Source organism: Labrus mixtus, chromosome 5 (genome assembly GCF_963584025.1).
Source record: "Labrus mixtus chromosome 5, fLabMix1.1, whole genome shotgun sequence".
Classification (NCBI taxonomy): Eukaryota; Metazoa; Chordata; class Actinopteri; order Labriformes; family Labridae; genus Labrus; species Labrus mixtus.
Window position 1 is genome coordinate 19144832 of NC_083616.1, and position 144179 is coordinate 19289010.

The window sequence follows — 144179 nt, forward strand, 5'->3', positions numbered from 1 at the left end:
TACACAAGTGGAGTCTCATGGGCCCAAGCAAAGCCAAAACAACAAACACAAGGGTTACTGAGGAGCCTGTAAATTGCCTTTGTGAATGTTTTCATAACCACTTTTAATTAGGATAATTAGCTTTTATTGCTTTGCTCCCCAAGCCGATTCCAATACCTGTCTTCCCCAAGGTATAGCCTCGGCATTTAAGGGCAATTGTTTTTTTTGAATGATGAAGCAGGAACAAATGTGAATGCAACAAACAAATGGGTCATAAGGTGCCATGGATATGGTTCTGTAAATGATTAAAAAATAATAGAAAAAAAAAACAGAACAAAGGAATACATACATTTTTATCCTTTGTGGAATTAGATGCATTTAATAACATAACAAAAAAGACAGATTGTGCTCTCTTAAAACTACAATGGCTCTCTGAAAGTTGCTACAGGGAAACACAGAGCCTACAGTCAGACATTCTGACAACAGAGAACGAGAATTGAGGAAAGGAAGAAATCATCTTTTTTTACCTTTTCAAGTAAATTAGCAGTAGATGCATTTCTGCATTGCAGTTACACTTTAAATCCATACAAGAGCCTAGTTATTAGCATCATAGTTTTTCATTTGATATGTTTGTTTTTATTGTTTGATCATGTAGCAGTTGGAGGGACTGAACCATACACCTACAGTAAACTGTCATCAATCACACTTTATGGTTTTCAGTCTGACATCGGGGAGTTACCAGAATGCGCAAAGGGAGAGTAATTTCTGAAAAACAAAGAGAGAGAGAGAGAGAGAGAGAGGTAGGAAGGGGTGGGTGTGTTAGTGTTATTACACTCATACAGAGTGTGTGTATGTGCACAGACGTATGTATAAGAGTGACGGGGGTGAGACAGAAGAGAGAGATAGAGAGAGATAGAGAGAGGGAGAGAAGGTGGATGACTAAAAATCCGATCCACACAGACAGCTTCTTTCACAGTAAAACACTGAAGATGGAACAGCTGGATTGCAGTGCGCCCCCGTGCCCGTGACCAGTTGAGAGCGCGAGAGCAGATAATGCCTTCGAGGACCTGGACTCCCGCTCACCTGTCATAGGTTCACGCTATTTCGAGTGTCGAAAGTATAACACGTCGTGTTTCAGTGGATTTTACGAAGGTGGATAGATGTCGAGAGGGGAGTGCGTCAAGTGAGCGCACATATCCAACAAGTGGATGCTTAAATGTACTCGCAGCGGACAGAAACTGGGACTAAGGACGACAATCAATCAGTGGATTGATTACCGACAAATGTGTATCGATTGATCTGTTTACAAAAGAGATAAACAAGCTGGACTGATTAGCTCTGATGTGGAGCTTGTCTTGGTTGATTGTGATACATGTTTGTGCGCATAGTCTCGGTCAGAGGTAGTTTTCTGTACAATCGAGTGACTTTTTGTATTAATCAAGATTTTTCCCCCCCCCAAGCACACATAGAAACTGCAATGAGGTAACACCTGCGACATTTTCATCGACAAAGAAAGATAGATTTCGGGTGGACACGCTGCGGATCACCGTCTCCCACCTCACCCCTCTCCCCCCCCCACATCCATGGACTTGCTCCTCCGTTCCCTCGGTGACCGTGGGGGGAACTCGGGCTCCTCTCTGTAGACGTTTCTGTATGACGAGGGCGCAGGTGGCACCCAAAGGTCGCAGCCATGCCGATGCATCCAGTCACCTCCACTTTGATGTACCGGGGGATCTGCACGATCCCGGACATCCTCTCCTACAGCGCTCCAGTGAACCTGCCGGAGGACGAAGTTGAAGGTGAGATGTTACCTGTTCGTGTCTACCCGAGAGTGCCCGGGCAATATAAGAGGGTGTTTATTTCATCATAAGCTCACGGAGGCAGTGTGTGTAACTTGGAGCTCATTCAAACAGACGCGCGACTAGCACCTTGGACAGCGCTCAGGGATCCAGCACACTGATACAGATTTCCTTTATTTTCAGCACACACGAGGACTCTTTTAGGGATTCATTTCTAATGTTTCTTTCTTGAATATTGAAACAGCATGTGGGGAAAATAATCACTCACTATCCTTTTAGTTCAACTCAAAGATATGCCATCTTCCAATTTTCCCTCACTGATTTAAGATATATATATATATATATATATATATATATATATTTTAAGATAGATCACTCATGCATAGCTCACAGTGTGGAGCTGGTAAGGTTGCAAACAAAAAGGCATCCCTGCACCCTTTTGGTCACAAGTTATTGCTTGTTCATGGCAAAAATTATACATTGGCTATAAGACGAGGCAGGAAGTCGCTGGTTTAAAATTTGGTTCAGGAAAGCTTGACTTCAGATGACCATTATACTAGACATAGACTTTGTGGCAGTCGAACAATTGTGTTTTTTTTTTCCATCTGTTCTGGAACTGTGAAATCTTGAAATCCTAACGAGTCGGATAAATATCCAGGTGAATTCTCTCTCGATGAAAGATTTTGTTATACACAATCCAAACTTAGTGGCACCTAACAGCACGATCCGTGACATGCCCTCCAACGAGTATCCTGACATCATGACAGCTATTCTGAGCAATTTGCCTTTTCAGCATCCTGAGAATATTCATGCCTGGAGCACTTGTGATGTAGACCTGCATCATCTGCACATTATCACCCAGCACCTCCCCCCTCCAGGACATTGTTCAGGTCCCAAAGCGTGTGTGATGACAGGGAGTTGTTGTGCTGTTCTCTTGTTTTTTTTTTTTTTTTCAATGCAGTGACGCTGTAAGGTGGCTGACGTGCCCTACTGATTGATTTTTTTTCAGTGCACCTCTCATCCTTGGTGTTTTGAAAACACAAACAATTTTGGAGAAATAAGAAATCAGAGAGCACACATGTCCATTCATTTCTGAAACGAAATATGCTTTGTGGACGACGATCAGACAAGTTGGAACATGTTAGAAATCTAGTCAGTGATTGGTGGTGCAGAATTTGTGAAATGGACTGCCTAGCACTCCGCTTTGTCTCTCGAACACACACAAAAGTGTGCATCTCTGTGTAGAGTCAGACTTGTACACACATAATGAGGTTACAGAGAAATGCTATTCATGCCTTTTTCAACGTTAAATAAGGGTCGAGTGGAAGAGGGCCAAGTATGAACAGGTTTTGACTCCTGAAAGGTAATAAATGACGAGCTTCTGTAGCTTTGACGTAGCACCTGTTTCTGAGCACAGACAGCGCCAGAAACATCAGGAAAAGACAAAAACTGGTGCACATAAAAGATCAGGCTGTTTTAAGGTGCCATTGTAGCCTGTGTAATTTTCTCTCTTCTCTTTTTTCATGCTTTGATACGTGGCCTATGATATAAGAGAAACACCAAAATGTCAGTTGAAAAAAGTGATCTTTGCTTGATTGTATGCCCTTTTAGGAGCATTGCATCATTCAGTGCCTTATTTTCAAATGTAATTTTCAGTAGAGAGACTTTGCATCACAAACATGTGCACAGAGAAATAAGTCAGTCATTATTCTTGTCTCCAGAATAGCTTTTAGTTGTTGAGATTGCGGATTCTCAGTTTCCCTTTCACCCTCCCACTTTAATTCACAAGTTTACCAGTTTTGGGTGTGAGAAAAAGACAACACTTTAGCTTTCATTTGTTAAATATACTTGATAATGTACTTGTACTTTAGGGGCTGCAGCCACTCTGTTTTCAAAGACGAAGTGAGCCATTTGGCCTTCACAGGGGGACTTATAGTGGCAGTTTGACTGAAGAAGCAATGGGATGGTTTGTGGGGAGAACAGCAGAGTCGGAGGTAAAGCACAGTTAACAGCAGTGACAGAGCCTCCTTCAGCCGCTGTAGAGCATTAGTGATCCACTGTGAGCGATGTCTTACAGGGTGTGAAGGAGGCAGGCTTTAAAGGCTCTGTCACTGAGGAGATTGAGTGTTGATGTTGTTGTTGTTGTTGTTGTTGTTGGTAGTGGAGCTGAGGGTCACAACTTCTCCTGCCAGATAGCACAGAAAGCAGATAAGTGTGACATCGCCGATTTGGTTGTTCTGATAATTGAAAAGACATAAACACTCACCATGTGTTGAGATTTGAATACATCATTTTCAGTTTTCTAGCTTTTGGAGACAGCCTTTTTCTTGATTCTGTTTTTTTTTTTGAGCTGCTCAAATAAAGAGGGATGACACAGACACAAGATCACATTTTCCTCCCAACCAATGCTTTGTTGCATAAAACATTCAACTGTTAATTGGATATTACTTTAGGAGCGAAAGTTTACACTTTTTAATTAAACTGTGGATTGTCAATAAGAAATCAACATAGCTTGTAGTAACAAAATTAAAAAAAACAATGAAGTGCTACAATATAAAGCTGCACTTTGTCTTCAGCAGTGGACTCCTCTGTGATAAAATAAGTCAGATAGAAGACAGATATTAAAGTAGATTTAGTTACCACAGTTAAAATCTTCCCTAAGTATCAAGTCTTAAATCTTCTTCAACACAACAGGATGTTCACTGAGGTCCCAATGACAGCAAAATAGAAGCGTATGGATTGGACATTGTACCTTATTGACTGTTCGATGAAGGTAGAGTGATGCATAGGTATCCAAATATATGGTCACTTCAGGCTCCAAAATCCAAGAATGCCAAACTCTAGGGCCGTATTCACAAAAAATCTTAGAATCCTCTCAGAGAGCTCCTCAATTAGCTTGAAAAGTCTTAGCAAGGAGTGTTAGCTTGGATTTGATTTAGGAACATTCTGAGAGCAAATCTGAATAAGGAAGAGACAGAAACCTTTTTTCTTAATGAGGAGTTGTGGCTGACCCTGTTGCTAGGTATGACACATTTATTCAGAAGCTGTGTTTGGTTAATCTAAAAAGGGGAAAACAAAAAGGGCTCTCTTCGATTGGGCCCAATCATAGAATCTAGTCAGACATTGTCTAATTATTGCTGCATTCAGGCGTTCCTCGGACGGTCCATTTTCTGAATTTTTAAACAACAAACAGCCTGGATGCTACGGATAAGATGTGTGAACAATTTATATTTGAGCAAAAAGTTGATGTGCAATACGTGAATTAATCAAAAGTATTTTAACACTGATAACACATATTTTGCCTCCCATGTTGATGATGAATAAGAAGTCAACTTAGCAAGTCTGACACCTAATTCTTTCCCAAGTTTACGAGTTGTTGTTCCGACTTAAGCAGGCGTTCATGTGAATTTTCCAACTCAGAAACTGTTTTTCCGAAGTGCCCGACACAACATGAATGCAACAATAACGACTGTTCAGCCCATCTCGGATTCAAAAAGAATATTCATTCAGTGTTTGGAGAACATTTCTTAATTTCCCCTCATCTTGAGAAACTCTTAAGCCTTTTATAAGTCCTCCTCCCTACTCCTAACAGTTCTTCACCTTAGGAGCTCTCTAAGATGCTTTGTGAATAACTTTCATCTTTACAGTACAAGGATCATGTCCTAACTTTAAGGGGACATTATTAGAAAATGACATGATTCTAAGAATCTTCTTAGAATTTTGTCACAGAGAGCAGCTGAATACGGCTCCATGGCTCCTAAACAGTATTTCACACTCCAGTGGGCAATGTCTCTGCAGCTAAGTCCAATTCTTGTATAAAACCTACGCTGAAAAAAGACAACATATGTTCTTGTTACGGCTAGTGTTGTAAGCATCTTTAATGCAGATCTGCTAAAATTTCAAATAAAGCCGTCAGGATTATGCCTAGTGGCATTTTGAACCAGAGATAATGAATTATATATTCAGTTCATGCAGTCCATGAAATGAAAATTACATACTGTAAATCCTAAAAAAAATCACCCCATGAAATATTCTTTACAATTTTCTGTATACTTTGTTTTTTAAAGGACACAACTATAGTTGGTCTGTGTGATCCCAGGTAGTAAGGCAAATATTAGCAAACACAAAAATGACAGACATTGTTCCATTTGACAAGATGCTATGCATTGAAAAACGAACGTACGTCCTGTTTCAGTTTACCAGTGATGACTTATACAGTATGTCTCTTCAGCACTCACATCTCTTGAGGGGCAGATGAGAATATGGTCAGATGTGTGAGATGTCACATACATCAGCTCGGTCAGAAGGGAGACAGGGCTTTGTCACCAAACCAAATTGCACATTAGTGCATATGTGTGTGAGTGCATATAGGTTCTGGAGGCTCGAGCCCTATTGGCATGCATTGCCAAGGACTTGATTTTCAATTACTGGCTCGGAAACCTTTGGGATCTGACCAATGGCGCAATACTTTGAGGCCGAGAGAAGGCTGTCAAAGCTATAATTGGAACAAAATGGTATTTTTCTGATGCTAGATAAGCCTGTGTGTGTCACTTTGTGTGTGAGTCACTTTGTGCGTGTGTGTGTGTGTGTGTGTGTGTGTGTGTGTGTGTGTGTGTGTGTGTGTGGTAGAAGGCGGGAGATGGTTACAAGTGCCTTAATGTACAATGATGCGAGCATAAATTGAACTGGGCTTCATATTCTCCATTTCCCGCCTACACATGAGAGACGGAAAAACAATTGGTCATATTACAGGAGCTTGGTAGAGTGTAGACCTCCTCCACCACTAATAGACACACACTCACACACATAAACACACACACCAAGCTCAGTGTCAATATCACTGCAGGTGGAATTAAGTGGGAAGCCCATTTCCTTGCTGCCTAACAACAGCCCTATTGGAGCCAGCTCTAGAATAGTCCCAGGGCTGAGCTTAAAGCATTTGTAACGGTTCCCAGAGTGAGGCTCATGTAAACAGATGCTGCTAGTTTCGTGTAGACACAAGCTCAAGATGACGGGAGCAGCATGTTTGCGTCTTTAAGACACAACTCTAATCGATGCAGTTTATTTATTGTTTCAGTGCCAATCTACTTTGGCATTTTCTTTCATTGTTTCTCAACTTTGTAATTTCCAGACTCCAAAATAACAAACTTTAAATTCAATAAAATAGAATAAACTCAAACAGCATCATACTCCTCTGTCTTTATTTTTACCCTGTCTATTGTCCCTGGAAATAAACTTTTAAGCTTGCTTCGGGGACTTTGAATCTTCCATTTATTTCATAAACTAGGCCTGAATTCTGTTTGATTCTCAAGAGAGTTGTCCCAAAAACCTGAAAAACACATCTATGCTATTGGGACCAAGTGTAAAAACTGAATCTTTTTCATAAAGTTAAGTTGACCAATTCAACATTCTAGATCAAGCTGCTACGCTGAACATGAGCTTTTTAAAATTTTGTTTTTATTTTTAATACAGGTTATCTAAATAACACTTGGGGTCTCATTTTCAGGAGTGGATAATTCACCTGGCATTTCACAACTCAATTTTGTATCTAGGGTAAATTTTGTGTCAGGGAAAATCAAAGGCCACAAATGTTCATTATTTCAAAATAAAAGCTAAATATTCCATTTACACTAATTTAAGTTTGTTTGGATTCGTCATTACCACATGCTACCGTAGACAATAATAAGCCTGCAGAAATAATTGTATTAATACAGCACAAATAACAATAAAGGGAGAAGCAGACAGGCCAATTTACATAAATTACAGGGGAGATACTATACATTTGATACAAAACAGGAACCCTTTATTCTGCATGTGGAAAAAGAATATCAAATATTTCTCATAAAAATGTCAATTCAACACTACATTTATGGATTATTTTCTTCAAGATTTGTATGATCCTTTGTTTTCCTTATTCAGTTACACTGTTTATGGTTAATCATGAAAGCCTATCTAATAACTGTCAAAGACACATTAAAGTGTAACGAGAGACATACCTGTCAGAGAGCCCCAGCAGGCCAAAATCTCTCAAGGAGCATTTTAAACTTCCTAAGTAACAGTTTTTGCTAATAGAAGTCAGCGCAGACTACAAAGTTATCTGTCCATTTGTTCATGCTGGTGGCAGAGTGAGGGGGCTTTCCTCGTCTCTAGATCAAACACAGATTGTGCTGTCACTCCCCCCGAGAGACAAGAGGCCAAGATGTTACACATAGTAAGTGATCAAAAGCTAACGGGTAAAAGTCGGCAAAGATTCGAGCTGGATTTGACTGCGGCTCAGTGTGAGTTTTTCCAAAATTACTCTGTGGGGCAATCGTGGGAATGTCTTTCTTGTCTTATTACTGAATAAAAGATTAGCTTGTCGTATGCATATTCCCAGTTGAAGGTGGGATTTCTAGTCTGCAATGGTAAAGCACCGAGGAGGGGGGGGGGGGAGGTTAATGAAGTTGTTCTGCCCCGGATCTGATAGTGAAAGTAGTAAAAGAGGCTCAACAGGACAGAGTCAGTGGCAATGTTAACTGTCAGAGCCAGCAGGGTGGAAGTGTGTGTGAAGTGCAGTGTGTGTGTGTGTGTGTGTGTGTGTGTGTGTGTGTGTGTGTGTGTGTGATTGTGTTTGAGTATGTGAAGCTCCCGCTGTTAGTTTACGAGTCTTGCCTCTCATGCTTCTGCACTCAGAAAGAAGTAATGACGGCAGAACTTCACAATGGTGCTGTTGCGGAATCCCAGTGTGTAAAAGGCTAGTGTATTTGGGATCTTTGCTATTTCATAGTTAATTAAACAGCACAGCATCCAGAAGGTTTGCAGTGAAGACATCTTTGGTTGATGTCTGTTGATTAAAAGAAGACGACGACTACTGAACTTAAATAAAACAGTAGTTAGTTTAATTTTTAAATTGAGGCTTGTGACATTGTGGTTCAGTCTGTTGGGGTCAGTCAGTTCGTTCCTTATTGACATGTCTCACTAAAATATTGATTCGGTATGATGGAACTTAGAAGAGACTTCAATGTTTCCACGATCCCTTACTTCTAGCACCACCACCAGTTCACAATGTTTTACGACCAAGTAAAGGTAATGACACACCCAATAGCTGTACAGCTGTGAGAGGAAAACGTGAGCATTGCCATTTCCAACATATTAGCATTCTGACAGCATTTTGACACAAAGGTTAGCCTTACAGAGCAGCTAGCTGATGTCCCGTGTTTGAGCATCTGCATTGAAAGCTTGTAGAACACATAAACAGGTCTTAAAGGAATAGCTCTTGTCATTTAAACCAGGTGCCTATGAAATGATTTATTAGGTCGGGTTTAGCATTGCTCCTTAAAACACCATTATCAATCTCCCTTTGTGACAAAATCAATGAATTAAAAAATTGTAATCAGTCCACCAAATGGGAAGTTAATTACCTTTACACCTTATTACCTTACTGGTTACATCTTCTATCACTTTGCAGACCTCCTAAAGAAATGATTGAGATTCTAATACATTGCTTACAGGTACGGATTGATGTGTGTCAGAGAAGAAAAATCTTAATGGGGGAAAAGATGGTGGCTGAGTGTGAAACGCCAATGATACTCACACAGGTATTTCGATGCTGAACTCTTAAAGTCAATGCTTTGGACTTGATGATGGAACTTATTGGGTGGGCTTTTTTCCTCCCATGTCTCCTTGAGTTGAAAAATATAAATGCAAGAATAATTCGTAGGGTATACAGTCTCCCACGTTGCATTTTTATTTTTCATGAGGTCATTTGCTTTCAGTTGTAAAAAATGAACACATACTTTTGCAGTTTCTTTTTCAACATTTTAGTCATTCCCCAGCTGAGATTTTGGGACTCTGCAAACAACTTTGACTGAGAACTGCAGAAAAAAAAACAACAACTTCAGACACCACTGTGTTCCTAATAGCAAGAACTGCCTGTGAGGCGATCTTGATGTTTCTGCTGCAGCTACAGTAGGAGTTAAGCAGAAACATTGACTCATTCGTTTTGCCCTGAGGTGGAGGGTTGACTTCCACTCCTTTGGAAATACTTACATGAATACAAATGAGGATATTTAAAGACACCGGCATCTGCTTGGCAAGACAGAAATTATGCACAAAACGTATTGCTGGTGCAGAATCAGTGGGCGTTGTGGGGGCGTACTTCCAAAGGGTCAACTCAGACCATTTGAAAGCAGATGCTTCTAACTAGAATTAGACAAACTGACCAATCATGATGCCAGCAGATCTGCAGGCTCATTTTCAGGAGTTTGAAGTGTGCAAAGCTGTGTTTACAAAAAACCAAACACTTAATTTTCTCTTCTCTTCACCTCAGGTATTGACTGATATTAGCAAGGCTCTCTCCCAGCTGGAAGCCAGAATTAGTTCAATTATTGTTCTCTTTCAGAAAATAACATTACTTGTATTACCCTTAAATTGGATCCACTAAAGAGAGTGTTTGTTTCCCCTTGCAAATAGAAATCTTTTCATACCTTCCTGCAGAACATTGCAGAAAACTTTTCATCAAAGCATTTTCTTTTCTCAACAACATCGAAGCGGAAAAATTAACCAAGCTAATAAATGAAGTGTTTCTGCACTGCAAACAAAATAAGGTTTCCAATTACTTCCTTTCAAATCATTTTGACAATGTTACAAAACTGGCAAACATCAGTTTATAAGAGGGCTTTTGTTAACGACTAACAATGGAGACACACACACGACATGAACAGCACTGAAAGTTGTAATAGTTCAATTACTCACAAGTTAAATGCCTGTTAGACCAACGTCAAGAAAATCAGAGTTCATCTTCAGAAATTGACTCTGATGTAATAAAGTACAACGTATATTAATAATTATGTATAAGTTTGGATGGAATGTTGAAGACCTGTATTCAAGAGTAATTTTATTCTGAAAGGTTATTCCCAAAACATAATTTTAAATCACCCAATAAAATAGGCACAATCTTATATAAGAAAAGACACTTAAAGATTGACTTAAAAATTGACTGACTTCATCCATCTTTGAAAAGGACCTTGTGACAGAACAGATGTGGGGACACCCATGAAAGCATCCTGCTTGAATAGGACCAGGCAGAAGGCAATAAATCTCACTTTGTATGTCTTCCCGGCACCCAGCTCAATCCTCAACCATTCCCGCTCTGTCTGTATGATGGAAGGTCGTCTTACGCAATCTTCTAGAACGACACCTTTGCTGGCAGGAATAGATTTCAAAATAGCTCTCTCTGTTGTATCACCTGCTTGAATGAGACAGGAAGCACATGAAAAAGCTCTACTTGACATGGATGTTGAGAAAGATGTGCTAGGTCACTACGGCCCTCTCAGAAATAACTTATTTCACAGGTTGTACATAAGTACTCGTAAGTCCCACTGCATTTCCACAAAACTCCAAATATTTCTATTGATATTGCCTACATTTCTATGTTAAGTTTGTTATGTAGTTGATTTAATATGTACTTACATTGGTTATTTTTGAGAGCTATAAACATTTAATCATAACCATAATAATGATACATGTATTTTCTCTTCATTTGACAAACTGATAAATAATATCTTAATCTTTGTTGCAAGACATCTGGCCTTGCAATAATTGACTACCAGAAGCATATGTTTATATCTGCATTTGTTACCATATCCTTAATGTACTTCTTAATTAATCAGTATTACCATATTTTAATATTTAATAATTCACATAAAAATAATCAATGCAAATTGGGTATCAGAGTCAATGAAAGCTTTAATAATCAGAGAAGTTATTGACCTTCATGCTTGATATCACTAATACCACCTGATAATGTAATTTTTATTCAGGGGGCTGTATGCAACAACAGTAAGCTTAGTGTGTCCTGTTTTTTATTGCGTTCCAATTTTCTTAAAGCAAGGAAGATATTTTATATTATCAAGTGGTTTTGAGTGTGCAGAAACAAAAAAAGTTATTTAGTGTTCCACAAAGGTCTAATCTTAGACCACTGCTCTTCAATTTGTACATGCTTCTTCATGGAATTATCATAATAATATATCCTGTCCATTTTTAATTTTTGAGGGTGGTCTACTTGAATTGTACTCTTGCACATAAACTGGGGGGACGGAGCCCTCTCACTTCCACCAAGTGGTGGCAGGGCTGATGGTCTGTCAGGGAAGGATGTCATGTGAATGAAACATGTTTGGGCCTAATAGGAAAACATATCAAGCAGAAGAAAGCGCCTGTCACCTGAACACAATGCTGAGAACAACAAGCCAAAAGTGAGTTTGAATTCAAAACTTTTTAAAAATACTTTTCTTACGGATATATTTTGTTAGGATGAATTTGATATAATAACTCATATACCTTTAAACTTTTGGAAATCTAAATGTATTGCTTTGGTACTGATATCACTTCATTTTTATCTGTTGGTACAAAAAACACATTTTACGCTCAAAGTAAGTCTAGTCTATCTTTAGCTCCTCAGTTCATGTCTGTCTGACTCACTCACTGAAAACTGATACAGAATTGGGATGGTGTCTCAGATCTTCCTTCCCTGAATCTTTGAAATCTTTTAATGTTTTATTTGGCATTTTCTTTGCCACTTTTCAGCATTTTTATAGTTAGGCCATACCATTAGCAAATGTTCAATACACTATCCAATCCTTTGCTGTTGCAAGGGGTCAATTGTTGCATCAGTTGTGGCTTGGAGCCCCCCGAGACAATTGGGATTGGTTTGAAAATGAAAACAATCCTAAGCATATGTTCCATAAGTGGAGAAATATGATGAGATCAGCCAGACCCCTCCTTAGCACGGTCTGGCCACAAGGCTATCAGGGGGAGGTATTCTGGATGTGATGTACCCAGAATTAGATTCAGGTCTGATGAGGGTGCTTTTAATTACTTGAGTCCTGCTCCATGGTACAAGCTTTAGTCAAACTACTCCCTTGACACTGAAATAAACAGCCGAATCAACAAAGCTTCGTCAGCTCTTTGCATCTCAGCACAGGGTTTTTTGAAATTGAATGCCTGAAGGTCATCACCAAGGTTGCTGTATATGATAAGGTATTTGTCAGCACTTTCTTTAGAGTGCAGAAACATGGACACTGTTCAGAGGCATATTACAAACTTGAGGCCTACAACATCTGATGCCTTCAAAGGAACCTTACTTCCTGCCTTACTAGGAACGATCATATTCCCAAAATTCTAATTCTTTCAATAACAAACTTGCTAAAAAATACGCTACTATCCACATCACTGACTGCCTTCCCCACCAAACCCTATACTGGGATTGATGCAAAAAAGACTATGTTTCCCAAAATGATGTTGGTTTTATAACATTGGTTTAAAAATTGTATGCCAAGAGCATAAATCACCAGCTTGAAAAACTGCTGATGATGTTTTTGAACATAAAATATAATTGACTTTGAAATAACCAGGCGCATCACCTCCTGTACAACAATACTAAGCCATATTTACAGATAAAGCTTAAAAGAAAGAAACACTCTGACTGAGGTAGTTTGCCAAAACATTTCTTGTGCACACTGTGAAACAAAAAGTTGAAAGAAGCATTTCATACTGCGCTGTGCCTTTTTAGTGACAACATTGTGTACTTTTTGATTGTTAAAAAAAATGACGGTGAATGTTTTTTTAATGAGTATTCTTGATTTGAATAATTCTCATCCACCAATTGTATACTCATACTCGTGTATGCTTCTACAAGTGAAACATTTGACGTCAGAAATGTTCTTTCCTGTTGAATTGTTCAGTAAACTAGCATGAAGTCCTTGTATCGTTGGGTTTAGAGAGAAAACATAAGATAAGCAGAGAATATGCTTTGATTACGGTTGTTGAGCAAGTTCAAGTTAGGTCACTTCTATCCATTTTGATCGATTGCAATGTAGGAGTGAATCTGGCAGACTTTATTACCTGTGAAATTAAATGTGATGAGTTCTGCAAGGTGAAGTGCCCCCCCTCCCCACAGCCCCCCCCCACCCTCCCCAGCTAATATTACCTCTCTATAATGGGCAATATTGCAAAGTCTACCTCACACAAATAGAAAATTCATTGTTAGCTTCATCCATTCCTGAGCGACTACTGTTAACGTGGTGGAACTGATAAGAGATTGTTGAATAAGCTGCAATGCAAAGCAAAGGCTTTTGATTGTTCACTGTTAACCTTTGTTTGAGGTTCTTCTCATGGGTTTTCGCCTTGTGGATATTGGCTCCGACACAGCTTGATATCTGCTGTGATGATGAAAACTTGCAGCTTTGGAAACAAAAGAGCAGAGAGGGAAACATTTTTAGATGGATAAACGGTTCTTCTTCAGTGCTGGAAGAAATACAGACCAAAGCAACCGAGATGGACATGAATTTTACTGGCTTTCACTGACGTCAATCATACGAGGTCAAGTGGGGTTTAAGAAGTTGGCTGGTGAATATTTTCTTATTAAGGAGAAGGGACCCTGACCTTTCAAACTCCTTTTGTTCCCCTTCCAGTCTTGCTCTGTGGTCATGTCAATATGGCGAGTATTGGCAAGGTTAAAGCGTATCAAATTTCTTAATGGAGAGACAAGTTTACATCCAAACCCAGAAGGAGGATTTTTAGAGACACAGACGACTCATTTGTGCCATAAACCCCTCGAATACCCCAGGGTCTTATTTAAAGCACGCTATGGCAATAACAAATCTTCTGGGTGCCCAAGTCAGTCCATATCCAGCTAAAGACAGATTAAGGTTGCTATGGGTGTTTAAAAATAGTTGCTTTACACACACACAAACGCACACCAAACACTCTCACACAAGCACACACGCACAGACGCACAGCGCAGCAAAGCAGTGTTCCTCTCACACTGATAAGGTCTTACATAAAGAGCGGGTGTGCTCCAATTACCGCTCCAAAGAGGCCCTAACCAGTAGCAGGTCTGACTGAGGCCAAGAAGATCTCTGGCTCTGAACAAAACATGCACTGGATCACATTCACTGTCACCTATATTTCTGTTCTGCTCAAAGTGCACTGAGTGTAATTAGCAAAAGTTTTCACTGATACTAAATTTAGCTTGAAGAGGCGTAACAATTTGCCACAGGCAAGTCTAGAAATAAGAGTAAATATTCCTGAATGTGAAGTGTTTCTGTTCCTTAAGGACAGTTGTTCAGTTCACCCATTTTTTTTTTGCACTACTTTATTTTATGAAATACATAGAACTAATAAAATAGTGACATTTGCTAAACCTTGTAATAGTCCAATAGAAAGTACTACAAAGAAGTTGGATGTGGTTGTTCATGTTTTCCCCCTGGTTGTTCATGTTTTCACCATTGCGGATATTTCCTTTTTGTCCTCATGAACCAGCTTAATTTCCAAGTGTTTTGTGTCTTTCTCTAATGTTGTTCACAGTACACAGACTGTTCTGCGTCTGTTCTTGCAGTCAGGATCTAGTGCACTTAATTGATATACAACAGCGTACAGGGAGAGCAGTGCGGTGGCAGTGCTCTGCACCTTTTCTTTGTGGGAGTTCAGCTTCAGATGCTTGGCTCCCCTGACTCACGATCTTAACTTAGGCTTTTCATCCTCTGTCAGATCACACCACAGGGGACTGCATGGCATCACGTCTTTGAAGGCCAACAAGCACCTCTCTTCATCAAAGCAAATACCGCAAGATTTCAACAGAAAATATTTGTGCCTCCCTGGTGGAGCTCGAGTCCCCGAGACAGAGTGGAAGATGCAGAAACAGCAGCTAGTTTATCGAAAATAAATCATACATATAGTGATTAGGTGATAAAGCAAAATGTAATAGAAGCTGAAAGTAAGATTAGAGCCAGAGGCCATAACAAAATCTGTAGCAATGAAGAAATAAAGTTGTAATCTCTTCACTCTGAAAGAGGGAAAATATAACTTTAACAACTTTGAAAATGATGCAGTGCCTTGCAAGCCGTTGCTTTTTCCTCAGTTTTCATAATAAAACAATGTAATATTATGATGTTGTATTAATTGCAAATATTTCAGCAAGTTACGTACTGTAAATGAAATTATGATTTAGGGTTAAACACAAAAAAGATAAATGTTTGCCATGTAATTTGCTATGAATGGGGAAATGCCATATGGTAACCACTAAAGATACAAAGCATTTAAAATTGCACTTCTTAATTATTTGTGTAAAACATTTATATGCTAATGATATTGTTTGCTTGAATTGACAATACATAATAAAATGAACGCTTAACTATGCGCTTTGTCTGAGTAGATAAAGCACATAGTGGAACATTTTGCTTTAAAGTCAGATAACCTTCCAAATATAACATAAGAACAACATCACCAAACCAAATCATCAATAAATGGTAAATGAACACAAGCAGGTCCATCATTTCAAGTGCCATCACAACACAACTTTTACCTTTCTCATGTCATCTATAATTTAAAAGACAAAGACACTTGGCATTGTGTGTGAGAGCAAAGGCCAACTTTGACATATATTTGAACCTAACTTAATTAATATAGATAACTTTCTTAAATAAAATCAATATTTTAACCCCAAACATTATCTTTTTCTTACCCTAACCAACCCCCTGGCCATTTCACAACACCAACCACAACTTTATTATTGGCACCGGGTCAATAAAGGTCACCTGGCTGCGATTGTTAGGTCAGCTGATTTATTGTTTCCATGTTGATAAAAACATTTTCCTGTATGGCAAAAAAGAAAAAAAGAAATGCAACAGTGTTACATGACATGTAAAATGTCCTTCAGTAGTGAACTATTTTCAAGCCATTCTATTAGATCACATCTACAAATATGGACATTAATAAATATTCAATACTGTTGGATATTGAAATTTTGTAAATAAGTTCCTCATAAAACACTTTATATGGTGGTAGTTAGCAGTGTCATGTTGATGCTTGTTGTAGTGCCTACAAGGGCTGTAAAACACACTTACTCCCACCATAAAGCCTGTAGGATATAAATGTTAAAAATTAAACAAAAAAAATGGTCCGGCCAATTGACTAGAATAAAAAGCATTATCAATATCCCTTTAACGAAGTTTATCTATCGATTAAAAATGTTCAGTATTATATATTTAGTATAATTCTAGACTGGAACTTTTTTTTTTTTTTTTTAAACACATTCTTCTTGGACTTTGGGAACAAAAAAATCACCATTATCTTTACTATATCAGATGTTGGGCTTTGTTTTACAGGTGTGAAGTCAAACCACTGTAAGCCAACAGTGTGAGTGAGTCATTTCTCCTGCCATTGCTGCTGGCATAAAAAGCTTGTCCTCCACTGTTCTATTATTCTTTGTAGCTCTATAATTTGTTTGGGAACATGAAATTAGATTTCAGCTACTGGCACACTGCAGCTCTAATTGAGTGTTTCTTATATTTGGGTCCATTTATTCAAAGTGAAATTTTGTAAGCAGTGGTTAAATTTCGCCTACTACCTCCCTTTGATTGAGCAGAATAATTCAGGTCATCTGTGCAGGAACACACTGATATCAGAGCTATCAGAACATTTGGATTTTCCCCATTTTTTGGTTCACAGAGTGAAGTGGAAATAGGAGAATATAGTCATCTCTCCTGGGGACAATTCAAATAAACTCTGAAAAAGATAGTGCTCTATCTGGATGCAGTGTAGTCAAAAAGGGAAATTGATTCTTTTGCAATATGATTAGTCAGCCTTTTTTAGATAAATTGGAAAGGGGATAATATCGGTCTGTTGTACTTCAGAAATGTCTTCTTGTAAGGGTGTTTCTACTATTTTCAACCCGAGCAAAGTGATTCTGAAAACACAATTGTATTTCCCTTTACATATTCCCGGTCTTATGGCTGTATATCGCACAGGACTTGATAAACCATTTACTACATTCGGGTCCATGCAGCACAAAAGGTATTTGTATTCTGTAACTGTTTGTGACATGGTATAAACTCCTCCTGCAACAACATATTTCATTACACCAAACTTGATCTAAAACATACTACACAACATTAACTACTTTGTGTTGCTCTCCTTGGCATCCCATCAATAAATAAAGCTTTCTTGGGAGATAGAGTATTCCCCAAAACTGTTTTGGCACCTTATTTAATTGTGTGTTTCCTCCTGCGTGGCAGCATCATGTGTTTTTCAGCAAGTGTCTGCTGGAAGGACCCACTTTCCAAAGCAAACAGGTGGAGCAGGGACCTCAGGTGGAAACTGCGGCAGTGTTATTCTATAAACCATTAGATTTCACCTATGGATGGAGGGGGAAAAAACACACTGCTGGTGGCTCTCAATGATTCAAACTTTACCTCCTGTAAGACATTTTGCAGGAAAAACCAATGTGTCCATGTACCTCAGCTGGGTTTTTATATATTGCAAACCCAGATGGGCTTCCTTTGTAATACATGATTGCCAAGTATCCTTGTCCCTGTGGAGGGGTTTTACTCTGTGGACATGTACTTTATCACAACAAACTATTTTCAGAAGCCTAGCACATTACACACGTATAACTCATGATGTTTCCTGTCATGTTGTTCCACAACTGAATATTTGTTACTGTCTGTCACGCTGTGGATTTTTCGCCCAAGGCTCGGCCATTTGTTACTGTTTTGACACAAATCATCAGAGACGCAATTACACTTTTTCAATACTTGTGGCTTTGCAGTGGATGATCAAGTTTGCTTAGTACTGGCGTCACAAACTTTAAAACCACTGATTTGCTGCAGGTTAAATCATCCATATTCACATTTGAATTTGAACTTTTCCATCCCAAAGGTTGCTATTGTCATTCAGAGACAGATTACGCTTTTTTGCAACAGCATTCAGTTCTTGATGGGTTTTTTTTTCAATTTGTTTAATTAAAAACGTACTTTGCAATGAATTTACTAACTTCCTTTTACTCTGACATATCTAATATAGGGTTTCCCCCTAATAGAGAACCAAACTGGAGGCGATGAAAGAGTGTAAGTCAAACATGTTTTAGTTCAATCAGGAGAGACAAGTTAATGATTCAAAGATAAATATTTATTTTACATGATGATGTGATAGTAAATGATTGTCAGAGAATCTTCGGTGCTTGCACTCTTCAGGGAGACAGGGCGATTTAAGATTTCTGCCCTGAGCAGAGGTGGAGGTGTTAGCTGATGATGCCGTTTGGGCATGTTCGATGAAGAAGCTGATTGAACTGTGAAGACTGGGGTTGATGAGAAGATGGTTGATGATGTCATCTGAGGCTGATGGCATGAACGCTGATTTAACTGAAGACATCGTTTGAGGATGAAGGGATGAAGAGGCTGACCAAACTGGAAGGACTGGGGTTGACCAGACGACGGCTGATACTGTGATTGTGTGATCTGAGGCTGATGGAATGAAGAATGTGATGAAACTGAAAGAGAAAGCCGTGTTTAAAAAAGACAGCAGCAACATGATAGGCTAACAATGAGGGAGTGGAGCAGGGCTATTGGATAGATGGGTGATGTGAACAGCTGATGATTACAAAAAAAGGAGTGAGCATGCTTGGAGAAGCGATGTAACAAAGTATGAGAAAAGACAATAAAACAAGCATGCACAATATATAGTAGTCTTCCTGACTGAACTTTCGCTAGAGCTACATTTTGTCGGCTGCATAGGGGGGGAAATAACAATTAATATCCATTAAAAAGTATGTCAAAAGAAGCTAAGGTTTTAATTACAGCATTTATAATAAGGGCTACGTATAGAAGTCACTGCATAGACTCAATAAGGAAACCGTATTAGGTAACGTTGCTATCTCGGCTAACAAACACAAGAAAGTTGGCAAGCAAAGAGCCAGGATCACCCCAACTTCAGAGGACAAAAGCTTGCTAGGAATGAAAAAAAAACTAAAATAACATTCAGTGTCATTGCTGAACATTCCAATACATTCAAATGTATACATGTTAATGGTTTTTCTGTTAGCATAATTACTATAAGGTAACAAGTTAAGTGTTTGTTTGTTTCATATATGAATGGCTCTTTGTTCTGGTTTTCTAACTCCCTGTCATGTATCATTGTTGAAGAAAAACAATTTTAAACCACCTTCCCAAAGACAAATAAATTAAAAACATAAACATGTGATGAAAAGTATACTTTAAAAAGTTTCCATACTGGGCTGACCTAATCTTGAATGCTCAGTCAGACCTTTAAGCCTGATTATTTTTCTTGCATGACTAATCATTGACGCATTACATTTCCTGTATCCCGCTTGCTAGATAAGAGAGATTACAGATATTTCATTTCATTTTCTCAAGATTTACATCATCTCTGTCTTAAGATTCATCTTCCGCTCTCCTCTTTTGTGTGCTAATCAGGCGTATGACACAAAGATCTGACAAGTCTGAAATCATAGGTGACTCAATTGTGGATGTTATTGCATATTAATGAGGGGATTCGTTCTCCCATGAAGAGTAAACGTGCAGAAACCAAGGGGAAATATGCAGCGGGGCTGAACTGAGAAGTTAGTTAGTTAGTTAAGTTAAGTTAAAGATTTCTCCTTGGGATTGGCTCCATGTTGGAAGAAGGGGCAATCCTCTATTTCTTCAACTCTTTTTAAATTTGCTTCTTAGTGTAACTCATATGTGTCTAATACATTGACATTTGATTTGATTGGAACCAATCCTGATGAGCTTGTGTGAGAGTGTATGTTTCATGCAATAGGGTCATTGTGGCCCTGTAGTTCTTCTTTGGTTTATCTAGTAACAAACAATATCTTAAGCTTTCTTTTTTACTTCCTGTTGTATGCTAAATATCTAAGTCTACTTTTCTACTCAAATACTCACATCTGTTTCCTTTAAAACATATATCCCTTCTTTTGTGCAGCACTTGTGAGTTGGAATTTTGAAATCTGCTCCATAAATTCAGGTTCTTGTCTCTATAATTATTTATTGTAATATCTTCAACACCAACAATGTTATCATTGTGTTTTGTAACCGTTTGCATCTGTCAAAAACAGCCCAAGACAGCGTGCAAGTTGATGGTAGATTTAAACTCATTCAAACTAGGTTTCAGCTGTCTTTTTGAATTTGCTGTAATAGTTTCACACTGAAGGTATCCTTTTGTGGCTGTTGTGTTTACATTTTCTTTCTAAGAAAATATTGGTCAAATGGGAAATGCAACCCCCATTTGACACACTGCACTCGGAATGACAAAAACTGTTCTCTGTTATTTTGGCATTAAACCTCGTCAGATTTTGGCAGCTAAGGGGGTTAGACCTGATAGTTTGATTAATCCCCATGAAATCTAACTTACATGGAAGGCAGGGACAACTGTTCTTAAAGTGGGATGATTTGTCATGTTCTCTTTGTTCAAGGATTTTCTTTTAATATTTTGGCTATTTTTGTCATTTTACTGGTGGAATTTGTTCTCCTGAGCTGCCAACCCCCATATAACTATGACTCAAGCACTGATGCAGCATAACAAATTTGTCTTTGCTGGGTGGATCATGTCCCACTTTCATTTGTCCTAAGTCTTCAGATAAACGTGTGTGTGTGTTTGTGTGTTCTCTGCAGAGATCCGTGAGGCCTTCAAAGTGTTTGACCGCGATGGGAACGGGTTCATCTCAAAGCAGGAGCTGGGGATGGCCATGCGCTCCCTGGGCTACATGCCAAATGAGGTGGAGCTGGAGGTCATTATCCAGAGACTGGACATGGATGGTGAGACAAACACACAGCTTATATTTCAGATCACTGAAACCTACAAAGCACAGAAGTCATTTGCTGTCCATTTGCCCGCAAAACTAGACTGTAGCAGGAAGTAAAACCAGCAGCAATGAACACCAACTGTTCCTTTTTTTTCCCCCACAGGCGATGGCCAGGTGGACTTTGAGGAGTTTGTGACTCTTCTTGGCCCAAAGCTGACGGCAGCTGGGATGCCAGATAAGTTCCACGGCACTGACTTTGACTCCGTTTTTTGGAAGGTATACTCATTATTAAGTAACTCATTTTGTGCCTATTAGAGAAAATACAGACAGCTGTAGAAAACCTCCGACAGAAACAGTCTGAATTTGCCACTGAATGACTGTGATGGATAACCAGTTTTAATTGCTGCATTCTATGGGGCAGGACTTTAACCTTGGAGAGGTTGGAATTCTCTCAAGAAGTGTGTCCTTAATCAAGACTTTGAGTTGCTATCTGCACCTCTTTGAGTGTGGAGACTTATTAAACCATTAAAGTCAATTGTAATATGAAATAGATATGAATGTATTTACAGACAGCTCATTAGATAATCAGCTGCTCACTTTGACAGTCGGATGAAGTTAATGGGATGGAGCGTGTTTCTTTGTTGTACTTAGGTGATAAAAGCACCACAGAGGCTGTCAGAGAGTCAGGCTCTAAATTGAGTGTGAAGGAGATTTATGGGAATTCTCAGTGCAGACCGTAGCACGAAAGAAACATCACAAGCAGAGACACCTGCTGGGAAAGTCAAGAAACTCAGGGGAATGATGCAAAGGCTGCATGGCTTCACATAGCATTATATGTGAATGGTTGAATCAAACATGTGCAGCTGGATTGATTGCATAGAGCCTGCGGTCATGCAGGAGCTCGGCTCAGGCTGAGCAGAAATTAACATGCTATTAAAAAACAGGCGCACAATCACAATTTACCTTTTTTTTTAGGGATCCTCTGTTAGTTTTGGTCATATTCTTTCACAGATTCCTGATTGTGTTAACTAAAAATGTTATTTATGCTATGACCTTATACATCACAACAAGTGAACATATGAACAAACAAAAGACAATGATGTAAAAAATATGGATTAGTGTCTCATCATTCTGTGTTTGTGTGTATGTGTCTGCAGTGTGACATGCAGAAGTTAACGGTTGAAGAGCTGAAGAGGCTTCTGTACGACACCTTCTGTGATCACCTCTCCATGAAAGACATCGAGAACATCATCATGACTGAAGAGAACCACATAGAGAACCCAGATGAATGCCAGGTGGATATAGACAGTAAGGAACAATCTTCTACACCTTTAACGGATTCATGTTGTGCATGATGGTCTCTGCATATCGGGACCTTTTTCTAAGGGGTAGAACTTTAATAGATCATACCCAACACCTGATGATAATACTGTATGTGAATTCTATATACATTTTGATCACTATTCCAATAAAGTCAAGGTTGGTATTGCTGTTAAAATACCTGTATGGACAGTAACCACTGGGATGAGTAATGGATTTGTAAAAATTAAAAAAAACTTTCCAAAAAAGCACAACTAAAAATTTAAGATTAAGATTTAAGATTTACTTTTATTGATCTCAAGATGCAATTGATCTCATTGATTTCAAGACAGCCTTTGATATTTTCCAGAGGCAAGACATGACATAAAAAATATGCTGCTGATATCAAAGTTATGTTTGCAACATTTTGAAGATGGCCGAGGAAGCAATAGGGTCAGATGCTACGATAACATTTTTGCTCTCATAAATGCTTCATTTAATCGGAGATATTCACAGTGTGAACGAATGCAGTCACAGTCAGCAGTCACATATTAATATCATCAGCCTTGTCCACTCGGCAGTGGATTTTCCTGAATATTTTCTTCACACAGAGTTCACACAGTGGCTCAAATCATTTTACTCTTGAATTTGACTAGGGGGCCGGGAGGGAAACACTCTGTAAAAATGTTGACTGTTTGCGTCCACACATGAACCCTGCCACCTAAAAATCTTCAGGACTCAATGGATGTGTGAAAGGGGCTCTCGTAAACATTTACAACATCAAAATGTTAAACCTTTGCTGATGAGTCAGGTTGCACCACCACCTACCATCCCATAGGATTTCTTAAAATGGCATTGTAACTGTGGCTTGGATTCGGGATATATTTATTGAATAATTTAGATAACTCTAGAAGGCCGATATATTAAACAGGACGGGTCACATGGCAATCATTTTCAGAAGGGCCATAATACCAGAGATTATCAGCCTCTTTCAAACAAGTACACAAGTGGTAGAGGGAGGATGGATTTCCAGTAGTTAATCGTCAATGAATAAAGAATAAATAAATTAACAACTGATGAAACTGCCTTCAGGCATTACTTCGAAATTTAACATGAAATATCTATGAAAACATAAGCATATTAAAAATATAGTCTCATCACCGTACATACCAGAATCCAGCACTTATAGATGCAGTAGGAAATAAAAGATCAATTGCTTCCATCTCAGTGCACAGAGAAGCTTTGCAAGAAAATGTCATTGTTCCTTCTCCCCTGTTGCTTTTTCCTTACAAGAAAAAATTACTACACTCTTGCTAAATCTCCATCTGCCTGCACAGACTCTGCATGGAGTGGCGGAGTGGACTGTTTTCTAGAAGCTAATTTAAGAGCCATTCTCAAAAATGAAGGAAATCCCTGACTGACGCAGAGGCAGGTTTAGGTGGAATGTCCAACATTAAACAGCTGATTCCACCCCTTTAGAGCAAACTATTTTAAATTACCAAAGGTAGAAAATGAGGCCTTATTGGGTGGAAAAGTGCGTTAATGGTTCATTTTAATAAAACTGTTACTCAGGATGCTTTGCTTTATGTACAGTCCCTTATAGAGGTGAGGTGTTTTTTCTTGAAGAACAGCAATCACCTCAGACGGCAGGACATTTATACAAAAGCCAATTCTAATTCATCTATTTGTAGAGAAACAAGGGCACAAGAAAGTTGCTATCTGATCATTCTCTTCTGCTGCACCTCAAACTTTAAATGATTCTGCAGGTACACTACAACCTTTTGGTTTAGTGCGGCTGTTTTGAACAGCAGCCTTTAATATTCCAGTCAGGCGTGAACCTTTTTTGTTTGTTGTTCCAAAGCTCCAATCACCATTTCAATCTTGATGCAGTTATGCCGTTTACAGGTGTGAAAAAGAAATCTTCTTGCCAATGTTCATCCCTCATAATTGTGTTCATGTAATTGTGAGGTTTTGTGATGAGCTCTGTCATTCGGAAATTACTATCAGATATTGTTCAAGCATAAAATAACACCTGATTCAATGGACCTCCATTTGATTCTTTTCTTCTTATTTCCCCTCCCTCCATTTTCTTTTTTCAGGTTCCAGCCCGACGCAGCATGTCAAGCAAACATGTGTGCGCAAAAGCCTGATATGCGCCTTCGCCATTGCTTTCATCATCAGCGTCATGCTCATCGCAGCCAATCAGGTGCTGAGGAGTGGTATGAAATAGGAGCTTTGGCATTTCAAGCCTTGACCAACAACGTAATAAATTACTGGGCAATTAAAGCTTAAAAACAATCCATACAGACAATCACCCAGCTGTAAAAAAGAAAAAAGAAAAAAAAGAAGAAAAAAAGGCCAACGAAGACTGCAGAAAGCTTTCTGGACTTTCCAAGGACACTACATGTGCAGAAATGTCTCATGTTTCCAAAGACATACAGACAACTTACAGTCTTTCAAGGACAAAATGACCTCCCAGGCAAAGAAAGCAGTGTTCAACTGGAAGGTCTGACAAAACATATCACTCCTTGTTACACACCTGTTAGTATCCATTGGCTATGTGCATTTGAGCAGTGTTGCATTTAGTAAGGTGGCAGCTATAGAGAGAAGTGTAGTGACTGTCAAGTTATTGTATCCATGTGTTTCATACGGTTTATTAAACAAGTAGAAAGGAATATGTGAAATGTTGTGGGGGCATTGGAGAAAATGTATTCCTGAGGCTGGAAATTGATGTTATGTGCGAGGTCTCGAGTGCACAGCATTGTGGAGATATAGTTCGAGGTACATTGTTCAAAAACCACTTGGAAATAACAATAGCTTGGTAAGAGACAAATAGAAGTGTTTGCAGGGTGGTGCATGTGATTGTGTAGAGTAGTTTCACACATTCACGGGCTGCAGGACCTCGGTCTGAGACGGATGGAGCAGGGTGAGGCGGGTTAACAGCTCTCTGGGGGAAGGTGCAGAGCTCTGAATGGACGGGTAACTGGCTGGAAAGAGGATGGACAGGCAACAAACACTCAACTCTCTTCGTCTCCAGAGCGGGGCTCTGCAACCCTAAAAAGGATGATCATCATCTATGCATGAAGTGCATGGAGATTAACAGTTGTCTTGACACATTTGTAAAGATTGTATCTATGTGTTTACCATAATGGCTGTGTTACAACTACTAAATGACAACTGTGAGCAATTGTGTGGCCCAGGGAATCAGCAATCACAACAAAAGTAAAGCATACAACTGCATGAACAAGAAGGGCTGCTTTAAAACATGCTTGTGAAAAATACTTTCGGGATTGCTAAACTAGGCCGCTTTTTGCTTCACCGGGCACCTGATCATGTTCACTGCTGCAGCAGAGCAAAACAACTTCAAGAAACGTGCCACTCACTCAGCATTTAAAGAATATGCATTCAAACTTGTCGAGTTGGAAGTGCTGATGCTACAGTGCAGGATTTTTTATCTTTTGTTTCAAGTTATTTTTCGTCTGGATGCATTGCTATTGAGCAATAAATGTATTTAAAATAGACATCAAACAATGCTTTGAACAGACCAAAAATAAAATAAAAAAAGGTTAGCACCAATGGACCAACCAACTGTTGAGGTCAGAAAATGTTGTAAAGGACTTTTCAATTTTTTTGGCAATACAACAAAGAAATTGGCTCAAATATGAAAAAAGGAGACACCACTGTAATTCAGATACAAAGATCGAAGAGATGAATAAGAAAACTGGGTGTCAGAAGCTGCCCAGTGCATTGAAGATTTACTCGGGCCAAATGATGTAAACAACTGCAATAACATATCATTGTCTGTGAGAAGCACCAAATGGATATGATTAGATGTAGTCTAGGCTGTAGTGCATGCATCTGGGAAAAGTATGTCACTAATAATGTGTTATGTACATAGGAACCCACTTCAACCAAAGCTATGAAGCGATCTGTGACATGAGCTGGGTCAGATACATAGACTGTGTATGAGAAGTGGACCTTGCCACCTTGATGTCACCCTGTCGTTTTTCAACCTTTTGTTTGAAGTCTCACATTGGTCGTTTTGGCAGTCACCATCTTTTTTTTCCCCTTTTTGGTGCTGGAAGTGACCATATTTGGACAAACAGGTCGATACCTTTCTATCCTGGTTGACAGGTCACTATGGTAACAACATGCCAATCACAAGTAGTCAGACTTCAAAGCATGCTCTTCTATATCTTCAAATAAAATAAAATATACCAGACATCAGATCATTTATGCATTCAATTACTAACATGTGTTATTGAAGGAGCCTTGGAACTTGCAATTGAGACCATGAAATCAATGTAAATGTATATTTAGGTAATACTTTGATGGGGAAGTGTGGTATTTATTTCATCTGGTTGTGAAGTTAAACAGAAAAAAATAGTTTATATGGCCACCTCTTAAATACAGTCTATGGTTGGAAAATGATTAAATGCTTAGTAATCAATTCATAATTCAATTCATAAGAAATAAGACAAAAAAACTAAACTGGAAGAAGTGGACCTAGCCAACTTGATGACCAGTTGGTTTTTCGAAACTAAACTAAACTCCCTCCTCAAACAGGAAAAACATTTTACAACTCTTTTGTTTTATAATTAAATTTGAAGTTTTGACTGGGCCAAAACATGTTTGGTAAAAATGATAAAAAGCCTCCAAACCCTTAAAAACATGATATATTATATATATAGTGATCCAGTTAATTCACATCTTATCAATAGATTTTCTTTGGGTTACTATTGGCAGCTTCTTAAAACTTGGATCTTACACCAGAGCCACAGCTTCAGAAAGGCAACAGAATAAGACCCAGAGCCAAGCAGGGGAACGATTATCTGATGCACTGGGGCAATTTTGTCAGAAGTGTCAACTCTCTAGGTAACACACTTAGAAAAAAAGGATAAAAAAATACATCAACAAATACTATGGTTTCCATTTTGCACTTTAAGACGTGCTGCAGTGCACAACAACTCACCACCATGATTGTCTATCCATTCCCAGATTGAGTTTAGGTATTACGTTGCCATAGATGTATCTATTTTTGTGCTAAGAATACGAAAGAAAATAATATTTACGGATTGACGATGATGCTGTCTAATTAGTTTTCTACTATATCATTATACAGGGAACATTTTCATAGGGAATAAAAGATATATATGTTTGATTTGTTGCCTTATTCTTTGAGACTCTTGATATAGTTTTTACACATTATATAAAAAACTATCATGGGTTTTTCATATTATCATCAGACCAAAATGTACAAACCAATATTATTTTAATTTTACAGCTGTATGAAAATGTTTATAGTCTATTGAATGTTCTATTTCCATTGTACTGTACTTTGATACTTGCCTTTGGATCTTGCAAAATAGTTTATTGACCATGTGATATCTGTTCATTGTCACCACCTGATGTTCTTCTTCTATGTCTGTGGTATTGTATTTCACAAATAAAATCTCATGACGACTGTGTTGGGTATGTGAAATCATTTTCAAATCATCAACTCTTCAATCAGGCTGCTTGAGGTGTCTCTATGAATTGCTGTATTGATTGACAACCTGACATTTTAAGATTGAAATCTATAGAAAGTGATGGATTTGTCGAATCTCTGGATTGCCTTTTTCTATTCGTAGATGCCCTTTTGCCCCGCTTGGTGTTTTGGACCCCATCTGGCTCATTTTCTCAAAAACACTGGTATAAATAATCCAGGTCCAGGCACTCAGGATGGTTGAAAAATATAAAGGCCTTTAATTCAATGGGCTACAACATTAAAAAACACCAACGCGTATCGGCTTGTGCCTTCTTCAGGGTGCAGTGAAACACTGGCTGAATCTCGATGTCCTCCCTAACCCCTAACCCCTTATTGACTTAATTGACATCACCTGGAAAGTGATTGAGTGCATGAGGCTGCGAGGGCTCCAATGGTTAAATACAAATGGGACAGCACGTTGCAACTTCTCTGTAACCATGACTGCATGATGTCATGTAGCAAAAGCTCATTTTACGTTTTTTACTTGAGCAGCCATGGCGCTTATAAAAAGTTTTACTCAATATAGGCCTATATATACATTTCTTCATTGTGGGTTAAATAAAGGTTTATCTTATCTTATATAAATATAACGGGACTAATATGCTCTCTTTCTCTCTTGTTTTTGTTTAAAGACTCACAGTAGATTTCTGAATTAGCTGTAGATTCCAAATATACTTTTTTAGTAGACTGTAAAGAGAGCGTGGTTTCACCTTCCTGCTTTTTTACCGTGTCTACATTTTTTCCGTTTTATGGCGTTTGTTTACCTTTCAATTGTTGTGGGCTTCCCCGGGGAATCCTATGTTTCATGTCACAATGCTATAAAATTAGATTTGCGATGGTAACATGACTTCATTGACTAAGACACGACAACAACATTTGGGCTTTCCACCCTTGGGGTGTCATACTGCTCTGATTCACAGAAAAACATCAAAATCTCCATTTAAGGTACTTGATGTATTACCATCTATTTCTATCAATTACATTGCACAGTTTTCTATTATTTTCATTTTGATGTATTTTCCCCTCTTGCCTCAAATACCATTTCAATGTCACAGATGTCAATTCTGCATACTAAATCAAAAATGTGATTAATAATGTTTGAAACTATAACAGTCCTGTGGAATCACATACTGTAAAAGTAAAATGATGATGCTTCAGGTTATTGATGCCAGAAATAAAAATAGATAAAAAGAAGAAATCCAAGCAGCTGATAAATATGCTGTGTATGCTGAGTGTACAAGACAAGCTGAAATTTCTCAATTCAAGTTAAACAATTAGTAAGCAATAAAATAAAGCAACTAAGTAATTGCCTTTGCAGATATCTGCACTTCAGGGATTTACGAAGATGATGTTAAAAGACCGTTTTTTTTCTGCCTTGCCCCTTCAATTTTTCAGCATGTTATGCTCTACATGGTTCCACATGGTAGCACAAGCCCTTGCTAGAATGAATAACGGTTTTGTCATTCCCAGAGGGAAAGGACATTGGAAAAGTATTTCATTTTCTTGTGTCTCAACAAGGTGAACATTGGTAATCAAAAGAGAAAAACTGACATGATATTTATCTTTTTTGTGCGCAACATAAAACACCTTGGAGAAAAAAGGAAAAACACTCAGTGAACAGCCTCCAATGACCAGCAAACCATTAGAGGGACCTGATGATCAATGGAGGTCAGAAAAGGAAGTTCTTTATGAACACAGAAATCATGATAGAAGAAGAAGCACCAAAGTAAAAAGCTTTGTTTTTTCAGGAAAGAAGCCATATTTGTCTTTTAATTCTCTGAGGGATCAGTGACTCGTGGTTACTTTATGACTCAACAATAGGCAACAGGTTTTGGGAATCATTGGTGCCTTCATGCATCCAGGGACAATCTTTCTCCCTTTTAAAGCCAGAGGGCTTTTCATTTGATATCTCAATGCTTCTTTAAAAATAACAAGCCAAGGTTTGACCAAAGCTTTGTTACGACCACAGAAAACTGTCTCCAGGAACTAGGCACCAAGGAGGGGATTAATCCTTTTCCCCAGCATGAACTTTTAGAGGAACTGAGGTACTCAGTGCATTTTAACTGCAGTGAACAGGTTTCAGATAAAGTCCTAAGGACTAATTACCTCCCTGTAAGAGGAGTAGTACTTCATTAACTTTCTGGAACTCAAGGGGTGAGTCGTAGTGTTAAAGATTTCTAATTGGTTGAAAGATTAAAGTATTCAGAACAATCTTTGGCAAGTCAGCAGACCAATTTCCTTAATCTTCGTGTGTTAAAGAGCCCATATTATGCCCTTTTTGGGGTTTGTATATTTAATCTATGTATCTACTTTTGTACGTTCACAATAGATAAAGTTCGAAAAAAGTGTCTGTTTTCATGTACTGCTCCTCCTTGCTCCCTCTACGCTCTGAGTCCGTCAGCTACACTCTGTTGAGCCCCCACTGTTGGACCCCATGTGGGCCAAGTCTGCTCTGATTGGTCTGCCGATCCGCTCTGTCGTTATTGGTCAGTTGCTCAGCACGCTTCTCGGAAATTTCAACGAGCTGCAGGGCTCGTCACAACGAGCCAATGGACTTAGATCAGTGATCTCACACTGACAATGACGCGGCACTGACAAAATTTTTTCGAGGGGGGGCTAGAACCGAGCGTTACATGCAGCTAACAGGAGGACGTAGGAGAAGCCGCTTTTCCGCGGACTTTGAATTTTTGCACATAGATGTGCCTAAACATGCACAGGACACTTGGAAAACACACTAAAGAGCATATAAAACCAGAAAAAGCATAATATGGGACCTTTAAGACCTCATTGAAAATGCAACAACGAGCTGTAGGAACCTTTAGCATTTCATGGAAAGTAGATTCTGAGGCTGAAAAAATCTCAGGTACTTCTGGTGGAAACACAGATTTTGATCATTTCTCAAATTCTGGCATGGGCTCAATTGCTGCTAGAGAAAAGACATATTTTCAACACTCAGGATGATATCTAGGAGCCATATGAACCCTTAGAGGAAGTTTCTGAAAATGGGCAATTGAGCATGCTTTCCTCTCTACCGTGCCTAAATAAGCACTGGAGCTAAGGTGATATGGTGCAGCACCAGTGGTAATCAAATTAATGTATGAAAGGGAGGAAGAAAGAGAAAATAAGAGAGCAAGTAAATGTTTGTTCACGGCTTCTTCCACAGCATAAAAGAAAAAACTAATTTACACTGAATGCAAATATTCTCATGAGAAGAAAAACTATTTTCATGCAGGAAAACACTGACTGTTAAAAGCTAATTGCTTGATTGTTTGCTAGTTTGGTGCATAAACGTGTGTTTACACATGCACATGTTTGCAAAGCAGTGGTTCCAAATTAAGCTCCATCACAAATAAAAAGACATTACGTTCTTCTTTCAGCCAGTTATTTCGGTTGTCCACTCTCCTGGGCATCTGAGCAGATCATTATCAGTTCCCTATAAGGTGCGAAACACATTTGCACTAAGAATCGTCAAGGGGCCATCTAGTGTTTACCAATCAAATTAGACTGCCCAGGCTGCATACAGATTATGGTTGTGTGATCTAAACATGCAGAAGACTTTCAGAAATGACATTACTGGAATTTGTCTGATTGCATATTGCAGCATTAGATCATATTGTTTTCAGCTGGGACATTAGCAGTCACTGGCCAAACTTTGATTTCCCAGTGAGAGAGTGAGGGATTAAAAGATCGGGTTCTCACAGACATTTCTCATCTAGTACTGATGAGCCTGTCTAGCCTCTAAAGATGAAAACGATGGTTCTGAGATAAGTACAAGTATATTCTTTCAATCTAACATTTCACCAAGGCTTTTTCAAGTCATTATAATCCACAGTAAATGATAGCAAACAAAGGTGCAGAGTACAAACCCATGTCGGGAAGTTCAAAGTGATCAATTGTATTGATTTAAGTAACTGTGGGCCACAAATGAATAGGTGTCCATAGAAAAATAGATCCACTTTACTTTCTCTATACTCGAGTCAGCTGTAGACTTTGTGTGCCTGAAACTAAAAATGCAGTGTTAAAATTATAAACCTCTCTTCCAGATATTTATCATATTTTTGTACAAAAGTTTGTCACAAAGCAATTCTTGAATCAGCCAAAAGTTAGAAAGTTAAAAACATGAGGCAATTTCTTTCTTCAATCTCTTTTTTTTAGTCTGGGCACAAAAAGCAGCAATGATTTAACACTGCAAAGCACAGATTTTGCACTGTTTCACACTTGTTTTTCTTTTTAGTTCATTTTACAAATCCAGTGAAATGGGAAAGAGGGAGATTGTTTAGTCAATACTTCATATGGTCAGGATCAACTGTGAAGCTTAAGGCAGATATTTCATACCTCTGCACCAAACACTGTTGAAATATGATGATTGAACAAAACATTAGGGAACTTGCACGGTAGGGTGACTCTTAAACAACAACGATGGAAAGCAGGGTTTAAATGCAAACTGGCCTGGAGCCAGGCAAATTGACATAAAGATGCATCAGAATTATTTCAAAATGTAAAAAAAAACCACACTTACAGCTAAAGTTGGATGAATCATTCTTGATTGTTATTGGTGGACTGAAGAAATGGTTCAGTTGATAAAGTCGCAAAAACATAGTTGATGCTCAAATACATTTTACTTTCTGCCAGAGATGAAGCTTAGGAAAGATTCACATAACCCGTTGGAAGAAAGTTGAATTCAAGCTTTTCTGGTTGCCCAATTGAAGCTAACTTTATAAAGTCATTTAGTGAGGAGTTATCTCCTATCTTTTTGCTACATGGGTAGTATTCATTGATAAAATAACACCTGTCTCTTATAACAGTCAAACATATCAGTCAGTGTGAATCTTTCCTTTGAAAATGTTAACAAAGGCACCTCTGGTCTACTTGTTGTTAATCACCTCGTCTAACACTGATCTGGTTGCAGCAGAGACAGGCAGTAAAATAATTATGCAGAACTGACCAGTTAAAAGTCATGGCAGTAGCTTTCAAGTGTTTTTAAACACAATGTTGAAACAATGTTCAAAGTCGAAACCACTGGACCAAAAGTGACTACTTTAGTAAAGTTATGGTGAATTTAAGGTTCTTCAGACTCATTGTCCTATGTCCATTAACTTATCCAAACCTTAATTCTACGGCTATCTACAACCATATATATTCTTCAAAGAAATATGAGAACATCAGTTTTTAGGTGGATATTATACAAAGATATAGGTGCTATGCAGCACAACAAAGGGGCATCTAATGTTCTGCACTTAGAATTCGGCACATCATGTCTACGGCTACCATGCAATACATCTACTTTTGGAGGCTTAAGGAGTGCACAATTTGCTCGTTTGTTATTATGTACTGGATCAATTGCTTCCTGACCACAATATGATGTCACAAACAGCCTGTATATGCTTACACAGGACTGAAAAGACGTTTAATTGAGCCACATAAGTGTGAAATCTCATGCAAACGGAATTTTTAATTTGCTTTCACACAAGGAACCGCTCTGTCAGAGTTGCTGTGAAGCTTTGCAAGACATTTGATTTAAGGTGTCATGTAACTTCCTATTCAGACGGAAAGGCTGAGAGGTGCTCCTGAATTAATGAGACCTTGAAAAAAAGGCTTAATCATTCCATCTTTACAAAGCTCTTAATTAAAACCTTAAGGTCAAAGCTAGCTAGTCAATTCCTTGCACAGTTAGTAATACATCAAATATATGGAGCATTGGACTTAACATTAAGAGACATGACCCTCTGCCTGCCTGTGGCCATCAAACCAGTCAGGTCTCCCTGTAGGGATGGATTATATCCTACAAAAGCAGAGTCGGAGGCTCAGCGGCTCTGTGCTGCAGAGGAGACAGGCAGTGATGCTTCAGAAGGTGGTCACACAAGGTACTGATGGATTACATAGTGACTACAGATTCAAAGCATTGTCTATTATGTGTGCCTCTTCTTCAAATTCAGGGTTAGGGCCTATGTTTTTGCAAATATTTACTCTTATAGATCCTTGATATTTAACAGATTACACCTGCTTCTGAAACAATGGGATTACACCACTTCTTACACCAACAGCTGAACAGAGAGCAAGATTATTCTCTCGCTGGACTGTAGCAAAGAATAGAGCAGTAGTTTAACAGGTTGGTGGAACTTTTTGCTATATGGTCAGAACTGCATTTTTGATCAGACAACTTGTGACTTCAATGAGCAAAGGCAGGAAGAAATAGAATTGGTGCCATCATGTGATATCCCCGCATAGCTCCGAATATCCTCAGCACCTTTTTTCAGTTCTTCTGGGAGTATTACTGCATTTAGAATATATAATGCTGTTTTGCATGGCTCCAGAGGCAGCTGTGTAAAGTATGTTAAAATCAACCAGGTGATGTCAGTTACTTCAAAGTTGGTTTGAGCTGAAAAACTGTTAGATTTATATCAAACATATGCTGTTTGTTGCTGCCTTTAGGCTAGTGGCACAAGGGCTATGTAAGCTAGCTGCCAGCAACATACACAAATCTCCAAGAGATATGTTCACAGTCAAGACTCACGAGGCTGTCAAAGAAGAACTGTCCATCACAGTCAGTAAAACACTTGTTTGAACCAGATAACTCTGTGGTTCAACTAAAAACTAGAAATCACTTTAACCCTGATCCTAAACACCAACAAAAAAAAACATCAACAATAACCATCAACAACAACAACAATCAAACAGGAAGTCACACAAAATGTAGATTATAAAAAAGATGAAATTGAGATGACTTTCTGCCTTTGTGTTTACATTTCAGTGTCATTAAAATGTAGTTATATCCTTGCCATTTTTCATTTTGCCATATGCTAATGATGCAATTATTTTCTTCATAAGCCTGGCAGCAGTTCAGCACTTGATTTTCCTCCCTCTTCAAACTGAAGTATTATCACTGCGTTCTGTCCACATCTGGCAATCACACTGCAATGATCTGCAGACATAATGCTTAATGTCATTGATTTGTAATTACAATCAATGCTATATGTTTCCATCACAATCTAGCCTGTCAGAGTTCAGTGTGCCATGTTTCTGTCTGTCTCTGCGATTGTCTCCTGTGGCATTATCATTCCCGTCATGGCTGTGGACCGGAGCCAAGAGTTTGATTGGATCAGGAGTCGCCGAACTTCCAGTTTTAATTGAATTGAAGCTGCTCTCTCCCCGGGAGTCTCCCAGCAGCCTGTGGGTAGCAAATACTAAGCAGAGCATTAGGAATATGCATGAGATGGTTAGGGTGCATTAACTGGAGGCTTAAAAGTGGTTAAAAGACAGTGAATATCAATATATCTGGTTTTTTTTTCCTGGACAATTTTGTGGTCAGAATACATGGAGCTTGATTTCAGACTGAGAAACAAAATATAAAAAACCCATTACTTTAGAAACAATAGAGTCTAAATACACTTTTACAAAAAAAAAGTGAAGATAAATAAGTCTCATCTAATCTAAAATATGGAAGTTGTGCCATCCTCTGATAACACATTTTTATCAATTCATATTGATTGTCAAATCCTTTCCACTTTTTTTTTATTTTATCTTTTTGATGTTTTACGCTCCACATGAAAAATTGCCAGGCTGGAAAGTACTTATTACTTTTTTTTTTTCTCCCCCCCAAAGAAGCCTGGCATCAATCTCTGCCATGTTCCCCCCTCTGTTTGACAGCTTGGAGGCAGCTCGATCATCCAGCTAACTATCACAGCTAAACATGTTTTCCCATCAACGCCTGTGGAGAATTCTCAGAAGCTCAGTGGCCTCCAGTTCTGCTTTTGCTGTATCCAAATAAACACAAACACATCAGAGCATGCAGAAAAACAGAGGTCACATGAGGGTACTCATAGGGAGTTTTTGGAAATGAGACATAGTTTCTATTCAGAATGAATAATGTTTTTCTGTGTATTTGCACATAGCGCGTGGTTTCATACCAACGATCAATTAGCGTGGCTGTACTTATACTCCTGGAATCTTACACACTGAAAGGCTCTCATACTTTTGTGAGAACACATCTCAGACAGAATGAGTCCTTAACGTTTCAAACTGATGAAAGTCTATATGGTAGTGGATCTCGGCTACTCTTCTGTAGAATAGCCTAAAACAGCCTTAATAGTTACAGGCTCAGTCCAATCGTCAGAATTTATTTTCAGAACAAAGAAAAAAATCAAACAAAAGTCACCTATTACAAGAGATTTAATAGAAGGCTTCTACCTTCATTCAGAGTATGATAGTCATATAGGTTTGAGGTATGTAATTTTCCTAAAAGGTGACAATATAACAGCAGCACAAGTTCAGAAGGGTCTAAAATCTGCAGATCTTAACTTGGTTAGCCAAGGTTAATAGTTAGCGGCCAGCAATATAGCCGCGAGACGGTTCCTGCCGACAGGCGTGTCGCGGCTGGTCTTGTGTTGTGACGGCAGCAGCAGCCTAAACACAAGACTGGCCTTTCGGCAGCAGCCGTCTCGCTGCTATATTTAGATTTTTTTGCCATTATCAGCTTTCTCCATAGAGCCTGTTAGCATAGCTTCCTAGCAATATGGCGGACGTTAAGTTTCGATTCTGGGAGTGAGTTCCCACCCACTGATCTGTGATAGGTCTGTAGCTTCAGTGGTCAAAAATATGACGAACTAGCGTTGTAGTTTCACCCCGCTAACCGCAACAACTTCTAGTGACACAAAAATCTTAATTTTGCATCACTGGAAGCTCCTTTTCAGATTTAGTAATACAAAGATTTCCCATCTCAGGGGAAAATGAGGGCGGGATGCACAACCAATCAACAATCAGGTTTTCTGCTTGAACCAAGGTTACTGTTATAGATAAAGTGTCAGGATGAAGTGTCCTTGAGATAGATGCTTAACCCCTACCTGCTCACACAATGAGCTGGACTGTAATCCACTACAGCTCAAGTAGCCAACCTTTTGTATTGGTTAGACTACACTCACTGTGGGTCAGATTTATAGTGGTGTCTAACCTTGGATTATAACAAGTCTTCAAATAATATAAATGGTCTATAATGAAAATATCACATAAACTCAATCCATCTATTTCGGGCCTCTTGGTGACTCTGGATTAAAATCTAAAACTAAGGATAATTGAGAAACCTTCAGGTAGGCTTATTAAAATGTGATACAGAATTATTTTCATCAATTATGCTGCTAGTAACTGAATAATATCGTAATTTACTTTAGACAAATACCATGGATTAAATGGAGGTTCTGACATGGGTAAATGCATTATTGAAATTGTCCTTTTATAGATACTTCACACCGTTGTTAAAGCATTTAACAGATCTATTGTATTCACTGTGCTTGTCTATAATTTAGCTGTATAGTGTTGGTATTAACTGTTACTTGCTGAATTCACTAAGGCCACATGATTTGACAGGCATATTGATGGCGTTATGGAGTAGTTAAATATAATCTGTAATAGTGAAGGATTTACAACCTCCTAATATGAAATTGGTTAATGGAGGAAATATTTTTGCTGGCAAGTCTTGGATATATATTTTTTTCTGAGTAAGAAGCTGTAGCCAGACTGGAAAGATGTTTCTGTTTGCCAAAAAATAATTTGTTTAATAGGAGCTCTGCAAAGCCAATCTTCACATGTTTGTTTATTTCTTCACACGCAGCACTCAATTCTAAAACATATAGTCACTGTGGTTATATAGACAACATGATATCACATTATTTATCACGATGTCTGACACATTAGCTGTGTGTTTTCTTATAATATGTGTCAAAAGACAAACTGTCACTTTTCTTTCTTTTCTTCTTTTGTGTGCAGGGAAGATAAGTGAATTAGGAATAAGTATTTCATAATTTGTCCTTGTATTAATTGTGGCACCAGTCGATATTTGGTCTTCGACAGACAATATTGTAATATGTAGTTCTAGTTTGAAGATAAAGCACCTAACGTAAAATTAAATACACTTTTATCAATCTCTTAACAAAGTCAGAAAGTTCTCCATTAGGGAGAGTTTGCCTTTTAACAGAAAGGCAAAGTGGCATTGGTGTTGCCTTAGTTAGGTTGTATTTATCACTAAGTTTTTCACAAACATAAACTACACAAACAAACAACACAATGAGAGCACACTGGGCAATAGATGGGCTCTTTATAGTTAATCTTTGGTGATTGTAGTTTTTATACAGCAAACCAAATTACATCTGTGTTATCGGCCTATAGTGCAAAAGCAGTCAGATTCCTTCATCATCGCTCCTGTCTTTTCTAATATTCTTATTCACACCCGTCATCCCATCTGGGTTTCATGTTATGGAACAAAGCAAATGGACCTTGGAGCTTGATAGATTTGATTGCTCCAAACTGAACTCAACAGAGTATTTTTGTTTATGCATGTTTGAATGTGACAGGTGTTATATCCATACAAATCATATTGTAGATTCTAGTGATTAATCCTGGATATGACCTTATTACAGATACCAGCAAGGAAACCTTAGCTTTTGAAAATATGTGATTATCAAAATGTTCTCTACAGTTTGTCAAAACACAGCTACACAATTATGCAGAATGAATCTACAGTTGTATTGTTTCATTTCCCACAAAGAAGCAAACCTAGTCACAGCTTTTCAAAGGATTAGGGTTCCATCTCCCAGAGAACAAACCTACCTCTCATGTTGAGAGCAAATTCAGGTAAAATGCAAATGGCTCAATTCAAAACCCACTCAATTTAAAGCAAAATAAAAAAGGGAAACCTGTAAATTGAATATAACACCTCTATTTTTTTTAGTTCTGTTCGGTACAGCCTCCCTCTTCATCAAGCTGCACTGATTTAATACTGTCGCTCCTAATAAAGAATGCATATCTACTGTGTGGTGAATGGCCATTAAACCACCAGGAGAAGTGAATTGGCCAGTCATCCTCCCTCGCCCAGTTAATCAACCCCAAATTGAATATCGCCAGTCTCCAATTTCAGTGTTAGTTTCAATATTTCCTTCCTGCCATCGTGATGTCACATTTCTTTCGGATCCTGCTGGCTGGGAAGGTATAAGTGGCTTAGGAATGAGATTTGAATTTCATGGCCCCAATATCATTTAGATTCAGTAAATGGCCAATATGTTTTCTTTGGCCTTAAGAGCCACAGCTGGTCATTCTGATTTGAGTGGGGAAGCAGTTGGTTCAGAAACAGCATTCCAATAATGGAATCATACATGTATACCCATCAGCCATTGTATTTCCGTTTCTTTGTAGATGCCAGGCTGTATTCTATCAGCCATCTCTGTGAGGAAATGGAAGATTGAACAATGTCCCAAGATGATTTAATGGAGGGCTCACAGCTTGAAACTCCTTGTAGGCCTTCAAAAATGAGGTTCATAATCATATGTTCTGCGTTTATCTTTGGTTGCTAATGGAAACAGGTTATAGAGGAATAGCAGGGGCCTGCAGAGGTGGGTCAGCTGCTGATGTATTACTGGTTTTAAAGTGTTTCTCTGCTAGCTTGACTGTTTCAGACAGTTTAAGGTTACAGAAACCTTTTTCCAAATATTCTGGTTTGTTTGCAAATTGTAGCTTTTTAAGTCCATATGACGACTCTGCAGCTGATGATTCAATTCCAATTACATCTTTCATCCGCAGGATGACCAGTGTTTTCTCTTGCATGCTATTTTCATTTGAAAATGTTGACGATAGTCCCAACTTAACCACACCATTCCAACCTTGTTCTGTAACTTAGGGCTGAAGGTTGGTGTTAAATGGACTGCGGGACACCACAGTCTCCCGACCACTTAAAGAGCTTAACATTGCATGCTGACAGTACAAACAGTATGCACACCCATACAGTACTAGAGCATGCAAGGCCAATCATCATATCCATGATCACTCACGCATCTGAGGCTGATCTTTCAGGCACAGTTTGGGGTTCAGTACAAGAACACTCAACATGGGGATTCAAGGAGATGCAGATTGAATCACTTCTAGTCCCATCTATATGGACCAGCACAATACATATCTTGACACAATACATAGGCGCTGATGACCTAGTGGTTAAGTCGTGCCTCATGTACAGAGGCTATAGCCCTCCAAGCAGGGGGCCTGGGTTCAGGTCGGACCTGGGGTTCCTTTCCTGCATGTCATTCTCCACTCTTTCTACCTGATTTCCAACTCTATCCACTATCTTATCAAATAAAGGCATAAAAGGTTTTAAAAAAGTTCATCAGAAAGACACACAGGGAAATCTCAAGAATGTAACAGTAACAATACACAGCGGACCTAGAGAAACACGAGGATAATAAATGACAAAATAAAACAGAAACCACTAAAGACTTTATTGAAAAAAAAAAGCAAAGATACACTCAAGGGAAAAAGCCACATAAGGAAGAAAAATACCAAATTAAAGCACTGAAATTGAAATTAAATTCAAACAACAAAATAAAAAAATACAAAACTAAACAAGAACAAATCATGACGTCTAACCCTTTTAAAGTAGTTGTGGTGTGTGTAAGAGACTTGTATTATGTATTTTTGAGTTAAGCTGGATTTCTTGTTGTTTTACCACCTAATTATTAAGAGGGTGGGATTTTTTTAAAGATTCTTTACAGGGCTGGTCAGCTCTTCACCATGAGGGATTACAGAAATAAAGCAAGAGGATGTCTCTATGAGGTATTGGATAATGCTCTCTGTCGATGCTCAGCACAGCCTCGTCCCTCACCTTTTGTGTGATTACCTCCTAGGTGCGCGCAACCATTATTATGGTGCCGACAGACTCGCTGAAGCCTGGCTGACGTCACGCTACGCAGCTGTATTGTGGCAAAGACGTGAAGAAGAAAACTTGATCAGAAATGGCACAGAGCTCAAAGGATGCTCAAAAGCAGGAGGGAAAGAAATCTGTTTAGAGAGATAGAGAACATTATGTCCCCAGACTCTCCCAGGCTATTATTCTCCACCAAAGAAAGGCAATTTGATGAGGCAAAAGGTGTGAGGAGCTGCTTCAGATGTGACCACTGTGTCTCCAAGGGGGATTTCTATTCCCTTTCTCAACCCCCTAGCTGTTAATCTCCTTCCTCTCCAGAACTTAATAGAGTTCATACTTGTTAAAACTGGATGCAGGGGGAGAGCTGAATGGGTCAGAGCATCCTGGTGAACAGTACTCTATGGGGAGCATGAGTGTGAGAGTAATGCTGACATTATAGAGCATGTCAGACGAGTGTCACTCCAAGAAAGATATAAGCTTTACACCAGGAGTGTTATTCAACTTTTGATAGAATTTATATATCACCACACAGCAGTAAAAGAGAGGAGAAAATGATACATGCCTTTAGTAACATTTAAACCCAATCAATACATGACAATACAATTAATTGTTACTCGTTCTTAATGCTGTCAACTAATGAGAAGGCTTGGAGGATTCTGCAGCTTTTTTTTTTAAATTCATTTTCCCCTTCTGTTCACCGTGTCTTTGTTAATTTTCTCTTTGGCTTAGCTGAAGAGGAAAAAAACATGCTCAAAGTGACTTTTCCATGAGCACTTCACCGGTTTCAACAGCTGACATTTGAGCACAGCTTTAGCTCTGTTTTCACTTGTCGAAAAGACAGTCACGTCTTCTGTCACGTGCTGTAAGTCTGATATAGTAGAGTGTAATGTTATACAATAGATTCAGTTTTAAATCTGTTTCAAATTGAGAGTTAATGTGGCAGAAAAAAGAAGACATTCATCTTCAATTTAAAGTTCATTTTCCAAGGAGAACTGTGGTGATTAAAAATGCAAGCCAGAGCTGAGCTGAAATTCAGCCTCAATATATAAACTTAGGAGGAGCTAATGAATGTAGCGGTGTAGCTGGGCTGATAGGTGAACAAAGTCAGGTGATTACCTGAGGGGAATTCTACATTTCTACAATCTACATTTCATTTGGCTGACACTTTTATCCAAAGCGACGTACATCAGAGAGTAAGTAAAACATAAGCAAGGAACAAGAGAGGAGGAGACAACGTCAGTAAGTTCAAACAAACAGCTGTATGACTGATCGGACACACAGGTACTGATGACAGAGGAGAAGAGTCTAGTTTCAGACTTAGGGCCCTGTTGTGAAGGTTGGATCAGACATTCATTGGCCGAATGTGGGCGGGAGGGAGTGCAGACCTGGATGAGAGAAGAACCTAAAAAAAGACGGAGAAATTCCTGGCTATTTAGGGGGATGCATTTTTGTCAAGTACCGTACACAGCTGAGCTTATTGTACCAAAACATTTACATATTTATTCAAAATGATGTATTCATTGTTGTAATTATCTCCTTCAATATGCTACTTGATAAATACGGCTATTTTTCTCTCCCATTCTCTTTTAAATTATAAATGGTCTCTTTGAATCCCATTATGTGTTAACAAGGGAAGGGAACAAAGTTCGAAAGAACACATTTGAACGTGGTCATACATGTATTTTTGTCTTATGTGAGTGCATGTGCAGATATGAAGTGGCGAAAGTGTTACTATTGAATGAAAATATGTTTTGCTTCTGCATGATTGTATCAAGGCCTTAAACATTTAACCGCTATAAAAAGAAATATTGAAATACATGTGCTCATTTGAATATGGTATAATATGTTGCAACTGTACCTGCCTGACCAGGCCTTTACTGCACATAGACCTTAACGTGTGGAAGTGTTTACTGAAATGCCCATCTGCCATTGTTTACATTAGTTTATGTCATGCTATGCTGCTGTAGTAGCACCAAACCTGACTGTGCCATCATCAGCTCTGGATGCAGTTTTATGCACTGCAAGAGTTGCTGAGGCTTAGAGCCGAACATGATCCCTTAAATAAGGTTTTGTGTTTGCTGTTACTTTGCTTATCAAGTAAAGCTGAACTTGTTTAGCCCTTTCTTCATGTCTGAACACAAATGACGATACAAACAAAAAAGTCAATAAATTCTTCTGTGCAGCAGCATGTGGCTGTACATTTAGGAGGTCTTCTGAGCACCCACTTCATTATAAATAGGTAGGCATACTGTATCCTGCACTATGAAGGTTTTCACATATTCTTCTCTCGGCAAATAGAAGCCTCTGCAGCTTGTTGTTTCCTGAATGTAAAGTAGAGCGGAATAAGCATGTTGTATCACTGAAACTGTGTCTCTCACATAAACAGCTTGTTGACACTACTTACTGCACCACACTCACAATTTCTCACAAAGTCCTGACTGAGAGCTTCTTGTAAAACAAGTGAGTCATCCATACAGTAGATGCAACATTTTTGTTCCAACAGAAGTGGGAACCAAAAAAAGGAAATCCATTTCCATGATGATACAAGCTGGAGTTATAGATTATCTAATAATTCATCATATTCAAGTGTGTCCATGCCTGACGTTTATACTGCTGCCAGAGGATTTCCTGTGCAGGACATGTGCTGCATGATAATCTGTTCTCGTTGCACTTTGCAGCACTGTCAGATTCTGCTCGTCCCTCTTTTGGTGGCTGACTGCCACTGTGTGGTCATAAATATTTAACACAATTCTGCTGCAGCAGTCATCTTTAAACTCTAACTTTACAAGCATCAGTAATTTAATTCCTTCTTCAACTTATCAAACAGTATCAGTAATATTATACACTGTAGGAATGACTTAAAGATCAATTGGGAAAATGGAATCTGGGTCTCTCATTGTTTCCATCAAAAAAACCCAAGAACCTTTCCACCTGAACTCTAATCTTGTCTCGTGGGCAAAAAATTCAATCTGTCTCAACGAAAACAATTTTGTTGCACCAATACCTCAGCCTTCATCATCCATCATCACGACAGAAAAAAAAGCCTTGAACACTCTCTGATAAAAGCATCTTCTGCAATTGTACTCTCATTCTGAGCCCATTTTTGTTGTTTAATGGTGTACTTTGCTCCATTGCCGTAAAAAGGGGTGTCACTACATGACAGTTTGGCAGACATGGAATCAGGTTTTGACATTTAGAGTGTGGCTAAAATGGTTTTACATGTTCTTTTAAAACATCAACATTTGGCTTATTTCAAAATAAACAAAATTTTGTAGAGCTTTTATATATACCAACCATCATGATGGAAGTCATACCAGAAAATATGAAACAGATTGGCCTAATCATACTCATAAACTTGAAGACTTTTCCTGCATTCAAATGGATGCTTGGATGCTTGGATGCTTGGATCCTAGAAGTTCCTTAGCTAAAGTAATTCTTTAATCTCTTGTGTTACGGTTGAAATGTGCTATAGACAAACTTGCCTTGCGTTACGTTGCAATTTTACATCAACATGCAACCACTCAGAAAATATGTTTTATTTATTTGCTCTTAGGTAAACAATGTACAAATGAGTAATAGTGTTTCGACTATCAATCCAACGTGTACCTTATAGCTCATGTTCCTGCGTAATATAATGTATAGTCTGTCTACAATGCAAGTCTGCTGCCAAAATCTTCTCCAAAATTTTGAGTTGCTGTCCAGACTAGAGGGATGTACACATGAAGTGCAATTTCCCATGCAGACACATTTTTTCAATTGATCAGAAATCAGCTGAATGCTGGGTTTAAGATGCATTTCCACTAAGGACGTTAGTGCTCATGGATGTCCAAATCTCAAGTCCTTAAGTGTTTATATGGTAATACAGACTTCTCAGCACCAACATGCACAATTTCTGTACATTCACATACTCGCCGACTTCCCTGTAGGACTGTGACAGGTTTGTCCTTCACTTAAAAAAAGTGCACAAACCGATCAGGTAGGAATTTCATGAGAAGTTTATGTGTAAATGACAATATATGTTTCAGGATTGTAGAGTTGAGAGTATTCTCAGTAAAATGTCTTCATATAGGATTTAAAAAATGCTCATGGCCTTCCTGACATGTGGTTGTCTCTGAATTAGTAATGGAATCTCAAAAAAAAAATTACATTTTCAAGAGGTTGCTAATTTCTCTGAATGTCTACACAGGTTTTGAGTGGGTGTCTGTGAAAGGACTTTGCCATAACCTGATATAATCAACGATATTTGTTCTAATGTGTTCTGTCTGCTCTTTTTAACCTTGAATTTGTATTGTATGTATATATTGGAATGCTGAATCTCCTATTTGCACAACAAATCTACCTTTCTAGGTACCAATAAAGAAACATTGAACCTTGAATCTTGAGTTCTCCTGAACAAAATGCAGTATAGTCACACACAAACACAATGACACCATTATGTTTTTAAGAAAATAGTTTGATGGCTGTATTTATATGCTCAAAATAGCACAATTAATTTCAGGTAAAACATTAGCTTTCATTCTCATAGAGTTGTTGAGAAGTATTCTGGGAGCCATAGCTACTTTACACCTCAAAATGCAGTTGTAGGGGCCGGAAGTAAACACAAGTACAGTAAATAAGAACGCTAAAGACATCTCAAATTTTAAATATCTAACAATACAAGTTGATATTATTGCATGGATATTTATGCTTTAGTTGAACATATCATGTGCTGATGAAACAGGCAGCACGCTGCGATGGTATGGAATCCCATACACAGGGCTCATCCCTGCATGCTGAAAGCTCTGCACCTTGCCAAACTGGCGCAGATGGAAGAGCAGGGTGAGTTTTCGTGTCATGGTCCTCAGCGCCAGAAAGGAGGCCAGGATCTCTGCAAATAGGAAGAGGAGGTAGAGGGAGTGGACAGCTCTCTCCAGTGGCAGGATGATAATTCCTTCATCAGTCACGAAGAACAGCAGCACTGGCAGCTGGAACAAGAAAGACAGGAGCCAGAAAGCTGCCAGCTCTGGCACCTGATGACAGCGAGGAAGAGGAGGCAGAGAGAGTTTAGGCTGTAAAGAGTGATGTAAAGATAAGGCACTCAGGCATTCAACATGTTTACACATGTTGATTGATTCCCTCTAACCTCGGGCTTCGAGTGTGAAGCTCAAATGCTGTGAAACAATGTAGTGCTGTCTTTACATTATATGGTAAACTATCTTTTCATACACGTATAAAAAAAAAACATAAGTTGGCCTATTTTATACAACAGCTGATGTTATAAGTTGGCTAATGGCTAATATCACAGCTGAAATGCCGAAATGTACAACAGGAAAAGTGTAAACTAATGGTAGAGGAAGTGACACAATTTGATAAGGTTAGATGACGTATGAAGCAAATAAGCTATATGCAGTTTTTTTGACTACTTATTTTCCCTAAAACACTTTAAAATGTTATCTTAGAAATCTACTACTTAGTAGCTTAGCGTGATGTTAGGAATTAGCATAATGCCAATGTATGCACGTCAAATATGCTGTGTTTTTTTTTTCAAATATAAGACTGCCTCTGCCTCAAATTCTACAAAAAAAATATTAGCTCTGCTTCCTGGCTAAAAGTGATATAAGCAAGGAGTTGGCTGAATGTTTACATTATCTGTTGTCTGAGGGAATACATGGGTGATCAAATATGTTGTTTAAGCTTAAAATATAGCCTCTAGGTTTTCACTGTTGATTGTCTGATTTAAAAAAATATATATATTTCACATACTTTATTAATCCCTGAGGAAAATGTTGGTTTACCCTCTGTTATTGAGAGACATGGCTCTCACACACATAGGCCTGAAATACTGACATGCACAAAAAGGACCTGTAGACATGCATTAATGGGGAGATGTCAGAGTGGGGCTGCTATTGCTACGCAGGGAGCGTGCCAGAGCTGTTGGGGATTCTGTGCCTCACTCAAGGGCACCTCAGCAGTACTTGGGAAGTGACCTGGCACCCCTCCAGAAACCAGACCAACTTCCATATTTTGGTTGCCAACCCATGTTCCTTCAGACTGAGCTACATGCCGCCCCCAAATATAATGCAGATGCTGCTAATATTTTTTTATCAAAATTAAAGCATAGTAATGTTAATTTAACACACCTTTACATCCAAACTCATTCACAAAAACTCTATAGACCATTGTAGCCAGCAGAGTGGTTGCACATGATACTAAAGCAGCCCCTTGTGTTATTCAGGAGTGCTGATAGACCTCTGCATTGTGCCTCGGACAGAATCTAGGTGTAACTTACCTTCTCTTTAAGGTTGCCAATGTAGCCGAGATAAAGCCGGACCACCTCAATGACTGTGAGGAGGATCATACCAGTGATGAGCAGAGCCTGGTAGTACCCCGGAAGATAATAGAACTGGGAGTAAAGTAAAATATTATAATCAAAGATGTATCAAAATTGTACAATGAACCTAATAATGTGATTGTATGTCATCTAGGCCAGTGGTTCTCAACTGGTGGGTTGGGACCCAGAAGTGGGTCTTGGAGTCGTTTTCAGGGGGTTGCGACTGTGGGCCTGTTATCTCTAGTCTAAAAATCACTTTTTTGTTTTGTTTCATCTCTTTGTTCTGTCGTTTGTTTGGACAGTCTGAAGTCCAAATGGCACCATTTTTCATAAAACGAATCTCATTGGTTAAAAAATATCAGAAATTTAGGTGATTTCCTATTAAGGAGCTGGTGGGTCCTGACCAGTTGAGAACCACTGATCTAGGCTACCCCTTTAATAAGTCAGTGTGAATCCAGAACAGATAAGAAGCAGTATTTATATATTTTTTTTCCTTTTGTGGGGACTCCAAACTCACCTTCACTTCCAACATGAAAACAGCAGAAAACCACCAGCAGGGAAAATAGAACATGTTGAAGTAAAGCATCATCTGCAGGGGAAGATGAGAAACAAGCTCATTGACCACTGCAAGGCAAAGACAATCACATATTTGTATTAGTAACATGTTTCACTATCATGAACAATCAAGAGTTTTTTTTCTTTAAAACTCACCACTACAGATAGGTTAGTTTGTTTTTTATTAAACATGATCTTAATATAGAACACAATTAGAGATATGCAGAAAAATGTACATAGATCATATAGGAACTAATTTTAAATTTAATTCAAATAAAGCAATATTCAGCTAAAATCAGGAAATCAGTTCATTTATAATTATATAATAATAATATAAATTTACATTACACTATGGATAACAAAGCCTTTGCTTACAACATCCAACTCTGTCCCCGCTCATTTCTCTCATTATCAACTGTTAATACAATGTTGATGTTTTCAAAGCAGATTTGAGTAGTGGTCACATAATTATGTTTACCCCTCACTGTTAGTTATTTGATATCACTGTTTGGTTTTGGTTACCAATAAGCAGATATTCCCTCTCTGTTATCACAAATCTATATCATTGTAGAGCAGCACTCTAGTAAATAACCAACCATTGGCGTCCTCCTGTTCCCTGCTGAAGTCGCTGTCTGCCGTCCTGTTGTTGGTGAACACCGAGCCTCCCATGTAGCTCAGGCCCAACTGCAGGTTCTCTGGAACAGGTGAGTAAAACACAGGCATGGTGGGTAAAGCTGCTGACCATGACCAAGCCAAAGAATCAGGAAACGTTAGAGTCCAAAACTCAGCTTGTGCCTCAGACTCTGCTGCTAATCCTCGCTGTGTGTTCAATCACACAAGGAGACAAATGCATGAAGGCACAGATACAAATGGACACACACAGACGCATGCTGGCAGACACCGCTGCTAATCAGATTATAGTGTGTGTGTGTGTGTGGGGGTGGGGGGGTGGGGGGGCTGGATTAGGATGAGGCAGCAGGATGGCAGTTTGTGAGGAACTAAGAGGCCATTTATGATGCTCAGTCAGTATGTTTATCTAATTATAGAATTTGACAGAAATGTAGGCTTCACAGAGATTAAACAGAGGACAACATAAAACCTGAACAATGCATAATGGTTACACTATCATATTTTAATTATTTCTTTCTACAATGTCATTACATTTTTCCTCATTTTGATTTTAACATTTTTTGTTTTTTGGTATGGCTGACGATTTGATGCAAAGGGACTGACCATTAGAATAAGCCGTAGAGCTAACACAGGCGTATTTGTATCTTTTAGATGTTGAGTGTCCCTTTTAAAATAAAAAAAATAGAAGGGAAATTATATTTTAATCTTAAATATTGTACTTATAAATAGTTTAGATCCTATCAACTTGACAACACGATGTAAAACAGCTATCAATGGAAAATCAACCTTTTCTCATACTTGTTGGGTGTGATCTGTTTTGCATCTGATTTATGTCGGCTACATTGTTTCTGTCAAACTAAGAAAAAAAAGATAAATATCCTTTCATCAATCTTTAAAAACATTTTTTTGCAATCTTTTTTTATTATCTATTAGCCCCCTTCTTCCTTACTTATGAACGATGACTGACAACTTCATGCAAAGACACTACTGCTTAAATGAGTCTTTAGATTACCCAGTTACATAAACATGTGTTTAATGTTGATTCATTTACAAGGTGACTTTTCAAATACAGAAATTAATTAATTTAAACACCTGTAAAGTTGTCGCCCTGTATGGATAAATGTCATTTAGATTTCTGCGTAAACATTCCCTGTGTTCTGCTTTGTTTTCCATATACCATAACGGTATAGAATGTATGAAAGCAGGCACACTAAATGGATTAATCCACACAGTCATTATCATTTTATTTGTATTTTACAGCCTTTTAATTCTAATCTAGCATGTGAACACAGTGACACAGCAATGACTAACACTGCACGCTGCACACGGCCAGCGACTCTTCAGAATGGTGCCTGGCTTCATGTCAAGGCCTTGGAGCGCCACTCGTCATTAATGCGGCCTTGGTGCAGTAGCGATGTTTGGCCACAGGGTGTCATCACAGCTCGTCCTTGATAGCACGCAGGGGAAAGTGCTGGAACTCCTCTGGCACCTCTTCCCCTTTCTGGGACCTCTTGTAGAAACCGAGTGATTCTAACAGGCTGCTGATCTCGTCTGCCTTCATCTTCTTCACTGGAACAGTCTGACGTGTCCAGAGAAGACACACAAATACAAACATACACAACGTTGAAAGCAGCACTTTCAATTCAGCACAATTCAGTGTGTGCAGAAAAGTGTGTATTTGTAGACAAACAGTGTGTTCTGATTCACATTAGTTTATGATACATTCATTTGGTTTAACAAGAATTTGATATTTATTAAAACTTGTACACTCTCTGCTGATATGAAGGCTCCTGTGACACATTTGTTTTCATGTCTTAGCTCAGTAATTTTGCCTCTGAGGTAATTCTTCATTTAAAGTCAAATTGCAGTCCCACAGCTCCCACATTATGAAACAATAAACGAAAACAACTAACGCAAGGCACGGAATTTGACAAAGACAAATTCCTACATGAGCTTCAAAAGGGGGGAACAATCAGAAGAGAAGAAAGACTTTTACTTCACAATCACAAAAGGCGCTCTTGTGCATTTGGAAGAGACACTTAGGAAAAGCAAGACTTTTATTGTCAGTTTCATGGTCTAAATGAAGGTTTAGGAGTCGTCCCAAGACGTAGGGGGGGGGGGGAAACAAAGCCTGTGGGAAACTCTTAAGAGTTGTAATTTAAAGGCATAAAAGTGTTCTTTCTCATATCAGTATTCATACCAAGTATCCAGTTTCAGCACTAAAACATATTTCTCAGCTGTCAGAAGCCCTGATATATACACTCTCTGACTCCTTCTTTCTCACCATCTGTGTTTTTTTTTTACTCTGTCTCACATTCTCAAACACACTCAGTCTTGACTTTTTATCTGACAGAGGACATAACATCAGATACAGAGAGTCTTAAAACGCTGCCCACATAATGTGTCTTGTCTTTTTGGCTCTCCACAGATAAACTCCAGCACAAAGCAGGTGAGGAAAAGATCCCCGAACTCACGTCTCACCTTTACCACCTCATCTTTTTCATTATAGAAGATCAGACGGGGATTCTTCTCCTCCGATGAATCGTACTCCAAATTGTGGCTGAACGCGGGAAACAAGGGATCAAGGGGAACAACAGGTAAACAGTGAAGAATGAAAGCACTTCCATCTGCTTGGCTATTTTTAAACTCACTCACAAACATGATTTCAACTTGGACCAGGAGAGTTTTTTGGAAAGCTCTCAGAGCTGGCAACAGATTTGGCAACTTGCTGAGAACATTGTTTTGTTTATGAAAGAGGTCATGAGAAAGTCTGTAGTGTTTTTTTTTCTGTTAAGGAGAAGTAAGGTTTTACCAACACAAGAGCATAAGGATACTATAAAGCCGAGCGCTCCAGGAGGAAATGATGGAGCTCTGGCATTTTCTTTATGCCTCATCCGACCACACTGGGAGCCTGCAGGGACAACAACACAGTTGAAACAGCATGACAAATAATGATGATCAAAGATCAAAGCGATCAAAGGGGCCAGAAATAGGATTGGTATCTCAGGATACTACATATCGACATGACAGTACACAGCTTACCCGTCTTCTTAATCAATCCCCCATTTGCTCACTAACTCCTATTTTAACTGTCTCCATTGTCCTCTTTTCATGTGGAGGCCTTCCTTTAATTTCAGATACTGAGCGTATTGCTTATGTATCTGTTTAGTGTATAGGGACAGAGCATATTGATGAAAGTCAGCGAAAAAATGTACTATTTGAACACACCAGATTTAGCGAGAATGCTAATTTGATCCATCGTCTTTGTATGGTAACATAAACAGAACACTTACACCGAAGTAATAGAATACACGATATAAAAATATATAGAAATACAGATTTACAAAAACAAAAATAAACCGAGATTCATTTGAAGATAAAAAGTATGACAACTCTGATTTTCCTAAAAGGCTGTTGGAGAGTGCTAGAACATTACACCCCCAGAAGGCCTGCTTGTAGTACCATAAGTCTCTAAAAGTAATATGGGAGGTAGAGCCCCTCTCTTTTGGAATCATACACCCGTCAAGTTCTAGCAGGCAGGCACCCTCTCTACCTTTAAGAGTAGGCTTAAAACTATCCTTTTTGATAAAGCTTACAGTTGGGGTCCCGAGTTACCCGGCACGCTTGTTAAATGTTGCCAAATGCTGTGCTCACAGTGGGTTAATATTGGGTCTTTGTCAATTTTATAACAAATAGAATGGTCTAGGCTTGACTTGTAAAGTGACTTGAGATAACAATTTGTCAGACAACTAAAGATTGATTGACTGATTGTCCGGTGTGGGCTATGTAGACACCAACGTATGTAGACACCAACGGGTAGTCTAATCAAATTTAGACCCCCTAAGTGTGGTACACCTATATCGCATCTCACAGCCCCCTGTAGTGGTGGATCTAATATCATTGTCTGCTAAATTTATAATGTTTTTATTCAAATAGAGGAAGACCATGCACAGCTTCGCTGACAAATCCAGATTCAATTTTCTTTCAGGTTTCTCCTCGGGTTCTAAAGATGAATACATCACTTTTTTAGAGAATGTTATAATGATGAAAGTTAAGAGTGTTCTAGTCAAAAACGTGTTTGGCTTTTTAGTGAAGTAATTCTATTGATTTAACATCCAGAATTTTGTACACTTAATTTCTTACATTTAAACAGTCTCCTGAAAATTCAAAATCATGAAAATGTGACATTTAAAAGAGATTCAAAAGTTGACTTCAGTTTTTATTTTTTTACTCACCATCAGTTTCCCTCTGGCTATCACAAGCTTTTCTTCAACCGCTGTGTCATTTTTAATATCTGTTGCAGTAACAGCAAGGGCCAGAGCGAGCACCAAGTAGGCCCACATTTTAACGACTAATTCCTACCTTTGAGTGATTTCTCCTGAGCTATAACCATCAATATGTAACCCATTAAATCCACTTGAAGGTTTTCTCACTTTGGAAAAGACAATGATGCATTTCAACAGGGGAGCAGTGCCTTCCTGTGTTTGATTTTTCTTACCCGTTTGTGCAATCGTTCTATTAGAAATGCTTTACAATCATGGTAAGCAAACTATGTTCATGCATGTTATTCTTTATCTTAAGTCTTATACTCATTGAGCTGTTTTAATCTCCCAAAAGCCATGCAGAGCCCCCCTGGTTTTATAGTTTATAGTTTCTTCCACATCAGATGTCACTGAGGGTCCACAGAACCCACAGAACATCTGCACTCTTATCACTTTTTCCCACGCAGTGAGCAGAGCATGCAGGTGGTAGATGGTTACTGCGAGCCAGAAACATACTCAAAGCTGCCCAAAAAGAAATTTTTTGTCACACTGGATTTGTACAGGTGTCCTTATGGCAAGGACGTGTTCTTATGTTGTCACTTTTAACAAAATAATCATTGAAGAAGACTAACTGGACTTTTGTACAAAAAGGAAAATATCAGGGGAAGTTTCTTATAGGAAAGCATAAAGCAAACAGGATAAAGACTGGGTTAAATTTGGATCTTTCCTCGTCTTTAACTCAATGATTTGTTTTTGACTAGTGTTGATGACAACTTCCAAACAGCATTTCACATGTTTACTTTAGGATTCTTTGTGAGTAGACTGTTTCGGAGATAGATGAGAAGATCTAAACTATACACAGTCAATGAAGGCCTTTAACGAAACATAAAGGCAGGAAACAGTCTGAGTTGTAAAGATTATAAATGTGCCTGTCCAGCATTCTAAAATCACTCCATTCACATATTGTATCTTTGCTACTTTGATATGCAAACAGCAATAGAAAAACAAAATATTATTTTATGGGGTGCCAATAGCCAGACACTGAGATTTCCAACAAGCTTGTTTTGATGTGTTGGGTTGAGCAGGGACTCTCCACAGAAATTGTTGTTGATAAAAAATAATAATAATTACCGTGCTGATCGGACCAACAACATCTGAACAGCACTAACTCTTTGTTGCTTGTTACACTGAACATGAAACAGAAAATCATGTTATTAATAACCGAAAACCATTAGTGTGTATGGTTTTTATTTTATCTTATGTCTTTCTTCTGTTTTGAGTTAACGGTCTGTGATGTATAATCAAGAATAATCTTTGGACTCTGTGCCCATATGAACACAGAGATGGCTGTCAAGATGCCACAAAGATTTCATTTAATCAACAAATATAGTTTTTTTTTCCAATCATTCATAGAAAGTGCTTTCACTTTCATATAGATTTGTTGGTTAAAGCAGTTTCCTTTGAATTAAGAACAGCATCAAATGTTTTTTTGAAGGTTGGCTTGACGATTATTGGAGTCCAGAAAAGAGACTTTTGTACCCTCGTGAGGTAAAAGAAGAAGTTATCAGCCAATCTGAGCATGTTCTATCCAGTAAAGTGTCCCTCAGTGGAACAAACCGCTATACAGTCTACTTACCACCAAAAGTAGATATTTAAAAGGATTTTACATGCTTTAACCTCATCTGTTTATCTAAACTATAGCAAAATGTTCATGTTATTAACTGCTGCCTGTTTCCTTGTATTCCAGTAACATTTTCCTGTAAGCCTCTACTGTGAGTTTGAAGTGTGCAGAGTGTGAGCGACAGATGAAATGCTCTAGATCAGTGGTTCTCAACTGGTGGGTCGGGACCCAGAGGTTGGACTCAGCTATTTTAAGTGGGTCGCGAAAGTGTGCCTGGAAGAAAAACACGTGTTAAAAAAAGTCTGTGAAGTGCTTTTTAAACATGTTCTTTTGTTCAGTTTTTCGCTTCGGTCACATGTTTTGTACTGACTTAGGTCCAAAATGCACAATGTTTGAGTCGGTACAAATCATGAATTTGGGTTGCGATTTATCACAGAGGAGCTGGTGGTGGGTCCTGAGTCTAGATGAGTTGAGAACCACTGCCCTAGATCATTTAAATGTTCTGAACTGTACAGTATGTACTCCATGATATGCTGTACTGCTCCAGAAAATATATTTTAAAAACAATTAATAATAATAGCTGTAAGGATGTATGTTTGCCCGCCTGCAGCAGCAGCAGAAACAAGCTAACAGAACACTACTGGATTAGCATCTCTACATTACATATGGTGAAGTTGTCAAACAGGGGCTTATTAATACATCCAGATATGTAACATTTATTGGGAGACATTTTTCTGTCTCCCAGTAAATGTGGAATATTCACTGTAATTCTAGCTGCGTGTTTGGTCTCTAGCTCAATAGTGAAGAATGCAATTCTCTAGCTGCTACAGCTATTGAGCTATTGCTAAGCTTTTTGCTAACTTCACTAGTTGTTTGGTGCTGGACTTAAAGCATACAGATGTTGTTTTGTTTTGTTCTGTTTCCTGAAAACAGTCACTGTAAGCTTGGTTGGAATTGATACTCATTAAGATAAAGGACAGTCAACTAAAAAGGCCTTCAAATGAAGCTGAAGAGACATTTGAAGCTACAGTAGCTTGAGAGATTGCCGATTTAGCCAATATTCTCTCGGTGTCTTGTACCACCAGCCACCAAAATTTGAAAGAAACTTTAATTTTTTTGAATTTTAACAATGTTGGTCGGTGTATTTTTCAATTGATGACAGCTTATCCTGTTGCAGTCTTTATGCAAAGCCTCAGTTATAAACAGAGTTTCTGAAGTTTTTCTCCATTGTATTCTTTGTTTCCCAAAGAAAACCAAAACAGACCATAACATTAGCAACAGAGCGAAAATAAGCAACTTGCTAAACCCAGTGTCTTATTTGTTTTCTTTCCTGTTTTCCCTCTACAGTTCTCACTGTGTTGTAGTTGCATGAGAAGAAACGCTTAAATCCATTGTGTGAAATCAGACCTCATGACAGCAGAGCACATTTGCACTGTGTTAACACCCGCGTGTGAGGAAAACATCTGCCCCCCACTCAAAGTTTACTCAAGTCCTCTGTTGTGGAAAAAAAAAAATGCTAGTACATCAGGTCACCACAAGAGGGCAATAACGTCCAAATGTACACTATCAGGCAGTTTGGCGGGTAAAATGGAACTCCAAATCCTCGCCACAGACAATTATGTTTCCAACAAAAATAAACCATTCCTGCCTGGAATGCTGAAGCAGAAACCATCCCTGTGTCTCTGTCTTTTGCAGACACAAGAGCTCAGAGTTCTGCACTCAGTCTTTCTGTGCTTCTGCTTGTACTGTTTGAGATTATGTGTCAAATGGCAGTAAAACAGTCCCCTTTTTTTTTACAGGGTTTCCTCCCCTCGGCAGCCATCGTGTCACTTCTCTCGCTGGAGTTTTGCGTCTGCATCTTTGTGTTGTTTAAAGTTCTAGTCCGGTTTTTCTCACACAATGTAAAGTATATCCGTCCTGTAAGAACTGAAGTACTTTATTTAGAGAAAGAAAGCTTGATGAGAGATGGGAGAATGCACCATGAGCAGAGGGGGTGGGGTGACATGGCTGTGGCAGTCTATATGTGTGGATGTATACCATATGTGTTCACGATCAGCATGTTTCAGCTTACATTATGCGGCGTGTGCCAAAAAGTGGGGATGTTGTTATTATTAATCTGCTGACTGAGGGGGAAAACACAGTCATTTATTAACAGCAGAACAGGGAAGCAGACAATGAAAACTTTTACAAAATTTGCAGACTGCAGAACTTTTTCCCAGTAGTTTTGCAAGTTTCAACACTTGCAGCTGGCAAGAGATCAAACGCTAAAACACCTCTCTGTAATCCTGCCTCCCTCAGAGTAGCTTGTTATAAAGACACACACACTTCCTGTTTCTCCAAAGCACCGGATGCTGCCTACCAGCCAGCGCGACATTTGGCTGGGTGTCTGTCCACTTATGATATGCTTTTGTGAGAAATATTTGGCCCCAGTGTCTACATCTGTGTGCTTAAGAGTGGATGTTTATTTGTATGCAAAAGGATGAGCAAGGGAGATGAATGAAATGATGTTTGAGAATAAACTGTTATTATCTGTGGTTGTGTGTACATGTGTGTATGTGTGCTCTTATCTGTCTGGAGCCTCGGGGCAACTGTTGGGGGGGAGCCTGCTGCTTGTATCCCTGCTGCGCTGCAGTCTGCTCATAAAGAAGAAGAAGAGGGGCAGTGTTGAAAGAAGTGAGGGCCATGTGGAGGGCTTCATTCAATGAAAGTACAATGCTCATGAGTGTGCTCAACAGAGTGATGTGCTGTAAGTGGACATAACCTCGTGGAGGTTTAGGTTCATAGTGCAAAATGTTACTCACTGTCAATAGTAAATGTGTTTTTTTTCCCAGCAAAAAATGAAATAACTTAAGACTTTGTTTAGAAATCCAATAAAAATACGTTCTTAATTTTGGGGGACTTTTTTCACATTCTGTAAATACTTATCTGCAGTGTTTGTTTGTCACGATGCTGCTTTCTTGACTGTAACTCAGTCAAAAAGTTGTTAAATCAGAGGCAGAATTACAAATAATTACTAAATGAAGAAACCACATAGGGACTTAGGGTGAGATGTCCATGCGTGACAAGTAACTGTAAGCAAAAGTACAGCTCATGGAGTAAATGAGAACGTCACTGAGTTTGATTTAGCTTGTGGTTGGCTCTAACCTACGACCTAAAATAAGTGGCTCCAGTTTTCCCCCACACAGTCAGAAACGCTGCAGAGGACTGAGAGGCTGTCGGCCTTGGCAGAGAAACTCTGCTGTACAAGATGGTTTTCTGCCAGTGACCTTGTTTCAAGTGACTTTGTTATGTTGAAGGTAAAAGAGAAGTGCTGTTTTTATATGTTCAGTCTGATTTTGTGAAAGGGCACTTGAACACTTTTTGACATCTACTCTTGGAGGTTGAACTATCTGTGTATATTTTAAATCTCAAGAGTGATTTCATTTTAGTACCTGTACGATGATCATTTTAGTTCCATACAGAATGTGTACCTTGTGTTTAATCTGCATACTTTTAAAGTTCTCTACATTTATTTACAGATTACATTATTAGTCTCAAATTTAGGGAAATACCTATTTGATTTTAGTTTAGTAAATATTTGAATACTCTTTCATCACTCCAGTTTCAAGAAGTCATCAACTGACCCGAATCTCAATAACCACACCTAAAACCGAACATTCCTAATGTTTGAAGAGATAAACACATTTCTGTGTCTGCTGGTTGCAACAACATTATTGAGGCTCAGCTTGCAACAACATAACTTTTTCCTCCTCTATAATTGTTTTATCATTTTGCAAGACTGGTCAGGTTAGGGTACTTGGCCTTTGAGTGGTCCTTTAAAGGTTTTACACTTTTTGTAAGGATCATATGCTTGATTCAATTTGAATCCGTATGGCTGAGGGGATGAAGCTTTGCTCTGAAAAAAAAAATATATATATAAAAACACCATCTGGCTCATTAAGAAAGGGTGATGAAACATGGACTGAATTAGGGATGATAATTAATTTCTGAAAGAGCCTTGAAAAAGACAACATCACAGAAGCTCAAATTCCTCTGACTTGAAATGCTAATGTGAAGAACTCATTTAACTGTCAACAGCGTCTGACAAACAAAAATTATCTTTCAAATTCAATGCAAACTCCACTTAATGCCGTGTTGAGAGGTCATTGCCGTTGCATGTATTTCTTGTGTGTGTGGTGTTCCTTAAATGCACATATAGCAAATAAATAAGTATATATTTGGGAGCCATGGCGAGTCTTTGTTTCCATCATAACTATTTTTTTCGACTCTAATCAAGTGATGTGCATGTGTTTTTTGGCTTTTTCTTGGAGAGCACACTGTATTTAAGGTATGTAATCTTTAAAATAAATATTTGTAAGTACGTTCTGTTGATTCTAAGACAGTTATCAGTGATGTAAAACAACTGCTTCTGCTTTTCTAAGGTGGACATTTGACCACTAGTAATGTGTTCCTTCAGTCTTACTATCTGGGTTCATGTACTTTGATGACCCTGCTGAAATGTACTTGAGAAAATCATCGATTCCTCACACTCTTGGCCTTGTTCTGTATTTCATCCTGACCTCTAACCTCCCCAGAGGTTGGCAAATCAAACGCAGATTTTCCTGTGGAGGTCAAGTAAGTATCACATTGCTGAATCAACAAGAAACAAAACACTTCTGTCTTCTGTGGTCTCACTACATAGCCACAACAGTGTTTTTTGATTTAGCAATGTGAGCACTTTTTTCAGGGAACAGAGCGGTGACAGCTTGCTGCTTCTGGCACCATATGTAGGTCAAGCAAGAAGAGTTTCACTGACAAAGATTCCAGTGTTTACATATCTAAACAGGGAGCAGAGCAAGGTGATGGATGAAAATGGTAGTGACATCAAGGCGGATGTACAGGTTTGTTGTAGAGGTGGGAAAGGAGGCGAGGGCGACGGAGGGATTTGCACTGATGGATGTCCAGTTGCTGGCCACATCAGAGGAGCCGAGAGGGGCGGAGGGGGTGGGGTGTGGGGGTAAAGCAGACAGCAACCGCTGCTCCCCTCCCTCTAATCTGTGCAGAGGTAATCAGAAACACATGGCTCCTCATAATGGCTCCAGTGTTGTCCTGCGAAGTAGAACAGGGCTGTGAGGGCCACATACACACCAGTATACGCTCCACAGCGACGGTAAATATACAGCAAACATCATTTCCATTCACATCACAGTAGACTGCAGGCACACACAGTATATTATTCAGGCATACATACTGAGGTTATGCATTTTTATTTTATTTTTGAGGGTATTTTTCAAAGTCTCTGTTGTGGATAAGAAAGTGTGAATAATCCTGACCTATGAGTCACAAAGTCACAATAAAACAAATCAGATGCAGTTTTGAAAACAGGAGAATGTTTCTTCTGGCTAAAGCTGAGTAACTCTGCACGGCATATGTTTCTGTGACTGGTTTTGGCAAAACATTTAAGGTGAAAGTTTGCGTCTCAAACAACAAAGATGTTGTATGCTACAGTTCATCGGTCACAGACAGGACTGATTGTCAGGACAGTCGGGGTTCAGTGCATAAAAACATTAGCCATCTGCTTATTTTCCTTTAGTTTGGGCAGACACATCGGGTCTTGTGATCATTTCCCGTCACAATATCTGGACTAAAGCAGCAGCTTTCTCTTTCTCTTTGCTGCTCCAGGTTAGACTGAGTGAGAAGCAGAAAGGAAAGAAGGAAAAAAAAAAGTTTGGGTCAGCCTGTGGAATTATGTGAAAGCTGAAACCTCAAGCCACATTATGAAGTCTGAAGTCCCACTTTACGGCACAGATAGCGGATGGATGGGTGTGTGAGGGAATAAAAGATGGGGGGGGGGGGGGTGAATGAAGGAGAAGGGAAAATAGGCTACAGGGAAGGAAAGAGGGGTTTTAAAAAGTGTCATAAGGAGAAGAGAGAAAGAAAGAAAAAGAGAGAAGGAGCATCTGACTGATCTGCTTTCTGTTAGCCGCCCAAATCTTCTCCCCTGATGCACTCGTTCCACAGAATTGTGCTGACAAAGGGGGAAAAATCCAGGGCAATTTGAAGTCCCAGACAACTGTTTGCACACCCCTCCATGTGAAGGAAAAATAAAGGGGGAAGAGAAGTCTCCATCTGGATAGGGGGGAACAGCTTAATTACATTCCTGGCTATTCATATTCATTTGTATATGCACATTTATACAACTCGTCAAGATGACAAATGTCTGTATTTGTCTTCCAGAAGCTCCATGTCCTAACTCTGAGCCAGACGGACGTATCATTATTCTAACTATAAGTAGTTTGTGATGTGACAGACGAAGCAGATTGGGTTGAACTAATAGTAGTTTTCCGCTTCATACATTGGGTTTAATCACAATACTGATAAGCGGTTCCATCCCAAACTGGGACTCAGTTTCCGCTCTTTTGACCTATTTTCAGGTCTTCACCAGCCCATCTGACTAAGCATCTCATTGGGAGGTCGGCTTGTTGTGCGGTTGCTCTTAATGTGTATTAAGAGCTGCCTTTCTTTTTTGTTTTCTTTTTTTTGTAGCTTCATGCCACTGTAAGCGAGTTTCAGGTCTATTATAATGACGGTCTTAAATCGCAGAGTGAGTAGATGTCACTGGGAATCTATAAACACACATTTGATGCTGGCACTGTTCCTTCTCCCTCCTTCTGGTTGTGAGCTGACCTCAGTTCTCAGCGGTTTTGGCTCAAGAAAAGCACCAGCTCCATTTCCAGTAAATGTCATTTCATAGTTACTGCATTTCCACAGGGCTGAGAAACAACATTTAACGTGCAAGGAGGACTGCAATTAGACAGTGTCTCTCGCAGACAGCAAGTCGACAGGGATAAGAGACAAAAACAGCGTTTGCAAATCTCCTCTGGTCGCGTCTGACGCAACGATTCAGCCGAGGAAATGACTGCACTTGAGGAAATTGTGCTGCAACAGACGCACATTTATGTCAGACACTGAAACTGGAATATAGCACAAATAAGTGTTTCTCAATTGTAAATGTCAAACTCATTTTTTGTTCCAAATCAATGTTTTCAAGGAATCATTTCACTAATGAACTGAACAACAAAGAGTTTTTTTCAGACAAAAAATGGATTTGCACAGATGTCTTTCGATCATCTTATAAGAACATGCCTCTTTCTTAACATACTTATGAGTACATGCTTCTGGATTGTGTTTGCTAAAGTACTACAGCCTTTTACAAGATTTCCACTGAAATGGAGTAAAGCTTAAACCATTTTCCAATATCTAAACGGGCGCTGAAAAACTTCTCTTGACTGAGTCCACGTAGGATTAATATTTTCAACCCCTTTTTAAAGTGTAACTTGACTCCACTTTCTTTCTGCTTTGCATTGCAGAAAATATTTGTCTTTTTCCCCCTCACTCATAAATTTCTTTCTTCCTCTCCTTGCAGGGACTGAAATGGCTACCAGATGTGGTTCCAATCTGTTCCCGTTGCCATGGTAACACAGAGACTGGAATAGGTTTTCTGAGTCCAGGGCTTTTGGCTGACTCATGGGGCCGGAGTTTTAAAGCTTTGCTGCTTCTATAGACTTGGCACGCCGAGGGCGACCGGGCTCCAAGTCATGTTTAGACTGGCAGCCGACATGTCACTGAACCCCCTTCCCACACTCCTAACCCTGACTTTTTGACCACGCTTTGCGTTATCCTGGATAGTCACTCCTTTGTGTTCTCCTGCGCTGTGGCGCCAAAACGAATTCATGTTTCACACGTCAACCTTCAACACCAAGTCAATAAAACGAGCAAACTATTACTTTGAGCTAACTGCTGAGGGGATATGAAAAGGCCAAGTTCCATAATCATACACAGGCCGCTCTCATTCAAAACCATTCAAAGCAGAAGGAATACAAATCCATCACAAGTCCGACACATGCCCCGTCAACACAGTTTATCCTGAAATGCTGCACTGCACTAACATGCAATGCACATTTCCAAGCTGCAACTCTCCCACAACATGTCAGACATGAAAAGCCAGAGAACATGTGTTGGTGTGCTCAGCTGAGAATCTTCTCCATCTGTGAGTTGAGGACAGGCAGATGGAGGCAGTTGTGTCAACATTCCTCTCTATCCTGGCAATGAATCAGACTTAGAGCCATTGTCACATGAAAAATGAGATGATTTTGAGGAGGATTCCAGTATGTGGTTTGGCTGACAGACTGTCAAGGATGTTTCAAGAAAGATTGAATTGGAGACTTTGAGGCTGGTAGCTGAGATAAACTTAAAACCAAGTCCACAAACTGAGCCAACAAACAAAAGAGGATTATTAATTAAGTTATGAGGGTGAGGAACAAACACATTTTCTCACTTCCTTTTAACACTGTTGTAAAATAAAGTTTCCCACGTTCGCTATCTTGGTTAAGCATGTCAGCATACCATCCTTAGTTTGCACTCAGTGAATTGAACAAATCAAAGTTTTGACACGATGAGTAAACAGGGTGATGGTGACAGTAATGAGCAACAGCAAGCTATAAGGACTATACATGAATAACATAGCCATCCATTCTGAACTGTTGTGAAGATAGTTTACTTAAAACTACAAATATTCCCAAAAGCCTAGCCAGCGACAACGGTTGCAAATAGCCATGGCTTGAAACCGGTATGCATGGCATTTACTTTGTATTGAACATTTGAGGCAATGTTCATTACACGTGTCCCTGTTAAATAAAAGAAGAAAATAAAAAGCTGAGGAGCTGTTTACTCCAGGAGCCACAAAAGATCCCAGAGCTCATCTTCTGAGGACCAAGAATGCCTGACATCAAAGATTTGTTGAGATATTTAAGTCAAGATGCAAATGATGGAATTTCTAACATTGTCATTCCTTGAGCAATGCTACTAATGCTAAAAAGGCGATAAACAATATGTGTCTTTAAATTGTGAAAAATGTTGATTAAACTGTTTGATATGCCCGACAGAAAACATAGGAAAGGTAGTTCATGGTAAACAAACAAAATGTACTATCTCTTTAGAAATTTTATAGAAAGTCAGAACAACATTTATTTGTTTGCAACATCAGGACAATGATTTTATCCAAAAGTGAATTGTAAATCAGACTTATATAATCCCTAAGTATCCTACTCAATCCTTCAATGTATAATATAAATGTACACAGTAAGCAAAACACCATGGGGTGTAGAATCCAAAAACAAAGCCACTTTGCCTTTCTGGTTTCAATTACCCATCACAAGACCTATCCATATATCCATCCATTCATTCTCCTTCACTGCCTTGTGGCCCAATCCTGCTATATCCCTCTGCTCCCCGCCAAAAGAGGATACATATGCAGCGCGTGATTGACTCCTTAGCACAGAGTTTCCACTGTTTTTCCTCCATGAAAGGAGCTCTTGTCCCACCATCCTGAAGGAGCCAAATGCACAGTTCCCTGGTTCCCCTCGGGCTCTTTGAAGGGCCGCTGTGACCGAATAACTCTGTAGGACTCCTGCTTCATCCCTGTGAACCTGCAGCTCAGTAGCCCCAAAGTCACAGCAAAAGGGTCAAATATCAATGAACATTTGGATGAGTCTGTATGAAGAACACAGTAAGATAATGATGTGGTGTATTACCCCATACAGGCCTTTTCACCTCCTTGTTGTTCTAGTCATTGAACACTGGATAAAGACACTGGGAGCAGATGCCATTGAGAGGTCATGACCCCATCAGAACTAATGTGGTATAAATAAATTAGCAAATGTTGACTGTCCTTTTGTGGCAATTAAACGAGGACTGACTTTATAAGTTCTGTTTGACTAGAGCTAAATGTATTGCTTTTTTATTCCAAAGAAGTAAATGAGGACACAACAATTCAATCACCATACACACATGGAAATCAAAGATATACCTTACAATTGTTAATGTTTTTGCAGCTTTTCAGGCCCTTCTTTAAAAAAATGTACTGTGAGCCTATAAAAACAGGCACGGGCCAGTCAGATAAAAAAAAAATGCCACTTCATATAACACAATGTTATGTTTCTTTTAAGTATATGCTATTGTTTCAACAGTTGTATCATGGTAATATTGTACAATCCTTTCTGTATGAGTTATTTTTTTTATGAGAGGCAATAGTAACAACGGGAGGGAACAAGAAGGTTACAGATTTCCTGTGCAGCTATCAGTGCTATATAATTACACTCTGCGTCATGCAGTTAAGTGTTATACAAACAATAACATCAACAGAGAACAATTACAAGCCAATGTAAACTTAACAGGAGGAAAAGAACTCATACTGTAGGCTTGCTTCAGAGCCAAAAATAAGCAACATCGCAAAAAAAAAGCAAACAAGAAATGAAAGCCAGTTCATTGACACCAAGGAAAACAAAAGAACTAAAAAGGTCATATAAGCACAGCTTACAAAGATAATGAAAAGTACACGATGTATACAAGTCGAAAATGTTGGAAAAGAAACTGAGGGAAAGTGTTGTACCTTCTTAAAAAAACATATAAAACCAAGGACCATTTTCAAACTATTTGGCATGTTTATGGCTGAAGAATACGAAACATTCACAATAGCATTTTTATTTGCTGCATACATACCAATCATCCATTCGCTATAGCTCATGTTTTGAGTGCTACTTTTCAAAGACAACCTGAATTAATCCAGTTCAAAGAACCCAACCCACCAGCTTTTTTTTTTTGTTTACTTATTTTAGGATCAACACTTGACATAAAAGCTGACAACATCATTTAGTAAAATATAGCTTCTCCTGCTTAAACTGATCCACAGTTGACGCATTTGAGGCACGGTACCATTAAACCTTATCCTAAAATATGAAACTAAAGCACCCAGGACTTAAGCATAAATGTACTAGCTTAAGATAATTTGATCCTTAAGGTAAAATATAAAAAAATGACACAAAATTTGTTTGCACACCCTACCCCTATGGCATAAACAAATTCATGTGAAATGAGAAAAGCCCAATGACAATATTGACCTAGTTTCTTGACTTAACTGGGAAAAAAATATACAAGGCAGCCTCATTCTGAGAGAATGCAGTTTACAACTACTACTTAAAGAAAGTATTGCTTCTGATACACAGAAGAGATTGTCCTGTTATATGTTTTCCGACATACAGTAGAAGAAAACTGGAGATATTGCTTTCATAGAGGAAAGGTCCTTGTGTTTACTGTGATTCATAAGCAATACAAAAAGTGAAGTCATAGTATAGAGAGGGTTCACTTTTTTGGTCAAGCTGACTTAATCAAACAGAAAGAAAGAGCACATTCTGATGATTCTCAAGCACTGATGACTATTGAAGTCCGTAAAGTGGCATAACTTGTGTTCTTTGTACTTGGATGGCAAATCAAGTTGATTAAAGAAACGCATTTCTAACAGTGTCGTATATCACTTACTTGCTTCCGTAAAAAAGTAGATTCCTCTCGTGTAACTATAATGAATGAGACTATCATCTGCTAAAAAAAAAAGTCTTCAAATGCAGAATGATAGAATGTCTTTCTAGGATGGCTTAAACTATGGAACTGTATTTGTGCATGTTGGTCCTTATAGATGAGAACAAGAAAAGAACCAGAAATAGCTCTCATAGGGCTGAATTTTGGCATCATTTAGTACCTTTAGTACCTGTGAAAAGCATACATAAAAGAAAGCTATTTTTCCATCATCATAGAAAATTACAGTTATTCAACCTCAAAAGCAATCCATGTATAAATATAGTGGTGGATGAATAGAGATGAGTAAACTATGGAATATATCTGTGCACGGCTGTTCTCACAGCTGTGCCCTGCTTAGCCACAGGTTGTGGTTTGAGATTGGTACGCAGTATTTATAAAAACAGGCTTCTTGAAAAGAAATACAATGGTGCATAGAAGGCATTATAATACAACTCACCAATATGACTCAACTGCGCCTTCCATTTAAAAACATTTCTCATTGTTGACTGGTCCTGGAGTCACTGCACACTTACACAGAAAATGTTTAAAATCCTTTACAAAAAAATATTTGGTTCTTCTTCCAACAAATCCTTTTAAGTCTCATTCAGATCCATCAAAAACGTTTGGCCATATGCTTTCGAAACACTTATTTCACTACTTGTGGTGGCATAATGGCTGTCTTTTGCTGGGGTGTTTTACTTTCTGATGTTTCCAAAGTACCATCCTTGCCTTTCTTCCTGGGAGGCTTTTTCATGGGAGTCTTCTTTGGTGTAGGGTCCAACGTCGAGTCCCCTGCCTTTGAGCCGTTCAAGTCCTGCTTCTCCGGGCTCGTGGTGTCAGGGGTCCCTGGGTCGGTGGTGACAGGTGCCACCATCTTCTGAAGGCTGTTTGAGGTGGGCAGCAGAGGCTTAGTGGAGCCCTGCTGACCCGGTCCACCAGATGGGGTCCTCTTGGCTTTCTGTGGTGGTGTCGGCTTCTCCCGGTTTCCCTTGGGCGTGGAGAGACCATTGGTCTTTGTCAGACCTGTTCCCTCATTTCTGTTAATGCTTTGAGTTTTCTCTTTGAGCTGAGCAGCCAAGAGTGTGGCAGCCTCTGAGTTCATGTGAGGGTGGATGACTTTGGGGCTCTTTGGTGGCTCCTTTGGCGTCTCCTTCGGAATATCAGCATTCTTCTTCTCAGATGAGGAGCTGTGGAAGTTGCTGATCTTCTTTAGGGCATTTTGAACTACACCGTTGATGTGTTCCATGTGAGTGGGACTGCTGTGTTCGTCCCCAGACTTCTTAACCCGCAGAACTTTGTGTTTGCTTGGAGAGCCGTTGACTTCTGCCTCTCTAACCTCTTGTTTCTTTTGTTGTTCACGGCTCTTCTCCTTCATCTTGTGCCGCTCCTCACTCTTGGATGAGCCATCGCTGGAGCTCCTCTTTTTCTCCTTTGGCACTGAAAGTGCCTTATTTCCCCCATGCCCCTGCTGTTCTGGTTGGGGAGACCCTGTAGTATTCCCATGTATCCATGATACCTTGGGCTTAGTGGATGGGTCTGGTGGCCGTGGTTTTGGTTTGCCAGGTGAGGGTGGTGGCTTTCCATTGCGCTTAGCCTCTGGTGTAGGAGTGCCATCCCTGTCCTTGCCAATTCCATCATCCTCCTTGGACTGCTTAGAGAGGCGGGCGATGCGGGCATAGAGGGCTCCAGTATTGGATTCAGAGCCACTGGTAGAGCCTTCACTGTCAGAGGACTTGAGCAGGGGCTGCTCGTTGCCTTCTGGTTTTGTAACACTTGTGTCTTTCAGGGAGGTGTACTCCCCTGCATCCTCCTCAGTAAGGTCAGCTTCTGGCTTTTCTGCTGCTGGGCTGGGGCTCCGCTTCTCTTTGCTTTCATTTACCGAGTCTGTAGAGCATTGAAAAATCCAAAACAATATATTAGGAATATACAGAGACTATTTAATGCTAGAAGTTAGAGTCAATTCTTGTTTAGCAGAATAATTGAAAAGAAAAAATAATTTTACGATAATTTCAGAATAATTATGAAATTTACAATTCAATTTCTTGCTCTTACAGACGTGAAATTGAATTCCAATGCAATGAAAGGAAACATGGGTCAAATGAACACATTTGGTGGTTGTGCGTATGCAGCCTCACCTGGTCTGGCAAACGTTCACTAATGCACTACAATACACTCTACTGGAGTCAATGACAGAAGGGAGACAGTCTGCTTAATCGGTGATTTTGTACTTATGATGCTATTTTACTTCTTTAACCATTATCCTGTAGTTTACCTGGCCACTGTAGATGCTATCCAGAACTGCTGTGCATCAATATAGAATGTTTTAAAGGGTTTTTTTTCTCATATGATTTAAATGTTGACACATACAAAGAATAACAATGGGTTATCAGTAGTAAGTTCAACTATTTTAGTTATTTTAATAATTTGAATTATAAATAACAATTTATCACATCATTTGTTTTAAATCTTCAAACCAGTCAATGTATTACAGTGGCCACATTTACAAATGACAACATTTCATGGTTTTCATCTGTAAGACATTCCTTCTCACCAAAGAAAGCATGACAGGGCCACTGAAAATGCTAACATGCTTGAGATTGGACTGGCTCTAATGCAACAGATCATATCTATCATATCAAACCCTTTCATCTTGTTAACTCTAATTATTTAGTTCAAGAGGCTTAAACCAATTGATGTAAAGCTCTTGAACCATGTGGAGAATGAAAACCAAGAGAGAACTACAACATTCATTAATCACACAACACAACCAAAAATCCCCCAAAAACAAAACCTAACGTCAGACTTCCAGAATAGAAACTGATGGAATCAGTGTTTTCCACCAAACTTCAAGGAGTTAGTCACTGTTTGGATGTGTGCCATATGCTGACTTGACTGTTCAACTTCCTGTTTATACTTCCCTTGTCATCCAAGCAAAACCTGGATCTAGATTGCACATGATGAAGAAGCTATCTCCATAATGAGATTTACAGAAGTGGGTGAGTCAGTGCACGGCCATAATGGGGATCTTAACGTCTTCAGGAAAGTGACTCTATCAGCATGTGTGTGTACCGTATGTAAAACAGCTCTGCTATGCCACAGACCATTTATGGATTTATGTGCATCATTCCAGATAACTAAACTGTTCATTTATTCTTACGATGACTCACCTTCATGGGGCACGCAGTAAACTGGCCCCTCGTCTCCGCTCTCAAAGGAAGAGAAAGACTCCTGGGATGACCAGGAGGAGGGGGAGGGCTGCTCCGCTACTGAAGGGGGCTCTATGAAGCTGCAGTTGAAGGTGTTCTCTGGGTCGTGGTGGGCTACTGAGAACAGAAAACAAACGCAGAAGCCAAAAGGTCAGCCAGAGGGTATTGTACCATGTTACAAAAACAACAGTCTGTTCTCACTCACTCTCAAGACGGCTGCTAAGTATTAGAAAGTGTTGGTTTAAATGAGTCTGCAGAAAACTAGATTTTATTTGTTTTGTAAGTGAATTTAACAAAAGGCCCAACTCTAGGAAAAGTACATAGAGCTCTCTAGGGGTGGATTGTTATCTAATAGTGATAAAGGAGTATGTGAACTACTATTGTCTTATATGTTCTCTATCTGAGAGATGATACAGCACACTGTCATCAAATTTAAGTGATTTAAAATATATACAATATTCCTCAAAGTGGATGGTTCAATTTTTTGTAAAATGTGTGTCTTTCAAAGGGAGAAGGTAATGCGGACATGCTAACTTAGCTGAGCATTAAACTGGAAACTGTAATGTTGATGCAACAGTGGAAAATCATTTACATAAAAAACAAATATATTCTTCAAAATCAGTCACTGAAGGGTTTCGTGGTCATTTGAACTATATGTAGATTTGATAGTGTTTCTCCCTCACTGTCTGCCCCCCCCCCCCCATCTCTATTTCCCTTCCCTCTCTCTCACACATATACTCCATCCCCCGTTTTTTTCAGACACTGCAGCATTCAGCTGACCTTTCAGTGTCAGGACAGCTGTGGTTTCTGGGGGATACTTGGATACTTGCGGCTGATCTTCCCCTCAGGAGTACACAGTGCAGTTTTGGCCTAAACTCTGCTGGGCGTTAACTCGACATGACCGACCACATCAGATGGTCCTGTTTACATGTCCGATGATACACGGACCCAGGCGTTTGTTTAGACAGCAGATAAACCCTCCAAGTACCGTAGTTGTTGTCGTTTGACTGTTAAACTGAAAAGATGAACAAATACAAGTGTAAGCAATACAGACAAAAAGCTGCATTTACTCTGTATTTTCGGGGTATAAGAGGCCTTTTGCAATTTTGTTCACATTCTTACTGAATTTATTTTTTATCAGTGACAGATATGCTTATTTAAAAACTTCAAAACAGAAAAATACTGAAAATACTTTATACCATTCAAATAGTGAGCAGATGATGTATTCCTGTCCTCTCCCTTTTTGTCAACAACAAACACGTCTGGTTTATGTTTCATCATAAACTGATCTAATGTTATCATGTTGCGTTGTGTTGTTCATTTATTTGCATTACATCATGTGACTCTCTGTTGTTGCCTTACTTCTGCTTTCAACATTTTCTTAAACAACAGCCAGATCTAGTCACTGTCGAAACAGAATTGGGTCAGTGTGTGTTAGTGTATGTAAGTGTGTGTGTGTGTGTGTGTGTGTGTGTGTGTGTGTGTGTGTGTGTTTGTGGTAAAGATTACTTTTGTGTACTGACACGCTGACATGTTTGTACGAAGCAATTTTCAAGGACCCTTGCTTTGTTTTTGTTTTTGTTTTCACTTCTGTCAAGCAGCTGAGTTGTATGGAGTTGTTCAAGTTAATGCTTTCAACTGAAGGTACCACAGGAGATCTATTTTAAATTTGACCCGATATGCTAAGAATGAGCCATAAGATGTCTATCTTTATTCCTACACTGACGAAAAAGAGAAAAAAAGTTGGTCTTTGTGTTACTTTAAGGCTGGACAACCTCTACACAGCTGCATTATATCAACAATGAGTAAGTACAGATGTGTTTGTGTTAAAGGGGAATTTAGGGCAAAAATAGAAAATGTTTTAATCAGTATGGAGGAGGGACCTCCATTCAAGGGCATTTATGTGACTATTTTAGGATATCCTGCTTACTACAACACAAGGCAAACTTGCCCTCTTTCAACATGTACAGTAGCTACTATTGGACTGTTTGGCCATTGAAATGTAGGTAAAGACTAACTTGGATCTTCATTCCTAATTATGCTTTATATCAAACAGCAATCATCTTTGTGAATGTGGTAAAATAATTGCAATACGTCATTTATACAGAGCCACGAGAAACTCAGGTTTGAATGATTATTAATGTATTTCCCAAACTCAACTTTAAGAATAAATACATAAACTCTGACCTTTTGCAAGGCCCTTACTGAGCAGCAATAGGCAGATACATAGAGGGGGGGGGCTCTGGGTAACTGAGGAATGTAGAGCAGCCAGCCTATGCAAAGCCTTCAAATAAGTGAGTCGACAAGCTAACAAGCTAACACGTGGGCATTTTGGGATACTACTTGTATGCAGCGATGAACAACTGCTGCCCTTGAAAGCTGCTCCCTCCAGACTGAGGGTCTAGTGGGGCAGATTGTTGTGCAGACTGGATGCCGCTGTGGTCCCTCCCAACATGAAAACCAACGCACAACAGGGTATTATTGACACATCCCAGCTGCACAGCTACGCCACCACAGTTGCTCAGTGGATTTAGAGACCTGAAGCAGACCTGAGCTTGGCTGGGACAAGAAGGTTGCTAGTTCAAATGTCTGGTCCAGCTGTGGAAATCTGGGCATAGAATGGGGTTATTGCCTGCCAATAATAAGAAGAAACAATATGTTTCAGCCTGAAATAGCACGTGTTAGGGTTACAGGATTACATGCAAAGTCTAACACAAATACACCACATCAAGGGACATACAACATGGCTAACTGAGCCTTTAACCAATCAGCGATCCTATTTATTTTTGAATTTGATAAGGATGACTAGCAGAAGCAAACTTACATTTAGCAGCTCCCTTTGTCTCAAGTGATGCACTCAAAATGACTTTAAGGTGCAAATATTCTTCATGCATTATGAATTTGAGCAGCTGCAAACATATTTACTAGGGCTGTCAAAGGATTCATTTTTTAAATAGTGATTAAAACCAAAATTTCAATAGTTAATCCTCATTAATCACATTGAAATGTCATACTTGACATTACATTATTTCCCATTTAAAAATTAAAATTGTTCGGCTTTCATTTTGAACGTTCGTACTGTCTTAAACTGAGAGTACCGTACGTGCTGTTTGAATTCAATCCTGCTTTAAATTTGAAATAAAGTAAGGACAGTCTGGTAGATTGAAGGTAACGGCAAGGAACTGTTTACTCTTGGCCCTCACTAATGAACACGGAAGATGCAAAGAATGCAAGACAGACGTGTGTTTGTAAGGCATGGAGTAAATATGCTTTGAATGGAATGTAAACTACAAGCAAACAGCCTCAGTTTTTTACCAAGAGGGTAAAAGGTGACAGCTTGCTCATGTGGCTAATTCTCTGAGGCTAACTATGCTAACAGACGAGTAAATGTTTTCTTCCTCCCCCACTTCCCCCCCTGTTCCTGTTTCAGTTTCTTGCCACATCTGTTGCTACTGACCCTGGTGTGGATAAATCACGGTTCTGACACGGGCTGGGGTAAATTTGACCACTTCCTGTTTCCAGCCCCATTGGGCCCCCTCTGGAATGTGTGTGTGCAGGACTGTGTAGCCCTAGTCAGAGTTTGAGTTTCTAAATGTTGGCAGACCATGCTTCTGTGGGCAGCCCAACACAAAGCAGAGAGGCAACAAATTGGACAAACCAGCAGGGGGAAAAGACATTCAAGGTTTGAGTAGATATTGAAGTTTGTTCTTGAAATAAATTGATCCTTGGTAATCTTATTTGATGTCTGACAATAAAGACATTTTGACCAGTAAGCTTCAAAAAACGTTTCGTGTTTCTTTAAGTACTTCAATTATGTTAAGAAAAAGGCCTTTTGATTAAGATGACGTTGCTTTTCATGCCTCTAGCCCATTTCTGCTGCACGTGGTCAAGCTCATCTGAAACAAGCTTATTAATGTCCCACTGTGTAGAGACAAAGGCAACACTGTCCTAGTTTTGGTTTAAGACCGAGTCATAATGGAGACAAACTCAAGCTTTAAAAAAAACAGCTGTATAAGTAAAACAGCACATGCTGCTCAGACATGAAAAATAAATCAGGTCATCATGTTTTAACTCCTTCCACAGCAGAGTGACTTCAGTGAAATTTGATTATTTCATATTACAGCTCTTACACTGCGATGCAACATTTTAAATACATGCTTTTTTTTTAAATCAATCAATCATTCAATCTTTAAATGTCAGGGAGGCGACAAAGTTTTCAACCACAAGATCTCAGAACTCACAGCCATTGGCATGTTTGTCAGCCCAAAGTTTCAGTTCACAATGACATTAAAGAGACAAGATCAACACACTTAACAAGCTGGAACCAGAAAGTGTTCAAATGTTGTTTTGATAAATGACTTATCATACATTTTCTTGATTAATTAACTGACTAACTGCACTGCAGCAACTGTCTTTCTTTTAGTCCGTCATTGTTCTTCAATAGGCATTAGTTTCCAACTCCATTACATAAATATAAACACTTTGCAACATTAGTTTGTGCTTTTGGAGTATAGAGAAATATTGCTTTCTGGTACAGTATGCAGCACATGACAATACATTGTCATTGTTATCATGATTTGTCATGAAGAAGTATAGAATCTTCTCATTCATTTCAGATAATAAACCTTTTTTAATTACCTTTTTTTTTTTGCTGTTGCAACTGTTTAAGAACGCCAAACAAAAACAGCCACTTGGAAAGTCTGGTTGGAGTAAATGATCAGCCTATCTCCCCTGTCTGCTTTAAAAAAAGACTGGGGTCACAGACAGATCTGTCACAGACCACGAGACCTCCGCATGGAGCAGCAGCATCCACCCAAACAGTGCGGCCTTTGATAGCCCATCACTCAGCACCACCCGGGCCCCCGACAACCACCAGGCTTCTTTAAATAACAAGGCCTCCTCCACAGCTCAAGAAAGATTTTCTTGGGGAAAAAGACGATGGAAACAAGTCAGTAAGAAAATTGGGGGGGAGGGGGGGAGTGTAAGCCCCAGTTTAGGGTTGTAATAATATGAACACATGGCATTTGAGGGTGCCAAGAATAATAAGGGGCTCTAAAACAGTGCATACCTTTCAAATGAAACCCCATACTTGCCTGGCAGCCACCATACACTTTTCAACCCTATTTATCATCTGAGAGGCTGAGGTAGCACTGAAGGAGAATGCTCAGTCACTCTGAGTGTCACTCATTTCTGTCATTGCCTCTTCTGAAGACATATTCAAGCATTGACAGTTAGTAGAACCACAGATCTGACACCTACATTGTAACATCTATTATGTTCTTTCTACTCTAACACTTCTGCCATTTCAGGGGAATTGTTTTTATTTGATTAGACTTTTCAGCATTTTGCCCCATCTTCACACATGCACAGGGAGAACATGGATATTCCACACAGAGGGGCTCTGTCCGACCGGGATTCGAACCAGGAACCTTCTCGCTGTGAGGCAACAACACTGACTACTACTGCACCATCGTACAGCCCATTTAGCTCGGCTTTCCAAACATCAAAATCACAAAATCAGTTGTTTATTGTTGAATCACTTTCCAGGATTCGACAATAACCAACTGAATGTCGAATTATTTCATTAATTGCACACACAACAGACATAATATGTCAGAAACAAGGCAAGAATGTATCAAGATGAAACCTTTAAGAGAAACTCATTTGCCCATAGGGACTTGTAGTAAATGTGATATCAGTGACAGGCACTGATATTAAAGCAACATTAATGAAAAAAGTAACAGAGAACATTGATAAAGACATTGCAGCAGACTCAGGGCTGCAAGACGTTCGGCATTCAACTGATTTAATACGTTTTAGTGTCCCAAATATTATGTGATGTCCAGTAAACTTTGCACAAACACAGGCAGAAGAAAAAACGTAATTTAGAGGACTACTTTTTACTTTGAAGCAGAGCCTGTACTCTTCTAATTTGGTGAAAAAGTTCCATCAGTACTTGTATGTTTTTCAGATTCTTTTGTCAGACAATATTGTCTACTTTACAAGAAATGATATAGCCGCTTTTGTCATCATGTCATCATGCATTGGCTACTAATAAAGAGCTAAGCTTGATGCTACTTTATTAAACTGCGTTGTACAATTACCAAAGAGGACGAGGATTGCATAAAACCAAGCAGCTTCTGGCAGCAGTGTGGTGGGATATGAAAAAGTGTTTTGGGGCTTACCGACTACTTTGGGCAGTTTCTGTCGCCTCAGTGGAATACGGGGAAGTTTAGTGCTGATTCGGCTGAATCGTCCACACAGGATCCGTTTGGCTTTTTTGCTGTTGGTCGAGAGAGTTGTCATGGTTAGGACTGAAAAGGGATGACACCATGGAAATTCAAATGAATCATTCAAAAGAGGCGTATTAAACATGGCCCCATGCCCATTTTGAGGGCTCGGCGGCTGCTCATATTGCTACTCACAGTGTAATGTCAAAACATGAGAAACCTTCAAATACAATTTATATGCATTTATTCATTTAACAACCTGGAACCTGTGAGAAAGAGTGAAAGAAAACAATTTCCTCTGTTTTTATAACCAGGTTGCGCCTTTGAAAAAACACCTTCTAAAAACCCAAACCCCCATCATGCAGCGTTGAGTTGAAGTCACCAATATGTCACTCACTTGTGGTCGTCTTTGTGTCGGCATAGGCAGCAGCAGCACAGCAGCGAGAGCAGGACAATCAGCAAGAAAGCGACCAGGGTTCCAGCCGCAATCACACCCATCCGCTGGTTGGGCTCTGAAAGACGAGGTGCAAGGAATTCTGGGTGTGCCACACAACTTTGAATGCCAGTTTCAACAAATCCCTGTCATCACTAACTCTTGAGACCTTGCCATATTGCAAACTACTATGATTTACTTTTGAAGCCTATTCAAATTACTCTAAAAGGGGGTTAACATAACTGTGCATCAATTTTATTAACGTGAAAGTTGCTGCAGGCTCGATAAAAAAGATAGAGCAAAGTGTACCATTAACAATGTATCTTTAATTGCTGCTTGACGTTAAGCATCTCTGAGGAAATGGGTTTGCAACAGGCTGAAATCCACTCCAAATTATTCATTATTAGTCGTATCTCCCTTATGACTTAGGGCCACTTACCCTTTCACTGCTGATTTCCTGCAAGCAACTTTCTCTCCTCATCCCCTCTTTACTTTTACGCCCCCCCCCCCCCAACCATAACTCAGTAATGATTTATTAGCACCCCTCCCTCTAGTGGGATACACCCCAGAGATACTAAGTGCTGCATTGCATAAGAGTGGACTGCAATTGGCGCTTGCAAGGACAGACGACACCAGAGGAGAAGCAAAGCATCAGTTAAGCAGAGGTGGTCTTGACTCTGTCACATGAGGCTGAGATGGATCGTTAGACCGTCTCGGTGTGACATGGTGTCATTGCTAACAGCGGGATAAAGAATAGAAACGGTTTCGAGGGGGATAAGGTGTGAAATGTTAAGGTCTTATAACATCACTGACCAGCCTTCCATTGGCCGATCATGTCACCTGGTCGCCAAGCCTTTGTGTCCTATACTACAATGTTGTACCTGTCTGCCTTAAATGATGTTAGAACTGTTAAATCTATCTTCTTCCTACCTCTCTCTCCCTTCCAACTTCTTCTTTTCGCCTACATTTTCAACATCCCCCTCTTTATTTCTTCCTTCCTCTGCCTCTCTCTCTCTATTCCCCTCTCTCTCTCTATCTGGACAGGAACAGAGCCAACAAACACAGCCATAAAAAGGACACCGGTTTTGGTCTGGAATTGCTATCAAGGCCTTGCTATGCTAACTCTCCCACTACAAACACTGACCTGAATAGATGTGTTTGTTGCTACTCAGTGTGTAAAGCCAACTATTAGACATTTAATATAGGCATCTGGTTCTTTGGAAAAATATTTCTCTGGTACAAGTAGTACAGGCAAGAAATTACTGATTTTGTCTCTGAAAAGGTACCATTTAAAAAAAAGGCTACTTGTGCACACGTACTGACACACACACAGACAAAACATTTAAAACAGCATAAACACAAAGCTTGTGGTTGCCGCTTAAAAAAAGGACAATTTCTACATTGACAACAAGAACCATCAAGGAACTTTTCTTACATAAGTAACAAGCACCAAAACTAAGATTTTCTTACGTAGACAACAAGAAGCAAAGAGGAGATTTTCATACGTAAATAACTAGCACCAAAAAGGAGATGTTATGATGGGTATAAAATCCCCTTATAGGAGATTTTCTTACGAATATAACAAACACCAAAACGGAGATTGTCTTACGTAAATAACAAGCACCAGACACGGGATCACAGTTCTTGTCATTGCAGGAGCAGGTTTGGTTGCAGTTCACTCCATACTGGCCAGGTTGACAGGTCATATTACAGCTTTAACAAAAGAGACACAAACATGTGTTTAAAATGAATCCAAAGCATTGGATGCATAAAAAAAGGGACCTAGAAACAGACCAGTTCTTTCTTAAAGACACATTTTACTCTGCTATACGTTTGTAGTCATTTTACTTTTCTGGTTTATAACTTTTCTTTTATCTGTATCTGTAAAAAAAATGCCTCTAACACTACCTTCTCTCTTTAAATCCCAAGTGTGTGAAAGTGTTCATATAAAGCCTTTGTATTGTAAAACTGCCTAGGGCATAAACATGACTTTTTTGGGGCATGAGGTGTCTTGTGACTTACTAGGTGCCATAAAACCCCGGGTCACACAGGCACTCTCCAGTGACAACATGACAGATGCCATTAAAGCAGTGACTGCAGTTGTTCTCGCAGTTCTCGCCATATGTGCCATTGGGGCAGCGCACCTCACACCTATCACACACAAAAGGAATGCAGTGATTACCGTCATTTTCAAGCTGAGCAGAATGAGTCATAGACATTATCACAGTGTGGGAAATGGTTTCTTTGCTGGCTACTAGTTAGAAACAGCCATTATGTTTTGAATTCTGAAAATGACAAAGCTCTACATGTCTGAAAAATGTATTTCTGCTTGTTTCTTTAAGTGTGTGTGAAATGTCTTACCTGTCCCCAATCCAGCCAGGGTTACAGTGGGAGCACTTGCCCTGAATAGGGTCGCAGTGGTGTCCGTCTTTGCAGGTTGGACACACCTCCTGGCAGTTGTCGCCGAAGAAGCCTTTGGAGCAGAGCTGGTCACACCGTGTCCCGTTCCAGCCTCTGTCGCAGGTAATGCAGCGTCCCTCCGTCACCTTACAGGGCTGCTGGCCCTTGCAGTGCCCACACCTGTGTTCAGCCAAGGAATTCAAAAACAACAGACATCTAATTTGTGTTGTTTTGACAAAAATCGACCACCTCATCAATCTTTGGCGAAACTGTTAAAGAATTTTGATCGTGAAGAAAAGAGTTTGTATTAGTTTTCCTTCAAATGTGTTTCTATTTTTTGATTAAAAAAGAACATTTAACTTTGTTTCTCTTCAGTTTATAGCAACAGTATCCTGTGAGATCAGCACAGTCCATGGAAGGCGAAACACTTAACCTGAATTGCTTTTACATGTTGGCCGATGATTATGGGATAATGTGAATACCAACTCCCAAATCTCACTTTACAACTGCTCCATTAAGCAACATGTTCAGATCTTTTATGGGTTATCACCAGCAGCATATATCAAATCTTATTTCCTATCAAACCACAAAACCGCACCGTAATATAGAGCAGGCAGGGGTGCTGGACATTAGACATCTGTTAAAAAAGGCATGTTTCATGTGTTTAAAATTGTACATTTGCTCTTTGCCAAGTTTTCTTCCCCCACCTGTTCCTGCAGTTCTGACCGTAGAACCCTGCAGGACATGGCTCCCTGCAGAACTTCCCACGGTACCCTGGTACGCAGGTACACGAGCCGTCTGCCTGGTTGCAGTTGCCGTGGATACACTGGCAGTATCTTTCACACCGTGGACCCCAAAGTCTCTCTCGACACTGGCAGCGTCCTGTGAACTGGTCGCATGGTGAGTTGTTACAGTTGCACTGGATGGCACAGTTCCTCCCTGTCCAGCCAGGATTGCACATGCATCGCCCCGTCATTGCATCGCAGGTGGAGTGGATGCTGCAGTAGCAGTTGTTGTTGCACTGGGGGCCCCAGGCACCAGGATGGCATGAGCATTTGCCCGTCTCTTGGTCACACTTGCCCTTTTGGCACATGCAGGCATTCTCACAATTGGGTCCCCAGCGGTTGTGGTTGCAGACACACTGGCCGGTAAAGTCGTCACACTGGCCGTTGGGGTAGCAGTTACATTTCCCCTTGCAGTCAGGTCCCCAGAACTGTGCAGGGCACTCTGTTAACAGACAGTGTGGGGATCAGAAAAATCTTATTATCCATCTAATACCCTTTAACAAGAAAGTATGAAGCTTCTCTTGGGTTTCTATGGCTGTATTTAGAGATTTTAAATGTTTTGCAGAAACACTGTTTACTTTGGTCATGTTGTTTATCGCGTTAGCTAAAAACACGCTAACAAGCACTAATCATAACATACAGCAAGTTCAAATGGGAATGCAGGTATTGCATAGACAACTTTTTAGCAACTTGGGTTAGATGACTTACTCCTGGTAGAGCTTCTAAACGTGAGACAACGATGACACCATGAAAAGCAGACTGTTGCTACGAGGCACGGCTCTAAACACAGCCGACTCTAGAGGAGTAATTGTAATAATATCTAACTGCAAAAAGAAGTCTGGAAAATGACTGTGTACTATGGGGAAATGAGAAAGAAGATGATAACAGCAGAGAAAAGAGTTTAAAAGACGCTCAAATTGTACCCTATGACGAATAAATCGAAAAAACTGAAGATGGAACATGAAGTTCACGAAGCTCAACGTTTGGATCATGGCAGCGTTTAAAGACTGGTGAATAGAAACGATAATGAGGCATTAAAACTTCATGTGAAGTGCTTATTCATATGTATGTCACCTTGTTGAGCTGTTCAGTTTAATGTGAGTAATAAAAGCTAGTTTAGCTAATTCGACAAGCCTGAGAGGAAAAAAGTGGGAACCAATCGTATACAGTAGCTAAAAATGACTGACATAATAACTTACTAGTATCACAGCTAGCTCCGAAGTATCCATGACGACAGCGACATTCATTGGGCCTGACACACACCTCATTCTCCTTGCAGGTGAAGTTGCCTTCGCAGAGAGCTGGGATGGACAAGAACAAGCCACATGATTGAGCTGTCTGGCACAGTGATCTGCATTACATGAACTGATGAATGTGTTTGGTACATACGTGTCAGGCATTCATCCCCTAGCTGCCCCCATCCACTGCAACACACAAACCCTGATGACCTGGAAAAAGAAGTTATGAGATCCCGGATGAGAGGTGAATTATGGGTAAAATACAGTACAATAAAACCTGTTTCAAAGCGACAACGTCCACACCCAACTCATGCCTCTGTGATCTTACATTTTTCATTGATGTGGCTAAGATCTGAAAACGTACGCAAGGCACTGTATGTGTTGCATATGCTTTGCACATGGTTGAATAATTATATGAACCAGGACCTTCCCATCTGTATAAAAGCTTTAACCGCTTAATAAAAAAATAGTAGCAGGACAGTGAATAATCAGAGATAGTATTTAGCAGCCACATTTTAAGGCCTGTCAGGAAAAAACGGATGTGTCTCCTCTTCCTCCCACGCCTGTGACCTCTGTGGGGCCCCTGCAACACGTCAGCTTCCCCTAAAGTGTTTGAAGATAGTAGTTTGCTTTCTGTCAATGAGAAGGGATCGGCACTGTTTTTTATCCTGCCAGAATAGGCACGTGGAAGAGATCACAGGTCTAACCTCTGTATACTTTCACTTTAAATTAACACATTTTTTTTTTTTAAATGATCTATCTGCCAGATATGAAACTGGAATCAACTTTTTGCAACTGTTCTGCTCCAATTTTTTGATTAACTACAGCAACCATGTACGCAATTGACCTTTGCTGACCTCGCAAAGGCAATACATGTCAGCACTCAAGAAGAGAGATTGCATTCATGTATTGTGGAGGTTTTTCTTTTTATATACGCACTCATGTTTGTCTTTCACTATTGGACAAACAATGTTCCTACCTTTGCCAAAGACTTTTTATTTTTTTACTAACTCATAAATGCTTTTTCCAACATCAGAAAGCACTGACGGTGTATTATGGGTTTAATGTAAGAAAAACAAGTAGCAAGTTCACTGCAATAAATGGTAAACGCTTGTTGGAGGGCCAAAACGTCAAACTTGTGGAAAAGTGGTGCCCAGAACTGAATTTTGCAAATACACTTTCACAGATCACTGTGTTTTCAGTTAAGTTACAACTTATTTCCCAATGAGGTAAAATGAAACAAAAGCACATACAAAACTTTTCAGCTCTTCATTGTTGCAGTGCACTTTGCAGCCGATCTATTTTCAGTTTTGCCCATTGAACGTTTCCTTTCACTTTGTCTTTTATGCTTACTCACACCCACAATTGTAAAGGAGTTCAAGTTATGTAAAAAGAAACAAAATATACTTCTACAAACTTTAAGCACATCATATCGTATAGCATAGTTAAGAATGATCCCTTGACTACATTTGTTGTTTGTTGTCGACCACAATATCCAAGTTCATAGACATGAGTCCAACAAGCTTGGACGCTGCAGTTAGCAATTATGGACTTGGATGTTTTTCTTTTACATGAGTAAACAAGCATCCACAGGCTCTGCTATAATCCTAGAGGTCATCAAATGTTGCTCTTCAGACACCCTGACCTCAGAGAGGGGGCTGACTGAATATAAGATGCTTTAACTTTACCTTTAGTTGAACTACACTCAACTGTCAATCAAACTATAATTCATTTTATAAACTTTTTTCAAAACCTCAAAAACTTTTTTTTTTTTTTTTTTTTTTAATGATCAGGCCAGCCCTAGTGTGTTATCAAATAGTGCCACGATTGCTATTAAGGTCAATGAGAGCGCCCCTACAGGGCGATGTAAACACTTCTGTTCCAGATGTACACATCTGTAAAGCTGCTCTCCTCAATGGACTCCTCCTCCTGCTGTACAGCGGATTGGGAACACAAATATGTCGAAAGGAAAGACAGAAAGCGACAATTTAGTCCATTATTATTATTATTATTATTATTAAAAGATGCATTTTACTCGTTTATATCAAAGTTATGGAGAATCTTAAAGGGTTCAGTCGATCTCCGTTTTTGTTTCTACTTGTATCGCTTTAGTGAACCGTTATTCGAGCACAAGGCCAGCGCAGCTTTTGGGTCTAATATGAAGTTCTAAATATGTTTTGCTGTGTTTTTAAACTTTATTTGTACGGAATAAAATGCAAACTTCTTGAGGTATTCCAAAATGCTTTTTGCATTTAACGCAATTAAAACTCTGACTGGGCAATTTTCACAAAAAGTCGTATCTAGAGACATGCGGAAGAAAGAGGCGAAATATGTCTCAAAGGAAACTTCAGCATCAAAACTGATCTGCATCAATTACAAGCGTATTCAATCATACTTTCATTTGTTCTGATGCTTACCCAAGTGCTTTGCATACATTCCGTCCTTTAGGGTTGAGTTCTTGGCAGGAACTGGAGCAAAAGAAGAGACAAACCACCGCAACAACAGCAAAAGTGTTCTTCAATTCCATTGTACAAGCAGCAGCATCCTTCTAGACGCCGTTTTTACTCCGCATACTCCTCTCAGAAAGTGACGATGATTGCCTTTCACTGGCGTTAAGTACTCCGATATGTTTCACGTTCAATATCCTGGACCATTTATCTTGAAAATATTAAATCCTTGACCTAGAACGGTGATTCTGAAACTCCTGCCACCACCTACGCCATCCAGAAACTCAGTAGCGAAAAAAAGTGACCAGCGACAGCAATCCCACCAGAGAAGCTGAGAAAAGTCATTAAAACAGAACTTGAAAAACACAGCAGGCTATACTAAATAGACACTGTTCTCCTGCTGAGTGTAAATTATTCCATCAAAGTTTCTGAGATCATGCAACGTTGTGTCCAATCTGAAATTAAAACTTTTCCAACATTATATCCTTAGCGCGTCTGGAAGCGAGCTATCGTAACAAAAATGTAGGTACATGGCCTGCTTTTAGCCTTTCCTCTCTGAGGACCAGCGCTTAATCCCCAACTTTTGTCCTCTCTCGTGCTCTCAGGAGTGGCAGGAGGGAAATTCCTGATTTGTTACTCTATCTTTGGCTCTGTGCGCCATGCGTGCGCCACCAAATTTACATAGGCCTGCGCGCAACAGGCTGTGTTTCAATGGCCTTGGATACTAAAGATGTCCCTAGGCTTAATTTTTTAATCTTCACACTAAAAGGTAAAATTACGCGGAGGATGAAAGGATGAAAAATAATTGATCTCTTGTCTTATTTAGACTACAATACCACTATTTTCTTCGCATGATATGCTTATTCAGAGTGTCTTCCAATGATTAAAAAAACGTGAATATATATTTTTTTAGACAGTTACCTACTCAAAAACACTCATTTGAGGATTTGGGGCTGTTTTGTTTTTTGATTGATGGATGGAGAGAGTGTGTGGGCCTCAGTATGTGGGGGCTTGAGGGGGCAGGAGTGTAATAACTTCATGTTAGACAATAGCTCCCCCATCTGTTAACACGGATGAAGTAATTTCGGCACAGGACACCTTGCACTGAGTAAATGGGAGTGCTCTTCAAGCTGAAGCCAAGAGAAAACACACATTTATAGATAAGGCTGCATGCATGCATTTTGGGGTGTAAAGTTTCTCACAAGAGCACGTCTCATTTCAGCAGGTTAGTGTGGGCCTTCAGCTGTGTGTGAAGGGCTCCAGGTTAAACACTCATACGTTTTATAATGTACTCTCTGCAAACTGTTATGACATGTTTGTGATTTACCTCTATGGTTTGCAGATAATGCCAGTATGTAAACAAAGCCCACTGCAAAAACTATCATCGTACAAAAGCCCTCCTACACAGTCAAATGTGTTAAATTACAAACATATTATTTAATAAGGCCTACTCTTTGTTTACATTCTTAGGCCTATCTATATTATAGCCATTGCTGCGCACATTGAACAGCAGGGGAGATAAAAAAAAAACAAGCTGGGTAGGTTATCTAACGTTCCATGGTTATGTTATTCGTGTTCTTTTAATTTAACCACTTTTTTTATTTCATTTTTTAAATGTACTCACTTTCTTGTTGTAGCCCTGCATTTTCCCTTCACCACATTCTAGGGCTAATGACCCAATATGTTAATCTGATAAAGCATTTTTTTTTCAATATAGCTCTAATAAGAACAATTTAAAAGGCTTGTTAAAATAAATAAATAATTAAAGGTTTAGTTTAACTTACAGAGTAAAGTAAAAGTAGGCCTATGACAGTTTTAATATGCTTGGAGTGGGGGTTCAAGTTAGCATATGCCCTATAGCCTCACTTTAAACCTGTAGTTGTGTCAATTTAAGGAAAGCCGAGCTGAGTGTTTTCCAAAAAAAAATCCTTCAATTAATATGACTGTTTGCCTCCTGTATGTTTACAGTGTAGCTGCGCAGAGCACCGACAGATGGTCTCACCTCACCTCCTCTCTGGGCTGATGTTTTTGTTGTTGTCATAACCGTGACAGCCCTGACACAGTAGGGGGCAGACATTTACTTGAAATGGTCACTCCTCAGCCTAAGACTCCGGTCCACAGGCCACTCCACACAGGCAACTCAGGTGAAGCAGCAGGACGATATCAGTCCCATTTCCCATAGGATGTAGGATGAACGGTCTAACTGAGTATATACATTTAGTGGGAGCTCTTTTGCATGTGTCTGATTGGTTGCAACTGTCCCTTGTTACTACTGACCCCATTCTTGTTACTACTGACCCCATACAAGTAAAAAAGGTAACCAGACTTTTCATCTATGATTCATGTACTATGCATTGGGCATGTGCTCATTTAATTTTGAACCCTGCCTTAAAGAGTATGCTGCAAATTTAATGGCGTCCTGGAGTGTTTTGGGTATAACAAAACCTCAGTCCACCTACATGTCAACCTCCATTGAACCCATCCTGCTCCTCAGACTAATCTGTAACACCCACCTCTTATTTCACAAGCTGCTTTTCCAAGTATGCAAGTGAACTTCTCTGCATGCCACGTTACCTTACCTGAGCCTAATGTCATATCATTACATGATGTAAATGTTCAGCTAGTTTTAAACTGGACTGGCCACATAGCACAGACAATTTTTTTCCAGTGCATTTTGTGATGAATCATGGTAGTCAGTGGCTAAATAGACTCGGCCCTGAAGGTTCATTCTTCACATCACGTCCTCATGTAATCAATGTAATCAACGGAAAGCTTGGCAGAGGTTGTGAAAAACAAGTAGCTACAACAAATGTGAAGTAGTAATCTCATTTTCTATTAGTCTTGATTCTCTGTAGGGTGTGTGGTTCTCTGTCCCGATTTTACTCAAATTAGCCATGTCATTTATAGCTTAAGTGTTAGAGGATAATTTTAATTTCCTTTGAGAATCAATGATCAACTCGTCCATGTTCGTCTTTTTCTGACAGAGAAATCTGCTGTCCAAAATCAAGGCAAGACACGACCTGGATTTTTCAGTGAAATTACGATCATTAAACCGGACTCACTGATGTTAGGCCTAACTTGGAAGTGTTAATCATAAATAACAAGCACATTATATGCCTGTCAAAAATCTAAAATGTAATTAGATTATGAGGACTTGTCTCTCTCTGCTCAGATAACAGATCTAGGGCAGAAGATCCTTGGCCAGAGAGCTCTCGACAAGATGATGAAGATGACATTTTATGGCCACTTTGTAGCTGGTGACCACATGGCCATCTGACCGCTGATCCAGAAGAATCAAGCCTTTGGCGTTGGCTCTGTCAGAAAATCCAGCGAAAAATACACCAGCGAGATGGAGGACCTGCAAAAAGAGATGTAGTAAACATAATGGAGTATCACCATTGATTTCAGATGTTTTCCATTCAATGTTGTTAGTATTTTATTCATGATTTGTTTGTCAGATTTTGAGCTTGATGTAAGATCATTTGTTGTATTAAAAGAAGAATTGACATGCTTTGCCAAGATCACTCGTTCTAGATTTCTTCTGGCAAGCCAGATACAATTTCTTACAGATTTCCTCAGGCTTTATTTCCCTCCAGGCAGCGGAAGCAACAATACTACTTAAATCAAATGTGAGGAATATTTAATTTAGTGTCGATTTTGGTAACCCCTGAGGACTGAGCAGCTAAGTCTTTTCCATTTGCTGTTCCTGTCCTGTACGTGTGTGTTAAATTATCCAACTGAAATCTCATCCTGCTACCTTTTAACTGTCTAACACTCCAATCGCTGAGAGAAATGTGCCAAGTAAAATGGTTACAAATAGCCTTTCACATGTGCAAATGTTTGAGGTGGGTTGCATGTGAGATTTGTGGGACAGCTAGATTTATCACTACAACTTTATTCAGACTTAGTCTGCCATCCGATTATTTCCTCAAGAGGTCAGGGTTAGCCATTGAACACAGCAGGTAATACTGCTGCGAGACCGGTTCCATCTTTGTGCACACAACGAAGCTGCTTCATGCTCCTTTCTTCTTTCTTTCTTTCTTCTTCATAGCATTGATTTAAAGCCGACCACAGTCATGATAGTATTTTATTCTGTTGATCATACGCCATCTTTGATATGTTGTAATCAACTCGGACTTCTGTAGCAATCCACCCCCAACCCTAACCCCCACGGTGGAAAAGTTGCGGACATGTGTGAAAGAGCAAGAGTCATTTGGGTCATAATGCTATTAAACACTTTGTTGGAATGTAGTGGTAGCAGTCATTTAAATAACTATATAGAAACACTCTATAGTCTAGATGATGTTGAGGTTTGCTTTCATGTGACATATAGTGGCATCAGGATTAAAGCTAGTCCGTTTCATAACTTGTTTCAAACACCTCGCTGTATGTTTCACTGGACATCTGTACAAACCTTATGTAAGCAGCCTCTCTCTGGGCAAAGGCAGAAGCGATATAACTTCAGTGGTGGAAATGGGCATTCATGCACTATGAGTTAATTAGGGACATCTCACAGCCCTAAATCAAAATGGAACTATTTGGCTCATTAAGAAATGGCTTCCCAGTCAAATCAGTGAATACTGATGCTGAAGTGAATATAACTCACTGCAGTGAAAAAGTCAAATGTACTTGTCGTGTATACTTAGCATGAAGATAGATTGACCTTTTTATCTCACTTTCAATGTGCAAAGTTCAGATGTAGTGGGTAGACAAGACTGTTAGGAAGCACATTTCAGTATTTAAGTGTTACAGTCTGATGATGAACCTACAGCTGATTGCAATGTTTGCTTCTGCCAGACTCACTGTTCTCTATTATTGTTTTCTCTCGTTATCACGTTTGGGATAGGGTGATAAAAGCCCCCAGGTGAGCCATTTGCTATGACATATTCAACTCCTTTAATTCAGTGTGTGTGTTTTTTTTTCTTTTGTAACACATCATTATAAGACATCACTTCACAGCTATCATAAACATTGTCGTGGGGATGGCTTCTTGGAAACATCAAAAGGTTGTATCAAACCTCAAAAAAAGCTTCTGTCTGGTGAACACACACATCTTCACACCGTAAAGCAAGAGGACAAGGCACATTAAGCCAGCTTGATCTCAGGCAGTAGGGTCTGACAGGCACTACTGTGATCTGTCAAGATATCAACAACAGCATTGCTCAGTTCTCTGAAACAGGAAGAAGATATAAGGGAAAACAGGCAAAACCTGGCGCGGTGTTGGGAGCATGATAATAGAAATGCAATGCTTCAGTCGAATAAAGTCAATGTAAATTAAATATACATAACCCTAATTTTATTTTAAATGCTGTTTTTTAGAGGGCCTGTTCTGAAATTTTGTAAAAGGGTTCCAAATAAGAATAATTTATGCCAGCTGCCACAATCTATCAGAATGTGTTTGTGTGCCAAAAGATAACTAATAATCAGTGCTTTTAGCACAATTTGAATTTTTGGCAGTACAACATAGAACGCATCTGAATATAAATCATGAAAAAGGCTAAACCTCATCTGGACTCAGAACAACACTCACTAAAGTAATTCAATGCTACATAAAACTCAGATATTGGTCTCTCTCTAGCTTTTAGAGCTGCACTGAACAATTATTTTGAATATCATTATTACATTTGAATGTAACTTCCGTTTAGTCTTAAACATAGAATTAGATTTTGGTTCATACATAAAAGGGCAGGGGGGGTAGGTCAAGTGTGCTGTGACGTTACAACTGCCCTCTCTGGAGATTCAGCAGGCTGACAACAGGACAGTTCAGCTTATATTGTGTAGGGTCACTCGACATAATGTCAGATTCTGGCACGCCACTGCCACAGGTACATCATGGTTTTTTTTTTGTTTGTTTTTTGCTTTTTGTGCCTTTATTGGATAGATACGACAGTGGATAGAAATGGAAATCAGGGAGAGAGAGAGAGAGTGGGGAATGACATGGGAAAGGAGCCACAGGTTGGATTTGAACCTGCCCGCGTTGAGGACTATAGCCTCCATATATGGGACATGTGCACTAACCACTGCGCCACCAGCGCCCCAGGTCCAACATGTTTTAATAAAAGTGCAAGTTTTCCAAAAATAAACTGTAACATAATTGACATTTGCTTCAATTCTGATGAAACTTATTTTTCTAACGCATCCCGCAAGGATAAACTAATTTTAACCTTTTGTAATTCTGATCATTTGGCTCATTTGCATCTGCTGCAGAGAAAAAGAACATAGGTAGGTTGCCTTGTTTTTGTTATTTTTTAGGGGAAAAAGTGATGTAATTAGAAGTAATGAGCATGTAAATTTGTTTTCACCTCCAGGCGAGAGTGCAGAGAGAAAAATTAAAATGCTCACAAACAGTTCAGGGAGCATCATGGGGGAGAGGCTCGAGCTCACAACCATTTCTACAGCGATGAGGCCAAATGTGACAGGATATGGGGACCTTCATCAAATGCATATAGGCAACTGGCATAGTTGATATCTACCCTTTATAGGGGTGTTTCAGCACATCTGAATTTCATCTCAGCACCCCTAATAATAACAGATTTTTTATTTTTATTTTAAAGATCTAGCTATCATTTTTAATAATATGTAGTAATAATCAATAATCCTTTACTAATGCCATGCATAAGACATATACCTTCATTGAATCAGAAAATATAAATTTATAATAGGCATTGCCTTTTGCTATACAATTACAGAGCTTAGATTCCCCTTCAACACAAAACACAGAAAAAGTGAAAGCCAACTGCAGCCAAGTTTAGACATCTGATATGTGAGCTTAAGCAACTCAATCAAAATCAAATATCAAGAGATTTCATGGAAAATATTTTAATTTGCTATATATACAATCATTTCTATTACTTTCATCTACAAAAGCTGATGTAGATTTGGGTTGGGGCATTCCTGTGGCTTTTGGTATGTGGCATCTTTGAGCTTTTGTCTTTTTATCGTTTGATGTAGTTCAAAATACTGACTGAAGTCAGTTCATCCTCTAGGTGGGAGTGCAATAGAGGGTTTAACTGCCATTAAAATGGACGACCTAAGCTTCTGGTGGACACTGAAGAATGATTAAAGGTTAATTAGTTGATTTAGCAGGAACTCTTGGGGCTAGGGTGTGGTGAACTGACACCATGCTTTCTTTCTTTGAGCTCCAGTTCACAGAGGGGCTGGTGAAATGGCGACAGTTTTTTTTTTTTTTACATTCCTGGCATCACAGCAGGGGACAGATGACATGGAGGTGTAAGAGCACTGACGACTGAAGACCGGAGCTGAAACAATTGCAGGTAGAATTTTATAACTTCTGTTCTGCAGGTGAACATTAATTATACTGTTACCTCAACAGATGTTACATCCACGGTTATAGGTCACCTCTGCACTCCTATTTCCAACACAGTAGGAGGATATTGTTACACTGTCTGCTTTGCAGTACGTTTGATATTTTTCTCCATCTATCAATTCCTGAACAAATTGGGTGAAAAGGGTGACTTCTACGTCTGGTTTAGTGGAAAGAACAATTCCTCTTTTGGCTAAGCTTGAACACAAACTGAAAATATCTTCATTAACAATGTCAGTGTGGTCTGATGTGAGGAAAATATTTAATTATACTCCAGACAATTTAGAGGAAAATTAATTCAGTACAAAATATGAAACCATCTTATGAATCCTAAAATATTTTGCAATCGTATTATATTATTTAGTACTTTTTATATATTTTTCAACCTTAAACCATATAATTATCAGCACTCATTTCCCAACATGCAAAACAAATGTGTTTTAATCACATTATGCATATGATGCTCATTCAGAGTATAACACATAATATCTTTCTTAATATATAACTGATCCGTTTTAGAGGTCACACGATCTGTGACACAGCAACTTTTTTTTCTATAACAATTTAAAATAAATCTACAAACACATATCAGGGTTCAGAGTGACTGAAAGATAGAGACATGACCTTAATATTAGTGAATATTTAAGATTCACCAGTCTGCTGTTGCCATAACACTTAACCTTTGTATCCTATGTCTTGACAGAATCATTAATATGCTCGACTGGAACGACCTAAGAGATGACCGAAGCAATACATCAGACCTGTTATATGTGTCTCAAATACAGAGGTTAGTAGCGTGAGACACTGAGAGAGGAGGGTATTCAAATAAAATAAGGTATTAAAAAAATTCCAGTCTTTAAACATCATTCTTAACCAGCTGGAGATTTTTTAAAGAAAATCAAATGTAAGGCAGGGAGGTTTTTTTTAGTATGAGCTGCACCTGCTTTGAACTGATTTTGAATTATAAGGAATAAATTGAAATTCACTGTCTACAGCTGTCATGTTTTGGTGGGTGCTTCAATGTATTGATGCATCAATGAGTCTGTTGGTACACATTCATGAAAAGACATTTTACATAAATCTGGCCGTAGCTGAAATATAAAGTTAGACAAAATCTGATGTAATCTATAAGTTTTAACGTGTTGATGTCTCGCTGTCAAGAAGCCCTTATGAGATCTGAGGACCGTGGATTACAGATGACAGATGTTGGGTAGTAAGAAGCAATAGGTGTCATTCTGTGTCACATTCCGTTCATTAGCGTCACATGGAGCTCTCTCTTTTTGGTTGTAAAGTCAGTCAGGTGAGCTCCAGCCTCTGTTGCTGATGTTTACTGCGGATGAGGAGAAGCAAAAGGAGAGGATATTTCAGTGTATGGACGTCTTTAGCCAAGATACACATTCATTAACTACCAAAAGCTGATCATTCAAAACAAAACACACAATGATATTTGTTGAAAATTTGCAAGCAGTAAGCATTTAAAGTAAGACAATTATTGGTATAAACATGCTATAGCAATATTGCCATAGGCCTCCTGAAGTGCCAAAAAAATCCTCTATTTTATGGTTTTGCAATAAAACAAATAAAGACCTTGATGATTTAAACATTGTACCAAAGATTAGTATTCCATTTAAGAATTCCATTCAAGCAGGTTTATGCAAACATTACTTTGCTTTTCATGGTTTCCATATTTATAACACGTGGAAGACTCAATTTGAGAATGTTTGCATTAATTTGCCCTAATCTGGAATAATTAGCATCAGCTAATAGTGATGTTATTTTCATCTCACAATAATGCATGTTATGAATGGAAGTATGTGTAATTAGAACTTTTTAACAGAATATGAATAATATCGTTAAAAAGGATGATAATAATTTCACTGGGAGTTAATTTGTTTTTGTATTTTTGACTTGAATCTTTACAAATATCTTTTAAGTTTTATCCTCTACTTCACACTGGCTCTGTGTGCAAACACATAATTCATACTTTGGTCTCACTTCTCTGCCAATTGTGGATTCTGACCTTGAGCTAACACTACTTAGGTGTTCAAGAAGAGATGCTTTGCTCTGTTGTACTTCCTCTGCATCACTAATGTCAGTCTGCTGAGAGCTGCAGCCCATCATTTTTTTTTCATGGCATGCAGCCATCAAAAGAGAGTTTATTTTGAGGTAATTTAAAATCAACAACAGTGTTATAAGTTCAACTGTCCTTAACTACAACAAATTCAATTACCATATCCTTTATCGAGGATATTTGACTCTGAATACAAATGACACCTTTGATTTGTTATTGTGCCTCCCTCACTCATATTCAAGCATGCTGTCAACTATTACCATAGCAACACTGCATGAATACCCTTTTCCTTTACCTGTGACATTCTGATTTGGTTTTGGCCCCCTCTGAAAGCAAAAAGAGGGATAAAGTGTAACGTCTCAAAAGATGTTGTTGTGTCTAAGTTCAACACAAGTCTGCTTTTACCTTGTAGATTTATCCCTGTACAAGTTACAGAATAACATCCACGTCCAGGACTGCTATTTGCTAAAATAATTGTACCATCCTAGAATCAGGAAACTCAAAGAAACCCCTCTGTGGAGATCAATGCTCAGCATAAAGGCCATCCTCTAGTGTACCCCTAGATTTTCAGGAAAATAACAGACAGACACACTTTTGACAGATGTGTTAAAGTAAGGTTTGATATTCAAAACAGAATGTCTACTGGTGGAGTAGGAGAAAGCTAAAATCTATCATGATTGGATGTGTTCAGACTGCTGGTAAATATTTTCAGTGTTTTTCATGGTCGAGATAAACCTGAAACACACTATAAATCTTACCTGCTAATGAGGAAGATTTGTTTGGATGTGTTATGAAATACTGTGAGCCACAATATGAATGCAATAAAATACAGATTATTTATATTCATATTAATAATGAATCCTTAGTAAAGGGCAATAATGATAACTCCCACTTCCCGGAGAAAACACACCAGTATTTCAAAGACAATATTTAAGATAATGGCTTCTCACAATGAGGGTACAGTGAAACACACCTCGAGGAGCTATACTTTCCATTCTATCCAAACAAGCTGTTGAAAACACACTTACCATTGATCTGTGTTTTCACAGCTTTGCATCTGTGAGAAAACAAAGTTATTTTTCCCAGGGAGGGAAGTCCCACCCTCTTCCCCTCCACACACTCTCTCTCTCTCTCTCTCTCTCTCTCTCTCCCCCTCTCTCTGTCTTTGTCTCATTCAGAATGAATGAGCTGGGTCTCATATACCCACATGGAACAAGGTGTTCTTCGCACAACTGCTGTGCATGTGTGATCAGATCAGCTTCCCATTGGGTGAGAAAAACACAAACACCTTCTCTCACATAACCAACGATGACTAGGCACCCAGTGTTCCTGCCCTACATTAGGATGCTTTGACAGTTTAAATTCAGCCTCTGCAGGATCTGTATTCATCACCCTCAACCCTTAAACACTGTCTCAAAACCTCAGAGCTACACATATTTTACCACACAGACTACTCGCATTGGACAAAGAGCAGATGAAAGTCAGTCTGCAGCCCATAACGTGACATATGGACTGGGACACCTCCATATTGACAAGCTGTCTTAACAAAGCATTGCTGCTGGCCCTCAACACTTTGTTTGTCAGAGGCAGACACAGCGGCAGCAGGCAGTTGTCTGTCAGTGTGAAGCTGATGTTGAAGCAGCCTTGACCAGTATTGATGTAAACAGGCACATGTGTTTCTTTGATGCCTTCTCCGGGGATAGAGCCGTCAGAGCGGAGTGTTTGAATCTCCAAACAATGAAGATGTTGTTTCAGGCAATAAAGCCGACAGGAGTTGAGATTTTGTTACCCACATATTCCATGATTGGAATAAGCAAACGCAATTGTCATGACAAAAGTTGGACAAGAGAGGAAAAAAAAGTTCCATATAGCTTGAATGTCATCTTACATCCCTCAGATCAAGGAGGAAGGCAACATTATTCTTTTTGGCAAAACCCATGTGACTCCATATTCTTACAGCCACAATATAATGACTTTGTTTGGGTGAACAAATTTTTTTTTGGTTTTTCTAAAACACAATATTGCCTTTAAGCTCCCATGTACATCGCTAAAGAAAATGAATATTCCAGCCATACATACTTAGTCAATAGATTTAGAGGCTGGAGAGCAACTGTTTAGTTTATTCACAATAAGCAGAACTGACCTTAAACGCACAGTATGTAAATTCCGCCACCAGGGGGCTCTCATTCATAACAATAACAAAAGATGACGTCAAGTCTGGCAGGGAATCATGGGAGTGGTCCTCACTGCTACACCCTCCCACACCTGCTATAAAAGCGAACTCTGAGTTGAACATAGTCAATAGGCTACAAACGGGCGAAACCGTCCCGAGGAAGAGAATATGTTTGCCCACGATGTATCCAGCTACAATATACATGACCTTTTTATCACAGCAATAAGAGTACGGCAGCTTTTAGAAGCGATTCCCCTTTCCTTATGTAGCGGTCTTTGACGCAACAACCACTGTTTCCATGGCAATGATAAACATGACGTGTCTGTCATGGCAGCTCTGTCAGGGCGGCCTGAACAACAAGACATGTCGTGTCACAACTATAAACTGAAATAATTGATAATTTTTAGAAATATTAGAGGTAATGTAAATACTCAACAACAAAATAATAACGTAGGTTTACGTTTTTTTTTAAATAATTTAGATATTTTAGTGTAAACATTATAATAAAATTCAACATATTTTATGTTTAAAAGGCACATATTGACGCATTGCAGCATTGCATTAGAAACTCATTTTGAATGTACTGAAAACATGTGAGAGAGCACTCCCGAAATTATGAAAAAACATGCTCTCATCAGAAAACGTTACATCTATAGTCCGATATTCTGAAATTAAATATGCTCTTTCAATGTGATCTACGATTCTTCACTCATGTCTATGTTTTACTCTCTGAGAAGATCTTTCCTAATTGTGTTTATTGATTTCACAACATGTTGTACCGTGGCAGGGCAATACATCTGGCTACATTTAGTCATATTAACAGTAATGTTTGAGGTAGGCACAAGTGTGATATTAGTGTGCAATTGAATTTATTATTGTCGTACAAATGATTACTTTAACTATGTTTGAATCAAACAAAAAAATGGAATCTAATGCTGACCTTAAGATGAACAATCCAATGAAATTGCTGACTTGAAAAAATCTTAAATTTCTTTATTTAAATAAAAAAAACCTGTTCCATATATTCTATAAAGCCTCTTATTTCTTGTTTTGTCTCCCATCTCAACCCCAGGTCAGGCAGGCTTCCCTGTCTATAAGTACGTCCCCTATGGGCCGGTGAATGAGGTGATGCCCTACCTGTCTCAGAGCGCCCAGGAGAACCGAGGCTTCATGAAGGGAGCCCGAAAAGAGAGGAGGCTGCTGTGGCAGGATCCATGAAACGCAGACTTTCCTCTGGGGAGCTTCTCTACAGGCCGGTGTACCGAAAACAGAGAGGAAAGAGACAAAGAGGAGAGGGTGTCAACATGTCGACTTTTTTTTTTCTTTTTCTGGTTGACGGCTGCTGCTGTGGCTGTCTGTTCGGTCTCTCCTTCAGTACACCTCTGCCTGCGTGTTGCTCTCCCTGTTCTACCCTGTCCTGGAGTTTTCTTGCTGCTGGACTTTTTCTGCCTGTCGCTTATTGTTTCTTGTCGTTCCACTGTTCTTCATTCTGATGTTACCATCACCCCTACTCTTTTCTGTGTTCTGCTCTTGTTCTCTGTATTTCTTTTTCTTTTTCTTATCAGTCTCTGCATCCATAAGCATCCCTCATGCTGTCTTCCTGTTGTCTATAGAGCTCTGGTATCCATCATGTGGGCATCTTTACTGCTCCAAAAGGACTCCCTAAAATGTCAACGAGACCAGAGCGGGCGTCTCTTTTTATCACCCGATTCATCTTGGAGAGGGACAACAATAACAAAAATAACAGGCTTGATTTAAATGGTAGTAAAGGAAACATCAATATTTTCCTCCTATATTATAGTTCTCTTACTCCTGGAAAACCTCAGAGTCCCCAGAGGAGACTTCTCTGTATTGTATCTATTTGTGCCGCTGTGTTTGAGGTGGTACTGCCGGTTGTGAAAACGAAACCTGTTTATGAGTCAATGAGAGAGGATAAACGGCTCCACACACTCCCCTCTGCTTTAAAAGGGTGCGACGCGTTTGCTATTGTATTTACAGGAGAAAGCTATATTCCTGGTCACTCAGGTGTTACAAGAGAATGCACAGCAGCCACTATTCAGTGAGTAAATCTTTTAAATACAGCTGCCGGCAAGCCTGGCAGGTGTATTTTTCATTACAAGATAAAATGCAAGGGAATAAAAAACAAGTTTCAGGGTCGGCTTACTGCATTTTGATGGATTAACGGTGCAGTTTTTATACTTGACAATGTAAATTTACATTTGAGACAAGTTATACATTCGTTGTTTGTTATGCCTTTAAACAAGTGCCTTTCAATCTGTGAACATGCTCAATGAATAAATATCCACTGTATGTAGAGCAAAAGTGGATCTCAAACTTTACTAAAGAGGAAACATTAACGTTATTGACTGTGATGTCGCAGCTGTTAGCCTACAGCTCGACTTGTTTTGGTTTTCTGACATCTTCCGCCTGGTTATTGATACACAATTAGTATTTGAGTCGGAGGGTAACCAGGCGTCGTGATAATTATGGCCTTGTCATTTTATGAGAGCAGTCAGTGCTCTGTAGACCATCATTTAATTACCCATGATGCTACGCTCAATACAGATCACAGAAATTGGAGGCATTAATCATTACTCAGAAGAAACTTTAGTGGCTGTTAAGTTTTACTGAGGCAAAGCACCACAGAGCTGTCACCGCCGCTGTATTCTATCGGTTTAATTAAGTCGACTTTTGATGTAAGACGTGCCTTTGGGTGTACATTTGCCAACAAATCCCTACTCATGCAGGCGCTTCAGTTTTTCCTGGTTAATTTTCAGTCGCAAAGATGATTTGGAGGACACATTATAGAATGAGAAATTCTCCACAAGATCCAAGTTAAGTCCGACCCAGCATGGGCTCAACACTTCTCCCTACATGAAAGCACACAAGGCATGTAAGAGAGTCAGCTCGGGCTAATTTACTCTAAGTAATGAATGTTGGCTTTGTATTATGCACGATGTGAGGGGTGGCATAATGAACAGATCTTTTCAGGTTCCTCTGAAGTCAGTTCCATGTTGTCTGACATCTTGGATCATATGTTTGGCCGTGCCCTTGGCTTTGTCGGTTTAATAGACGGCACATCTTTTGCTGGTCTTAAAGCAAAGGCTCTTACTATGAAAGAGATTTGAAACTTACTCAGACTTTGCTTTTCAGGTTTCGAAATGGGAAAACATTTTTTTTTCTTTTCTGTAGCACAATGCATGGATTGGCTTGCTGCTGTATTGAAGCAGGCATGTTTGGCTTCGTGCCACCCAGAGTTATTGTGCATTTCTATGTTTTTGACAAAGTGAGAGATTACATTCTCACAATCCACAATACAAAAACGGGGGCCCTATAATCATACCCTCAGTAATGATGTTAACATGCTGTTTCACGCCAGGAAGGCTGAAAACAATTAGAGAAATAATTTAGCAATACACAGTGAGGGATTAATCATTAAAAAAAAAAAAAAAAAAACATCTTGAAAAACTTAAAGAGGAGTTTCCTAATCAGCACTATGTTGTCTTGGTTACCGTATCGTAATAAAACTTTAGGTGGATCAACAGGTGAGTAATGGTTTTGCTTTTCCAGTACACAGCACCTTGGATAAATACAGTAGAGATGAAGGAAACATTGATAAAAGGACATCCTCAACAGTCAGACACTGGACTGTGTTTCCTCACATTGCAACATAATCGCAACATCATTTCTACATGGCTGGTCAGAATGACAAGCACAGTATAACTAGAGGATATTGGCATCAGTGAAATGTGCTGCAAGACATGTTGTCAATATTTTATAACAACATCTGAGGCTAAGTTGGCACACACGCCTAACAAGGAAAAGGGTCGTTAACTCTCTGCAAGACACTGACATTTCCCCAGTAAAATAATTGGCACTGTACACTAAGGTGAACAGAATATCACAACTAATAACCAACAGCAGAGGAACACAGGAGAAACTAAGAGCTAAATAATTAATTGCACTTCCCTATGTGATGTCTCTCTATAATTGGAAATATTCAAATCTATTCTCAGTAGTCTGAATAGTTTTGTCACCTGCTAGTAGACACACACTACATGTGTAGTACATTTAAAAATTGACATGAGAAGCTACAGCCATCCGCGAGTTAGCTTAACCATCATAAATTGTCCTTCTCTATTTTTATTTCACATATCCTGAATTGTTTTTTAAAAGTTTTTGTATAAAGCGTGGAAAACATCCTTAACTACAGCAGTTCAAAAGTTGTAAAGATTGATTACAATATGTTCATAAGCATTCAAGAAACCTGCTGATCTCAACACCTGCATTATATCCTATTTAAGACAGCTAGGTAAAACTGTTAAGCCTACCTTATGGGAGCTCATGGGAGTAATTAGTTAGAGATGTCACTGGTTTCCTTGGATGTCACCAAAATAGCACAATCTGTCCAAAAATTCTCCAGCAGCTTAATAATTATGGCGATAACACAACATTTTCCAGGCCAGCAGTTTCTTTACCCGAGTCAGCGCGACGATGGCGCGACGTTCACTCAGCTCGCATGCAACCAAACTTGAAAAATGATTGGATACATTCGCAGTGGATTGACTGCTTGACAGCCAATTACAGCTCCTTTTAACATGCCGGCAAAGATTCCTGACAAGAGTCCATTGGTCATCCGTTTGGAGTGTTTGAGTGTTTGTTGTACTTCAGGGCTTGTCCGACGGTGGGTGGCTACAAAGAAAGGTAAGGTACACCTTTCTTTTGAGGCAGCAACGTAATTAAAACAAGTGTACCCAACAACACAGTACAGGAAGTAAGGTGTTTCCGACGGAGAAAATGCGGATTTTGTTTGATGAATGGACTTTCCCAACAGCAGCCCAAACAATAAACTTTAAAGGTCCCATATTCTGCTTTTTCTGGTTTTATATGCTCTTTAGTGTGTTTTCCAAGTGTCCTGTGCATGTTTAGGCACATCTATGTGCAAAAATTTAAAGTCTGCGGAAACGCGGCTTCTCCTACCTCCTCCTGTTAGCTGTAGCATTAGCTGCATGTAACGCTCGGTTCTAGCCCCCCTCGATAAAAATGTGTCAGTGCGGCGTCATAGTCAGTGTGAGATCACTGATCTAAGTCCATTGGCTCGTTGTGGCAAGCCCTGCAGCTCATGTTGAAATTTCCAAGACGCGTGCTGAGCAACTGACCAATAACGACAGAGCGGCTCAGCAGACCAATCAGAGCAGACTTGGCCCATGTGGGGTCTAACAGTGTGGGCACAGCAGAGCGTAGCTGACGGACTCAGAGCGTAGAGGGAGCAAGGAGGAGCAGTACATGAAAACATATTTTTTTGGACTTTAGCTATTGTGAACATACAAAAGTAGGTACATAGATTAAATATACGAACCCCAAAAAGGGCATAATATGACCTCTTTAACCCTCATGCATCATTATGGACATTTTTGTCAATTTGGGCAAATGTTTCCTCTTTATCTGGCATTTTGGAATGCAATTTTATTTTTTTTAATAGATCAATTGAACACTGTGAAACATTTGTGGACATTTTTGTCCTTAGTGACTTAAGAGGGTAGTAAATTAAACTGATACCTGAGGGTGGTGATATTCACAACTTGGATTACTTTTGAGAAACATATTTTTTTATTTACATTTTTGGACTATTTTGGACAAAAGCAGTACAACTTAACCACACAGGAACATATTCACATGTTAAGAGTGCTTCTTAGGTAGGATGTTTATTCTCTCTTTCATTTCACCTTTCTCTTTCATTTCACCTATGTGGATACATCTTTATAAAGTATGTTTTGTTGCAAATTGTGTCTGTGCAATGAACTGAGCAACTGAATTACATGGAATCTAACTCATAGGTCTACTGCATGTACTGTTGAAAAATAAGTAGGAGGGATGCTATTCCCCTTTAAGCTAGCTCAAGATTTATTGGAGGTTTTCAAGAAACCTCAGGAAGAAGGCAGATTAATAGTTTATTTATTACTCAAGACAAACAAACAAGCAAACTATTAACTAACATGTTCATGCTAACTGTAACAGCTTACCACATGAAGCTGTTAATATTTTTGCTTGTTTGTTTGTTTGTTTGACTTCAGGGGATAGCATGTGTTGCCTGAGGCTGAAGAGGCTTCTACTGTTTTTTTTTTGCAGATGAAGAATGTGACCTCTCACCAAGGAATAACTCATCAGTAGTCATATTTCTGTATTTAAAATGTTGAGAAGCTTTCAATGTGCAGGGATGATTTTATACGCCAAAGAAAAGAATATCACACACTTTCTGTGAGTCGGTATAAAACAAAAGTTACATATGTATTCTGGATTACTGCCAGAGCTTCTCGGTCACTCAGAATCAGGAGTGGTGAGAAGATTTCCAAAGAAATGATGACAGGATGACACCAGAGGTTCTGCTTGTCAACGGGCAAGGCAGGCTTGGGGCCCGGTAAGGGTAGAATCACCACTGGGTGACGCTGGTCCTTTATAGTAGAGGAGGGGTCATCCTGGGTCACACATGACTTTGTTCGTATACACACTCAACCTACCCTTTCGTGGAGGATATTCTACATAATCAGGCCGATGCACTGCCTCTGGCGGTCAGGAAGGATGAAATAGAACTGCATGCAGGGATGGGTGGACAAATCATTAGACTGTGGGATGCAGCTGGACCAACAACACATTTCCAGTCTGGCATACAAAACATGGTGGACAACTTTGTGTTTCAGCAGTTTAATTTGTCGTTGAATTTCTCCAGCTGTGTCTATTCTTCCTATTGGAACAATGTAAGAACTAATGCTGGCTTGCTTCACATCATTTGTCCGGCCTTGTTCATGCTCGAAGCCATTGTAGACAGCAACCACAAGCGGACTATGTGACTTGTCAGAATGTGTCTGGTAAATTAGGACTTGTAAATCCATCTTCAGTAGCTCCACTAGTAGTTATCAGTTTATTACAGCACACTGCGATTTAAAATAAATGCATATTGTCTGCAGAAATCTATGATGTCAAACTCATCTAGTGAGAAATGGGATGAATCATTGAGTTAAGTTGACCTCAGAGCCCGGACCCAGTCCTGCGCTAAAGGAATTCCCGTCAGCCGCAGCAGGCTTCTGATGTGAACCAGCGAGTAAACAAATGAGTCGCAAACACAACAGATGGGACAGGCTATGACTAATCTCATCGGCCCAACTAGAGTGGCAGAACGTAGCGCAAATGATCAAAAGCCAAGGGGGAAGTGGGGGAAAGTTTGTGTTTTCAGTTCTGCACGCTGTCAAGTGTGCATGACAGAAAACACTTTTATTTCACACACCAAAGCGTCACATCGCGGTGCCTCTGTCGGTGTCATCACTGTGCTATCAAACACAAATCAGCTGCCAAATCTCCTGAGCGGATGTGTGTGGCAGAACATTGTCACTTATCTCAGGTTTTGTGACAGTGAGTACCGACAAAATTCAAATAGCATATCACACGCCTCACACATCCCTGAAATTAATATTATTTTTCTCTTCCACTCAGTCAGTTTGTCATCACTGACTGGTTTGTGTTTTTTAGTTATACCATTTAGAGGCTAGGAAAAGCTGTCCAGTAAGAATTGAAAGCACAATGGCCGTGACTGTGGGCTTCCAATCCTCACACTCAAAGACAAAGATGGGCGACAAAATGAATTCCTCCCTCGATTTCTTCCAGTCGGCTGTTTCTCTCCCATCACCTAAAACCTTTTGTTCTCTTCCACTGAATGGCGCCCATGTATTATAGATCATTAAACTGCTTTCATCTTCTCTTTTTTTTGTCATGTACGCTGTTTTCCCTTTCAAAGCAACAGCCATGGTGCGGCACCAATGAACCACGACTGGATGAGAAAAAAAAGAAGACAGGAGGTTTCTGTGTGTGTGGGTGCTGAAGAGGAAGCTGCTTAGAGAATGCCTCCAGTATGGAGATAGAGTGTAGCAAGCGATTTGTCACAACTCTGTTGGCCACACAGCCTTGTTTGGGTACTGACCATGAAGGCCCAGATTTTCACCATTGCCCCCCTACAAACATATAGAGGCTCCCATCCACGGCCACATATGAACATGCAAAAATACAATTACAAATTTAGAAATGTTGAAAAAAACCACAGGAGCGATTCGGATATTATAACTCGGCGAGCTCCAACTCTCTTTATACAGCAAAATAACAATTTGGGATTTAATTTCTCAGGTAAAAAAAAGATGTATTCATGCCAGCCAAAAAAGAAAAACACTAAAACTAATTAGGTCTTTTACAAGGGGGGGGGGGGGAGAAAACTTCCTCAAAACCTTCCCCTCAGAGGTGACAAATACACATAAACCAGTCTGATGACCTCACACACCTTTAAAACCCTGTTACATGCTTCAGTCCGGGAGAGCTCTGTAATGGTGCCTAAACCGAATGTAACTTTGCCACTTTGGGAATGTTTCTGCTTTCAGCCAAATTAAAAAAGCAGCTCGTTTAGATGATGCAATTTGTCAAATCGGCGCCAAAAAGATCCCTGTGAAACGAGGAAATGCATCTAATTTGTGGTCTCATCTAGCCTACAAACTGTGGCCTGCAAGATTATTTCCATTGTGACTTTTCTTTGTTTTATTATTTTCTTAACAACAATGGGTGTGGCAATCAGTGACAGACACAAATATTTTCGCCATGGAACAGTGTGTGAGCAGTGCTGCAGACAGTGGACAGCGTCTGGTGCTGAAACAGAGCACTGCAGCAATAGTTATCAACAGAACCACCTGCAGTTTAGCCTTTTTGCCTACAGAAAAGTGCAAGACAGTTTTTTTTTAGTTTTTTTAACTTCCAGTACGACTTGGCTACATAATATATAACGACAGGCTTAGCACTTGTTTAAGAAGACTTTAAAGATCACAGAAAATGATTGTAATTGTTTGAATTGAACAAAGGAAATATGCAATAATACAACAACAAGTATTTTTAAGCAGGTACTAATTAGTCCTCTGAGTGTGTAATGTTCTAAAACCTCCACGCATATTTTAACTTTGTAAAAGAATGTGAATGTATTCTGCTTTTAAACTTGAGGGCAGACTGAGCTTTGGATCTCTTAAGTTGTCACAGATGCATACAGGGGATGCAAACACAGTCATGCACTGACAGTATACGCTCACACAAGCACACATACACACACACACACACACACACACACACACACACACACACACACACACACACGCTCCTATCAGTCCTCATATCTACCAGTCTTGGGTGAGAGATGATTTGAGACGGCTCAGTGTTTTGATCATTAGTTTGGACTCATGGAGTGCTGCAGCAGTAAAAAATGAGACTGCTATCTCATGGCCACCTGCTCATTTAATAAGAAAAAGAACAATTCCCCATCACAGGATGGATCGGCTCCCTGATACACGGGGAACAAACCATGTTGGTGTGTGTGTGTGTGTGTGTGTGTGTGTGTGCACTGTTTTGAGTGTTTATTCGTGCCTGCATGTGTACACATCTAAATTCAATTGTGCCTTTACCTGTCTGTGGATATATTATATAAACACAATAGAGCTGGGATCAAATAACGCATTAAATCTTCTTTCAGTGCAAAGATCACACAGTAAATATGTGTGAATATATCTGGTAGCAGACAGGGCATGCTTCTATTTGTCTCGTCAATATCTTTGGGGTTACACCTGATAGGACTACGGCCCTTTGCTGAGCTAAAGTAACAACTGAATAGTGTTTGTAACACAATATTCTGGCTCAATAAAAATTGTATAGACTTTATTTATGACCCAGAAATCTGATTGAACCAACGGTTTTCCATGAGTGCTGATGTAGGGTACAATAGCACTGGGACTTTTGATCATAATGTATCACTCTGCTTCAGCTAGTGGTTCTGATTTATGTTAATTAAAGTATCATCTAAAAGTAATTGTCTAGATTCATCAAGATGGTACACACATTTCACCACAACAGACCATTTCACTGGTTGCATGGTAAATGGAAACAAACAGATATGTACATTATATGAAGTACTGTGGCTTGTCTGCGTTAAAATTTAGACAACGACAGGGAAATGCTTGGTCGCATAGCAACAGCCCACTTCTAGTGAAGTTATAGAATCATTTGTGCTGCTGGAGCAAAATGTATGGTTAAAAAGTGTAGCTGCTTTTTATCTTTCTTGTCATAATACATTGGTCATTGAACTGTTGTGTAAAAGCCATAGACTGTTTAAACCTTGGGTGTAGTTTCAGTGATGTCACCCAATGATTTCCGAAGCGGCTCTAATTGAAAATGGAAATGCTGTCTCAAATTAATTTTGCCTGCCTGCCAGTCAGTTGAGCCACACCCCTTAGTATGCATAACTCCTAGCTCTAATATAATCAATACAGATGAGTTATAAAAAAAAACTTCACCTTTACCAGGCTACAAACATCTTTATCTGCTGTCATAAAGGCTTCGTTAACATGGGTGTGACAGTGACTTCTGGAGCTTTTGCTGGCAGCCTCAAGGGGACATTGAGGAAGTGCAGTCTTTTGCACTTCCACATTAGCTTCGTTTTTCGACACCAGATGTTCCCACTTGGTAAAAGCCATATCAAAGGGGGGGGGGGGAGGGGGGATGCTGTTGTGCTGTACATAAGCATGCTGTGATTATCTTCCGGCCGCAGCCTTATGCCTGTGACTGAATCATAGCAATGCTGATAATCAGGACATCATTCCTTCTAGTGTCATATTTCCATATTGTATTTGAGTAATCAGTACATGCCGAGATGGGCAAACGTTGTAGGAGTACTTAGGAGCTTGTTGCAGACCTGCACATTTAATTGACCTTTATGAACCATATCAACCTCTTCTTTGATTATACAAGTGTTTTTCCCCACCCCCATCCCGACCCTCAGCTACAGTTCCTTAAACTTGATAATGATATTCTTGACTCTATTTATAACTATCATGTCCAGACATTTGAGCAAGCACGCCTCTTAAAAAACACATTACAATTGAAAATGGAATTGCCATTGCAGAGTTGATCGTCTTAGTATTTCTTCTTCATGCTTGGCTATCTTCTTCATGCTTGGCTATCAAAGAAAGCACAAATGCAGTTTTAGTTGTTGACCCTTGCTATCTGCTGAGCTTTTATCTTTGTCAAATTTTCGTACATTCAGCTTGATACACATCTAAATTAGTGTTATTGATCAAGCTAAATACAGTAGATAGCAGATCAGAAAGGTTTACAACTGTTATATATTATTTGGACTGGGTATAACAAAAGGGTTTATTACATGAGATTGAAAGATTTTCAAGTATTTCCTTTTTACGATTTAGAGACAGAGATGAGCTTGTACTCCTACTCATGTATGTGAACATTTGTCGGTTTGGTTATGCCTATTTGGCCTGTAGCTTCCTGTTGTTGTCTTTGCGTGTGTGCTATTGGATATGTGTGAGCCCACCTATAGAAACCAGCATGACTCCAGGCCAACGCAGCATGGTGCTCCTTGGTTAAGGGATCCAATTGTCATGCCAGAACAGTAGGTGGATCATTTACCCGACCACCAGTGATGCCGAGATGAAAGCAGAGAGAGTAGATCTGCCAGCCTGGTTTTTCTTTCGGCTCTGCGATGAGCCGACAAACAGCAATCGACCAGATTTGTGTTTGGATTTGTTGGAGAAATAGGTGGAGGTGCTTTTGCTGAAGGCAGCATAGCTAAACCAAAGGTTTGTTCAACTGAACCTTATAGCTCTAACCAACTTACAACATGTATTCTTCCCTTTTCTTTCTGCTGATATGTTTAAGCTGCATATTAGTTTAAGTTTATTTTCCTTTTTTTCACCCATATCACCACATGTTTATATCCTGGATAGATATCTGAACATGCATGACGTTTTGGATCTAGATGAATGGAATTTAATTTATGGTTCGCATAACATGCAAAGATAAATGGTCAAAGATGCTAAAGCACAACACTGCACATTTTACTTTTGGTAATTTGTACCATTTATTATAAAGAAATATCAACTTACAAACGGGACATCAGGATGAAGTTGAGCTGGCTCTATTTTTTTGTTTTTAGTTGTGCAGCTCATTTCTAGGTTAGGATTCTGTCACTGTCTTCCTTTGTGTTTTAACTAGAGACCTAATTATCCAGGGAGGTCTTGTCCCCCTCAATACAAACAAACATGGTGATTAAAACTGATCAAAACATTGAATAGAGCTGTTTCGTGTTTCAAACTCAGTGTTTCTCCAATATTCTTTGGCAATGAGTGAACATTCATTTGTCTTCTTAAGATCACAACACTAAAATGGGTAACTCATCAAATATGTGTTTTTAATCAATCTTATGTGACACAGGAATAACAGCTCTGATTGTCCCATTGTGAACAGATGTAGGGGTGAAGAGCCATGTTACAGCAGATACATTAAATAGAGTTGAGAAGAAGAGCAATTAGAGGTGAGCTGATAGCCATGTCAGCAGTATTAACTTATTTGATCCTTTTCCAAACAGCATATGAATAATTGCTTGTTTTATTTCGGGGATGATGAGTCACGGAGCCCTTCCCCCATCCCTATTTCACAGCCCTGAGGCTGAACGTGAGGCGGCAGCCTATAAGAGCACTGATTTTCTAGATAAGAGAGCCAAGTCTGGCACATCTTCATTGATTTCTGTACTCTGTGCTTGTGTAGGCTCCGGCTGTGAGAGCTAGAGAATGAGGGCGTGTGAAGGGGGAAAAAAAGTGGACATCTCATCCGTTCCCATTCGGCGTTTTGGACACCCACATCTTCATTGAAGCTGCTGCGATCATGATGCCTATATGAGGAAACAGAACCCACACGGTTTGCCTCGCCAAATGCCCACTAGAGGAGAGCCTCTGGATGCAAGCCCAAGTGAGAAAAGAACATGTCATTCTTGTGGTAAACACCAGGGGGCAGTAGCAGTCTTCCCGGCCCTTCCATGAACCTCAACCCAACTGTGTGTATGTGTGAGAAAGAGATCCTCAGCAGCATCTTCTCCTCCACAATTCTCAGTCCTAAAAAGCCTTTTTAAAAAGGCTGTAGAAAAATTCATCGTGCTTTCAAACTGACCTATTTTGGGAGATTGGTTGCTTGGCTTCCCTGAATACGCGGACCCACCCACCCCGCACCCCCATTCCCTCCCCCGTTATCCTGATGAGGATTTTGAGAAGACACAGGCAATATTGGCAAGTTGCTGGGGCAGATTTTAAACACACGGAAGCACCAGCAATAGTTTTTGAGGGTTGTTGCTAAAAATAGAGCGGTAATACCCGACATGTCTCTTTATTTTCCATAAATTACCTAGAGAACATATGGCACCAGCAGAAGCTCTTTCTTCTTTTCCTCTTTTCTGCCTTTTCACAAAGCTTCTTGGAAGTCCAAACATGCCACCATTGCTGGGTGAGAGCACTGCATTTCTGACGACAGGCACCGTAGTAAACACAGTAATCCCCTCCTCCATGTTTTCAGGATTAATATCATCTTTATTCATAAGCATAGCGGAAGACTGCTGTCGTGCTTGTGAATGCAACTCACACACACACACACACACACACACACACACACGCACGCACGCACGTACGCACACACACACGCACACACACACACACACACACACACACACACACACACACACACACACACACTCATATGCCGATTTGGCAAGTGCAAATAACCATTTAGTGTCATGGCATGCAAACCGGCTCCAGCACACACGTGTGTTCTTTCCATTATGGCATGATGTGTGGGTGGCGGATTGATTTGGTCCAGCAAGAGAGAAACAATCAGATCAAAGAGGAAGTGAGATCGAGAAAAAGCAAGAGGGGGAGAGGAGAAGGAGAGAGGGACGGGGTGGTGGGGTGGGGTGGGGGGCTCTTCCACTTTGACTTGATGGATTTAACTCCCATTCAAAGGGACAGACTTATGACACATGGGAGCGAGAGAGAGAGAGAGATACGCTTTTCCTTCCTTTTATCTACAGAAGTACTACTTTGTCTCCTCACACACACACCACCACCAGACACACAACACACACAAAGGGGTTTCAAAAAAATCATTGCACTCTACTGTCCTTTCACTGTTCTCTAAACACGCACACACACACACACACACACACACACACACACACACACACACACACACACACAAAGATCCTCCCTATCTCTCCTACTCCCCTTTCCATCTCCCCGTCTTGTCTTTCAGAAATGGCTCCTGCTAACAAGCCAGGGGGCTCGGGGGTTGCATTAGCTAGGTCTTCGGCCCACTCTCCCCATCACCGAGCTTGAGGAAGAGTTTTCAGAGCACCGCTATCTGTCTGATTGCTCGCGTGATAAAATAATAACGCTGTTAAGGGAGGAGGAGTATCATCATGACGGCCTCTGGGAGGGGCACACGTTGGGGTCCTGGCGGTTTGTGCTCCTCTGATTTCCCTGCATGTTCTGATAAGACACAGGCTTAGTACGGGGGCTTCTAGGTGTGAGTTTGTAAGGTGTCTTGGCATTTTGTGCAAGCAAAGTTTGTGTTTGTTATTTTGTGTGATCGGTCTTGGGCAAGGATAACCTTAGCAGTCATTATCACTCATAGTGGAGACCATCATTACAGCCCTGCCTGCACCACATTGCTCCTCCACCTCCCTCCAGTAACTCACTGCTAATACCCACAATGCTCTGAGACACACTGGAGGCTGCAGCCGGGAGCAAGGGACAACACACTGTACATAATATGAGACTAGGATGCTTTGCTCTGCTCAGAAAACATTCAAGATATCACACATTTTTAGTTGTAAGTTCATCCACAGCAAACACACATCGCTCTCTGTCTCTCTTGGTATTGTTTCCGTCTGAGTGAAAGCTGCTTACAAGCTGCTCCAGCAGTTTACAAATCTGTCTCTGGGAAACAATTTCACTCTAACAGACCTCCCTCACGTCCATTGTTTCTCAGTCTTCTGTGTTCTGTGTGAGCATTACAGCCAGCTCACCCCCTTGATCTCACTTTCTGCACCGAATGCATTGTTCCCTGATGGAAGCTGCAGAGAGGATCCACTGCTTTGAGATGTAAATGCTGCACGTGCTAGACTTAGCGCACACATAGATTAATAATTCTATCTACATTTCAGCTGTAGTTGTCTGGATTTATCCAATTCCTTTTGCAGTGCTGATGGAAAGATTGCAGCTGCTAGTCAAAGGTTTAAAATGTCAGATGATATAAGATAGTTTTGCGTGTGGAACTCCACTTTGCAGCGGCACAAACGCATTAAAGGATGAATTTATTTCATGAAGCTGCAGTGCTCATATCATCATCCAATTTCTGATGTGACTAATACAACGGTGGGATCAGGTTCCTGTTTTTTTTTTTTGGACCACAGTCAGTTTTGTGTAAAAAAAAAAAAAAAACACCCCCGCTACTCACTGGCAAGTTACACATCAGAGGCATAAAAGAGGAAAAAACTACTATGAAATCATGATATATATGCCACACAGCAGGAGGGCGAAGCTTTTGTCACACAACAAAGTGAACCTTTCCCTTCCTTTTTTCACTATTTGTCAAAAAGTAATCCTGAAAGGCGGAAAGCTGTCATCTAGCTCTTATTGCAAAGTTGAAATATAGTCTTTTAAAATACAACCATATTATTATTCATGAGTGACACCAAATCACATTTCACCTAAATTTTAATGTTGACAGAGGAAAAGTGGTGGGTTGTGCATAATGGTGTTCCAGACAGTCAAAGTTCTGATTATCTTGCTGCGAGCCTGGAGAATAACAAGTCTCACCAGCCCACACAGGCAACACGGACAACTACTACTAATGCTTTTCATGTGCTTTCAACACAGTTTAATGAGCACTCGAACTGTTTAACACACTGTTTTGAATAGCCTGGGCTGAAGCCAGTGAAACTTTTAGACTTCCTTACTCTATAATACAGTGAAACTGATGGATGAACTTCAATGACTCATTCAATATCATCAACATAGAAACACACACCCCCGGGGATTCTCACTTGGAGTGGAACCTGCTCTCCTTTTCAGTACAAAAAGAGAAAAACTGTCGTCTTGGATCTTTAGCTGCTAATTTATTTGTAATGTGGCACATACAAATAGAGAAAAGGGCACGCAGAATGCTGCAACAATGGTTATTATCGTAGTTCATTTGACAATGACATATACAGACAAACCTACACTGAGTGTGTTTAAACACTTTCCTGCTTGTTTTCTTCCCTGTTTGTAGTTCCACTTCACACAAGAAAAGGAAAAATGAGCTGGAAATTTCTCCATACGGCGGCTCCGGCTCCAGCAGGAAGCAGGCAATGAGGTGTAGCCGAGGTTTGTGAGACTATTTCTAAAAGTAAACAGACGCATTCGGGACCATTGGGTCGCATCTGTCTCTGTCTGCGAATCTGCCTCGGTGTCTTTTTTCCACACACAGTCTAGAAAATATTCACCGACACGCACGCTCACACATAAAAATCCGTCCAGTTCTCTATCCCATCATCCCAATTCATGCTCCCTTTCCATTGTTTAATCACTGTAGAGGATTGTGGGACACATAGAGCTGATATAAAAAAATAAAAAAACATAACAGTTATTGAGAGAGCAGATATTGGCTGGGATGAAGTCGACGCACATTTCAGCCTCAAAAGTCCCGACCTCGGCCGACCTTGAGGTAGTGTAAGAGCGAGATACAGAAAGCTGTTTGCCTCTCTCTTTCTCTCTCTCTCTCTTTCTCACACACACACACACACACACAGACACGCACACACACGCACACACGCACACACACACGCACACACACACACTAACCTACTTGTTTTTTCAATTTTCCTCCCTTAACCCCGCCTCATAAAAACACTGTTTTCTCTAATCCTTCCAGTTCTTGTGCTGTCGCTTCCTCTCCCTGCATCTGTCACGCACACACACATACACATACACACACACACACACACGCACACACACACTCACACCAGACTAATCTCATCAATTGTAACACCTAACGGAAATGAGTCCCTGCCTGCCATTACCAGCTGCTACTTGTACCAGAATTTATTACACGTATACATTTCAAGATTATAAATGAACATTTCTTTTGATTGTCTCTTCAGTCAGAAGATGTATGTATACTGCAAACGTGAATAAGCTAACAGCAAGCCTTTATATCATACTCTGTAAACCTGGGGCCTTGGTCGACTGGTTATCTCTCAACTGAAAAGCCAGGATAAGAATAGACTGATGTAAACAAAGAATATTTGAGTTTTAGCTTGGAAATGTATTGAGCTACCTCAACAAAGCTTGTCTGGCTTTAGAAAATATTGCAATTTTGATCAGTTGTGTCTGAAAGTGAGAGGTATCTGCAGTTATGGAGGTAGCTAGAGCCGAGCTTACCAGAACTATGATGCCTTCTCCTTTCTGTGTGAGGCTAGCAGCTTTAGACTATGTTATTTGTTACTTGCAAAACACACCAGAATAAATCAGTCCAGTGTCATTTGCAAGGTTAAGACAGAATAACTTCTAGAAAAGTAAAACGATACTTACAGGTTGTAGAACTTAGATGTCCATCTAAAGTCCATCAAAGTGCAGTGCTTAATGTGTTAGGTCCTCTTCAGACAAATCCATTACTGTTTCATTAAAAAGGGGAATCACAGGAAAGGATGCTTTTGCTGTTTCCATAAGCAAAACAGAAAAAAAATACCATAACCCATATTACCATTAGGCAACCTTTGTTTCTATCCTTTAATAAGACCAATAGGAACACTTTCTAAATGAGTAGTTATCTCAATGGCACACATCACTTCCTCATACCTACACACTTTTAACAGATATTGACATGACATCAATAGCCTAAGAAAAAGTGGGTGTGGTCTTTTGCTTTCATCAGACGTTCAGGCGTGTACTCTGGACTCCTGGGTCAAAGGCAGTTATATGTTTGACCCATCCTTTTCTCCTGTAACCATGGTAATGATGACAGATCTCTTCAATTAAATATCAATTAACCTTGAGAAAGATGATTTTTTTTTCATAAAATTCAGAAATACTGGAAAAAACAAGCCAAGTACAGTATAAAGGGATGCTATTCTATCTGGACTTTTTGACCCGATAAGTTGACGGGACAAGTATTTTGTAAAATATAAAAGGTATAGCAACCGGCCAAGTACAGATGTTTTTAAATCCGTAAATGATCACCATCTAAGATCGATAAACTAGCTGACCATCTTTCCTGTCTATCTACAGCTGTTGTGTCGCAAGTAGCGCCTGAACACACACTGCAGCTAATCAGAGAGAGTGATGGAGAGACAAGTCTGCTGTTATTCATTTCCCTACCTTCACAGATGTTCACGTTTTGTGCATCTGATTGCTGCAGATGTTATTCTGTACTGTCATAGTTTTACCACGTCAATAATAACAGCCTTCCCAACTAGCGACTTCCCTGTTATGATAATGAAACCGCAAGTGTCTGGGAAACACTTGTCCACAAATTTTAAATACCATCATTGTGCTAGTTGAAATATTGATATTTAAAGAACAATCAAGAATAAATCTAAATGTAGCTTAAAAAAATTAATTTGCAACGTGATTACCTTTTGAAAAATAGAATCGCCGCAAAATGAGGCGACGCCTGCAAACTAGTTCAGGCACTCAACTGGAGCTGCACTGATTTCACACTTGACATGCGTCATTTTCCACAATCACCTGACATCACCCCTTTCCAATTAGCAGTGTATTTAAGCTGCAAGATTCCCGGTCCCTCCCTCTGGTCTTTCATTGCCAGCTCTGACTTACACCAGTATTACACTCATGTTTAGCCCCATCACCAGCCCAGCATCTACCTGTAGGCTCTGACTGAGGGCGGTGGGGGGGGGGGTTGGGGGGTTAAGATATCATCCCATCAAATGCGAGGACTGTTTCGGTCAGAACCTAGACGCCATACAACTACGTTCTGCCACAACTGATATTTGTAATAAATAGAAACGTCAGTTGAGTTAAAACTTTCCAGTATGCAGCGAAATAAATGTTTGGTACTGAAGGTGTTCTCGTGGGGTTGGATTTCTCCCCTGTATCTTAAATTGTCTTTTTTTGCTTTTGCCTATTGCTATTAGGCACAACAGATTTCTTCTCTGAGAATATTATATGGTATATGTTTTGTCGGATTGATAAATGTGTGTAATAAATGTGTTAAAAAAAAAAAAAGGTAGAAAACACACCTCATGTCCCTGTAAGAACGATGCTCTTCTGTGATTTTAACAACCTAAAACACAAACTTAACCCTGGAATGATGTAGCTCCCTAATTAAAAACTTAAGTCTTTGCAGAAAACAAAAATTGCCCCAAGCTTTCGTGAAATCCAGCACTGCTGAAATGTTAACAGAAGGTCTAAATGAATAACTAAGCTGTGGCATGTAGGAGTAACCTGACAAAAAGTTGCAAGGATTAAAAGGTCATGTATTGCCTCGACAACAGTGGTGAAGAAGCTGTTGAGCTAAAGAACAGTCGGAGGGAAAGAGAGAAAAGGGATTAACCATCTCTTCTCGGACAGCGGGATACCGTATACGTGTCTGTTTGCTTGGGGAGGTGTGTGTATGTGTATGTGTATGTGTTTGTGTGTGTGTGTGTGTGTGTGTGTGTGTTTGTGTGTGTGTGTGTGTGTGTGTGTGTGTGTGTGTGTGTGTGTGTTTAGGGATAGCATATCTGTATCCTGCTCACTTCCTCTGTGCATGTGGGAAGCAGTCAGTAGGTGGAAGGTGGTCTGGCATTTAAGTCCTTGACACTATCAGCGGTGTGTGTGTGTGAATGAGTGTCAGGAGTGTGTGGGCGCGCAAGCGTGGGCGAGACGAGGAGGAGGAGAACGAGGAGGAGGACAAGGGTGTGTTAGTGTGTGAGTGGTCTGGAGAGGGGGCTGGCAGGGGGAGAGGGCAGGGGGGGGGGGGGGGGGGGGGATTCTCACTGAGGCACAAAGCAGATGGTGCAGATGTGAGTGGGTGTTCTCCGTCTCAGCAAGGCCAGGTTTATCCAGCAGCCGTGCAGAAGACGAGGGAAGGGAATCGTCCCTGTCTCACTCTCCATTGAGGAGTCCCCCGTGCTTACTAGCTCATTACCAGCCTCGGGCTCAACTGTGGACATTTGTATGTATACAGCACAGTTGGCAAGCTTCCAGGCCTCATATTGTGGCAAAGTTTAGCTCGGCCACAGAACAGATTCTGAATTCTGTGAGGTTTCAGAGTGATGCATCACCATCTCACATCGCTCATTACACGGCAGAGAAGAGGGTTTAGGTGTAGGATGAGGATGAGGAAAAAAAAGCTTTGGCAGATTGTAGCTATTTCTAAAAGGAGGTGTTGAGTGTCGAGGTGTGATGCTGCTGACAGCATATAAAGCTTGATTTAGTATCATCTCACAAAGCACAGTACACATCCAAAGGAGCAAACTCATTATTATTCATCCATCTTGGAGTCCAAGTCACTAATCATTTCCCATGTAGCTTTTTGGGCTGCCTAGAAGTCGACCAAGTGTGAGTGGAGGAAAAGCGTTTTAGTCGGCCCAGGTTTAATTGGTCAGGTATTGAAGGAGGTGCACCTTGTCTTGTTTTCTGTGCGTAACATACACGTGTGAAGTGGTCTGGCAGGTTTGTAAAGGAAACTCCTGATTCCCACCCATGGGTGAGTTCCAGAAAAGTAGAAGGATGTACAACAGTGGAGCACATGATTTCCATAGGTTTCAAACAAGCTGAGGTTCAAGTTTTGAGTCTGTGAAAAAGGTTAGCATGAACAGAGCCTGGGGTGTTTTTAAGGTGCCATGTGGTGGGTTATGTAACTTAACAGCGGGGCATGAGTATTAGGATTATAGGGCACAGTGAGGGAGAGGCGGGTGTTTCCTCACTGAACGCTTTTCCTTTTCATTTGGGCACAAGAATCTTGTGTTTATTACAAATGTGAGATTCATGCAAAATTGCAATGACATCTTGAGACCGCTCTTCACACTTTATTTGCTAGTTAGCAGGGATGTGTGTAATTATACAATTTAACAATGTAATGTCGTCACCCTTTATAATTGGCACCGGAGTTATGGTAGGTTAAGAATATTTTCATTGATATAGGCCAGGGGTCTCCAGCCATTTTTCATCAGAGAGCTACTATTAAGAGGTACAAGCTCACCTAAAAAACGTTAAATGTTAAATTCCCTCTACAAAGATTCACAGAGTCAAATAAAGACCACACCAACACCATCCAAAAAAACCCAACCAACTGGGCAGCATCACTTGAGTCATCCGACTAGTAATATTGAATTGAAGACTACTTACACCTTGTCCTTTCCTGCCCTAGCTTCCCACTGTATCTGCAGAAAGCAGAAACACTCCCTGTGACACGGTGTCGGCACCGAGCTGCACAGCTTATTAGTGGACAATATTTCAGTCTTACTTTTGAGGTCCCTGAAACACATCTCGGCCACTGAGTTGAATCACGTCTTGTATTTTGCAAGCATGTTAGCCACTTAAAATGATGCAACGTTCGCCCTCTTCATCACTTTGGTGAAAATAGATTGCTGTCTTTTTAAGTGTTGCTTACAGCTGGCCCACCGACCTTTTCAGTTTGTTACAGAGAATTCCTGAGAAAAGTTACTTTGGACTTGTGTGTAGTGTCGCTCCACGTTAAATTTTTTGCCAACTGAAACACAGATGAGGCACACAGACTTGTCCTTGACACTCCATTACCCACTCCTCATGGAAATGTGTGTGTGTGTATGTTTTTTGTTTTTTTTCTGAAATGTGGCACAGCTTTTAAAAAATTGTGTATAGTCCTTTTAACCCTGCAATGCAAAAAATGTGCCAATAACACACAAAATATGCATTTTAATAATTCATTTAATATAATTAACCTGCAACAACTTCAGTTTCTGGTCAGGTAAGAATGTCTTTAGTCCTGGACCTAGATGCTTTGGTTGACAACTTTGTGAAAATAGCAAATCATCAATAAATGTATGAAGCAATTACTCCTCTAATCAATTATTCAATGTTGCAATGAATTAAGCATCCACACAATCAGCCACACATGAGTCAGTCAATCACTGTTGATCAAACAGAAGCCTCTGACTTATCTCTCCTAGCACCATTCTGTCCTTCTCCTATCTCACTAGATAAGCAAGATGGGGGAAAACACTGTAGAGGTAACTGTAGAGATGTTCCTGCCTGCAGGGTAGCCTGGGGCCAATTTTCATCATTACATTCATGTTTTAAAGTATATTCTACTGGGGCCTCTCCTTGACACATCGGTGGCATTTTCACTTGTGTTAGGTATGTGGCTGCAATCAGAATGAACAGTCAGAGGTAATGAAGCATGAAGAAATCCTGTATTTGCTGAATACATAGTCATGGCTAACCAGGCTTGAGCTATCATCCCAGTGTAGCTGGCTGGCTGCATGTTATGGGCTTCTTCCATTAGATTATTCCAGGTGGCATTTAGTAAAATGTCCCATTTAACCTTTATTGAGTACAGCAGCAACATCAGCAGAACTCTTTCTTTTTTATTTTAATTGAGTTTTGAGTATTGCTCCCTTGGATTGAACTTCCCAGTGTTTCATCAATTTGTAAAGAAAAACAAAAAAAAGTAATTTCATGTTAACTTAGTTATTAATCATTATCAAGCATATTGAACAATGTGGGTGTCAATGTAAAGTAGATATGGCTTTTATTAGTTTTATGAAGACAGAAATACATTCAATGTATGAGATTTTAACACAATGTGCCTGGGAAAAACAATAAATGTAATAAGTTTTATATATATATATATATATATATATATATATATATATATATATAGGCCTGGCGATATGACTAAAAATATTATCAAGATGAAAAATTCCATTTCAGCTGATATGGATATAAAGATTCTTTCCAATTTAAAGGATGATTTTTGCTCCTGATTGATAAGTGAAGAAATCAGATTGTGGTTTAACCTTCTTGACTGTCAGAACTTGACAAACTACATTTGAACAGAGGAACATTTCTCAATCATAAGTACAGTGCACGGTGCTGGAAAACGCTGATATGACAGTTTGCTGCTGGGCAGTAACATAGCTTACTGGCCAGCTGCTTGCTGAGGATCCACGAACACTCGCTTGGGATGTTCGGTCATTTCATGCTTTCGTTGTGTTCTAAGCTTAATATTTACAGTCTATGGTTCTAACGGGTCATATTGTTTCAAATGGTGGAAAAGGTTTGTGCTGTTGCTCATTTTAGCTGCACTTGTCTCCGGCACAGTTAACAGAGCACGTTACTCTGTTTTTTGTCAGACTGTAAATATCCAAAATGTCTCCAAACTCCTGCAGCTGAGCATCCTTTCTTATTGACAAAGTTTTCTCCTGCTTTGAGCTGCTAGGATAATTTTTGTTTTCAGTGTCCCTATCGCTCAGCTCCTTATTTCGGATGTGTTTCCATTCCACTCCAAACAACTGTAAGCCTGCCCACCCATATCCCTGCGACATGATTGGCTGTTCATCATCTTTTTCTTCTTCTCTTTAAAGTCTATTCGTTTCATTGAACTGTTACATTGTAAGCATAGATTATTCCAGCATTGATGATTAAATATTACATTTAAATGATCAATTCATATAATAACAGTTTATATATTCATTTACTTGTCAGTTTCATGCATTATTTAGATGCAATATAAATTGCCCCTTTTAATTCAGCAATTTATTTATTGATTAAAATGAAACTCTGAATAAGTTATTAATTATTCCTCGGTCACTTTCCAGATACTTTAGCTCAACCTACACAGTGCAGTGTATTTGAAGTATAAAATCCTAAACTGGACATGCTATAGAGTCATTATGAAATATCTTAGAAATAAAGTCATGGTTAAACTAGAGATGAGTCAGCCGCCTAATTAGGAGGGAATGCAACAAAAACATGTCATCTCGGGGTTATTGCCTGTTGGTTTGTTTTTTTTGGAAGGGGGGATTTTCAGCTTGATGTAAAGGCAGTGGAGCTTAGCATTTATTTCTTCTCAACCACAATAGAGTCTGCAAAGTGAATGCTATCAATGTTAGATGTAATTTTAATTTTAATAATCTAATTGAATCATTGGTACTGGTCAGCAAATGACTGAAACCCTGCCAATAAATTGTTCATTTTGTTCTGCTAGAGGGCAGACAAAATCTTACAGTCTTTTTAATTGACCCAGTAAACTGTGATCTAATCTATCTTTATTACAGCCACATTACAACATAATAACCAAACCGATTAACCCACTAAATTGCACTTTACCACCATCTGATATGCATCAGTGTGTGTCAGATTAGATGTGGCCACTGCTGCAATATTCTCCTGCTTTATCAAAACTTTAGCCTGTGGTCATTCCTCGTTTCCTTTCATCATCTCAGTCTCATTATACTTATCATCCTCCTTCCTTAATTTCCTTTTCTGTATATTTTATCTGTCTTTTCTCTTTCTTTTCCCTCCCTCCCTCCCCCTTTAACCCTCAGAGTAAAACCCATAGGTTACCCCCCATCCCCTTTCTCACATAAACAAGGCTCCATGTGTTTCAGGGGACAGGCGCTGAAGCCTGAGAGCAGTAATTTGTTGATTTATGATTGATCAACCCACAGTTTCCAGCCTTCCAGCTAACATAAGTGAACAGGCAATGAAGAATCTGACTGACAAAAGAAAAAAGAAGTATTGGATGAAAATGACAGACCAGAGGCTCCGATGTTTGGCAAGACGTTTTTAAACAATTAAGACCATTCCTGTAGAGATATTCTTTGACCTTTCATTTAAAAGTACACATTTCGATGTGTATGCCGATCTTTATCATTGTCCCATAGTTCCCCAAACATGGCCAATTCCCAATTGCCCATCTAGACCTATCTAATCTCTTCCTCCATATTGCCCTCTACTGCTTTGGGTGACCAGTTTCTTCTGAACATTGAGGGGTCAATTGGTGGTCTTACAGCCCCTAAAATTGCCCTCCATCTGAGTTTTTTTTTCTTAAAGCAGAATTAATTGTAATTAAAACCGCAAGCGGTGATGAAGGGCCCTCGCACCCCTGTGCATGTCAGGGTGTGTTGCGACCGCGGGAGTGCAGCAGCAGCGGAACGTGGCTAAGCAGCAGGCCGTGCAGTCCGATTTGTGTAAAAGTCGTACTATGGTATGCTGAAATAGGCAGTGTAATGAAGATCACAGAAAATTTTGACATAGAGCAGTTCAGGATGGCACTGTCATGATAGCTATGAAATATGGAGGAAATTGAGCATTGTATATAGGGTGTAGTACTTATTCTTTGCAGTAGGGGGCGCTATGGTTGAAGTTGACTATTGTTATGTCAATGTGTTCAGAGGCGAACCCTGATCATACATGTGAAATTTCAATGAGATCAGACAAAGTATCTGAGATGCAGTACCGCCTCTTTCCAGTGGGGGGGGGGGGGGGGGGGGGGGGGGGGGGGGGGGGGGGCTATGTTAATGAATTAATTGTATTAGGTTAGATGTGATCAGGCCAGTACTGACATTGTTCATTTGAAATTAGGTGAAAATCTGACATTGTATATGGGAGGTAGTACTTATTCTTTGCAGTAGGGGGCACTATGGTTAAACTTTATAATTGTTTTGTCATTGTGTCCAGAGGCCAACCCTGATCATACCTGGGAAATTTTAAGCAGATCCGAGAAAGTATGTATGATGTAGTACTTAGTCCTTGCATTAGGGAGCGCTATGGTTAAACCTTATTATTATTGTTTTGTGTCACTGTGTTCAAAGGCCAACTCTGATCATACCTATGTAATTTCAAGAAGCTCAGATGAAGTATATAAGAGTTACAGCCACTTCCTTTTTGATGGCGATGTGATTTGTGGACTTCCTGTTGAGTTTTGGGCGTGGGTTGAAGAGGCTTTTTTGTAGGTTTTGTCATGTTGGAAATGCATAGTAAAATTGAGAATTGTAGGTTCAACGTGCTGCGGGAGCTGACTGTTTGAAATATTGTAGGGGGCACCACTGACCCATTAAGCCACGCCCACTCACTTAAATGGTATAAGATGTTTGACTTTACTACCAGGATTATATGTATGAAGTTTCGGGACAGTACGACTATGTTAAGCCCGTGAAAGAACTCCTTCCTGTTTGATGGCGAGCGACGCGTCCGTATGGCGACAGCGTTGGACGTAGGCGTTTGAGCTTGAAAGTGTTATATGGCCAAGGTGTTAACATGGTCCACACCAATTTTGAGGGGAAAATGAGCTACCGTGTAGCAATGGCTAATGTTAATTGAGAAGCAGTAACTTCCTGTTGTCAACAGGTGGCGCTGTGACCAATCAAAAAATGTCAATCATGGATGTGTTCAGGGCGGGTCCCGTATCATGCATGAGAAATTTGAATATGATTGAACCCTAGATGGCAGAGATATAAGCATTTACTTTTTTGGCAACTTGACAAAATGCATTTCAAACTTTGAACGCACACCACGGCCACGTCCTTTGACGAAATAACGTGCAGCGCACAACGAGATATGTTGAGCCTGTCTAGAACGCACTGACACTGAGTTTGCGCCGATCGGATGAGCGCCCTCGGACAAGTGCGTTCAAATAGGAAGGCTGAAATTGGCGATTTTGGGCCATTATTGTGAAATTCAACTTTAATTTGTGGACTTCCTGTGGGGTTTTTTGAAACGCCGCAAGAGGATTTTTAGTCTGTCCCGACAAGCTTAATATGTGTAGTAATTTTGGTGAGTGTATGTGAAAAAAAGCCTTTATGGGGAGGCCATTTTGAAAATTTCAAGGGGGCGCCACTGAGCCATTTTGCGAACTCCGTTTACGAAACCACCAAAATATCAAATTTCAAATTTTTCACGAGACCTGATTTATAATCAATTTAATCTTTCTTGTTAGAAGAACAATTCTCAGAAGACTTGTAATGATAAAAAATATTGACAAACCCCCAAATAACTTGAAATTCAATTCAATTAATCCAGGTAAATTTGATTTCCATCTCAAACACACAAATATATATTTCGTAGATCACCTTCCAGTCATGCAAATGCTAGTATTTGTAATTATTTCCATACAAACACAATTCCACTTTTTTTCAAATCGACAATGGCTGCATGATGCATCAATGCTATTTAGGACCATTACAAAATGTATTTGAAATGGCACACTCTGCATTTATATTTTGACTCTTTCTATGTCTCCAGCTGATTTTCAAGCTGAGGACTCTGCTCACCTTTATGTTATTTGGTGCAGTATGAAGTGGAAGTGAGAAGTATGTCACTAACAGAGCAGGTTTTTTTCTGTCTGCATTTTCTACCCAACAGGACATCTTCAGATTGGGAGAACTTCCAAAAGCACCCCATTATGTATGCAGAGAAGCAGTTTGGTCACACCTGTATGCAGAACACTGACCTTGTTTGCAGCTACTGATTTATAACCACCAGAACCCCCGACTTCCTGTTTGAAACCGTGATGGATACAAGATGTATTTAGTAGTACAGTTGTCTAACATACAAATGTATTGTTGCTGTTACCTAAACAGTTTTGAAAATTTTAAACCACTCTAATACAAAATAATATTATTGTCCAAGGTCCTGAAGTTGCTGCAATAAAAATCAAAGAGCTGGAGTGTGAACGCCTTGAAAGAGACGAGACTACGGCCATTGATGCAAAGGAGAATTTGAAGATGAACGGGCCTTCCTACAAAAGTCTGGTGCTGATGATCAGCAGGCACCACTCACATTTCACAGGGAGAAGCTGCTCCTAAACTTTCTGCCTGCCTGTGTCTACAGCTGTGCATCATCAGCTCAGGTCCATCATAACAAAGCTCCAGGATAGTGTACCCCCCCCTCCAAGCAGCTGAATGTGTAAATAAATGCCCAAATGTGCTTTAGATTTTATTTGTATAGAAAATCAATGTTTGTCTAATAAATAACTATTTGATCTTGATCTCTTCAGCTTTTCCTTCTTATTATATTATCCTATTTTATTATTACCTTTGTTGTTGTTGTTCTGCCCAATGGTGATCGCTTGAAGCTTGAAACCTTGATAATGTTTTTGTTATTTGGTAAATATAAAGAAGAAGAACTTAAAATCAGTGGGCAATGCACACAATTACTAATTGTTATAACCATTACCAGTACAGGACAATTACAGGTACTAAATGCAATAACAACAATAGAGTAGAAGAAAAGGATATCTATTTTATTACGTAAACTGGTCAAAACAAAAGTCTTCAAGGAACTCAACATACAAACTCAACTTGAAATGGCACAAAAATACCGAACAAAGCCACAACAGGTATGTATGTACAAGTCTGTACGACACAGTTTTACACAAGGCAACACACCCTGTAGCCAGGGTACTGTACTTGGGAAAGCATCTCTGATTTTCCAGACGCAGCAGCTTTGATTCATAACTCTGTTCCCCTCTCCCAAGCAGCCATGCTATCATAACACACATTGTCTATATGCTGCAGGCCTGTGATGCTGCTCCACTCCGGGCTCCTGCTCATCACTGATGGTGAGTTGAAGTTTAGGTTGAATCCTGGAATAAAAGGAAAACCGATGTTGAAAAACAAAAACCTCATACAGTTATTACATATACATGGTCGCAGACTAGTTATAATATTGCCCAAACAAGTCGGTATTATGATCCTTCTCACGTCTAATGGGAAAGCAACTATTAGATGACAGAATGAACATCCTTGCAGATTATGTATAACAGATTTAGACATAACGTGAGGCTGCATCATTACCGGTGTCATCATTGTCTCACATTTAGCAGCTTTACCGGTTGCAGAAATGTCTGCAAGTAATGTCTCCGGTTTGCAAACAAATAGATAAATATATCCATCTTACGTTGTCTCCAAAAAGTTTATAACTTTACAAACCGATAACTAGCATGTATACATATAGCTATTTAGCTACGGCCTATAGATATCATGGTAACAGTTGAATGCACATACTCATACTAAACATCGGACTGCAGACATCCAGGTTTTAACAAAATCTGGTAATATTACTGTACCTTTTGAGTCTAATGGTTCTTTATCTTCTCATGGCCCACCCTGGTCTCAGGTATGTCTTGGTCTCTGTTAGCACTTGAGTACAACACTAATCCACAGTATTTTCTATATTGCAAAGTAAAAAGTTGAATATAATAAACACCTTTGTTAGCTCCAGGTTATTGGATGTGATAGAGTGATTGCAGTGCCTATAGAATAAACAGAACAAGTAATCAGGTATTGGGATTTACATATAGTATAGTCCCAAAGCTCTCAGGTCTCAACAGCTGTGAACAGCTGGTTGTGTTGCTAAAAATATGACTTGGCTCTCTCTCGACTGCACTTGAGTTCACGCTTCATTACTGCACTCATTTCGACTGGGAGCTATTAATTTCACTATTGATGTATCAAATCAATTGGTGCTTCCTCAGCTTGTTAGCTAGCTTGTATCAACAGCTTGTTGCCACCACTTCTGATTAGCTGTTAGCTAGTTGTAAAAGCTGCTCCCTTGTTTGCATTGATGGCGATGTAATTAGATCCAAGGTTGAAGTATAATACCAACAATTGGATTGACATCTTTTGATGAATCAAAGTAAGTTAAGCTAAAAAGCGGTAAAAAGTTTTATGTCAAAGATAAATGCATTTGTGTTTAACAATAAAGCATCAAAGAGTAAAACTTTCTGAGGTAATTTCTTCTGCTCAGCTTTCATATTTATCAAGTGCCCCCTCTGGCAACATCTCTCATTTACCTATTCATTACACAGACGTTCAATCACCTTTTTATTGTGTGTCGTAAACTCTCCGCAGACAGTGTCTCTTGTGGCTGTAATGTCTCATATGTTCAGCATTCCCTTAAAAAGTCACAGTAAAATGTCATTGTCAGAGCATGATGGAGTTTTTATTTGATTTGTGTGCAGAAGGATTAATGTAAAGTGCAAACCAGTGAGAGAGCTGGAAGGGAGAGACGATCACATGTGGAGGGAGGGATGCCGAGGCAGAATGTGCAAGAATGTTTGATCATTTTATTGGGTTAATTTTGAGTTTTACAAATGTTAAAGAAATGCAAAACATTACAAAACTCCAGCATGTTTTATGGTAAAACAAAAAAGGGTTAAAACAACAAGACTGTGACTTGGAAGTGCAAGAAAATACATTTTATCAACATAACCAAGGTCACATCACTTTCTTTAGTGTTGGGATTTTAAATGATATTGCATAAAATAGAATAGATCTATATTGTCATTGCTATATAAAACAGCATATACTGTATGACCATGCAAACAAAACAGTCACAGATTCTTTCTGTATCTGAAAAGTAAGCGGAGCACCTGTTCATGGGTCAACAGCACATAGCAGTGCCGCTTTATTGAATTTATTGCTGACATGACTAAACCTATTCTATGGGAGACATCAATGATGTAATAATTTCATACACTCTTTGGCTGCAATTTTTCAATTAATAATAAGCCACTAATTGCAATTGATAGGCACATCTGCTTAAATTGATTGTATTTTGTGCCTGGTTCATTAAAAATAATGCAGCATCAAATTAACCGAATACACACTTATGTGCAATGACATGTCATGGTACATTTGCAGGCATTTAACACTTCTGTCACCATCACATCAGGTGGTGGCGTTTCAGCTTGTAATGAGCGCTTGCTCTATATGGACCGCTTGAAGCTATGCATATCAGTCCTGTGCTGCCAAGCTCGGCTCTTATAAGTGCCTCCCCAGGGGAGCTATGACACGCTATAGTGCTCATAATCTGCCTATACTGTACTGTACACACACACCACAACATGTGTGATCACCCAGGCTGTAGGGTTGCAGTGGAGGACAGAAAACAAGTGGACAGCGAGCACGCCAGGAGGATAAACAGCATGCCAGAAATGAGCTGTGAAGATGTTAAAGGTCCATCTGTTGAGAGCATAAGTTTGAATTTCTAATTCCTCAGGCCGAATGAAAATTCAGATTTTTTTCCTCGGTTTTTGGCAGAATGATCCTCATTAATTACACGGACATAATCTTGCCAGATAAACAAGTGTCTAAAAAGGAATTATTGTTTTTCCTTTTGTTGATAGTACATGAATATTCATAGCGTATATCTCAAACATAACACATGTCAGCGTTGGATAACTGATAACCAGGCTGAGCTGGTCGATTGTGTCCGTCAGGAGATTCAGGCTCCTCTTCCCTGTTTGGTCTCATTCAGGGATATTTCAGCATGCTGTTAGGTAGATAAATGGACAGATTGCGTTTGTATGACTGTGTTCCAAGTGTGCATGCGTGTCTTCACACGTGAGTGATGATTAATGGCGGTTGTGTTATTTCAGGCTGCCAAATTGTTCCCACAAGTTCCTAAGCAGACAGAGGTTAGAACAACTTAACCTATGCTTATTCTTTCCCCTCTTTGGACCAAATCCAGCCTCTGCAAGATTGATTAAGCTATAAAACACACATAAATCATACTTTGTCAATAGTTGAGACAATTTATTATGTTTTGCACCCCACTTGGCCTTGCAATCACTTTCATTCACAAAGGCAAGTGCCATGCACAGTTGGTTCGTTTACGCCCAGTATTGTCCGTGCAGGTTGACAGTGACTACCTGGTAGTTTAAATGCTTTTTCTGCTTAGTTATGCGTAGACATCTGAGAAACATACAGTATTTCCATATACTTTGTGTGCACTCGTGAAAAAACGTCTTGCAGCACTAATATATCACAGCTCACCTTTGCACCTTCCTCCTCTGCACACCCCTCTCTCTCTCTCTGCAGAGGACCAACGAGAGACCGGATTCTACATTGAGCCAATTAAGCTGATGGGTAGTTGCTTTCGCTGGCACGAGCATATGTTTACGATCTCATTATAAACACACTTCCATGTCCTGATAGGGGCTGTCTCATCATTATTCCGTGCCGAGAGTTAATTCCCAGGCCCTTAATTTGGCAACGCACTGAAAACAGCTAGCCCTCCAGGAGTGGGGAAAGGTAAATTGAGATTGTCAGTACCTGTGACTCAGAGGTAGTGCTATCAGGTCGGGATGGAGCTGGAGGAGGGGGTTGAGGCAGTGCTGCATTGTGGGAAATGCTCGTTGACCGGCTGTTGCTAATTAAAGACGCTTGAAGGTGTGAAATGGGAGGGTTTCCTCACAGCAAGGAGATGACAGCTGCACATTGGGATGAGAAATCTAGTCAAACATCCTTTACATCCTAATGCTCTTCTCCTTCGGCTGTCTGCATACTTACAGGTGTCTATCGCCAGGATTTTGCAAATGACGTCTGCAAAACACCATCACGCTCTGTGGCATGCTGAGATTCTGATGGATAAAGTGTACCAAAATAGAGAAAATTCAAGTTATTTGGAATATATTCAGGACATAGACAAGCCAGAGATTACATTATTTTGCAGCCAAAGTTGTTTGAGAAGTATTCTTGCACGTTTGGCTACTTCCTCCCTAAAGTAAGAACTTGTCACAATAGGATTCCACTATTCAGTAAACAACATAGATCAAACTGACCACAGCTACTGTTCTTTGTGAAGGTGCATATACAAACTGTAACACCATCCAAAGGCTGCAGAGTTTGAGTACAGATTCTGCCATATATTCAAACTTATATTTGGGTTGGAGATTAATTTTTTAAAGCGCTTTGTATTAAATGCATTGTCGGGTCTAAAGGAGGTGACAAACCAGAATTTGTGATATCATCTCTCTACACACCATACTGTCTGGCAGATGAATGGTTTCCAACTGGGTCGGAAAGTAAGTGCAATTTTTTTTAAAAAGGAAAGAGGATGCACCATTCATGCTGAGATACAGAGGAAAATATTAAATAGTTCACAATAACACAATTTATTAATAATCTCAAAAACTTCAAGAGCAACCAAATTAAATTTAAGGAAGCACAATTGTTAAAGATTTGAAATAAAATAAATAAATATTTCTTACTTTGTACACAATTATTTTTTATATATATATAAAAGGAGTCTTTGTTAAACAGTTACTTTAACATTTAGAACGTACTCCTCTTAATATGAACTGTGTCAACAGGCAGAACATGCTGAGCAGGCAGACAGGTAGTTCAGACAACAATGAATACATTATTACTCATCTTAAAACATTATATGCAGCCAAATTATATAAATAAGTAAACAATTGTTATAAAGCTTTAATTCTAATGCACCCAATTGTTCAAAACCAGAAGTCAAGTTAAGTAAAAACAATGTTTCATTTCTTTTTAAGAGCAACAAGAAAGTTTGCTGTTTTAAAGATCAAGAGGAAAGGGTAATTTATGGCTTTTGGGCATAGAAACAGAAAGTAGACTTGGCAGAAAAGCTACTGTTATTTTAATATTTAATATTGCTGGATTTTACTCTGATTTATTTCCCCCTCTCCTCCCCTCCTAATTTAAATGTTTCACAACAAGCGTAACATCATGCACACCCTTTGTCCTTACATGGGCTTTCAAAAAAAGTTGATAAAGAACACTATTATTTTACTGCCCAGTTGCAGGATCAGGGTGTAAATAGATCAATGACCTTCAAAGTCATGACCCGTTGCCTACACAGCCACCTGTGAAACTTAAATACCAAACTGGAAGTTACAGGTATTCTCCCTGTCTCTCACATTAAAAAGGCTGACTCTGTGCTGAATGTTATATTGTGTGGAAGGATTCTTAAAGCATGCAACATGCAGTGTGCTGCACTGTGCATCGCGTGCAGAGAGTCCATACAGTATTTCCATCCCCCAGTCATCTGCACCTTTCCCTCAGCGGGCCTCCCACCTGTGTGGATAAACCTCAGTGGAGATGTTCTTGTGAATGGGGCATGACTAGGTTTGGAACATGCTTTCACGCTTTGGTGCACAGTGAAGATGCAGACCTGCAAACACACACGCACAACAACATGCTGATGGCAACAAAGCACGCACACAGGTCCTCACAATGAGAACCTTTGTGCTTACAAGAAGTGATCAAAAAGTCCAGAAGGCATCTGATACATAAAATAACAAACACCCGAAAGAGAGTAATTGGATGCAAACAATTCAAGTGTGCCGAGTTTTGTGTGAGCGTAATAGGGAGAGGAGGTTGAAATTTTAGAGTTCTGTTTATGCAGGGTTAATAAAGATCAAATATAGAATGAGGAATGAATATTCATCAGTTAGCACCATGCTAGGAGTCCTGTGAAGCGTGAACACAACAACACAAGCAGGAAGATACATCACTGTAAATATATCCACATGATTTATGCAAACGCTCTTTTCCTCACGGCAATTACAGTAAAAGAAAAAAGAGAGACAGGCTTATAAAACTTGGAGGTAAAAAAATGCTGGGATGTTTGTAGAGCTGTGCGTTCTTGTGAATTTTGTCAGTGGGTTCAGATTTGGCTGTTAAAAACCAAGCTTAGACTGTTTGTACCTTCTTTCTGTTCATCTTCAGTCTAAACTCCTTCTTCAAGCTATGTAGGACTCATGATTGAGCCTCAAGCCCACTACTTCATTAATGATTCATGACACTTCATTTCTGCTTTGACTATGTAATTTAACCATATAAAGCATTCTAATCAGCTAATAAGCTGAAGAGAGCCAATGCCCCTTTCCCAGCCCTCCAAAGCACAGCCCCATTCCTTTCGTTTACCTGCATGCAGGTTGCATTGTCGTGAACGCGGACTCTTCCCTGTAGCCAGCTCTGCATCGGTTTTGAAACCTTTCTGCGCTCTAACCTCTCTCTCCTAACCCTTGCGAAATGCAGAGGCTTTTAAGGTCGGGTAGAATATTACTTATATCTGAACCAGTCCTCTTGCCTGCTTTCATCGCTGCAACACCTGTTGGTTTGCCCTTTGCCTGACAAACTGATGGGTGTCCAAATGGCCGTGTGGGGGTGCCCTGAACCCGCCTACTTCTCTGTGTCAAAACAAAAACAAACCATATTGCGCTGGAATCTGAACTGAGAAGGAGGACATACTGGCTGCTTCATTGTTAGAGACGCCAACAGAGCATGTTTCCTTAATGTCTGATGATATAGTCAGGTCATTGTATGATTTAAATCAGTAGATAGCTTACATATTGGACCGTTAATTGCTTGGTCTGGATGTTGAGAGAAGAAAACCTTTTAAAACAATAAACACTGTAGGTGCTTTTTCTCGAGTCTTCTCATTTGCACTTGCTCAGCCTGTCTCAACCTACAATGATGAATTAAAAAAGCAGATAGATGACTGGCAAACTGTGAGTCAGCTTGAATTCCTCTTAACTGACAATTTAAATCATCAACTTTTAGGAAGCAGCCCTAGATGTTTCCAATGTAAAAGTTTTCCCATACAATAGATGTGAGCCTTAGAATGAAACTTAAAAAATGAGCCATGTCCATTGCTGTGAGTCACTCACTTCCCCCCGCAGTGGTTTAAAGCTGAAATCACAGAGAGTTTAATCTTGACTCTTCACTCAAACCCGTTGCTTTGAAGTTTGGAGGGTATGTGAGTGCAGTTACTGGTACAAATTTCACCCAAGACTCTACAAAAGGTTTCGTTCAGTGGCACCCAACAGCATGCATTCACAGCGTCACCTTCATTGGCTCAATAGTCCATGAAAACCAGCCAATGGCGCTTCATGTGCGGTGCTCTCATTCCAAGCATCAGCAGTCAGCCAGCCGACCGGTTGCTAAGTGAAAGTGAATCTCCATCAATAATGATTAGTCAGTGCCTAACACTCTCCCTTTCTCTGCAGCTGTATGGATATAGATGGTTGTTTCTTTTCCACCAGTTTACAACATAATTACTTCCAGTGAAGTGTCAAGGAGAAAACGTCAGCCTACCTTACTTGAGCCTTTGGGTACCAGTTTATGCAAAGAGTGGGATCATGTATTAAGAGTGTGTACTCTCTGGAATCAACAAGATAGCAGCTAATTAGTCAAGCTGTGTTTTTGTATTACCCTCTGCCCTGCATGTAAAATGCAGCTTAATATATCACTGCATGTTTTAGTCATTTCAACTTGCAGACACAAAAGTTGTATTCTCTGGAGTTATGTACAATTCAGCCAGTATTTTGTCAGACTTAAACAACACCTTTTACAAGTCTCCAGGTGATGCGATTGCCCAGAAAAAGAGTCACAGACAACAGTCAGTGTGCTCTCAGCTTGATGCCCACCAGCAGCCGAGCAGGACGATGCATACATGGCTCCCAGCGTGGGAGCAGCAAATAACATGCTGCAAGCAAACTGACTGTGATTGTCAAGGTGAATGGGAAATGAGATTCTCCCCACCCACTGAGATAGTTATGCACCTCCCATTATGGATACAGAGAGCGTTAGTGCATACATTGAAAATGTCCAAACAAACATTGCACTGCTTCAAGAGAGCCATCCAAGTTAAGCCAGTGAGGGGAAGTGAAGCAATTTCCAGTCCAACAGCATCGTCAAAGCATATTAGGTGTCTGATTGCCACTTTTCATTTCTCACATTTAGAAGCACGACTACTTTTTTGTATCCACTTAAGTTTGCACAGATCATATTTATGCTGGGCTGTTATACATATGCATGTACAGTATTTGATTCAGCTGCAAGGGAAACCAATTTCCCCACTGCACCGTAACTAAAAGCGTTTGGAGAAAATAGAAAATGGATTGCATTAACGTGCAGTGCACACTGCGTGGCAGAATGGATATTGAATCATTCCCGTGCTCCCCCACAAGCACAGAATGCAAAAAAATGAAAGCAGTCAAGTAGTAAGTATAATGGCACCCGTGAGAACTTCCACAAAACCCCAAATGTGTAAGCCCAATCCCATGCAGCCCTGTGACACATCAGTGGTCAGTGGTGGGTAATCAGATGTGATGATCGTTCAAAAGACCAGTGATAGATGATTAGTTTCTCCTCTATTTGATTCGGGTTCTGTCTGTCTATCCACTCCTGAGTGCGTACGTGTTCGGTCAGTGCAATCCAGATATGGGCCCCTTCTGGCAACTTAGAGGCCAGAGGTCCCTGGAGAGAGTGCATCCTTTAATTCCTCTAAACAAATAGATTGCGGGTGAGCCAAAGCGCCTCGATGGTGGCACAAGACCAACAACACACAGCTGCCTGGCTGGCTGCAGCCAATCCGCCTCCAAGACATACTCAGGAGGATAGAGATCAGAGAGAGAATCAGAAAAGGACAGACAGAGAGAATGTGTGCGAGAGAACACTGAGTGCTGCGAAGAGGGAGGGAGGAGGGAGGAGGAAGGGAGGGAGTATGTATGTGTGGAAGCAGAGGTAGCAGAGCAGCATAGACAGAAGCAAGCAAACCCGAAGGACACACAAAGATGATGCAAGGTGGAAACGTGTTTATGTGCGAGAGAGAGAGAGAGAGAGAGAGCGAGAGATCCAGCAGATATATGCCTCTGCCTGCTTGGAAAATTGATATTCATCCAGGGCAGAATACAAGATCCATCACATTTCTATTCCCCACGGTAGCAAACATAGACAGATTTAGATAAATAAACCCACTTTTCATCGTATAAAAGTCCAACCACATTTCATTCCTAATACCTTCCATAATCATAATCTCACAGTGCATATTTCAACTTTTCATCTGGCGTCTGAATCCATTTTTCTCTCTAAACTTATTTCCTTTGGTGAAAAGATTTTAGCCAAACTTCAACCATTTACAACGCCTAGTCTTTGCCTTCTACCTTCATGTAAATCCCCTGATGATCCATCAGATGGACTGTTTTGATCAGTCAACCTCTCTATGGATGTGGACATGAAGGGACGTTTTAAAGGATTTTTTTGGGAGATGCCAAAGTTTGAGGATTTCTCTGGATACTTACAGTGAAAGGAATGCATTTTTGACATTATTTAGGATACTTTACCCAAAACACATGCTTTAATAATTACTAATGACAATACCCAGGATACTTTTCAGGCACTGGCAGCCCATGCTGAAGTTTCAATGAGCAGGACACTGGTCAAGGACAAAGTTGAGGGGGTCTGTTGCATTAGCTGTGAATAGCCAACTAGTGTATGTACTGATGTGTTGGTGAAGAGGACATGTCGCTTACTTTGCCACCCTTGAGATTTTGCTGAAGATTTGACTCTTCAGCATTTTTATTGTATGTCTTTATCTACATATAATATTTTATATCTTCTCTAGGCTTGTTTTTTTTCTTTTTTTTAAATGTAATCATCTGCTGTCATTGACCTTCTTTTTGTTCAGCATGTGTAGCCGTTCACTTAACACTCAGCAGAGAGGCGAGTCCACCGCTTTCTCTTAAGCTTTATCTCTGGCTGACTTTCTTGTCTTCACATTAAAAAAGAGCTCGATCATTAAAAAAGTGTAGGCTCAACCACTGTTGTGTCAATACATTTGGTAAAAAACGAGGACATTTATATGTAACTGACAATCTTTGATATGTTTAAATGAAGAACTTGAATATTTTTCCTTTTTTGCTTATCAGTGCAATCCTATTGCTCCACAAAAGGCTTGTGTTTTACATAAGTCTTCATGTCACCCATATGTTAGCTATATGTGTGCTACAAACAGTAATACCTAATTTCATTTCAATGTATTTTATGTAACAAATCCTTACTGTAAGACTTAAACATGCTCTCACTGAGGAATTTCTCCTGAACTCAGAATGTCATGATTTGCAGGGCCAATGCCAAGCTGCATGATTTACAACTGCCAAAGCTGTACTTTGTACTTTGTATTTACTGTACATTCATGCACTGAGCCGAGTCATTGACTGTGGTCTGCAGCGTTATCGTTGCTTAAACAGATGGAGCCTGCATCTCTTTGCATCTCACTGGGTAGGTCATGAAGCTCACCAGAAACAGTTTTAATTAACCCAGATCTCTGTAGGGTGAGTTTCTACTAATCCTCATGCGCCTGCAGCCGGGCACTACCACCCGCCTGTGTTGCTGTTACACAACTATTCCCATAAGCCCCAAAAAAATGTTACGCAAACATGCACACACTTCATCTGCCCTCTCCTCAGGTTGTTTGAAAAAAAGAACAATCAGCTGTGAAACATTTTAGTTTGGGTAAAAACATCTGTAGGCACTGTCGCTTCAATTTCCAGCCCTATTTTAACATCTGGTGTATTTTCCAGCACTGGGGAAAAACCAATAAAGTAATGCCATGTGAAAAACTTGAATGAATTTATAGTGGGGGATTAATCAGAGAAAAAATCAGTTGTCTGTAATACCACTGGTTTGGTGTCACTCCCTTAGTATCAAAGAGCACATTTCCCTTTATAGTGTGCACTGAAGTTGGACTAACACAGGAATAAATCCACCAGTTAAAGCCCAGTCAGCAATGCGAAATCAATCTTGGGCTTGTCTGACACCTGCAGCGCTAAGCACTGCAGTGTGCACTGTAGCCCCGCAATTTGCACATAGTCGGTGCAAGGTGCAGTCGCCAAGGTTTTGCTCCGTCCTACAGACTGTAAGTATTAATGGACGAAGCCTGATTGCCGTCACCCATCTGTTACTGCAGGGGGCTCCGGAGGCTCATAGGCAGCATCTGCCATGCTGGAGATCCAGTCTCAGCCAAACTTTCAGTCAGGCTAACAACAGGCTGAGAGCTGAGGCGGGTTTTAAGCTTCCTGACAAAATAAAAAAAATGGTCTAAAGTCTTAAATGTATACGTTGCATTTGTCTTCTATTTAGAGGGCACATTTGTAAAATAGGTGTTTGTTAGTTTATAATGGATTTATGGCATAAGAGACACACAGCAGCCACCCCACTCTATAATAATGGTGTATTTTCTGAAACACATAAATTGAGACAAAAGTCGTTCTGAGACCAACCCCAAGCTCTGTTACAAGCACACAGTCTAATGTTCTCACTCCTCCCAGTACAAATTCATGCAGAAGCACACACTCACGACCAGTACCAGACAATTGACCCCACAGATATTTTTACATACTGGCCATTACGCACAAGTTAAATGAGCAAGCCAGAGCCTGATCCATCTAAGAGTAAAGACTGAAACCTGTGGTACCTGTCTTTTAAGGGAATGAGAGCTAACGTTTGATTGTAACCCCAACCATTTCTTGCCCTGTACATAGTTTTTTATGCTGTGTAACCAAAGCAAAATGCTTCTCTGCTTCTTTATGCTATTCTCTTTTGGTAATTGTATTGTATAGAAGTACGATACAAAGTCATTAACTGATACATAACCCCTCTCACCCCCTACATGACACTGTGGGGGGCCCTGAGCAGCTCCTTCAGAAGCAGACTGAGACACCCACCCTGCAAGACAGAGCGCTACCGCAGGTCGTTCATCCCATCTGCCGTCAGACTGTTTAATCAGACTCTTTAACAGCATCACCACTCATATCAATAATGCTACACACTGTGTGTTTTTAATTTGAATAACAATAACTCTTTCCACAAGTGGAAGTGTAAATACCTTGTATTATTCTATTATTGTATTTTTTCACCCTTTAGTTAACGGATGTAAATATGTTTGATTTTTAACTTCTTGTTATCTTTAATAATTATATTCCTGCTTCCTGTTTTCTGCATGCATGCATGCATGTGTATATCAATGTCTACCTCTACAGATCGAACATAGATTCAAGAGAGATATCAGTTGATATCGGTATCAGACTTTTTTCCTCCCCAACATCGATATCGGTATCGGCCTCAAAAATCCTATATCGGTCGTGCCCTACTTTTTTCCCTTTATGATATCATTGAGATACAGGTTATACTTCATTCAGATAATAATTCTTGCAAATGTGCTCTTTTAATCTCCTTAATTATATAACAGGATGCCTCAGTTTTGGTTTTAAACATGTATGGCAGTTTGAAACATAGCATAATGTGTGTGTCGCTTGTTGTGTTCTTCAATGTGACCTAATGTACCCCCAGTGACCTTTTAGATGCTACAATTATTTCAGGGCATGGTGTAAGTGATGGTTCAGTAGTCAAAGAAAATAAGGCTCAGGGAAACATGACAAGTGTGAAAATAAAGAAGCGGTGGCAGCAGAATATCTGCCTGATGGTATCTATGAGGAAACAAGGCAGGTGGTGCAACATCAAAGCACCTTAGATAGATGGCAGATATTGTCTTGTGGATGCTTTGATAGAAATCACAGCATCAATATTGAAAATCAGAGGAACTTTTGCAATGTGATCTGTGGATAATGTAATTATTGATGCATGGATACAGAGCACCGTCTATTTAATTGTTCCATATCCCTTTATTTAATTAGACATGGTCAGCACATCGCAGAATATGAACCTTTTTATTTTTCACCATCTTTCTTCTGCTATTTCTCAAATGTAGGCAAACTGCCAATTAGCATTCAGGCTGCATTTCCCTCTTTGTAATTCAGGGTTACATTACATTCAAGTGGAGGTGCTGTTCTATTTTGCAGTCATATTTTAACATTGATTTTCACTGCCTGACTCAAGTTATGAAACTCATCCATGGACACCGAGGACTGTTGCAGCGTTCAGAAAAACCTTCTAAATGACGCAGCGGCTTAATTCACTCAAGTTTGTGAGCTATATTCAATATGCTCGAACCGTTATTAACCACAATGGGAAGTGATTTGTAAAACCCCGGTGAGTGTTCAATTCTGACAACCACTGTGAGCACTTTAGGGGCTTAGCAAATCAGCAAACAAACTCCAGCCGTCCCCATGTCACTCCCTCAAGGAAGCCATTTTAGCTAATCCATCTTCCATAGACCTGAAGAGGAAGGGGGTCCAAAAAATCATTTAACCACTTTGAAACCCCCTATTGCTTTAATCTCTGGTTACTTTTCTCATAGATATTTGTCCTGAAACCATTCATTTTTCAATTGTAAATATCTGACAGCCACGCAGAGGGCCTGAAACATGTGACTCTACCTTTTTAAAAAGAGAAGCTGTCAAGTTCTCGTCATTAGAGCATGGCCACAGCTAGGATAGTTGTCTTTTAATCAGGTGATTTGGTACTTTGATTAGACTCACACATGGTCATCTGTAAATAAGAGGAGCTCAATCTTGTCAGTATAGTGCTGCTCCCATGGAGTTATGAACATATATTCCCCCTCTAGCCAGAGACAGCTTTCATCCACTGCCATTTCTGTCGGAAACACCCTCGCAGTAAGACAGTCTCTGTCTCAAACTCCTTAAAATACAGAGGAACTGTGAATAAAGTAGTTCTCACATAACTTGAATCAGGTTGTGTGTGTGTGTGTTTGTGGGTGTGTGTCAGTCAGTCTGTATTTTGTGAGCATCATCTTTGTATATGTGGTGAGAAAGAGGAAAGACTATCTAACATCAACTTCTCTAAGTTGTCAGTATAATTCACATCTGTTCGCTGCTGCTTCTGGACTCTAACGACATACATCCAAGTTCCAACTTCCACATATCAGAATCAACCTGATTGATCTGAACTGTCATCAGAATTTGTTGTTGTTGTTGTTGTCTTGTTGTCTTCACTATTACCAAATGTTTCACCAGCAACACACAAGAGGATGAACTCAAATCCAGTCTGTCTCCGTTGTCCAGCCAGCCTGCAGCCGGTCCCACATGCAACAAACAATCTCCCATAAGCGTTAGATCTCGTGGGTTAAATGTATCGCGTCAACAAAGAGAGTAGTGATTTGGGTCAGTGTTCTGTCACACCAATTTAATAAACCAACCATCAAACCTTACCTGTTAATTGAAAGCAACCAAAATCACAATTCTAAAATCACTCCATCAATAGGCAATAGGTTTAAAAAGGTTTTTGCATCACATCTGACTATTTCTTAATATTTGACAAAGCCTTCTGTAAACATTTCCATATAATTTTATGGTTTCAGTCACCAATTTAAAGTATTTTTCAATACAGCATGATGTTGACTTTGTCGATTTTAGTCCCATTTAGAGTAAAAAAATGAAAGTAAGCAGATAAAGTTTCATGGTGCAGTAACCTTGTGATGGTAAGTTTCTTCAATGGCCACCTGTCAACCAGGACAGCAGGGATTGCAACGGGTGTCAGCCCTTTTGTAAAAATATGGTCAAAGAAGAAAAAAATTCAAAATCCAAAAAGCCAAACTTTAGGTTTGAAAACTGTTATACAAAAGCTATAGATTAGTTTGATTATGGCTATGTCTACTTCTTCTGACACAGCCCCTTTCCACTTTTTGTCATCTTATAGCTGCTCTCTATGTTGAAATACAATTATTTAAGTGTCAGTATCATATTGCTGTCTTCCATCTTTAGACAATGACTTGATTCCAAAGGTGTTTAGAGTAGCTGTTGAAAGGTAAGAACCTGCCCTGCCATGTTGTACATTTTTTTAGTGGGAGCAATTGCTTACTGTGCACATTCTACAAAACGATTGTTGAAACCTTTAACATCAAGTACAGTAGTGGCCAAGATGTAACGTCCAGACATTGGCCCCCTATAAACTGTCAGTTCTCACTACTTTGGCTGCTTCCTAAGGCTTAAACAGCTTGCATTTACCCTGCCTAAACCGTCCCAAATCCTTCTTATGTGATTTAAGCTTTGTTTTTTTTGTTGTCATGCTAAGCCTTTATGTGCATGTATGTTCATAGCAATCCTTGATTGTGCGCAACTGTATTCAGACATTATTTCTCCCTGTAGATGCCATGTCCCTACTGGAATTCTCAATGATCTTCCCTTAAAGAGCACGTCAGCTTTATAAAATTGTCAATTTCATGATGTGTCTCAGACTGCGACGCCATTCAGCAACCCATTACATTTGTGCAATCAGTTGTAAAGGGCTGTGAAAAAGTGGAAAGCAACCTTGTCACAGGATCACATGTAAGAACAGAGCAGCATCTGCATCTGTGAAATGTAATCTAAGAGGTGTCACTTTGGCTCACGTAGTTCTTGGCATGGTTGACTCCATATGCCATGAGTCAGTACCATTAATTTGAATATTTTCCCCAAAGAGGGCTTCATTTCCCAAGACACTGCAGAGGAAACACATCATCAATCATGCAATCCGGTTGTGCTCTTTTAGTATGGCTTGCCTTATTGTTCATGCATGGGCATAGTCACTTAAAAGTCCCCCTGTGAGATGATTACAGCTCGGCTCTTCTTGTATCCTCAGCAATTTGTAGTTTGAGACGGCATTTATTCACACGTCTAATTGCAATCAAAATGAGCTGCAAACACTGGATGAATTAAGGGCTTGTTAGAGAGGCAATAAGTAGGCTATATTCTGCCAATCAAAGACACAAAGTTGCGGTTTTAATCATCATTTATTTTCATTGAACAAATATCAAACAACCATGCAGATTGATAGTTCTTAAATAAAAATGTTCTCTTAGCATTCTATTGAAAATTATATGTTTTTATGACACAGAGATTTAGGCCTCTCACTGGTTATGGTAATGGTGAAGTGGTAACAAGGATTCAGTGTTAAAAGGTGGGTTTTATAGTATCATTTGACACATATTCTCAGACATGATAGATGCAGTTGTTACTCTGAGGGAGAGCCCAACCTAGACTCTGTTTTCCCTGAAAGCAGGTGTTAACCTCCATTGGTTCTAATTAGAGGGAGCAGTCACTTCCTCTCCACTACAATGCATTTGTGTATCAGTGGATCACACGTGTGGGTGCACTATTTTCTCTGTGATCCATTTGTAATTTGTCTGTGTTGACTGCACGCCACAGACAAAGAGCTCAACGAGGTAAATTGCATCTGTGTCAGGGATTTCTGTATTTGGAGCGGATTTGCCATTACACCGCTACCCCCAAATACACACACTTCACATGTGTGCTTTCAAGCAAATTTTCAAATTGTTTTTCAATCAATAAAAGTGTTTATTGCAGAGAAAAAGAGGTGATTTGCAAGCCCATGATTTTCCTGTTCTTTCCTTTGATTTGAATGACGAGTTACTCAGTGCAGTGCTTTTGCTTGTGTAATTACTCACAAAGCCTTTGTCTCTCCAATTTAAGTTTTTTGGCAGAGCCTCAGAGAAAATCAAGTATTCACAAGAGCAATACTTGATATTTATTCAACAAAATAACACAATGTAAGTATGGGTTGTAAACCAGACATCTGGAACTCAGCTAGACTAAACTAGACCAGACTAGCCAGCAACAGGCTTACCAGTGGGTGCAGCACCACATGTTTGCGAGGGTCAACTTTTTCTGCAAACACCTGATCTGAATGTTTACTTGGAATAATTCCATCACCCTATTAATGTCACCTTCAAACTAGTTCCTGTGTTTTCTCTCTGTTTGCTCTTAATGGTTATTAACATTACCAAATAGACAGACGGATGATGTATCCGGTGACGCATCTTATCATAAGCCTGAAAGAAACCATGAACATAAACAAATGAAATAATGAATATCAGAATCAGAAAAACTGTTAATAGAGAAGTGCTTATTACAGTATGGTCAACAATCATCCGATTAATCTTTAGAATAGCACCTTTTTATGAACCTTTGAACTAGATATCAATTGTGTTGTTATAAGCTACATCATATTAAGAATCTCCATAACTCTGGCATAGAAAGAACATGTCAACACTTGTTCTAGCTCTATCCATTACGTTAAGAAGGCTCTATAGATCTCCAGTTTGTGTAAACTTTAGATACTTAATCTCTTAAAAATGAAAAAAGTGTTTATCTTTACATCTCTACTTTAATCTTCGTAACATTTGTTTGATTTTGTGCAATACATTGAATGTAGTAAAAGTCCTTTCCTTTTTCTTGTTATGTCAGTGTTAGAGCCAATAGAAGTCAGGAGTTTCAATTTAGCTTTCACTTAAGACCTCTAATGAAAACAAATAGTTATTTAACAGCTTTAATATGCTGCAGCTACATTTGATCTGTGATAAATGTGTAATTTGTCTGTGTTGATGTAGCATGTAGAGAGATCTTGTAGAGATCTCAAGGAGGTAAATGTGTTCTGTACCAGGCAGTTTAGGATTTGACAGTGATATGTCATTAGACCCTTACTCCCCATATGTCTCACACATTCATGTGTGCTTTCATTCTTCTTTGGACAGCTAGATGAATGATTATGCAGATGATGCAATCCTTTAAAACAGAAAGAGAACAGAACACCATCACATTTTCTTAAAAGTCATTATGCAGATGACTCAATCCTTTGGAAAATGCAGTGATTATAAATCATCTCGTAAATCTGGTGAAGTGCTCTTGTATGACAGAAAACAAAGAGATGTTCTCTTTGTTACAACACGAATCAGACAAGGTCAAGATCTGAACAAAACATCCACCAAACCAGTGTACTTACCAGCTTAAAAGTAGCCAACAAAGCAGAACATCTTAACACTTCAAGCAGTATCAGTACAATACTAAACCGCATTGAAATCCATGGTTCCATTGGAGACAAAAACCCAACATGGAGGATTATCTGTTCAGCAAATTAGGCTGAAGAAAAACAGCTAATGTGTTAAAATGGGAGAGACAAGAGAGGGAGAAAAAATCTTTATGGGTGTAACAAGATACAAACAGGCTGATAATCCGCTTTTAACAAGATGAGTGATCATGGCCTTTTGTCAGTGCGTTGAAGCTGCACAATCAATGGTGGTGATTTAGCCCCCCCCGTGAGCGAAAGGCCCCCCTCTGCAGCAGAAGTCTGGGTCTTCATTTATCAGGCACACGTCTTGCACAAGACAGCGCCCTCGCCTGCGGTGCGGCTGATCAGAAGTAGCGGCAGAGGGGTGGAGAGGTGGAGGAGTTGAAGATAGGCAGGAGAGAATGAAGGCGTTGGGTGAAGATAGGAATGGAAAGACAAAGAGGACAAGATGGAGGAGGAACGCTCCGTCCACTGTTCTGCTGTCAGGTAAATGTCATCTGGGTGTTTTACAGATGAGACTGTAGCTGCTGGCATTTTGAATGCACCTCCTACACTTAATCCTCCTCTCCTCCCCACTTACTCTCTACACTGTGTCTCCTCTTACAAAGGCTCTAACCGCCTGACATATGGCATTATCCTAATCTGGTATAGATTCAAAATACCAATAAGTGATATTCCTGTTGGGATTTGGAACTTGTGAAGTAAGACAAGTAAGTGGCATGTTGTGATTTGCTAGCCAATTAGCTTGACTTTCCACCATCACAGTAAAAACACTGTGTACTGTCTGGTTGAAGCTATCTGGCTAAATTCTTACTCATCTTCTGTAGAGTATTTGCCCTTTATCCATGATATTGGATAAACAAAACCATTATGGAAATCCCATGGGTGGAAAGAGAATATTGTACTCAAGTAAAAGTATTGTTACTTTGATTACATTTTTCTTGAGTAGATGTAAAACTACTAGTCTGTAAATATACTGGAGTATAAGTAAAAAGTAATTAATTTAAACAACTAGTAGTAGTGAGTACTCACTTGTGAAACTGAGAGGGTAGTGGGTGGGGTGGGAAAGTATAATATGACCTTTCCTTCATGAAATAATATAGCAGACAGAATATGAATATGTTGATTTAGTTAAAAGGAAAAACATCTTCATTATGAAGTGCAGTGCAACTGCAAATTTTGGATGAAATGTGGAGTCATCACTCTTGCTATTTGCATGATGTAGCCTACATGTATTCATCTGCCCAGATGCACATAGATTACTGAAAATAGTACATTACTTTACTAGAAGATCACTTTTTAGTATTCTTTGACCCAGTAATGTAGGCTATTTAAAATGTAACAATATTTCCTCAAAATACATGTAAGTAAATTGACTGATTTTAAAAATGACCCAAAAGGTACGAGTAAACAAAAGAGCTTCTCAATAACAGTAACACGTAAGTGTAATTTGTTCAACCCCTGTCCATCAGGAATATGAAGTTCCTCAATTGGAAAAGAGAAAATCATGTTGGGAAAACCCCACTGTTACTTTTTCTCTAATTTTAGTTTCAGGTGATTTAGACTTTATTGCTTTTTCAGAACACTGTTAAACTGATGGGGATTTCTAAAGCATCCTTAAAGGGATGCTTCACCCATCTGCATTAAGCTTTGTATCATTAGATACCTGGTAGTATTTTTGAATGATCGTGCATCCCGCCCTATTTTCCCCTGAGATGGGAAATCTTTGTATTTCTAAGTCTGAAAAGGAGCTTCCGATGACGCAAAAATCATTGCTAAAAATTTTGCGTCATCGGAAGCTGTTGTGGTTAGCGGGGTGAAACTACAACACTAGTTCCTCATATTTTCGACTACTGAAGTTACAGACCAATCACAGATCAGTGAGTGGGAACTCACTCCCAGAATCGAAACTTAACGTCCGCCATATTGCTTGTAAGCTATTCTAACAGGCTCTATGGAGAAAGCTGATAATGGCGAAAAAATATAGATATAGCGGCGAGACGGCTGCCGAAAGGCCAGTCTTGCGTTTTGGCTGCTGCTGCTGCTGATCGCCGGGGCCGCTGGTCGCCGGGACCGCTGGCCGCGACACAAGACCAGCCTGTCGACAGCAACCATCTCGCAACTATATTGCTGGCCGCCGCTGCCAGCTCAGCAGCCGAGACGTCTGCCTGTCGACGGCGGTGAGGACAAGGAGTTGGGGTGGACTGGTAGTGTCGGTGTTCTCACTGTTTGCCTATGGACACAGACATGGAGTCTGTTTTCTGCCAGGAATTTCCAAGATGCAAATTCCTTCTGGAAGAAATCTTGGAATCTATTGAGGAAACGGCCTCATGTGTTGAAGTAAATATGTCTGTAAATGTTTTTATTACTATAGTTCTACTGCTATATTGTATACTTTGGAGAAACTGAAACGATCAAATTTCCCTCTGGGTAGTTCTGATTCTGATTCTGAACTAGAGGACCTTAGTGGGAGTGGCCTGCAGTGCTGTGTATTCTGGGATTTGGTGTCTTTCATCCACATGAGCCAAAAAGACACTTTCTGCCTTTTCTCGGCCAAGAAGGCACCAACTTCAAAATGTATTTCACATTTCTACTACATATATGACCCAATGTCAATACAGATTCATGTTTCAACGGGTGAAGTATCCCTTTAATTCTTAATCAAGAACTAGCCAGATGTTCTTTTTTACTTTTTATACATTTTACTCAAACTGCAGGTTCTTGGATGTACTCAGATTATACACCCCCCCCCCCCCCCTCCCCCCCCTCCCAGGAATAACTGATGATCCACTTTATAAAATTTGGGTTAGAGTGATAACAGAACTGTACTGACTTATTTAGCTATCACTCACGTTTTATTTCTTCATGTGCAATTTAGGTTTCACCCCGAGGCTTCCAAAATATTTGGAACATTTGTGTCCCACTAAAATGAAAAGCACCTCCATAGCAATTTTCACTGAAGGCCATGGAACTCATGAAAAATAGATTTTGAATGCCTTGAAATATTTTTTACTCTGCTTCCAAACCTCTCTGCTCATAGAATACAAAAAATAACAATAGATTTATTATTGAGACAGCAACTGCCTGACAAAAATCATCCTCTGCCTCTAGTAATATGAGTGATTGTCCTACGAGACTTGGAAGAATTGTGAGCATACCCACAGTCCAGGCGTTCTGATAAAATTTCCCTGCTTGCTCTTAATTCCACAATATTCTCTCTGCTGTTATTGTCCATCTCTGTGAATGTAGGTCAGGGTGTTGACATTCTGCTGAAAGGTAGATTTACACCACTGCACAGCCTGTCACAGCTACTGACTCACTGACTGGATGTCGAGTTCACACAAATCCTCAGAGAAAAGGCCTGGAATTTAATTATTCTCTCTTTCTTCTGCCTCTCTTTTGCCGAGTTAGAACAAACACAGGTTAGCTTTTAGCTTCCGCTGCAGCCATTAATATTACATTAAAGCTAATGGGACAACGTTCCTGTTGCTCATCTTAATTTTATATCCACTATCTTTCCTCCAGAATATGCAAAGTGCAACTAAAAGTTCTCAATGTACACCAGCAGCACCCAGCTAAAAACTAATCAGTCTGTCTTTGAGATTTTTAAATCACGCTTTTGAATCATCTATTTGATATCCATCTGATCTATATTGGATACACATGATCATACATTTAGGAAAACATTACCATTTATTCTCTACTATTTTGACAATTTTGTTTCTTGGCCATCCAAGAGCTGCAACACAGCAAAGACAATGATGCAGACTGAAAAGTACGTAAAAAAGGTCAACTTCACAAGAACAATTAAAAAAGACTCTTCCCTGCCATGTTCTGGTTAGAGCTATACACTCAATTGATTTACAGGCATGCCCTTTAAACTAGGACTTTTGGGTAGTATTCCAAGGTGGCTGATGAGACAAGTAAGAAAAAGAAAAGTTAAAGTAATATTTGCTTGGTAAAACATTATTCTTTTATTATAGACCACAAATGATACGCTGGTTAGTAAATGCAAAATTACTTAATTTTAACTAATTTTAACGAGCAAAAATGCCATT

At 39.6% G+C, this 144179-nt stretch overlaps 4 protein-coding genes across 5 annotated transcripts; 1 reads left to right on the forward strand and 3 right to left on the reverse strand.

Moving 5' to 3' along the window:
- The first annotated feature begins 848 nt into the window (after positions 1-848).
- LOC132974370 (calcium-binding protein 7) lies at positions 849-28119 on the forward strand. The gene is made up of 5 exons (XM_061038400.1): positions 849-1778; positions 21224-21367; positions 21518-21630; positions 22512-22662; positions 24753-28119. The coding sequence occupies exons 1-5, from the start codon at positions 1670-1672 to the stop codon at positions 24881-24883; spliced, it is 648 nt and encodes a 215-aa protein (XP_060894383.1). The 5' UTR covers positions 849-1669; the 3' UTR covers positions 24884-28119.
- A 17194-nt stretch (positions 28120-45313) lies between these two features.
- Positions 45314-48661, reverse strand: zgc:112294 (transmembrane protein 17A). Of its 2 annotated transcripts, none has more exons than XM_061038402.1 (4): positions 48321-48661; positions 47687-47793; positions 47128-47214; positions 45314-45868 (listed from the first exon to the last, which is right to left on the reverse strand). In XM_061038402.1, the coding sequence occupies exons 1-4, from the start codon at positions 48445-48447 to the stop codon at positions 45548-45550; spliced, it is 642 nt and encodes a 213-aa protein (XP_060894385.1). In that variant the 5' UTR covers positions 48448-48661; the 3' UTR covers positions 45314-45547. The 2 variants fall into 2 exon arrangements, with proteins under 2 accessions (XP_060894385.1, XP_060894384.1); XM_061038401.1 differs by having other exon boundaries at positions 47128-47241; positions 48321-48656.
- A 912-nt stretch (positions 48662-49573) lies between these two features.
- selenoe (selenoprotein e) lies at positions 49574-52763 on the reverse strand. Its single transcript, XM_061038403.1, has 4 exons — positions 52590-52763; positions 51189-51265; positions 50836-50914; positions 49574-49933 (listed from the first exon to the last, which is right to left on the reverse strand). The coding sequence occupies exons 1-4, from the start codon at positions 52695-52697 to the stop codon at positions 49790-49792; spliced, it is 408 nt and encodes a 135-aa protein (XP_060894386.1). The 5' UTR covers positions 52698-52763; the 3' UTR covers positions 49574-49789.
- Positions 52764-63982: 11219 nt separating this feature from the next.
- Positions 63983-83042, reverse strand: scarf2 (scavenger receptor class F, member 2). Its single transcript, XM_061038404.1, has 11 exons — positions 82338-83042; positions 80072-80130; positions 79882-79983; positions 78605-79124; positions 77859-78077; positions 77520-77648; positions 77107-77210; positions 75462-75576; positions 75020-75117; positions 68796-68951; positions 63983-67512 (listed from the first exon to the last, which is right to left on the reverse strand). The coding sequence occupies exons 1-11, from the start codon at positions 82445-82447 to the stop codon at positions 66275-66277; spliced, it is 2850 nt and encodes a 949-aa protein (XP_060894387.1). The 5' UTR covers positions 82448-83042; the 3' UTR covers positions 63983-66274.
- Between the last annotated feature and the right edge of the window lie 61137 nt (positions 83043-144179).

Coding starts and splice junctions, on each gene's coding strand:
- LOC132974370 (XM_061038400.1), top strand. CDS start 1,670: ATGCCGATGCATCCAGTCACCTCCACTTTGATGTACCGGGGGATCTGC. Junction 21,368..21,517: donor CCAGAGACTGGACATGGATG/GTGAGACAAACA, acceptor TTTCCCCCACAG/GCGATGGCCAGGTGGACTTT. Junction 21,631..22,511: donor TTGACTCCGTTTTTTGGAAG/GTATACTCATTA, acceptor ATGTGTCTGCAG/TGTGACATGCAGAAGTTAAC.
- zgc:112294 (XM_061038401.1), bottom strand. CDS start 48,447: ATGCCTGTGTTTTACTCACCTGTTCCAGAGAACCTGCAGTTGGGCCTG. Junction 47,794..48,320: donor GGAACAGGAGGACGCCAATG/GTTGGTTATTTA, acceptor TTTGCCTTGCAG/TGGTCAATGAGCTTGTTTCT. Junction 45,869..47,127: donor TTGGCAACCTTAAAGAGAAG/GTAAGTTACACC, acceptor CGCTGTCATCAG/GTGCCAGAGCTGGCAGCTTT.
- scarf2 (XM_061038404.1), bottom strand. CDS start 82,447: ATGGAATTGAAGAACACTTTTGCTGTTGTTGCGGTGGTTTGTCTCTTC. Junction 79,984..80,071: donor AGGGGATGAATGCCTGACAC/GTATGTACCAAA, acceptor TGTCCATCCCAG/CTCTCTGCGAAGGCAACTTC. Junction 68,952..75,019: donor GAAACTGCCCAAAGTAGTCG/GTAAGCCCCAAA, acceptor TTCTGTTCTCAG/TAGCCCACCACGACCCAGAG.